General features: G+C 39.6%; 1 protein-coding gene across 1 annotated transcript; it reads right to left on the bottom strand.

Moving 5' to 3' along the window:
- Positions 1–41,841: 41,841 nt before the first annotated feature.
- LOC131239864 (GDSL esterase/lipase At5g14450) lies at positions 41,842–113,444 on the bottom strand. The gene is made up of 5 exons (XM_058237764.1): positions 113,153–113,444; positions 67,459–67,668; positions 67,152–67,321; positions 50,191–50,461; positions 41,842–42,238 (listed from the first exon to the last, which is right to left on the bottom strand). The coding sequence occupies exons 1-5, from the start codon at positions 113,394–113,396 to the stop codon at positions 41,982–41,984; spliced, it is 1,152 nt and encodes a 383-aa protein (XP_058093747.1). The 5' UTR covers positions 113,397–113,444; the 3' UTR covers positions 41,842–41,981.
- Between the last annotated feature and the right edge of the window lie 4,921 nt (positions 113,445–118,365).

Below are 118,365 nucleotides of genomic sequence, written 5' to 3'. Positions count from 1 at the left end.
ATACCCGAGCCAGGAGATGTGGGCCTGCGTTCAGTTCGAGAAAAATGCCGCGCATTTGCAAAATCCAAGAGAACATCACATCAATCTCATCAATCAAGTACACATCACCTCACACGTCAAGTACATGCCCCATCCCCAAGCAACCCCTAAAGTCAACTCTCTCTCTCTCTCTCTCTCTCTCTCTCCACCCATCCAGTACACCCATCACTCACTTCACCCATCACTCCATCACTCACCCAACCCTCTCTCTCTCTCTTTCTCAAACCCATCTCCCAAGTAAGTAATTGTCCAAGCTCTCCATGAGAAGAGCTTGGTGTGGCCCATCTTCCTACCCCCTCATCTCCCATCTCCACCGTCCAATCTCCATCATCTTTCATCATAATGGTAGCCAAGGAGCTAGGGATCTCATGGAGCCAAGAAGAAGCAAGAACGGTGGGTGATTTTTTTGGATTTGATGATTTGAGGGCCCACATATGGTGGGACCCATCTTGATGTATGCATTGTATAGAGAAGGGCACATAGTGGTGGGGTCCCTCCCCTTCTCATGTTTTTCTCTCCCTTTCTCTCTCTCTCTCTCTCTCTCATGTGATGTGGCCCCCACAGTGATGTGTCCACCCCCCTTGTCCAGTAAGTGGACCCATGGTTTGGACGGCCAACCCTATCCAGCCGGCCAGAAGGTCTGGATGAGCCAGCTGCTAGTACCGTCTAACACCCTTAGACGAAGGGAAAATCAAATATTAGTTAGATCCCGGGCGTGTGGCCCACTGGACGTGGGACCACTGTGATTTATGGGTTTGATCTGCACCGTCCGTGCAGTGGGACCCCACCATGTTGAATGTATTTTGCGTCCACACCGTCCATCCAAACGGTGGGTCCCAGCAGCCACAACTGCTAATTGATGTTAGCAGTTCTGTGGGCCACCGTGATGTATCTGCAAACCCAAGCCGTCCATCTGCTGAACCACCAGCTATAGCTGCATAGCTGTATTGACATCAGTAGGACGATATGACCCACATGGAATCGATATCCAGACCGTCTGTTAAATGGACGTCCAGATCTGGACGTCTGATTAAATATAATATATATATATATAGAAGTGGTGAGGCCCACCAACGTAGGACCCACTTTGATGTATTTATTCTACATCCACTCCGTCCATCTGTCCTAGACGGGTGGAACCTACCATGATTTATGTATTTTATCAGCTCCATCCATTTGCAGGGGGTCCCACCCTGCACATGTGTCTAGCACCGTCCGCTGGATTGGGATGGTGAGAGCCACCTTGAATGTATGTGTTTCAGCACCGTCCAGCAGCTGGGGCCCACATTAATATGTGTTTTATCTATGTTGTCCAATCATGTGGACCTCCATGAAGTGTGTGTTTCATCCTAACCGTCCACTAACGTCACCAAGTTCTGTGGGACCCACCCCACACGTGTGAGGGTGGGGACCACCCTGATATCTATGTTTTACCCAAGCCATCCACCTGTTTTGCTAGATGGGACCACCATGATGTATTAATTCATCCACACCGTCCAGATTGTGCTGGACGGTGCTGGACAGTGTTTGGATAATGCTGATCTTCATGGACAATGTTTGGACGGCGCTGATTTACCTGGACAATGTTTGGACAGTACTGATCATTATCAGTGAGCCATGTGCCCCATAGAATGATAGTGTACAGTGATACACATGTTATACCTACAACTATTGAAATGATTTTTGGTGTAATCCAAGCTCTCACTTGATGTGTATAAGGCCCACCTTGATACAATTGCGGCCCATTTTATGAGGCATATTGGCCCATATGATAAAGCCATTGTGATGTATTTCCGGCCCATTAGTGTGACCTACTTGTTGTATACGAGGCCCGTTGGTGCAGCCCATTGATGCGGCCCACTTATTGTATCTGAGGCCCATGGGTCATGGTCCATTGAAATGTTTTAATGGCCCATGTGCAAGGCCCACCAGTGATGTATATTTACGGCCCACCTATGATGTATTTGAGGCCCATGGGTTATGGCCCATTGTGATGGATTCAAGGCCTATGGGTGAGGCCCATTATGATGTATTCGAGGCCCATGGGCAAGGCCTGATGTGATCTATTTATGGCCCATGTGTCGAGGCCCATTATGATGTATTTCTGACCCATGTGATGCGGCCCATAGTGATGTGTGTTAGGCCCATGTAATGCGGCCCATAGTGACGTGTGTTAGGCCCATGTGAGCCGCCCATAACGATGTATATTAGGCCCGTGTAGCGGCCCATAGTGATGTGTATTAGGCCCGTGTTAGCAGCCTATAGTGATGTGCGTTAGGCCCATGTGAGCGGCCCATAGTGATGTGTATTAGACCCATGTGATGCGGCCCATAGTGATGTGTATTAGGGCCGTGTGAGCGGCCCATAGTGATGTGTTAGGCCCATGTGATGTGGCCCATATTGATGTGTGTTAGGCCCATGTGATGTGGCCCATAGTGATGTGTATTAGGCCCGTGTGAGCGGCCCATAGTAATGTGTGTTAAGCCCATGTGAGCGGCCCATAGTGATGTGTATTAAGCCCATGTGATGCGGCCCATAGTGATGTGTATTAGGCCCGTGTTAACGGCCCATAGTGATGTGTATTAGGCCCATGTGATGCAGCCCATAGTGAAGTGTATTAGCCCATGTGATGCGGCCCATAGTGATATGTGTTAGGCCCATGTGAAGCGGCCCATAGTGATGTGTGTTAGGCCCGTCTGAGCGGCCCATAGTGATATGTGTTAAGCCCATGTGAGCGGCTCATAGTGATGTGTATGAGGCCCATGTGATGGGGCCTATAGTGATGTGTATTAAGCCCGTGTTAGCAGCCCATAGTGATGTGTATTAGGCCCATGTGATGTGGCCCATAATGATGTGTATTAGGCCTATGTGATGCAGCCCATAATGATGGTATTAAGCCCATGTGAGTGGCCCATAGTGATGTGTGTTAGGCCCATGTGATGCGGCCCATAGTGATGTGTGTTAGGCCTGTGTGAGCGGCCCATAGTGATGTGTGTTAGACCCATGTGAGGGGCCCATAGTGATGTATGTTAGGCCCGTGTGAGCGGCTCATAGTGATGTGTGTTAGGCCCATGTGATGCAGCCCGATGTATTGTATATGAGGCCATATGATGAGGCCAGATGTGATGTAAAGGCCCATGTAATGTGGCCCATTTGATATATGAGACCCTTGTATAAGGCCATTTGAATTGTATGTGGCCCATTGTGATTGTATGTGGTCCATTATGATTGTATGTGGACCACTGAGATTGTATGCAGCCCATTGTAATTGTATGTAGCCTATTGTGATTGTATGTGGCCTGTTGTGATTGTATGTGGCCCATTGTGATTGTATGTGGCCCACTATGATTGTATGTAGCCCATTGTGATTGTATGAGGCCCATTGTGATTGAATGAGGCCCATTATGATGTAATTGTGACCATTGATGAGGTTCGATGTGATGTATTTATTGTCCAGTGTGATGTATATTAGGCCCTTGTGTGAAGCTATGGGCCCACTATATGTTTGGCTCTATGTGGGCCACTCCTTGGCAGCAATGTTGGTTAAATGTCCACATTGATGGGCAATGATGGTTAAATGTCCACATCGTGACCTTCCTTGAGGTCGATTGTCGAGGCAGGCCAATTGTCGATGCCGATTATCGAGGCAGGCCGATTATCGATGCCGATTATGAGTATGTGACAGCATAGCGTCATGATACATGCCCATACGCATCATCTGCATGTTTGTTATGAGATATGGTTAATCATTGCAAGTATCATAGGGCTGAGATATTTATGAGACTCCCTGATAGGCGGAGTTGCCCCACATGAGCGTGCAGTATGCGCAGGTTTGATGCATGACTGGATGGTATGACTCATACATCTCGCATTTGTGTGATATGACCACCGTACGCCCTAACGATATCAAGGTCGTAGCCTCCACAGGTATATCGTGGATCGCCAGATGAGACACCGAAAATATTTAGTTATAGTATATGGTCACTTTGAATGTCCGTAGGGTGAAAGTCCCTAAAACTCTCGTGGTCAGGGGATGCTCCAATATCTAGACTGAGTGGATATATATAAGCGCCCGAGTGCCGAATACCAGTAGGACACATCTCTCACTGTATTGTAGTCGGTTGGAAGGGAGTGTGGCCTTATCTGCTCGATTCGTAGTAGGCAAAACTAAGCTGAATTTGACCAGCTCATAAATGGTCCGCTATCAACGTGCCGGGTAGATATTGGCTGACTACTGGCCAGGCAGATAGTGAGGTCTCTTCCACTCACCTGGTTGCGCGCAATGGGGCGGCAATCTGGTTTAGAGTGTACTAGACCCCAGTGATGATTCCAAAGATGTACAGTACTTATATGTGGACTTATTGAGCAGGAGTTGCATACTTATTTATTCATTCATTCACTATCCACTCGGGCTGATGGGCGCAACTAATTGTTGTGTACCTTCGCAATGGCAATGATTTCGGTTGGGGCGTGTGACTAACCTGAGGTCAGGAGTTTACCACATTGAGTTTGGCTATCCAAATTTAGGTATGAGACTAGTTTGGATAAAAGTCCCTTGTGATGGACCCCATAGCCTGCGATACTACGTACTATCATCCCGACTTCACTCTAGCTTAGTCATTTCATTCGCACCGCATGTTGCATTGCATTCACAACATTTAATATTTTTGGTTACTATGTTTCTATATTTATATGACTTAGATGAGGTTGATGGTATTCGTGGATCGTCAAGATTTGCATATTGTATTACATCCTCGGCATCTGATATTTGGCTCATTATGATCAATATTTTCGCTTACTCTGATATTGTATGATTTATGATCTTACTAGCATTTTCGATATTGTATGATTATGACATTGTATTGAATACTTAACACTTACCTTGTGCACACACTTACACCACCCTCTAAGCTTTCTATGCGCTTATGCATGATAGATGGGTACAGGTGGCGTTAGGTTGCAGCAGTGTTGAGCATAGGGCGCACAGCGGTCTTCTAGAGCTTTGATTTGGATATATGTATTTCCCTTTCAGTACTATATTCAAATGTTTATATTAGTGGATATATGATGATGATGTTGCCTTTGTAATTTGGGTAAACTTGTGGTTATGCTTCTTATGATACAAATGTACATTGGAAAATCCTCCTTGTGGGATCCCAGGATCGGAATCTGGCATATGGGCGCTGGGAGCCGAGAATGGGGTACTATGGAGGCTGTCGGCACCAGATTTTGCAATTGAGAATTTTGTGAGCCCGATTTCTAGGTTTGGGGTGTGACAGTCGTTGTCTCTATTAGTGTCGTCACCACAACCATATGCACATCTAGATTCATTACAACCTTATCTTATCGATCTCCCTATTATTCTTGTTGTTACATATGATCCAAATCTTCTGTAAACCGTAAGCCCCATCTCACAGCAACATGGTTTATTATCATCCTATCTACGCTCAATTTCAGCAAGCCTCACTACACATTGAAGAATCTATTGTCGGCGTTATTCATATAGAAGTGGGTTGGATACAATCCGCTTCCTTCCGAGAAGTAGAGAGAAGATGGACATCCGAATCCCGTGTCATTTATAATGAATCCCACAGGGATTTTCGAAATCCAACCTCTTTATAGGAAAATATCATGCTGATTTTGCTATCCCATCAACATAGTTTCTAAGGAAACACACCCTTAAAACCTAGTTATGTCAAACGCTGTCAGGAATAGATTCATTACCCAATTCCATGAAATACCACCTAATCCTATTTAATACCATGCGCCAAACACCCCAAAGCATTATGCATCATGTTATTAATATAGAGCCATAAACCCTTACGCCCATCGCTAGGAGAGCGAATTGACGAATGCCATGTGGCCACGTTTATCATGCCAATTAATGAAGTAGCGTACCCATCACGTCTATAAGAGACCCACCGAGAGAATGAGATCTTATCACGTATTTTGGTACGATACACTTGGTAAAGCCATCTCTCACAATCCTTTCAAAATGGGATATCTTCCCAGAGACATTTGGAGACTTTCCCAGAGACATTTGGAGACTCTATGGTATTGAAAGATCGAATTGATGTCCAAGAGAATCTAACTTTGGTTCATAAGTTAAGAGAGACACACGTCAGCTAGATGATCCGATCATGTGGTTGTGGTCCAATCGGAATCAAAAGAATGGGAGAACTAGATCTAATCTAGTTTGATAACTTATTAATCTTAGGTGTCAAATCCAAATCCCTCTAGCATTCTAAACCTTCAAGGAGCAAGGTTAAATACAGAAAGTGCTTCGATTGGGACCGACCAACACCTTAAACTAGAAGAGCAGGAGGTGCATTGTGCTCCAAATCCATGTCCCAACACATCCACTTCAATGGTTCCCAAACCAGACGTGCAAAAATGTTAAACCCCGAGTTCGGCGACCGAGGCCCATATACCATATCCCAAGCTCAGAGCCCAACCATAAATTTTATTTTTTTCTCTTCTTCCTTCTTTTTGGTATCAATATTTAAGATAAGCATTGACTACAAAACAATTATTACCATCACACCAAACCAAACCAAAAGGATACAGCGAGTTTATAAGTACAATAATCCATAATACATATCAAAAACTACAATCTAAAAAGAAACAATGTGGAAAATAGGTAGAATCCAAGAGCTGATTGAGATCCTCTTCAGTCCTTATTTCTTCCTTCATTTTTACACCTAGTGGGAAAATACAACAAGGAATGAGCTATAGGGTTTAGTGAGTACGTGAGGGTGTGCAAGAGTGCTCTACATGCATGTAATGATGTTTGATATCTTATTAATGTGAATATAGATAACTAATTATAGCGATGATTAAAAGAAAGAAGTAAAGACGTGTGTATACCATAAATATGAAGAAAGTGCGAGATATGCAAGTCATTATATGGTTCGTGATTTTAAACATACTCCAACTTCTCTGCTGCCACAACCATAATTGTACTAACATATCAAGTCATTGTATAACCCACATATTAAATCACAATGTATCCCAAGTATTAAATTACTATGTAATCCAAGAAGTACCATGGTCAACACCTATGCACATTAGACACCAATAATCGACCTCACTATCCGCCACAACAGTAGAGTCATACAACAACCGCCCAACACACTAGTAGTGGACCAACTTCACACTTCTCATTGCCGGTAGGTCAAATTGGTCCCTATTTGCACCTTAACCTTTAGTAGGTTGAACCCACCTCTTCTGAACTTGACCTGGTTAGTGGGAGTCAAATCCATGATTCATATGTCTACTCAGCCCAATGGATGAGGCATCCCTCAGTACCATCAAGGTTAGGAATTTTCAACCCAAGGGGCACACCATCCTCTCTTATTTTGTATTTCTGGTGTCCCATCCCTATTTTAGGGAATATCCAAACATCATTATCAAGATGCACATTTAATGCCAGGTTCATGCTAGATGGGTACAACTATGGTATTGTCATTCTACAAATTTTATGGTCATTCATGGATTATGCTAAGAATACAATCACCATATGCATGTAATGCACAAGTCAAGATTCTACTAGCCCTTAATCCAGGTAATGCACATGAAACCATCATGTTTAGAAGCACCATCTCATGCCCCTACTAATTACCTTAATTCAAGTATGAGTGCTTGTCTATAAGCCACTAATGTCACGCCCCGAACTCAGAAACCAGGCTCACAAAATTTTCGATCGTGGAATCCGGCACCAATAGCCTCCGTAGAACCCCATTCTCGGCTCCCAGCACCCATTTACCAGGTTCCGATCTTGGGATGCTACAAGGAGGATTTCTAATATCAATTTAATTCATAATGAGTATAACCAAAAGCATAACCCACGAACAATAACTACATGAACACCATCACAAAATCTACTATGATCAAAAACTTTTAAGTACAATATATCTGAAGGGAATACAAGATAATGTAAAAGATAGAGACTCCAAAAGCTCATCTGCACGGTCCTGCTGCTACTATGCTACGGCTGCGTCCTAGCATCACCTGCACGCATCAATCGTGCATAAGCTTATAGAAAGCTTAGAGGGTGGTGTAAGTGTGTGCGCAATATAAGCGTGCTCAGAATGTAAGGTTAGAGTAATACGGAATCATGGTGATGAGTACATAAATGCAATCATCCGTACCAAGGCTATTCGGTACAAGATATGAATGCTATCGGCCATAACACGGCCATGTGATGCGCGATGCAACTCAAGCATGCCAATCCTCATCATATATCAGTATAGTTCTCATTTTGGATAATCACCGGGGTTCAGTACACTTCAAATAGCACTGTCGCTCTCCTAGCTGCACAGTCCAAGTGAGCGTAAGAAACCTCACTATCCGCCTGGCCAATAGTCTGCCAATACCTATTCGGTACGTCGATAGTGGACCCATTTATGAGCTGGTCAAACTCAGCCTAGTATTGCCCCCTACCCTCGGGCGAGTAAGGCCACACCCCTTTGCAACTGATCACGACACAGTAGGAGACGCGGTCTCCTGGTATTCGGCCCTCGTGCGCTCATATATCCACCTTGTCTCGACGTTGGATTCATCCTCTGGTACCATCGGGTTTAGGGATTTTCATCCAGGGACATCTATGGCGCCCCGATGCTTAGTAACAATATTTCTGGTATCCAATCCAGCCACCCACGATGTGTCTGTGGAGGCTTTGGCCCTGATGTCGTTAGGGCATACAATGATCACAATCACACAAATGCAAGTGCATGAATCATACCATCAGACATGCAACAATCCTGCGCGTACCGCGCGCTCATGTAGGGTAACTCTGCTTATCAGGGAGTCCATAAACCATCTACTCGAAGGCATGTGCAATGATCAGTTAATCCTCACATCAGGCATACATATGATGCGTATGATCATCGATCATGAATCTATACTGAACATGTTATGTGGTGATGGGCTCTGATCAAAACTAAGATGGGCCTAGACAGCCTACACATTACAGGTATGGGCCTATTAATGGGCCCTAGGGAGAGAGTGACAATGTGGACATTTAACCAACATCATCCTTACAATGTGGACATCAAACCATCATTGTTCCGAAGGTATAGCCTGCTATAAAATCAACACATATACCATGGTGAAATCACACTACAATGGGCCTTATATACATCCTATTGGGCCTTGACCTATGGGCCTCCAGTATATCAAATGGGCCTCATACATGGGTCTCGTATATATATATATATCAAGGTGGGCCTCAACGACAGGCCACAAAATGCATCAAGATGGGCCTAGTCACATGGGCCTTGCATACATCATAATGGGCCTCATAATATGGGCCTTATACAAATCAAGGTAGGCCTCAACAAGGACCACCAATACATCCATATGGGCCTCAATAATAGGCCTTAAATTATCTCTAAAATGGTTAGACGGTTTAGATGAAACACATGCATCATGATGGAGCCCACACTAATGGAGGGTGTGGATTACAATACATACACAAGTGGGTCCCATGTGGGGCCTACCATGTGTTTATTCTCCATCCAACCTATTGATAAGGTCACTCAGACCTGGGGCCCACAGTAATGTTTATTTTCCACCCAACCTGGGCCCACTGTAATGTTTATTTACATCCAATCTGTGCATAAGGTCATGTGGATAGGGCCCACCATAATGTTTATTTACATCCAACCTGTTCACAAGGCCATGTGGACCTGGGTGGGATTGGGGCCCACCGTAACGTTTATTTACATCTAATCTATTGATAGGGTCACACGGTCAGGGAGCCCACCATGATATTTTTATTTTTATTTTTATTTATTTTTATTTTTTTATTTATCACGTGGACAGGGAGCCCACCGTGATGTGGTTCACAAATCCAGCCCACTCATTAAGTGCGTCCCACTTGGCTGAGGGTTCAGACCAAGTTTCAGCTGCATCCAAATTTCCGGTAAGCCCCACCAAGTGATTTTATATGTTTTAGGCATGTCTTCACATGATTTTAGATGGTATGGCCCACCTGAGTTCCGTATACGACTGATTTTTTTGGGAGGGGGCCACTACTAGGAGGGACCCAACAAATGTACGGTGTTGATGTTCGAAACGCATCATGGTGCGGCCCACAACTAGGCCGTGAGGGCCAGCCCAATCCGCCTGTCCGTCAAGCGCAAGCGCTACCTGCATCTGCAGCAGTAGCGTCAGCGCTGCCTTCTTCCTCCTTTTTTTTTTGATTTGGGGTTTTCTCAAGGTTTTGCATAGGTGGGGCCTGCATCAGGAAAATCGGACCCCGCCATTGGTCTCCATGTCCCCATACACACCTATCAAGCCCAATATTGGGTATATTTCGGTGTACAGAAGTATCGAGGTGTATTTCAACGGCAAAAATTGTTATTCTCAATGCTATGGGCCGCTAGGAACTCAGATTCTATTTATTTTTCGGCCCAACGCCTAAAATGATCTGAGGAAGAAGATGGACGGCTTGGATTAAGCACATGCATCAAGCTGGGGCTTGATGAGTGGCCCACTCCAAAGTTTTTTTTTTTAAAGCTTGCAAGTACACACCCCAGTCCGTATACACACTCCATGATAGCCACGCCCCTCCGGGGCTACACGTCAGTGTTGGTACAATACATGCACCATGGTGGGTCCCACATGTACGTGGCCCACCACCATGCATATATATATAATATTAATATAAAATAAATATAATATATTATATATAGCATGTGGGACTTTCCACAATCCCAAAAATGGACGATGGATTTCGCCTAAAATGTGGTGGGCCACACCATTGATGAATGGAGTGGATTTAACATGATTTGGTGGGGCCCACTTCATTCTAGGGAGAGGAAAGAGAGAGAGAGAGAGATACAGTGATAGAGAGGAGGGACCCCGCCACTATGGACCCTCCATTGATACATCACATACATCGAAATGGGTCCTACCAACAAGTGGGCCCTTAAAATTGAAAACAACGGTAGATCGCCCACCTCTAGGCCTCCTCCTTGCTCCCTTAGCCTTCTATGCTCCTTCACTTTTGATGGTGGTAGATGATGGATCAACGGTTGAGATAGGAGATGAGAGAGTAGGGAAAGTGGGCCACACTTGGCATTTGGGAGGGAGAGAACTTGGACGTATGTAGTGTTGTTGCTTGGGAGAGAGTTTTTAAGAAATAAGAGAAATGGAGAATTAATGGATGAAGGGATGGGTGAAGTGGTGGTTGTAAGGAGAGGTATGGGTTGGGTCGAAATTTTGGTAAAAGAGGAATGGTGAGGGGAGAGAGAGTTGACTTATGAAAAAAGGAGGGATGGGTGTTGTACTTGAGGTATGGTTGTACTTGACATTGATTGATTGATTGATTGATGGGACATGTGGTAGAGATTCTCTCGAAATTCGCAACACGTGACGTTTCTTCGAAACAAACGCTAGCCTACATCTCTTGGCCTGGGTATCGGTTCGGTGCGCGAGTTGCGGCGTTGGAACCGCGGGGACGACGCGGTCGCTAAGATAAGAGTTTCGGATTGAGCCAACGTCGGTGTGCTGGACCCGGCTTAGGTTCGAGCGCAATCGTCGGATACGGTGTGAAGGTTGCCGAAATTTGACCGGAAGGACCACAGAAGGCTACGGAACGGTACAGACTAGGATACGGGTCTTACAACTCTCCCCACCAAATAAAAATTTCATCCTCGAAATTTACATAATCATCGCAAGAAAACATAACTCATAATATAAGAGGAAGCAAGGCATCGTCATATCAAATCGAAGACAGCATACAGGATACAATACACAATCAATCATCAAAGAGATGGGGATAGTGCTCTCGAATCTCGGCCTCGCACTCCCAAGATACCTCATCAACAGAATGGTGACCCCACTGAACCTTCACCAAGGGAATGACCTTGGTTCGGAGGACCTACTCCTTCCGATCAAGGATACGAACTAGCTGCTCAATGTAAGAAGCGTCCCCACGAACCTCAAACAGTTGCCAATCGATAACAGGAACTATGTCTGACTAAAACTTCCTCAACATAGAGACGTGGAAAATGTTGTGGACGCCAGAAAACTAAGATGGTAAGGTAAGCCGATAGGCCACAGCGCCAATGCACTCAGAAATCTCGAAAGGTCCTATGAATCTCGGGGCAAGCTTGCCCTTCGCTCCAAATCGAACAACGCTCCTTATGGGCGAGACCTTGAGATATACATGGTCTCCTACATCAAACTCTAAGGGACGTCGCCGATGATCAACAAAACTCTTCTGCTGGCTCTGAGCTGTGCGTATTCTCTGCCTGATGATATCAATAGCCTCTGATGTCTCCTACACAAGCTCGGGACCTAGGAGACGCCGCTCTCTGAAATCGGTCCAACAACTCGGAGATCTATATGGTCTGCCATACAATGCCTCAAAAGGAGTCATGCCAATGGTCGCCTGATAGCTATTGTTGTATGTGAACTCAGCCAATCGCAGATGCTCATCCCAGCTACCCCCGAAGTCAATCATGTAGGCCCGAAGCATATCTTCAAGAATCTGGTTGACCCTCTCGGTCTGGCCATCGGTCTACGGATGATATGCGGTGCTGAGCTGCAAATCAGTGCCATAGCTCTCTGAAAACTCCTCCAGAACTGAGACATGAACCTCGGGTCTCGGTCAGAAACGTTTTAGACTGGAACGCCGTGCAGTCTCACAATCTCCTCAATGAATATTCTCACAAGCCGGTCCAAAGGCCAAATCGCACGAATCGCAAGAAAATGTGCCGACTTCATCAGACGATCGACGACAACCCAGATAGCGTCATGATCGCGCTGAGTCCTCGGCAAACCCATAATGAAATCTGTAAATACGTGCTCCCACTTCCACGTTGAGACACTCAACGCTACAATAGACCAGGGGGTCTCTGATGATCGGCCTTAACACGCTGGCATGTATCACACTCGGCCATAAAACTGGTGATCTGGCACTTCATCCCTGCCTAACAATACTGTCTCCTCATATCACGATACATCTTTGTCGAGCCAGGGTGGATGAAAAATCGCAATCGATGTGCTTTGGTCATAAGATCTCTGCACAACTCAGGAATATCCGGGACACATAATCGGCCTCTAAAGCGAAGTCCACCATCAGCACCAATCTGCAATCTGTCTGACTCTCAGATGCTGCATTTGCTCAATAATCCTGTAACGACTCATCTGTCTGCTGAGCCTCGATTACCCTTACGATAAGAGAGGGTTAAATCGACAAGCTCGATACCTAAACAATAGAAGACTGCAGACCAAAATTAAAGTCGTACTCTGCTATATCATCTAGCATCCTCCACTCCTGAATCATCATATGTACCACCAGGCCTCGTGGCTGACGGCTGAGGGCATCCGCCACCACGTTCGCTTTACTTGGGTGGTACTGGAGGTCAAAATCATAATCCTTCAGAAGCTCCATCCAGCGTCTCTGTCTCATGTTCAGCTCAGACTGAGAGAATAGATACTTCAAGCTCTTGTGGTTGAAGAAGAGTTCGAACCTAACCTCATAGAGATAGTGTTTCCACACCTTTAGTGCGAAGACAATTGCTGCCAGCTCCAAATCATGCATGAGGTAGTTCAGCTCATAGATCTTGAGCTGACGAGACGCATAAGCCACAGGCTTCCCGTGCTGCATCAGGATAGCACCTAAACCAATACGTGAGGCATCGGTAAATACAACAAATTCATTACTCCCAGAGGGAAGAGTGAGGATAGGAGTGGACGTCAGACAGCCCTTCAGCTCCATAAATGCTCGCTCACAGGCGTCACTCTAAATAAACTCTGCTCCCTTCCAAGTCAACCTGGTCAACGGGGCTGCAATACGGGAGAAGCCTTCAATGAAACGCTGATAGTATCCCGTTAAACCAAGAAAACTACAGATCTCGGATGCAGTCGTGGGCTGACCCCACTGACGCACTGCCTCAACCTTCGAGGGGTCCACTGCGACACCCTCCCTCGTCACCACGTGACCGAAAAATCTCACCTCCTCCTGCCAGAACTCGCACTTTTCCAGCTTCACATATAGCTGGTGGGCACGGAGGGTCTACAAAGCGATCTCCAGATGCTGCTCATGCTCCTCACGGGTCCTTGAATAGATCAGAATGTCGTCAATGAATACCACAACAAACTGATCGAGATACAGACGAAAAACCTCATTCATCAACTTCATGAAGATCGCGGGTGCATTGGTTAGTCCAAAGGACATAACCTGAAACTCAAAATGACCGTAACGAGTCCTGAAAGCCGTCTTCGGGATGTCCTCCTCTCGAACCCGAATCCGATGATAACCAAAACGTAGGTCAATCTTTGAAAAGAACTATGCACCCTGCAGCTGATCAAACAAATCATCTATCCTCGGAAGTGGGTACTTGTTCTTAATCGTGACCCGGTTAAGCTCGCGGTAATCCACGCAGAGCCTCAACGAGCCATCCTTCTTCCTGACGAAGAGTACCGGCGCTCTCTACGGAGAACTGCTCGGACAAATGAATCTCAACTCACGTAACTCGTCCAATTGTCGCTGCAGCTCACGCAACTCCATCGGTGCCATACGGTATGGGGCCTTCGAGATAGGCGCGGTACCAGGCACAAGATCTATCTGAAACTCAATATGACGGCGCGGCGGCAATCCCGGAATCTCTTGGAACACGTCGAAAAAATCACAAACAACCGGCCACTGATCAATATAAATGGTAATAGGCTCCTCGATGGCGCAGGACATCAAGCATGATAACGACTCTCCTCTAGGCTCAGCGACGAACTGGAACTGTTGGGGCTTCGGCGGCTAAGGTGGCTGCGGTTACTGCTGTGCTGGAGGCTGCTGCTGAGGTCGCTGCTGCGATGGAGGCTGCTATGGCCCTCTAAACTGCTGCAGATGTGGGTGAGGGCACTCAGACAGGCGGTGCCCTGTCCCATCACATTCAAAATAAGCCCCTGTAAACTGCTGCTGGGGTGGCGCTGGAGGTGCTGCTGGGGCTGCTGGTGCTCTAGCAGGTGGGTGGCTTTTGTACCTCTGTGGCCGTCGATGCTGCTGAGAGATACTAGAGGGGGCCGACCTCTTCCGATTCTGACCCCTCCTCTGATCTCGGTCGCTCTGTGAGCCGGCCCACTCAGTCTCGTAGATTTGAGCCCTCCGCACTACTGCTTGAAAGCTCGGAAGCTCATGCCCAATCACACAGCCTCGAAGACTATAACGTAAGCCGTTCTCGAAACGGCGGGCCTTCCGCCCCTCATCATCAACCATATATGGCGCGAACCTCGATAGCGCCACAAAATGGGCCGCGTACTACGCCACGGTCATGTCTCCCTGCACTAGAGTCTTGAACTCCAGTGCTCTCTGATGTCGTATGTGGTTAGGAAAATACTGCTCTTCGAATCGGTAGATAAAGTCATCCCATGTCCAGACATAATCAGGTCCTGCAACACGGGTAGCAGAGGTCTACCAGTACTCAGCCTCTCCCTGGAGAAGAAATACAGCCAACCAGACTTGCTGCTCGGTCGTACACGACATGTATCAAAGATCTTCTCCACATCGGAGCGCCATCTCTCGGCTACAGTTGGATCTGGCTCACCCTGGAAATGCAGGGGATCAAGTTGTCAGAACTTACGAAGAAGGGCGCTCGCACGCTCCTGCTCGGCCTGAGCAGGCGAAATAACTAGTCGCCTGCCCTGTCCCTGAAGTGCAGCTATCACATCCTATAACATCTGTTGTAACTGAGAGGCACTCACAGGCACGGTCGGATCTGCACTAACATTAGGTGGAGGAACGTCATCCTCAGGCAAGGGAGCAGAGATCTTTGACGGTGGAACGGGAGGTGCAGGTGGTAAAGATAGAGCCTTAGGCGGTGGAGCGGGGTGCGCTCGAGTCACTCTCCTGGGCAGCATGTCCTATAGGAAACAACAATGATGCTAATCAACCTTGAAAATCGCACGTTAGGGAACTTAAACGGTAGGTTTCGCACTTAGAACTTAATCGCCTAAACTCATAGCAAACATGTGATGTTGTTCTCGGTTATTCCCAAGTTATGCTCTGATATCAACTTCTGTCACGCCCCAAACTCAAAAACCGGGCTCACGAAAATTCCAATCGCCAAATCTGGCGCCGACAGCCTCCGTAGAACCCCATTCTCGGCTCTCGGCACCTATTTACCAGGTTCCGATCCTGAGATCCTACAAAGAGGATTTCTAATATCAATTTAATTCATAATGAGCATAACCAAAAGCATAACCCACGAGCAATAACCATATGAACACCATCACAAAATCCACTATGATAAAAAACTTTCAAGTATAATGCATCTAAAGGGAATACAAGATAATGCAAAAGATAGAGACTCCAAAATCTCGTCTGCACGCTCCTGCTGCTACTATACTACGGCTGCGTCCTGGCGTCACCTGCATGCATCAATCGTGTATAAGCTTATAGAAAGTTTAGAGGGTGGTGTAAGTATGTGCGTAATATAAGCGTGCTCAGAATGTAAGGTTAGAGTAATGCGGAATCATGGTGATGAGTACATGAATGCAATCAGTCGTACCAAGGTTATGCGGTGCAAGATATGAATGTTATCGGCCATAACACGGCCATGCGATGCGAGATGCAACTCAAGCATGCCAATCCTCATCATATATCAGTACAGTTCTCATTCTGGATAATCACTGGGGTTCAGTACACTCCAAATGGCATTGTTGCTCTCCTAGCCGCACAGTCCAAGTGAGCGTAAGAAACCTCACTATCCGCCTGGCCAATAGTCTGCCAATACCTATCCGGCACGTCGATAGTGGACCCATTCACGAGTTGGTCAAACTCAGCCTAGTATTGCCCCCTACCCTCGGGCGAGTAAGGCCACACCCATTTTCAACCGACCACGACACAGTGGGAGACGAGACCTCCTGATATTCGGCCCTCGTGCGCTCATATATCCACCCGGTCTCGACGTTGGAGTCATCCTTTGGTACCATCAGGTTTAGAGATTTTCACCTAGGGATATCTATGGCGCCCCGATGCTTAGTAACAATATTTTTGGTATCTAATTCATCCACCCACGATGTGTCTGTGGAGGCTTTAGCCCTGATGTCACTAAGGCATACAATAAACATAATCACACAAATGTAAGTGCATGAATCATATCATCAGACATGCAACAATCCTGCGCGTACCGCGCGCTCATGTAGGGTAACTCCACTTATCAGGGAGTCCATAAACCATCTACCCGAAGGCATGTGCAATGATCAGTCAATCCTCACATCAAGCATACATATGATGCGTATCATCATAGATCATGAATCTATACTAAACATGTTATGTGGTGATGGACTCTGATCAAAATGAAGAAGGGCCTAGACAGCCTACACATTACAGGTATGGGCCTATTAATGGGCCCTAGGGAGAGAGTGACAATACGGACATTTAACCAACATCATCTTTACAATGTGAACATCAAACCATCATTGCACCCAAGCTATAGCCCGCTATAAAATCAACACATATATCATGGTGGAATCACACTACAATGGGCCTTATATACGTCCTATTGGGCCTTGACCCATGGGCCTCTAGTATATTAAATGGACCTCATACATGGGTCTCGTATATATATATCAAGGTGGGCCTCAACGACGGGCCACAAATGCATCAAGATGGGCCTAGTCACATGGGCCTTGCATACATCATAATAGGCCTCATAATATGAGCCTTATACAAATCAAGGTGGGCCTCAACAAGGACCACCAATACATCCAGATGGGCCTCAACAATGGGCCTTAAATTATCTCCAAAATGGTTGGACAGTTTGGATGAAACACATGCATCATGATGGAGCCCACACTAATGGAGGGTGTGGATTACAATACATACACAAGTGGGTCTCATGTGGGGCCTACCATGATGTTTATTCTCCATCCAACCCATTGATAAGGTCACTCAGACCTGGGGCCCACAGTAATGTTTATTTTTCACCCAACCTGGGCCCACTGTAATGTTTATTTACATTCAATCTGTGCATAAGGTCACGCGTATAGGGCCCACCATAATGTTTATTTACATCCAACCTGTTCACAAGGCCATGTGGACCTGGGTGGGATTGGGGCCCACCGTAATGTTTATTTACATCCAATCTGTTGATAGGGTCACACGGTCGGGAGCCCACCGTGATATTTTTATTTTTATTTTTATTTTTTTTATTTTTTTATTTATCACGTGGACAGGGAGCCCACCGTGATGTGGTTCATAAATCCAGCCCACTCATTGGGTGCGTCCCACTTGGCTGAGGGTTCAGACCAAGTTTCAGCCGCATCCAAATTTTTGGTAGGCCCTACCAAGTGATTTTATAAGTTTTAGGCATGTCTTCACATGATTTTAGATGGTATGGCCCACCTGAGTTCCGTATACGGCTGATTTTTTTAGGAGGGGGCCACTACTAGGAGGGACCCAACAAATGTACGGTGTTGATGTTCGAAATGCATCATGGTGCGGCCCACAGCTGGGCCGTGAGGGCCAGCCCAATCCGCACGTCCGTCAGGCGCAAGCCCTACCTGCGTCTGCAGCAGCAGCGTCAGCGCTGCCTTCTTCCTTTTCTTTTTTTTTATCGGGATTTTCTCAAGGTTTTGCATAGGTGGGGCCTGCATCAGGAAACTTGGACCCCGCCATTGGTCTCCATGTCCCCATACACACCTATCAAGCCCAATATTGGGTATATTTCGGTGTACAAAAGTATCGAGGTGTATTTCAATGGCAAAAATTGTTATTCTCAATGCTACGGGCCACTAGGAACTCAGATTCTATTTATTTTTTGGCCCAACGCCTAAAATGATCTGAGGAAGAAGATGGATGGCTTGGATTAAGCACATGCATCAAGCTGGGGCTTGCATGAGTGGCCCACTCCAAAAGTATATTTTTTTTTAAAAGCTTGCAAGTACACACCCCGGTCCGTATACACACTCCATGGTAGCCACGCCCCTCCGGGGCTGCACGTCAGTGTTGGCACAACACATGCACCATGGTGGGTCCCACATGTACGTGGCCCACCACCATGCATATATATATATATAATATTAATATAAAATAACTATATTATATTATATATAACATGTGGGACTTTCCACAATCCCAAAAATGGACGATGGATTTCGCCTAAAATGTGGTGGGCCACACCATTGATGAATGGAGTGGATTTAACATGATTTGGTGGGGCCCACTTCATTCTAGGGAGAGGAGAGAGAGAGAGAGAGAGAGAGAGAGATAGAGAGAGACGGTGATAGAGAGGAGGGACCCCGCCACTATGGGCCCTCCATTGATACATCACATACATCGAAATGGGTCCCACCAACAAGTGGGCCCTTAAAATTGAAAACAACGGTAGATCGCCCTCCTTTAGGCCTCCTCCTTGCTCCCTTAGCCTTCTATGCTCCTTCACTTTTGATGGTGGTAGATGATGGATCAACGGTTGAGATGGGAGATGAGAGAGTAGGGAAAGTGGGCCACACTTGGCATTTGGGAGGGAGAGAGCTTGGACGTATGGAGTGTTGTTGCTTGGGAGAGAGTTTTTAAGAAATAAGAGAAATGGAGAATTAATGGATGAAGGGATGGGTGCAGTGGTGGTTGTAAGGAGAGGTATGGGTTGGGTCAAAATTTTGGTAAAAGAGGAATGGTGAGGGGAGAGAGAGAGTTGACTTATGAAAAAAGGAGGGATGGGTGTCGTACTTGACATTGATTGATTGATTGATTGATGGGACATGTGGTAGAGATTCTCTCGAAATTCGCAACGCGTGACGTTTCTTCGAAACAAACGCTGGCCTACATCTCTTGGCCTGGGTATCGGTTCGGTGCGCGAGTCGCGGTGTTGGAACCGCGCCGACGACGCAGTCGCTAAGATATGAGTTTCGGATCGAGCCGACGTTGGTGTGCTGGACCCGGCTTAGGTTCGCGCGCAATCTTCGGATACGGTGCGAAGGTTGCCGGAATTTGACCGGAAGAACCGCGGAAGGCTACGGAACGATACAGACTAGGATATGGGTCTTACAACTAATGACCTTATTAATGCATGAATGGATACATCATGACACACATACCCATCTCCATCATGGTGCATGGTTTATGCTCAACTACTTAGCATTTGATACAATTGGACCAAGTGCGATATTAACTCATGTACACCCTTAATGATCTAGCTCCCTGCTTTCATAGCAACCATCGAATCTTTGTTGTCTAAACTCAACATCAAACTCATTTTATGTTCATGTTGATTCATTTTTCTTTGAATAAACAAGAATTCCTATGGTGGCAATCATGTTGTTATGAACACTACATCGCATCTTGTGAGCATGTATGCATGATTGCATGGGCAGGCTTATCGAAATAAGGGCCCCACACATTTATCAAGTTTGGACATGTGGCACCACCATCCACCCAAGGTGGGTCGGCCCTACATATGCCACACATGTGGTCACCAATCACAACAAAAAATAAGGATCCATATCTATCTGCATATACATGCACATGATCATCCATACCACATGAATTAATTGATCTAAACCTGACCAAAACAAGGCTATTGGACCGATCTGACTATATCTCCATGATCGAACATAACAATGGCCAATCTGAGCCAATAGATGGTTTTTTTTTTTTTAAATGCCAATTAGGCTAGGTATGAATTTTGGCCCTAATCGGATTTTAGATCTCACCAATCTAATCTAAACAATTTGTTTTGAAGGGAACTTTTAACATTGGATGGTTGATTTTTCTGGATAGATCTCGACATCTAATGCCCAATCCAAAATGTCCAAAACCTAATGAACATTTTCATAAACACTCAAAAATGTTTCATCTCATTCTGATTATAAGATATTGAGATATGGCCCCTCAATATAGGTCATTGCTCAGTCAACAGAGAGTCAATCTTGTGTGTTTAATAACATTGTCGTCCTAATTCCGGTCATGGCAAACGACTCCTCATTTCGAAGATAGCATCCAATACTTGTATCTAATCATCTTAGATCTTTGAAAGAAATCTTTAAAATGGACCAAAATTGGTTAGTAAGACAGATCAAGTCATACCGGTTTTATGAGTCGTAGGAATCTAAACGGTCTAACTCGATTCAGCTAGATCTCAACCATTCAATGTCCATTTGGGGCATGTGACTACATGTTTCAAAGGTATCGAAAAGTAATTTAAGATTAACAGTTTATTTTCCTTATAAGACTTTTACATGTAGGTAAAAAAATGGTCCATAATCTGGATGAAAAAAATAGACCACTGTTTCTATTTTGCGGCCAACCCGAGTGTTGGATCTGTCTGATATTTAAATCTGATTCAAATTGGATTTAGGGCACCAAAAATGGGCCCCACTTCTATGTTACAATGGCCTACTAAGTCCCTAAGTGGGCCCCAAGAATTGGGCTAAAGGAAGGTCATTACAACTCCTTATTCCTAGGCCAACCAAGATGTTCCTATTAGATAAATTGGTATTAGGCCCACTTTGGGGCCATCATCAAAGCTATTTGTGGGCCCCACTGAAATGATGTCTTGGATGGAACATGTGCATCATGATAGGCTACACCAATGGGTCCCACATCACAAAGGGGGTTGTCAAACTAGTTGGACAACATAGATATACACTACAAGCATTAATGTGGTTCTACCCTATGGATGGATGGTTGGATTATCAAGGACTTTATCCATCAAGTAGGCCATCCATTATTGGATCCCTATACATCATCATGATCATATTTAAATGATAAAACAAAATTTCAAAAGAGACAAGGGAAGGGTACTCACTTAGAGATGGTTTGGATGAGTTGGATCTACCTCTTGATGGCTTGGATCTTGTGATGAAGGGTCCACCTATATATATATATATATATATATATATATATATATATATATATATATATATATCATACTAAGTATTTCTGGAATTGGATACTTAGGTATCCTAAAAATGAGTTGGGCCATGTACTAATGTAGGTATGAAAATGATTAGGAGAAGTTCTAGATTTTAGTAAGGTGGAGCTCTCTCCTTATTCCAATGGCAATTTGTCTCTCTTGTTCATAGTTTATGGTAGGTTAAACACATTGCAATTATGGCCCATCCGTTTTTATGAAAAAGAAAAAGAAGAACTGACATGATTCTCCTTATTTTAAGGGATATGTTATTGACTTTCATGTCACCAACTTTATTATTTCTTAATTTATTCTTACTTTATGCTAATATATTATGTTTTATGGGTTCTAACATGTACTTAATTAGTACTTAATGATTTTTGTTTATAACATGGTGAGGTATCCCTCTCCTTATTTTAAGGATATATATACTTTTTGTGGAAAAGTGACTCTTACCTTTATTTAATCTTAATGATGATATATTTAGCCTTATGATAAGCCTTTATTTGGCTAATAAAGAGTAGGTTAATTAACCCTAATGATTTCTATAAAAGTATGAGAATTTTTTGGATAGGAAACTTGCACATTTAAGTGCGATCAGGTTCCTTATATAATATCTTGCAATTGAACGCGCATATCACCTTGCAAGTGGTATTGTTGGATCGAGGCTATGTTACAGACGGTGTGGATATGCAACATATACATCATGGAGGGGTCCAATGTAACGCCCTGAAAATCAGGGGTCGAGCAGGTACCCAACTCCCGAGTTCCAACGCATCACTTATGCAACATAGATAATGATGATTTGATGTTGTCCATGTTAGTGTATAAAACATGAATGGCATTAAGCTAAATCAGTAAATCAGACACCAGGAACAGTTGAATTTACGCAAGCGAAAGACTGTGATAAGTGTATAAAATGTATAAACCATTGTAGGTCCCCAAGGTATAAATGCATTGCCAGGTCAAATAGTTACAAGTATTGTTTCAAAATACAAAATGTCAAAAATGATGGTCCACTACAAGTATAAGCCCTGAAGCACCGTCGATCAGAACATTCTATAGAAACCCACCCGAATACTGCATATATGAGAATGCTTCCTCATCATCCTCAAGGTCCGACTCCGCCTCGCAGGCTGCGCCATCATCGAAAACTACAACAGAGTTTGGTTGGTGTTTAAAACACCGTCCCGTAACGTGGGAGTGAGTGATCAACTCAGTGGAACAATAAAGCAAAGGTTAACATGTTATCAATTCAGTCAAGCAGCAATGATAACACAATACAACAATCAGGTCCTAAGTACTCTTGCTAATGCAAGAATGATATGAAATAATAATGCATGCCCTCGCCTGCACTCCCTCAACAACTTCATCTCACGATCGCGGCATGAAACACTTCCTTAGTGCTTAACCTGCTATACCAAATGCACACGTAATGCGATGTATGAGTGTGATTAGCTAGGTTGCTTACTTAAGTTTATTCATACAACAGGATTGGGAAGCCAAGGTACCTCCTTTATATCATTTCCCAAATGATGATCCATTCTAGGGTCGTCAATCCTAGCCAGTCTCATACGATGTTGTGGTTACAGGTCGCTATAAAGGGCTCGTCACCTCGATGCATGCCTGGTTTATACTCTTGCTTACTATGGCGAGGCTCGTTACCTCAGCGCAGTATTTAGAGTATGCTTGAGGTCACTACGAATGGCTCGTCACCTAGACATAAGCCGACAGCTCGAATATAGTATCTCATACCACTGTATTCGGCTCACAAGTTTGGGTTGCTCACTGGTCACTACGGGGAGGCTTGTCACCCCAGCGTAGGTCGACATCTCGACCACGGTATCCCATACCATCATGCCCGGCTCATGAGTCTTAGCGGATTGAGGTACCAAGGTTAAAGGAGTTTTCTACTGGCGAGTTTGGTACCTTATATTCAAGCAGTAGCGTCCATACATGGTGAACATACATCGTCTCAATTGGGTTACTTAACGAGCTCAACTGGTACGTGCGCACATTGACTTGATCGACATGGAGTGCGTAAGCATTCCGTGTGGCCTAACTACTGTTGTCAAACGATGTACGACTCAGATTCGTCGAACACGTCCGGTGTGGCGAAACAACCTCAGCCACCAACCCAGGACCTATTACTGATTACCTGGACTACAACGTAGCCCCACTCACATTCCAAATAATCGCACTCACATATAATAATCCAAAACAGCATGTGACAACTAGTGTAAATATAAATCTTACTTAAGCATTTAAACAACCACATCATACACATGTTATCACACATAAGCATTTCATCTATAATCACTTAGTAGTAAGATAGGCTTCACACAGGAAACTGTAACTACGTATGAGGGGATCGAAAATCCTATCTCAACACCCTAATTAGATACATTACATCAAATATTTTCTCATTTAGGCATTTTATCAAACACTTAGACTACACATATTACATACATATAATATATTAGTTATAACACATATTATAGTAAATCCTTCCATATAGGAGTTGCCATACGTACAACAATCAATTATTCCTAATCAAAAATTATGGCAAGCACAAATCATAATTTCATACTTATTCAGACATTTCAACAAACACATGAAATGCATTTAAAATCACATAGTTTACATATATGTGTATTATATGGAAACCTTCATATCTAAGCACATGTGATAGCAATCAAGCCAGTCATAAATCATTACTGACATTGAAAGCCTTGAAAACCATAACCTAAACATTTATAGTCTGCACCTTACTCTAGTAAACAAGTATCGAACTCAGTTTGTATACCGAGTCTTTGTCTACAGCACAACGGCAACCTACAATACGAAATAAGTTAGCTATTTCACCACTAACACTATATGATACCCTAAAACAGATTAGGGTTAGGTTTTCTTACCCAAGTACGCTGTTGGAAATGTCAAAATATCGCTACAGACGCGATAGATAAGCGTGTGGAGTGGTAGGAGTAAATCCCAAGAACAAATGCCAGTACACTTTCTCACTTCCTCTCTCTTTCTTTCTCTTTTCTCTCTTCTCTCTCCTAGGATTTTCCAAATTCGTATGAGATGAGAAAGAGAGGGTTTAAGCCCTTTATATAGGCTCAGAAGTGATGGGAATGGCCAGGGCCAAGGTATACTTAGGTTACAGCCAAATAATGTCTGTTCCAATTCAACGGAGCACTTCTGGAGGCCTCTTGCTGAATGCGATTGCACTTAAGCTCCCTAGTCATGGATCTAGGTCAGGCTAAGTTTTCGGTCCGATCGGGTTTGCAGATCAACCGTGGCAGACCAGTTTCAGTTCGACGGTCACCGGTACTCGATCAGGGCCACAAGTACTCTGACCTGTGTTGGCAATTTTTCCTGATCCGAGGGTGTAATTGGGTTAGATTCTGACGGTCAAAATCCTTAGATTTGGCTTGCAAGCGAACCAACTCAATTCACTTAAGTTCAGTTCATTTCCTAAAGATATTCGCGTTTCTCACACACTTCACTCCAGGCTCAAGTTGTGCGTTTCGGGGTACTATTAGGACTTGATTTCTAAGGGAGTTGTCAAGTCCAGCAAGGCGGTCTTAACGTATAGTTTCAGGGTAATCGGACTTTCGACGTGTGGTCCAGGTTTGATACGGAGTTTCGATGTGCTCCCGAGAGCAACCGGGTCTAGAGATTGATTCTAGATTTCAGGGTAAAGTAGCGTCAATGATTTTACAAGTTTTGGGTCTTGCAAATCGCATTTAAAGTGATTAGTGCTAATTTCATGGGTAATATAGTTTAGCACTTAGTTAATCCTCGACTAATTTCTAAAGGTTTAGGTCCTGGGTGATTTCTGCCTGAGGTGATACTCGGGTCTTTGTACGGATTTTTCTGAGACGTTACATCCAACCCACTGGATGGTTAGTGTGGATGTCAAATAGATACATGACAGGAGGACCCACCCATTAGATGAACGACATGAATATACAACATATACATCGCAGTGGGTCCCACCTACTGGATGGTCAACGTAAATATAAACATATACATCATAGTGGGTCCCACCCATTGGATAGACGACGAGAGTATAAGGCACATACATCAAAGTGGGGTATACCCACTAGATGGACAATACACACATCACAATGGGGTTCGTCTACTAAATGGATAATATGAAAATAAAACACATGCATCATAGTGGGTCCCACCCACTGGATGGATGACACAAGGATATAACGCATTGTAATGCCCCGAATTTTCATGGCCGGAGTATATACTTGTGCTCAAGAATTCCGGGTGTTAATAATGTAAAAATTGGATGCTCCAAAATCGAACCTTTTTTTTATTTAGATTGCATCCAGTTACATTCCCGAAAGTAAATATTCACGAGAGTAAAATCAATTGTATTTATGATTAGAATAAAAAGCGTCCAATTAATCTTCAAATGTCCTCTCAATGGGAGCTTATTACATTATTCAAAGTGTTCAGCGGAAGATAAATAAAAATAAACAAAAAGTTATCTCCTCCTTTGGTCGAAATAATCTTCCTTATGGAGATCGTCATCTGTATCTTCAATCTGTATATTTCCTGCATCATCTGTATGGTCGGAGAGGGCCAATACCCTACTCATAGTGATGGTTATCCTTTAAAATTTACAATGATTCAAGTGATTTGTAAAAATAACAAAAGGGTCTCGATACATCTTATACTCCATAAATACAAGTGGTATCGGTATGCACAAACATTCTATATGAAATGCATGCCTAGCAAAGTATGTGCAGTTCATCACACTCAGCGATCATCATAATGTAAAAAGTAGTTTAAAGATATCCGACTTGCCCCGCATCCTATACTATGGAGATTCGTCGGTATGTTCAACATTAATGTGAATTTATGCGAACATATTAAGGCGACACAATAACACAATTGGAAGATTTATGTGACATAATTTATTCATGGAGCGACTATTTACGACATCCAATCCTGAGAAGTGATGTAACACATATGGCGGTTTACTTAAATCAATTGTGCATCACTACCCAACCCACAGGATTACGTGTTGACCAAGAAGGTTGCTACCCGAAATGCATTATGTCCACAATAATAAATTGATCACTGGAAGTGTGATTTTCAATATAATACTTGCGTGTAAGGTAATAATATAGTGATTAAAATTATGTAATAAGAATTCATACGGTAAAGATGAACAACAATAAACTTGAAACATTTAATAATAAGACCATCAAATCAATCTTATTATAAAATTTAAAGGAAAAACTCTCACCTCTAGTTGTTAAATTGCTTTCTAGTGTTGCTAGATGTTTATAGATGTACTTTAGATTCAATTTCTATCATATATCACAAAACTTTATGGTTAGAGTTTACTCTAGAGTTTGCTTTTATGATTTAGGATTTACATCAACTCGCGATCTAAAAAGAAATGTAGATGGACAACTCACCTCCTTCAACACTTAACTTCAGCCCAATAAACACTTCAATGAGTCTATTTTCTGAGTCAACCTGGTTGGACTCACTAGTTGATTAATTTACATGGTTATGAGTTCAAAATTGAGTGGAACTCGACATCTAATGAAGACTAGAAGGAAGATCTTCACTAAGGGACTTACCTTTTGGAGTGGTTGGTTGGAATCGATCCAAACTAGGTTCACTCATTGCTGGACTCAGTGGTTCCACTGAGTTAACTCAACTAGAAAAACTCTTTCTCTATTGCTCTTTTTCTTATCTTTTCTTCCATTTTCTTTCTCTCGAATCTGATTTTTTTGTTGGGGATTTTTTTAAGTAGGAGTGTTATATAGGATTTGAAATGGGCATGTGTGATGGGCAACATTAAATAAACGTTGAGTTTTATAACGTGCGAGAATGGGTTGTGCGTGATGCGCTTAGACGTCTCACTCGAGTTGGGTTTTGTGCATTCTCTCCCTACAATTGCTGGTGATCTTTCATGGGTTGGTTAACCTCTTTGAGGTCCATCTATTCGTCATTTTGGATCTCCAGATCATGTTGTAACCTGAATGTACAATTTCTGTTAAATTAGAGAAGATAGTGAACTCTCCAATGACATATTTCATACTAGGCTATTTTCCTTCATTCTAGTTTCAACGGATGGTCTAGATGAATGATACCATGCTTGATGGACCCTTATATCAAAGCTTTAGATCTCCTAAGTTGGCGGTTTCAAATGCAAGAGTTTCGTGCAAAAGTTACACGCCGTAGGAAACTGTTGAGGAAACCGGTTCATTCCATGCACTTTGAACCTTTCTACACTCCTTTTTGGATTTGAAAATCCTCCCAGACATCGTACCTTCATGTTGAATGGCCTGGATGAGTTCTCTAACTCATCTTCCAGCTTTTTGTTTAAGTTGGCCCCAATGGTAAGAAACCGCACATAGGGTTTGCTGCTGGTTGTTCTTGATCTTGAATGGCCTATGAATGACCGAGATCTGATGAGAGTGACCCTCCTTGGGTCGTGCTGCTTTGGGAGAAAGAATCGGAGGTAGTTTCCGTTTTGAACACAAACGGAGTGCGGAAGAAGTTTTCTTAGTGCACACAATTTTCACGGGCGCCTTTACAATGTGTGAAGGAAACTCAACTCATGTTCAGCTATTGGAGTAGGTGAGGTCTGCTATGATCAGTTTTCAAAAAATCCACTCCCTTCGTCAATTTCGCAGGGTCGTGTTAGGCCAAGGTTGCGAATATAGAGTTGATTGAAGGCTTATCTTGAAAGTTCTTCTAGCAGGTGTCAAAATGAACTTCACCTTAATTAATGGTCCACACTTAATGATCAGGGCTCAAGTTTGGTGGAAATGTATAATTAGTATATGCAAAAAAAAAATTGTGGTTGATCGATGGTGGGAAACGGCCTAAATCTGAAATTTTACCTGCTGCACCAAAAGGAAGGAACTAACTTCAACATTCAACGTTGTAGGATTATAGATCAAGATCTAAATTTTGTATAATCTCGTAGTTATATGAGTTTAAAGTATGGTCTAAGTTTAAATTGCAATGGATAGCGGGAAGTGGTAAATCGAAAGATCCAAATTTATAGACAGTTGGTAAGCCTCAAAAGGATAACTTCGCGCCTAAGTAAAAGCCTACCAAAGTGGAGTTTTTATATTTCACAATTGGTTCATATGATGGGCAATCCAAGTCATTCATATGAAGAGAAATATCCTACTACGACTACCCACGAGTTTTCCTCATTCGATGGACACAATATCAATGATTAAGGGGCCGATTTGCAATTGGATCACTTTTACAATCATCTAATGGCTAAAATTCGACATGTATAATTAATTTATAATACATAGACATGGTATAAAATTTTACATCAAACGAATAATGAGAACCATGTGATCTAAATTTTAAGAATTTAGGTTAATGACATTTTCGTAATTATTGCTGATCCGAGAGTTTTGGGAGATCTAATGGTTCTATATGGTTATAGGCATATTTTTAAGAAATATTTACAAAATAACTTATATCTAAATCATTATGAATAAAGAATTATTCACCAAATTAACTAAGGGAAGGTACATATATCGAATAACATAATAGACGGTTAGATATTTTTACCTAGTGGTGATTAGTTCACTGAACAGTCAACTGAGAATATTCGGATATGCGATGATTCTGTCTTAAAATTCAATGGTTGGATGACTTTATCTATGGATGAAGATTATTTCCAATCGTCATTTAGATATAAGGTTAGGATTGGCTAAATTGGTATCATACACATGTACATGTTAAATTTCATGGTAACACTCAAGAACCTTTAATACTCGGGTATTGAAAAGTTCAGGGTGTTATACACATACATTATGAGGGCCCCACATGGGGTGTTTAATGGTGATGATTCAATCACTACTATTGCTATGGTGTGGTCCATTCAAGCTCTCGATTGGCCTCAATGATGGGCCTTAATCCAATCGAAACTTAACAATGTGGGTAACAATGCGAAAAGACTCACCTTTGGTGTGACTCTTCCTCTTCGATTGGCTTCGACTTTAGTGATTTCAGTGATACCACCTCTCTCCTTTTCTCTTTCTTTTCTTATTTTCTTTCTATCTCTCTCTTTTCTCTCTCTAGTCTTTCTTTATTTTCTTGCTCAGGGTTGGGGGTGTGAGAGGGAGAGAGTGAGAGAGAACTTGTACTTTGGTGATGGAGGGGAGAGAGAGAGGAGTGGTGAGGGGATTGGGGGGTATGAGAGAGGAGAGCGAGAGTATGAAAGGGGGGATTGGGGGTATGGGCTAGGCATGGGTTAGGTAAGGGAGGAAGTGTGTGTAGAGATTTCCTCCCTTGTTGACTTGGACCAAGTCCAAATCCAAGTCAACAAGGTTAAATGAGGTGTAAAGTGAGGGTGTGATGTGGCATGTTGAGACCACTCCAAAGTCAATAGCCAATAAGTCTTTGGTCAATAATCAAGGTGTAGAGATTTGTGTGTGTGAGAGAGTATATGCGCGTGCAGTGTACATGTGTGAGAGTAGGTACATGTGTGGGGTTTAACCTTGAATATGTCAAACCTATATCTTGATTCTCTCTTATTGTTGAACTATATGAGAACTTATCATACATTTAATATATCTTGAATTAGACTCGTGTTTAAGAGGTTTAATGCAGCATGATAAGTATCTTGTAGATTATATTGTATACGGATGCAGATATTCATAATCATTCAATGATGATATTGTAAAGTGATGCCATTAGAATTATGTTGTGATTGCTCAAGTAAATATTATGTATCCAAATATGTCGAGCATTGATTTAGATTATCTTTGATTATTGAGCCATATATTGAATGCATATTGAATTCTTGCATCATGATGATTCATACATGAGTAGGTTAGGGATGGTTGAATCATTGGAGGCCTAGTGCATAGTGAAGGTCTTGCCATCTTTGGTGGCTTCAAATCTGCAGGTAGGTGTAGTTACACATGGGTAATAACTCGTATATTTATACTATATTTATAAATTATATTTTTCATTTTGATTAGTGTTAATTATTATGTGTAATATAGACGTGCACACGTATACATACTATAATAACAAGCATGCATTCATATATGTTCATATACTTGATTATTAATCAAACTGACCATTGAGATAATCATTCATCACTGGATATAGTTATCTATCTGTTCAATTTACTTTTGGACGACTCTATCATAGTGGATAAGCCATGAGTTCATCTAAATCATACATATGCTCATCCATCCAAGTATATAAACTATTCACTTTACTCCTTATCTGTACACAAACTCTTCTCATTATGAATTTTCTTTCTAAGGGCTATTCATATATCTATAATTCACTTAAGAATTCCGTAGTGTATATGACTATACCCGTGGACCACTCTCAAATTAGACTTTATAGACATCGATCTATGAAAGTGACATCCTTAAACCTTATCTTTGAGTTATGTATCCATTATATATACTTTATCTTGACTGTTTATCTTGTTATATGTTAACTCGTGCTTTTATTTTTATTCTCGAGTCTGTATTAAACTCGTAGTGAAAATGATCTCATTAGACTTCTAGTTCACTAAATTAACAACATGTAGGTTTTCAAGATGAAATAGGGTTAGAAGAGGAATAATATTTAAACGGTTATTTCCTTTACATCTAGTCAATTGACATTTATTTTATTTTACAAAAGCATTGTAATAAATTTATTGTAGAAAATTAAAATGAGATTTAGAGTATTGATATTAGGATTAAGTTTCATGGATTTATGTTTAAAGTTTAAATTTAAAATATCATGATTGGATGATTTAATTATAGTGTGAATTAGATGTATGATGATTTGAATTTTAATGTGGATGTATGAATGTATAAAATTTAGTTCACACCCTGAAACTCAATATTAGAGTCATTGTACTCGGGTTTTGAATTTCAGGGCGTGACACCTAATGTACAAGCACAGATATACATAGACCATTGGAATCATGATATTGTGAATTGATACCATTATATTCATGTTATAAGTACTCTATGCATTTCAAATATGTTGTACTTGGACCTTGATTATCTTTGATTATTGAACCGTATGAGAACTTGACATACCTTCAATACATCTTAAACCCATGCACCATAACAACTCATACACAAGCATTTGGAGTACAATTGGGGGTAGTTGGATTATGTGGTTGTGGGATACTTGAGACCTCGTGATTGGTCATTACTGTTGGATTCGTCAAACATTGTGATTGGTCGTGGTTACTATACTTAGCATTGGGTCCTCCATCGTCAGGTTCAAACTTGAGTAAGCATTCTGGTTGTGCAACAGTCTCTGCTGCCGAGGATGGGTGGATAAGAGTGCGACAAGCCTATTTAGTGTCAGGCCAAGTTGGGTGGACATGATTTGACGCAGGGATGAACGTGATGAGGATAACTACTCCGAATCCACGGAGCTTCTCTGGACTCCTCACGGAGACTTCTAGAATCCACGAGGAAAGAAAGCAGAAAAATAGAAATAAATTCTAAGAAATTCGAAATTGATTAATTGATCATTGATAATCGTCTAATGTGTCTCCTTACACTATTAATATAGAAAAAAAATAAACTAAAACTCGTAATTACCAAAAATAGCAAAATTCTAACTCTAATAAAAATCCTAATTCTAATAAAACTCTTCTAAGGCCTAATTTTTAAAAATAAAAATTACAAATAAACTTTCTCTAGAAGAGTCCTAATAAGTTATTTCTAAAAAGAAAGAAAATCTAAAACTCTAAAAATATTTAAAAAATTCAAAATTACTAAAAATAGTAATTTTTTTTCTAAAAATTCATTTTTGAGCTAAAAGCGCACATTTTCTGACGAAACGGATAGATGCGACCCACATTGTGGGTCGGTTCACCTCGGATGACCCATTTCAGTAAAGATTGATAGGTTGTACGCCCCATAACGATACTCGGATCAAAATTTATGGTCAATTCACGGTCCATCTTCTTTTGGCTCAACCATGCTGGGAACATATCTGTGACACGTTCTACATCAGACCCCTCCACTTGAAAAAAACTTGTCCTTGAGTTACGCAAGAGACTTGGCACATGAGTCTGAGATAACTTCTGACGCCGATGTTCATTAGCCCTTTTTTTGTACTTAGCATTAAGCTCTTGAGCTGACACAATACGTGTACTCATGTTTTCCTTGACTTGACTAATATTGATCAGTTCCTTCACATCTGTCTTCAAGATCTCATATTTTTTCTGATAATGTGGGCAATTAGGTGGACTTGCCCCTGAGACGAGATCAACGTAATTTTGTATATCTCGTATGAGAGGCAATTTATTGGGGGTTTCATTGAGCACAATATCCTTGAACTCCTGTAAAATTGGCTTCAAATCTTCTGGGATATTCATAGGCTCCATATATGCTTTCTTTTCAACTAATGGATATATATGTGTTGTTTCCTCAGATTGTTTGATAAAAGCCTGTTCAGTTGTGAGAGACTGTTCCTCAACTTTAGAAGTCTTGGGTTTGTTCTCCCTTCCCATAGGGCCGAGGATAATCTTTTTACCATCTTTAATAATGATAAATAGGTTATCCTGATCTCTATGTGTAGCATTAATATTATTTTGCTAGGGTTGACCAAGTAATATGTGGCAAGCTTCCATGTCGACCACGTCACACATTACTTCATCCTTATAATATTTACCAATGGAAAAAGATATACGACATCGTTCAGTTACCTCTGTTTTGTTGACCTCCTTGATCCATCCAATCATGTATGGAGATGGACATTTTTTTATTTTCAGTTGTAGCTTTTCCACCATTATTTTCGACACGAAATTCTCATTGCTCCTGACATCGATGATCACATTGTAGACTTTTTTGTATGCAGTATACCTTATTCGAAAGATGTTGTCTCGCTGTAATTTTATTTTTACCTTTGGCATGTACAACGATTTCCTCATAATCGAAGTGGTGGCCTGTGATCTACCATCATCTGATGGTGCTTTGTAGAAATTAGGATTGTGTCGTATAGTAGCCACAGGCGGTTGAGCATCACTTTGAGCTCAGGGTGGAATTAGCGCATCCACAATACGGTTGAGGGTTGCCTGCAGCCCTTGCATGGTCAACTGACTCTCCCGGTGGAAAGCTTCCATTCTTTTCAAAAGATAACAAATCCCTGGATCACCTTTCACAGGATTTTGATTCATACCTTCATTATTTGTCATCAGCCCGAGGGGAATCCTTGCTTTGATACCAGTTGACGCAGGGATGAACGTGATGAGGATAACTACTCCGAATCCACAGAGCTTCTCTGGACTCCTCACAGAGACTTCTTGAATCCATGAGGAAAGAAAGCAGAAAAATAGAAATAAATTCTAAGAAATTCAAAATTACTAAAAATAGTAAAAATTTTCTAAAAATTCATTTTTGAGCTGAAAGCGCACGTTTTCTGACGAAACGGACAGACGCGACCTACTTCGTGGGTCGGTTCACCTCGGATGGCCCATTTCAGAAAAGATTGATAAGTTGTACACCCCATAACAATACCCGGATCAAAAGTTATGGTCAATTCATAGTCCATCTTCTTTTGGCTCAACCATGCTGAGAACGTAGCTGTGACACGTTCTACATCATGATTGTAGAGCGGGATCCTCAACTGCCGAGGTTTGCGAGTGCGATATATAAATGCATCCCTTCATCGTTGGGTCTAAGTAGGATGATATACATCGATTCTCACCAAGGAGCCCTACTACCAAGGACGGGTGGAGTGTGTGGTGCTTATCATTAGGTCCTGATAAGATGCTTTGTTGCCAAGGATGGGTGATGGTGGATCTATTGGAGGTCAAATCCGATGAGAGGGCATGACCCTGTCGTTCCACTCATATTGAAAATATTGGGATATGGTGCAGGTGGCTTTTATACACATTGCATTCATACTTGTATCGCATTCATGGCCTAACGCATTGATGACTAGTGTTATGACTTTATATTATATTTCCCTTTATCCTGATTATTATATTTACTATGTTTTCGCTATTATTCTTGATTTGAGAGTACCTACTATGCTTTTATAGATCATTCTAGTTGTTCTTTAACTTTTTAGGGAACCCTAATCTGTTGAGGTAGTGAGCAAGGAGAAGATTACATTCCCATTTTGATTTGCATTGACTTTTAATATATTAAAAAATATATGTATATTTTGCATGTGATATGTCATATTTTGGTTATGAGTATATTTTATTGTAGCTGTTATCGTATCATTGTTATGGGGATCCTACTGAACCAACTAAACCAACTAAACCAAAAAAAAAAAAAATCCCCCCCGAGTTGCATCCCGAGAGCAGAGCTATAGGCTCGAGCATACTTTTCAGGGCGTAACATTATCCTTTTAGAAAATTTAGTTTTAGGTTTAAATGTATAAGATGGCGTGTCAAGAAAAGATTATTAGATTTCTCTCCATTCATAATTTAGTTTCTTTTGAAATTTTATTTAAGATCCTTATAATAGATATTAATAGATGGATTATTAAATAGTCGATATGGAGCATATAGCAGAGTAGTTGATTTATGAATATTCATGAGACATGGATACTACATTGTTTATTTAGATAGGCAATGATTTAATTGGTAGCTTATATTTTATTCATGGTATTTTGTGATGGATTATATGTAAATTTGAAATGTGATTGTATAAGATTTGTATTATATGTATCTCGTACCTAGAACACGGGACTGGGGTCATCGTACTCGGGTGCTGGATTTTGGGGTATGACAAGAGGAGGTGTAGGTACAAAAATTGACATTGATTGGGGCTATGGCACAATTGTTGAGGGATGTTCAAGTGTCACTGTTTGCTTGTGTTGGAGAAGGAAGTGTTGCTCATTTGGTCTTCTTCATTCTGAATTTCCTCTCTACATCACCATTGTTCATCATGAACTTCCTTTTTTATGTTTGTGATGAACTTTGCCTTCACAACATCGACCTTTGGTCATAAAATTTTCCTGCATAAGGGGCATGAAGCACCCGAATTGGGTAATGTTAATGTTGAGGATTGGATGGTTGAACTTATGGTGGAGCTCGTGATACTTCCACATGTCGTCCTTGTCGAAGTACCTATTGTAGTCTCTTCAATGCAAGGTCGATGTAACATGTACCACCTTGAGATTTTATGGTAAGTTCTGCTCAATGATTTGACTTCACCCAATGCTACCTCAACCACACTTTTAGGGAGCATTTGAATCATGAGTTACTTACACCTTCCACTTATTCAGTATATAAGCATGTTTGGTAAAGTACATACTTATCAATAAAAAAAAGAGTAAAAAAGTATATTTGTCTTCCAACATCACAGAAGTACTTTATCTCTAAAGTTTGTTCAATCCACCCTTAATATCCACCGCCCTTCATGTGAGCCCAACCTTTGATGTGGATTGTTCATTATGTTGGGCCCACCTTGGCCCTATCTTTAATATGAACTGTCCAATGTCTGGGGCCTACCTTCAATGTGGACCATCTACCTTGCGAGGCCCACCTTCGATGTGGGTTATCCATTATGCGAGCTCGCCTTGAATGTGGGCATCATGTGAGCCACATTTAATGTGGACCATCCATCATGCAAAGCTCAACTTCGAAGTGGGCCATCCCTCAAGCAGGGCCTGCCTTGGATATGGGTCATTCATCATTAGGGGTCAACCTTCGATGTGAACTATCCTCATGTGGGGCCTACCTTGATATTGGTCATCTATCATGTGAGGCCCGCCTATAATATCTATCGCCCATCATGTGGAGCCCACCTTTTATGTGGACCATCCATCATGCGAGGCCTACCTTGGATGTGGACCAATCATCATTGGCACCTATGATGTGGACCGTGTATTATGTGGGACCCACCTTGATGTGGGTCATCCATCATGTGGGGTCCACCATCTAAATAAATTTTCATCATGTGGGGCCCACCTACAATGTCCACTACCTATCATGTGGAGCCCACCTTTGATGTGGACCATCCATTGTGTGGGCCTACCTTTAATATGGGTTGTTGATCATGCAGGGCCTGCCTTGGATGTGGGTCATTCATCATTAGGGGCCGACCTTTGATATGGAATGTCCATTATCTGGGTCCACCTTGATGTGGATCATCCACTATATGAGGCTTACCTTCAATGTTATAGTCTATCACGTGGGGCCACCTTTCATATCCTATGCCCCTCATGTGGAGCCCACCTTTGAAATGGACTATCCATCGTATGGGCCCCACCTTCAACATGGGCTGTCCATCATGTGGGCTCCACTTTGAATGTGGGTCATTCATCATTAGGGGCCTACCTTTATGTAGACAATCCATTATGTGGGCTCACCATGATGTGGGTCATCCATATATGTGGGGCCTACCTTTGATGTGGACGGTCGATTGTGTGGACCCTATGTTTGTTATGGACCGCCCATCATGCGAGTCCCCCTTTCATATGGACCATCTCCATTACATAGGGAGACAAAAGTAGAAAAGTTAGGAGCTGATAAGCAAAATAAAAAAAAAAAAAAATTGATGTGGATAAACAACTTCCATAACATACGTTACTTTTATAACTGTGCTTACCAAGATATGCAGAAGTTAAAAAGTTACTCATCAGATGGCATCCAAATGGGTCTTTAGTGATTCTTCCCAAGGCTTCTTGTCATCACATTTTGGAAAATCACGTAGTTATACTAAATATGATCAAGGTTATTTGTCATATAAAATTAAACTTTATGTACTCAAAATGAATTTTTATTTTTGCGTACCCATTTCCATCTAAAAGTATTACCATCATTTAGATTATTTAGATGAACAAAATAATGATTCCTGGCCTTTATTAAGCCCACGTGCCTCTAGAAGTCACTCGATGCACGCACCACCACATATGCTAACGCAGTGGGCAGATGATATCCAAGTCATCCATCAAGTGGACCTCACCATGTGGATGTCACTGCCCAAAAATAAAAGTTGTCCATTCAGTAGATGGTAGGTATGCCATGCTATTAGAAATAAATAGATGGGCTAGAAATCTTTGGCTGTTCTTTTCACAGACGACACGTTTGTTTAATTAATTGCAGCCGGACGTGGATTTCCTGCTAAAGGCTTCCTGCACCAGGATGTTACGTGGGGCCAACATGATGTTTCTGAAGAATCCACTCCCTTCATCTGTTTCTCCAAATCATTTTGGAAATTTACACCAAAAATAAGGTGAATCCAAAATTTAAGGCAGCCATACTAAAGGAATACTGGAGAAAGTGTTTTCCACCGTTGAAGCCTTTCTGGGCTCTATCTTGATGTTTATATGCCATCCAAACGGTTTATAAGTTCATTCCTGCTGGGATGAAGTGAAAACACAATAAGTATTAGACTTATATTAAAATTTTGTGGCAATACAAATGTTTAAATGGTGGTCATTGAATCTCCACTATTTCTTCTCATGCAGCCCACTTGAATTTTGGATTCACCTGATTTTTTGTCTAATGTCCTAAAATGATCTAAAAATATGGATGGATGAGATGGATTTTTCAGAAACATCATAGTGAGCCCCACAGCATGCGAGCGCAGGAACTTCATGCAAAATGCTTTAGCAGGAAATCCGCGTCCATTGTAGCCTACTTGACAGGTGGACTAGCTTGATTCTTATAGGCCAGCTGCATGTTTGTAGAGTTGTGGACCACTTGAAAAGTCAACCAACCTAATATTTTTTACTAGGATCATGTACATGGTCAGTCCATTCTAATGGACAGCTTGGATATCGACGTTTGGATATATTCTAGCAATAAACGCGGAGGAAAAAACTAAGGAAATCTAGGGTTTTAAAATGGTATTATGGTGATTAATGTATATTAGTAAGGGTATTTTGGGCATGAAAAAGTCATAAAAAATTAAAATATATTTACTTTTATATAATATTAGTAATAGGTTAAAATGGAGGGTCCGTGCTCTTGCTCGGGTGGTAGACTCTCAGGAGTTTCAATGCCTGGTGGAGGGTTCGAGTATCCATAGGTGGTGAAATCCTGCTATAGGCTTCTGATCATTATCTCTGTCACTGGGGGGCATCCACAGTTGAAACCTTCTTAGAGCTTACCATGATATATATTTATATGCCATCCAAACTATTCATAGAGTTATTACAACTCAGATAACCTATAGACACAAATATTATACCGATACAAAACTTCTTTCACCCGTCTTCAATTTGAGTTTAGACGGACAGAGTGGGTTTGTGACTGATATCTCTATGGGCCCCACACAGCTCTGGCACAGGAATATCTCTGTAATGAGGTTAGAGGTGGGCATTTCTTACCCAATCCACCAGATCCGACCCAATTAGACCCGATCCGGCCCGTTCCGAACAAAACAGACGACCAGGATCAGGCCTGATCAGGTTTGAATGTTCAAATCCGTTTGTTTTTCGGGTTGGGTCGGATAGACCTCTGTCCGGACCGACTCGACCCGAATACCCGAACCAAAGGGACTCGACCCGAACAGAACAGACCCGACCCGAGCGGGTGAGCGGGCAGTATAAATTAAAATTTTATTTTATTTTAACCTTAACTTTTCCTTTCCCCTCTTTTCTTACCCTACCCATTTTTACAGTGACTCTCCTTTTACTCTCTTTTCTTACCCTAACGGCCTAACCCAGCTTGAACGACGGACGATCGCTGCCTGGGTGTGAATACTGAAAATCCATGTTAGGGAACCTCAATCAAGTAAGCCTTAGAATTGCTTGGGTGTGATTCTCTGAATATGTAATTGGAGAAGAATAAGATGGGTGCCAGAACCCGACACCTGTTTTGAATACTGAAAATCCATTGAAAAAGTCTCTTCTTCTTCTTCTTCTGTTTTTTTTTGGCGTCTCTCTGTATTCATAACATTCCTTGGAAAAACTTGATTTTCTAAGGATTGATTTTTTATTTTTTTATTTTTAAATAGTTGGAATTCTGTTTGTTGTTTCCTAGACGCTTCTGCCTGTTTCAGTTAGCACAATTTGAATCTAGTAATTTTTCTTATTTTGTTTATTTGCAATTTTCTGTTATCTTCTTTTTGTCATTTTTGTAGTTTTTAATACCTTTTTTCCTTTTTTCTTTTTTCGTTTTTACTTTCTTTTTTGAACAGTTGAAAAATGACCTCCATCAGTTTTCGAAACTTCGCAGTGTTGGATGTATCTAGAAAAAAAAAGACCATTAGTTCCTGTGGTTTTTTTTTTTTTTCCTTTCCCATTCCCCATTCTATGCGAGAGACAGTGCTCTAGTTTGAACTTCAAAATCCTAGAGTGATGTTTATTTCTCTCAATTTTCATGGGGTTCTTTTAAATGGGTGAAGTCCCTTTGTCTGGAGTTCAACAATCCATAGATTTAGGTTTGGAAATGTCTTGATTTCCTCTCTCTCTCTCTCTCTCTACCTATCTTTCTCTCTCATCTTTTGTCTGAATTGCTTGGGTGTGATTTTGTTTTTCCTTTTCTTCTCTGCGGGAAACCCGATCTGAACCTGGGTCAATCCGATCCGACTCGGTTTTCCTGACCGAGTCTGACTCGGATTGGTCCAGGTCAGCAAGGTTTAAGATCAGATTGGGTCAGAGGACCCAGACTCGGTCCCGGTTCTGACCGAGTTCGGGTCAAGCCATGCAGAACTCGGACTTGGTCGAGTTGGGCCGAATTTGATTCCGCTCGGTCCGATGCATAGCTCTAAATCGGGTCACGGGCAATGGCTCTCACTAAAGTGTGGGAGCAAACTAGGTGCTACTCTATAACACACGTTAGTGGGTGTTTTCCGCCGTTAAAAACTTTCAAACTGTAATGTCTATTTGCCATCCAACCTGTTGATAAATTTCCATAACTTGGTCATAAGAAAAGCCAATTATCAGCTTGATTGGTTCACCTGAGATTTGGATCTGTTTTATTGTTAGGACCATCACCTAAAATGAGATGAAAAAAATGATGGATGGCGTGGATATATAGACAACACGTACATTAAGGTCAGACTATAGTAATAAAGGAAACACCTAATAAGGTATTACCTATCAGAGGAAGTTGATTGACCATTCAAACCTTTGTGGAGCTGACCATGATATTTATATGTCATCCAACTCGTTACAAGGTTATTAGCACATAGATAAATTATATGAACAAATACCATCCAGATGCAATACTTTTGTCATCACATGCATTTAATTCCATTGTTTCCTGTGCTATAGCTGTATGAGTCATGGATCCTCCTTACTTTTAGAATCCTATCGTATCATGGTTCTTCAAAACGGTTGGATGGAGTGAGACATCTCCATAGGCCCCACATAGCCCTGCTCGGGTCACGCTTCTACTGTCAAAATCCTTGCCAAGATTATCATGTGAGAGCACATGCATCGTGGCCGTGGATTGGCTATAGTGACCCAGCCACTAGCCAATGGCTATTGGTTGGTGCTATATGGGCCCCATCATGATGTATGTGTTTCATCTATTCAGGCCATCCATTTTTTGAGATCATTTTATGATATGATCTAAAAATGAGGTATATCTAAATATCCAGTGGACCACATCACTGGAAACAGTATTGATTGAACACATACCATTAAAAACTTCTTGGGAGCACTGAAGTTTTGGATCCAGCTGATATTTGTTTTTCCCCTTCATCCATGTCTGTATGATCTAATCAACAGGTTGGATGTCAAATAAATATTACAGGAGGTTTTTAATGGTGGACATTCAATGACTATTGTTTTCCTGTGGTGTGGTCCACCTGATATTTACATTTGCCTCATTTTCGGGATCAAGCCCTAAACTGACCTGGAGAAATGGATGGATAAAACAAACACATCATGTTGGGGTTTATAGAGCACCGACCACTAGCCAAACCGCCTCGATGCATTGTGCGGTCCACATGCTGACCAGGCTGGTAACCTTGGGAATGGGCTGCACTCTCCAGAGTAGTAGCATTGCAATTGTTGCATCGTGAAAATCACCCAATAGATAAAAAGTAATTAGTTATTAACTTGTAAAACTAGGTTATTACAAGATTTAGTATCCAAGTCCAACCAACGGTTGTGATACTGTTTAGCTTACTCCTTGCACGACTTGCTTGCATGAAACGAAATGGAAATGGTTTTTCAGCGAGGAGACCTATGACATGCATGGGTAATTACGAGGTGTGGGTCAGAAAGAGCACCATTTAGAATGCGGTTCGCAATCCAATGGTTAGCAGCATGAGAATAGTGCACGCCGTCCCAGCTGACATACATGGACGGATTACCACAAGAAGCACCGTAAACCTCTGTGCCATTCACAACAGCCTTCTTTCCGCAGTCTACGTGGTATCCCCCATCTTCATGATGCCCACAGCAGAACTTCAATGGTTCAACGAATCCTGCAACTCCAAAAAAATAGAAAAAGAAAAAAGAAGTTAAAATGAATATTAAAATAGGTAAGAAAGTACTAGGTATTTTAATATTAGACATTTCCGTACCCGTCCAAACTCCATTTAAATAAATTATGTGTGTTTGGTAGCCGGAAGAGTTTAGTCTCCAACCTACTTATTTGGGGTCTGGTCCCATGGCTAAGCGGTAGGCAGATTCTGTTTCAACACTGAGACTAGGGATGCGTGCCCATGAGGTGTGGGTAGGTGTAAAAAACAAAAAAGAACCTACTTCTTTGGGTGAGGTTAAACTTACGCCAGCTTGTTTGTGCTTAGATGTGGTGTATAGCGGTGCACATCGAACTTGTAGAACCGTAGAACCGGACAGGAACCGACCAAACGGTCCGGTTTGGTTCAGTTCTAGAGTGCACCGGTTTCAATTCTGGTTCCAAAAATAAAAAAACCGATTACATTAGTTCGGTTCTCGATTTGGGGGTATGTAGAACCGAATCGAACCGTGAACCGATCCGTAAAACCGAACCGTAGATCCGAACCGCAGAACCGAACCATGGAACTGAACGTAGAACTAAACTTGGAACTGAATTAGGAACCCTTTGATTGTTTCTATATTTGACTTATGATTTATGGTTTACAATGCACCATTTGATTATTTTCATACATATATTTTTGCATACCTTATACAATATCTAAACCATTAATCAAATTGATCACAATACGAATGGACATGGGCTAGATTATAAAATAAAACATACAATTGGGCTGAATTATAAAAAGCTCAGAATCGTGGAACCGATCCAAAACCGAATCGATTTTAACAGTCCGGTTCCAGTTCGGTTCTAAGATGCTAACGGTTCGGTTTTAGTTCCGAATATCCTATAACCATTAACAACAATTCAATTCCGGTTTCACCTCAAAATCGAACCGAACCGACCCGTATGCACCCTTAGTAGTGTATTAATTATTCTAACTTTGTGGGTTCCCTCTTATGGCTAAGTGGTAAAGAGACTCTTTTTCAACACTGAGATCATGGGATCGATTGCCCATGTAATGTATGAGTATGTGGTGCGTGGTGTGGTGTGGGTTCTAAAGGCAAGGGAATATTATTTCACACATATGTGAAAGACTTACAAATATGACACTACGCTTGAAAATATATAGGAGTGATGGGATTCTACGGGGCATACTATGATGTGTGTGTGTATATATATAAAATCCATGCCATTCATCCATTTTGCCAACTCATTTTAAGGCATAGTGTAAAAAATAAAGTAGATTCGAATCTCAAGTGGACCACACCATTGGAAACAATGGTCATTGAATGTACACTATTAAAAACTTCCCCAGACCCTAAGAAGTTTTTCAAGGGTATCCATTCAATCCCCATTGTCTCCTCTAGTGTGAACCACTTGAGCTTTGGAAATGCTTCAATTTTAAGCTTATAGCCTAAAATTAGCCACGAAACTAGATAGATGGTGTGCATAAAACACATACATCACAATCGGGCCTCACCGAATCCTTACACCTCGTGGCGTTGGGTTCACCGCTCACTCAATCTGCGTCCAACAAAGGCATTCTGACAAAGTGAGACGGGATGTCCCTACTTTCTTGTTTTTTGTGAGAAAATAACTATGAAAACCGTGAGCAGGTTGTGTCTGATAATCTCCGACTAAATAATTAAGGACTGAGTTTTTGCTGCCATCAAACAAGCCCATGAATTGAAGAGCTGAACAACAAGCGAAACCCGTGACTGATTGTACATACGATTTTCCACTTATTCCAGTTGATTCTTTTGGGCGAACGAAATATGTAGCCTTTCTTAGAATTTTAAAATGCACTACTGGGCAAATCCATGATGGAAATGGAAACTATAGTAGGCATGAAAGAGATGCAAAAGCTGTTCACACCATCAAAGTTCAAGAGGCATTTGGCGGCATGCAGGTGTGAGTTGTAAATCATTCATTGGTGGGTCATGGCTCACCAGATATTTCCAAGGACGCCTGTACCAAAACCAGTACAGGCTTTTTAAAAAAAACTGAGATCAGGGATAGATTGTTCGCGCGGTGTAAGTGGGTGTGGAAAACGGATTGGCTACTCCCCTTGACACCAGCCCAATGGCTGGTGGTCGGTGCTCTGTGGGCCCCACCATGATGTATGTGTTTCATCCATTCCGTTCATCCATTTTTAAAGATCGTTTTAGTGTTTGATCCCAAAAATTAGAGGTATATAAATCTCAGGTGGACCACACTACATGAAAACAATAGTGATTGGATATCCACCATTAAAATCCTCGTAAGGCCTACTGTACTGTTTATTTGACATCAAATCTGTTAATTAGGTCATACAGGCCCAGATGAAGGGAAAAAACAAAAATAAGCTTGATCCAAAACTTTCATGGCCCCCAAAATGTTTTTAATGATCGACGCTCATTCAACACTCTTTCCTGTAATGTGGTCTAATTGAGTTTGGGATATACCTCAATTTTGGTCTCATACCGTAAAATGATCTGTAAAAATATATGGACGGCATGGATGAAACACATACATCATGGTGGGCCCCACAGAGCACCGACCATCAGACAGTGGCTGGTGTCAAGGGGGCGTAGCCAATCCGTTTCCGTGGGTGTGGGTTGTAAAGAAAAAAAAAAAAGCACGATGTGATAGGATTTGATGGGATGATTTGTTAGCTCGCAATATATACAGTACAAAACAACTTTCAAAAATGTTTGACTACGCTCCATCCCTGACGAGAAATTTAGGACTGTGGACCTAACCTTTTATCCAGCTGTTTTTACGAAACAATACAGCCTTAGTTTAGGAACTCATACCTGCTCGTACGGACAGCGAATTTGAGGACGAAAATACCCCTCCCTTGCGAAGACGAGCGCTCCTCCAACCGAGAGTTGTACGAACGGCTCAAAAGACATCAAAGTAACATGGCCCCACAGTTATGTATTTATTATATCCACAACGTTCATCCATATTTGGAGATCATTTCGGAGCATTATCCAAAAAAAAAAAAAAAATCATATCCAAAGATCAACTGTACACACCACACAGAGCAGCGGGGAAATTGATTTTCACCGTTAAAATATTTTTTAGGGCCCACCATAACATTTATTTTCTATCCAATCTATTCATAAGGTCACAAAGGCCTAGATGAAGAGGAAAAACAAATTTCATAATGATCCAAAACTTTTGTAACCCCTAAGGGCCTGTTTGGCCGCGCAAATCCCATGGTATTAGGAGGGATGAGATCAATTTTAAGGTACTGATGGTGGTGGTGTCAGTGGATTGTCTTAAGATCCATGGGATTGCTCATATCCCGAGGACCTGTTCACTCGGTCTGTTTGGCACGCCGTGCATATCTCGGGATTTTACCTTCCAATCCATCCAACCAAGGGATAGGATCAATTTTAAGGTAACGATGGTGAGGTCAGTGGATTGTCTTAAGATCCATGGGATTGCTCATATCCCGAGACAAGTTCACCGGATCTGTTTGGCTCGTCATGCCTATCCCAGGATATTGTCGATCCCATCCCTCCTAATACCGTGGGATCTGCCTGGCCAAACAGGCCCTAAAAGGGTTTCAATGGTAGACATTCAATTCCCCACTACCTTTTGCCGTGTGGTCCACTTGATAGTTAGACCTATCTTATTTTCGTCTCAAGCCTTAATATGAGCTTGCCAAATAGATGGACGATTTGGATATAACACAGACCTCATGATGAGACCCACAAAAGAAATAAAGCAAAAAAAAAAAAAAAAAACGCAGTCTGCGGCGGTACTTCCGCCGATTTAGCGGCAGTGTCGCGGCAGTCCGGCAGAATTTATTTATTTTTTTTACATTTTTCTCTAATACATAATTATGTAAATATGTATATATAAGTATATAATTTTTTTTTTCTATCTTTTAATTCATTTCTTTGTCTATTTATTTAACAAGCATATCTCCTAAACTAGAATAATTTGCTTAACGTACCACATATGATTTTGAGGTAGGAGAAACTAATTTAGCCAACCAACCTAGTTATTTTCCAAGATTCCATTGGGTCAATGGTCGAAAATCCAGTTCATTAACTTTGTGGACAATTTTAATCACTTCGCGATCAAACTAGAAATTGAGTGGGGCAAACTAGAAATTGAGCGGGGCAAACATGAAATTGAGAGGGGCAAACATGAAATTGAGCGGGGTAAACTAGAAATTGAGCGGGCCAAACATGAAATTGAGTAGGACAAACTAGAAATTGAGCGGGGCAAACTATAAATTTAGCGGGGCAAACATGAGGTATATGTTAGGGACCGAATGCATTTTATATAAGGTAGTGGCTATGGGAGAGAGTCTACCCATTGTAGAACTCTTTCGCTTACCTATGTCTTCTTAATCTCTCACATACAAGGATAGAAGTTATTCTTCAATACAATTCTATTTTGAGTTGTCTATAGTACTTCATGCCTATAAAACTGTATATACCCAATGTGATTAATTTAAAGCAATCATTGCATTAATATATGAAAACATGTCATATATGGCCAATGATTCCAACATTCTCTAAATTGGGATAATCATGATATTCTTCAATATACAATGTATTATATGGTCCAGGGTGTAATCCTCTCAAACCCCTAAGCATGTCTAGCAGTAACCCTAATATCAATTAACCAGTATATATAATCAAAACTAGAAATAGAAACAAATTACATAAAAACACTCAAAACTATGTAACCTATCTATCTATCGAGTCAACCAGTCAAAATGCTTTGATCGATTCAAAATTGCACAAAAACACTTAAAAATTTCATGTTTGCCTCGCTCAATTTCACATTTGCCTCGCTCAATTTTCTATCCATCTCATGCTAGGCTCGCTCAATTTTTAGTTTTCCTCGGTCCCTCTCATGTTAAGCTCGCTCTAATTTCAGTTTTCCTTGCTCCCTCTCATGCTAAGCTTACTCAATTTTCATTTTCCCTCGCTCAATTTCAGGCTACTTAGATAATATTGATAGTATTTGATCCTTTCTGACGTAATAGATCCTTATTGCATCATAAAAGCATGAATGCTCACTAAGGTACCCACAAAACAATTTCTATGTACTGTAAATTCTTTTCATTTTGCTTGGCGTATCCTTTCTTTCACTTCTAATGAAATAGTTATCTTTCATTAGATATTGGAGATTAGATTGACAAACACAATAACTACTGTTTAAAACACATCAACCAAAGCAAACTGTTCTTAAAGGCTAGCTTGAAATGATGTTTACTTGTCACTAACTTGTGCTAGTGTAAGGTATTTGGCTTTTAGGGCCTATTTGGATACCCCGAAATAAGTTACTTTGTATACCTACAGTAGTAGATAAGTAGCTTATTCGAGATAAGTAAGCTCGACAAGCTCGGTTTAAGATCAATTATAAGTAACTTTTTTACTTAAAGTTACATAATCACTTCAACTCGATAAGCTCGGTTTAAGATACAAGTATCGACATATATTGAGAGTGTCTTCGATATATCAAGCGTTGCTCGATAATATCGACTTTGCCTTTGAAATGTTCAGTAGTCAACACTGAAATTTCAATAATTTCTCGATATATCGAGTATGTCCCAATAATATCGACGTTCAAATCTCGATATATCGAGCAATACTTGATAATATTGAACGATCTCTCGATGTTTGTTTTGCTGAAATTCAAGTTTGCCCTGCTGAATTTCATTTTTGCCCCACTGAATTTCTAGTCTGCCCCACTGAATTTCTTGTTTGCCTTGCTCAATTTCGTGTTTGCCCCATTCAATTTTTAGTTTCCCCCACTGAATTGCAAGTTTGCCTCGCTGAATTTCATGTTTGCCTCGCTCAATTTCTAGTTTTCCCTGCACAATTTCCTGTTTGCCCCACTAAATTTCATGTTTGGGCCGCTCAATTTCTAGTTTGCCCCGCTGAATTTCTAGTTTGCCCCGCTCAATTTAATGTTTGCCCCGCTGAATTTCATGTTTGCCCCACTCAATTTCTAGTTTGCCCTGCTGAATTTCTAGTTTGCCCCGCTGAATTTCATGTTTGCCTCGCTCAATTTCTAGTTTGCCCCGCTTAATTTCATGTTTGCCTCGCTGAATTTCTAATTTGCCTCACTGAATTTTATGTTTGCCTGCTGAATTTCTAGTTTGCCCTCCTGAATTTCTAGTTTGCCTTGCTCAATTTCATGTTTGCCCCGCTGAATTTCTAGTTTGACCGCGAAGTGATTGAAATTGACCACGAACTAAATGAAATGGATTTTTGACCATCGACCCAATGGAATCTTGGAAAATAACTAGGTTGGTTGGCTAAATTAGCTTCTCCTACCCCAAAATAATATGTGGTACGTTCAGTAAATCATTCTAGTTTAGGAGATATGCTTGTTAAATAAATAGACAAAGAAATGAATTAAAAATAGAAAAATATTTTTATATAGTTATATATATATATTTACATAATTATGTATTAGAGAAAAATGTAAGGGAGAAAAAGTTCTCCCCATAAAAAAATAAAAATAAAATAAATATAATAAAATCTGCCAGACTGCCACGGAGCCGCCGCAGTCTATGTTTTTTTTTTTTTGTTTTTGCTTTGTTTCTTTTGTGAGTCTCATCATGAGATCTGTGTTATATCCAAACTGTCCATCTATTTGGCGAGCTCATATTAAGGCTTGAGATGAAAAATAAGATAGATCTAACCATCAAGTGGACCACACTGTAAGAGGCAGTGGGGAATTGAATGTCTATCATTAAAACCCTTTTAAGGGTTACAGAAGTTTTGGATCATTAGGAAATTTGTTTTTCCTCTTCATCCTGGTCTTTATGACCTTGTGAATGAACTTAGATAGGGAGGATTTCTCACAAACTTACACAGTGGGCCTCCTAAAAAATTTTAATAGTCAACACTCATTTAACACTGTTTCCTGTAATGTGGTACACTTGAGATTTGGATATACCTCATTTTTTGTCTCATACCGTAAAATGATCTGGAAAAATATATGGACGCATGAATGAAAAGCATACATCACAGTGGGGCCCACAGACCACCGACCATCCGCCATTGGCCGGTGGCAGGCAAAGTACCCAATCCGTTTCCGAGAAAGGAGGGGTAGTTTCGTCCTCAAATTCGCTGTCCGTACGAGTAGGTCTAAGTTTGCATTGTTTCGTAAAAACAGCTGGATAAAAGGTGGTGTCCACAGTCCTAAATTTCTCATCCCTGACGGAAACGGTCTGTGGGAGGCTACTCCCCCTCCCATCAGCCAATGGCTAATGGTCAGTGCTCTGTGGGCCCCACCATGATGTATGTGTTTCATCTATGCTGTCCATCTATTTTTCTAGATCATTTTAGGTATGAGACCAAAAATGAAGTATATCACAATCTCAAGTGGACCACATTATAAGAAAGAGTGTTGAATGAGCGTCAACTATTAAAAACTTTTTGAGGGCCATAAAAGTTTGGATCAAGCTGATCTTTGATTGGATGTCAAATAAACAGTACAGTTGGCCTTAGGAGGATTTTAATGGTAGATATCCAATCAATATTGTTTTCCTGTGGTGTGGTCCACCTGATATTTATATTCCAATAATTTTTGGGATCAATCCATAAAATGATACGTAAAAATGGATGAATAGCATGGATGAAACACATTAATCATCATGGGTCCCACAAAGTAGTGACCATCAGTCACATGCATCTAATCAAATCATTCCACGTCGTGCCAGTATTAAAGGCAATATTAAATTGGTGTCCCATTTCCAATTATCTGGCTAGCAGTCATTGGAGGGAGAAGTTTGTATAAGATCCGGACATACAGCTGCGTCATAAGTCAGGTCACATTGAAAATCAGCCCCAAATGATGACTGATCTGGATGAGACGCACTCGCTCTCGTTGGCTACTTTTCCAAAAGGGAAACATAAGCATCATTACGGCATGAATGATGGTGGTTACCTTGCTTCTTAGCGTTGGTGATCAATCCATATTTTGCAGAGTAAACATCAACGTAGGTTAATGCTGCTTGTGGAAGTATTCCTCTCAGTTGGGAAACTCTATCCTTGAGCTGCCTATTGAACTCTTGAGCCACTTCATTCTGAGGTTTCACACACCCGTTTTGATCGAGATTACGAGGCTTTAAAGGATAGTATATCACTGAGTAAGGCAAGCAGCCAATAGGTCCCGTGTTATGTATCCAGAATGCTCTTGCTCCCAGTTGGTAAAGTTGCTGCACCATTGACAGATAAAACAATACAAAGGAGATTTATTTGCCATTTACGAATGCAATATTCATGCAGCTCATTTAATTGTTATTGGCACATGTACATATTTATTAATTAGATTATGCTGAGATTGTTTGTTTTTACGTGTGGATGTAATTCTTTCATGACAAGGTATACTCATAGATATTCATATTTGACACCATCATGGTGAGAAGTGGCTGAAAGGCTTGGCTTGCTTTTCACATGGTATACATTACGGTGCAAGTATACATAATATGAATGATGCATGTTGAAATGCACGTACACATGAGTGATATTTCTGTCATGATTTATGAGATGATCAGGATGAGATCTCATGGAATTCGACATGAACAACTCTTTACCCCAATTAAATTATATAAGCTTATGCATTACAGCATGAATGGATCATTGATTGGTTGGATGGATCCCACGGGATGATCACATAGATGATGAAGCTTGATCATTCACGATGTGTGAATCTTGCCAAACATACTGTGAGATCAATTACCTACAAGCAACAGATCAACTCCAATCTAGTTTTTGTTAAAAAATGCCCTTTGGTAACTTTTATGTCCTAATTACTTTGCACTACATGGTAAGGTTGTGATAAGGCAATGCTACTTTGGTGAACGTTATCAATGCCATGTGCACAAATTTGGTTGGGTTGAAAGCACATTGGGAAAGCGGCCAAAGTAAGATCAGTCATGCAGATGTGTTAGATGAAAATATTAGATGATCATACGGTGTTACTGATGCACAAGAGACTTATCTAACTGACAAATTTATAGAAAACGGTTTTAAATGTGTGTGTGTGGCCACCCCACCCTGTGAAAGATGACCAATTGCAATAAGCTCCAAACTGTGTATGACTTGTAATCTTTTCTCAAAATCAAGCCAAATTCAGTCCCTTCAAACACAAATCCAACCTTGAAACTAAGCCTAAAAATCCAAGGAAAGCTCCATAGTAACCTATCCAACACAAAACTTGAAGCTAGGCCAAGAACCCATTTAAGTTGCTACTCACTCTTCTCAAGGTAATACAAAAGATCAAATGGTCTTGGACAAAGGTAATTTATAGTTTATTAGAAATCCCCATCAAATTATTTTTGCAACAAGCTTAAGATCAATCAAATCCAATAAATATCTAGAGAGATATATTCAATTTACCAAAACAGTGTCAATAAATTTTGCAAGTAGTGAAGGTTAAACCCATTAGGTGACTTTGACCCAACTTTTAAAGGCCCAAATGGATCCTAAATGATGTAATTTTAGTTTAATTAGAAATATCATTAAATTATCTTTCCAACGAGCACATGAATAATGAAAAGAAGCTATAATGAGGGAGATAAGAGCCATGTGGGAGGTGGCACATCATGTCTCACATGGGACATCAAGTGCCACCCACCCTATAACTTAACACCAAAGTCACCCAAAGAAGGCCCAACCCATGCCACGTGGCGGTGCACATCATGCGTTGCCGAACAACTGATACAACTTCAATTTCGAGGGAGGTTGGGGAAAGGAGAGAAGCTTCCCAAGGGAAGTTCAACCTAGGGAGAGCTTGTCTTAAAGTCAACTCTCCCCCAAAATGCCTTTAATGTATCTCCGTAATTACATCCTCTACCACCTTATGATCCAATGTGAGGGTGTAATGCGGCATCAAGGCTCTTTCAACCAATCAAAGGCCTCCGTTTCTAATGTTTGCCATCCAAACCACACTATTCCCACTCCACCTAGAAATATCCCTCCCTTCTTTTATTTTCAAGACACACTAAGAGGGAAGGAGGAAGAGGGTTCTCATCCAAAGTAACCACTTCTTTCCAAGCTTGTTTAGCCTAGGCCTAACCCTTTCTTCCCAATCAACATAGTCTATCATTCCCAACCAACCAAACTAGGCTGTCCTTCTAAAGTAACCTAGGCCATCTTACCCATCCTATCCACTTAACCTAACCCATCTTACCCAACCATCCTATCATGATGTGATAATTTGTACAGGATTACCTCACCAAGCTTTGTAGCACACTCCTTGAGAATTTTTAGTTTTAGTTACAAAATTAGAGAAAACCATACTGGTGGAAGTATGATATTAAAATTATCTCTGTTAATAGTTTATCTCTCTTTTCAGTTAGAGAATTATCGTAATAAGGCCCTAGTTTGGCCAATTAATTATCTAGTTAAGGAATGGATTAATAGTCTTGAGGATGATGATGGTTTTATTTAAACATTATGGATGTAAAAGAGTTTATTTTATAGTTTACCTGGTGGCTGAATGCAAATGTTAACGTGAATGTGAATACAAATGTTAATATTAATGTGAACGTAAATGTATTGGAAAATGTTTCAAATTCAAAACCCTCCAAATTTCATACCCTATAACTCGGGATTGGGGTTACTATACACGGATGCCAAATTTTAGGGCGTGATAACTAGTCCATCCAAACCATCCAAGTTAATTTAGTTAATCAAAGTCACTCATCCAAAGCCTAGCTCATACTCAAGCCAATCCAATCTGTTTAAAGATATGATTCAACTAATACAAGTAATCTCAAATGTTTAAATATTGTAGAGTAGGGTCGGGGTTGATGATATCTGACTATCTCTTCTATTAAGAGCGTCAAGTCTCTTCTTTCCTCTCTTAAATCTCTATTTTACAGGTCACCTCATCTGGTACATTTATTGCTTTTTTTTTATTTCGCTTATAATTAGTCACAATACTCATGATCTTTCTAACCCTCTACTTCTCTAGTTTACTCGAGTGTAGCTCTAGGGCTTGTTGGTTTACCTGGATTTACCACACTAAAAACTTGGACTAACCGATGTATTTTCTACTTCTTTATCATCCCTCTCATCTAAACAGATCTTGGCAGATCGCCTATGTTTTGATCCCTCACTCCCATTCTTGAGTTACACATTTTAACATGCATCATTCATCATCTCCATTATAAGACTAGCTGGTTCTTTGGATCCTACCACACCAAAAACTCAAATTATCTACGGTAGTTTCCTTTTCTTTATCCCCCTCTCAGGTAAATGGGTCTTGCAGATCGCCTGTGTTTCGATCCCTCACAAGCTCACTCATACTCCTAAATTAGACATTGCACCTTACATTCATTCATATTTTCTTTTTCTTTACCATCTCTCTTAGATAAATGGGTCTTGACAAATTAGATGTGTTTCAATCCCTCATTCTCACTCCTGAGTTAAGTATTGCACTACTACATTGTTGTTTTTGAAGTCTTAAATCATTCAGAAACATGGTCAGTTGATGCCATCAACAGACCATTTGATATCATCGAGAACTGTTCGATGCCATCGAACAGTGCTCAATCCCATCAAGAATTTTCAGATTTTCTCTAGTTGGTCGTTGGACTAATTGGGTGCTTTTTCGATGCCATCGAAGGATATGTTCGATGCCATTGAAGATGGATCGATGCAATCGAAGAAGATCCAATTTTCATGTCTTGTCCTTGGACAGTTTAGGTATTAGTTTGATGCCATCGACATGGCTTTAATGCCATCGAAGGATAAGTTTAGATGACATCGAAGTGTGTTTGATGACATCAATCAGATTCACGCAGACTTTTGTAGAGTTGCGATTTTATGGAATTTGTTTCCTAATTTGATTGTGATTCTCCTAAAGGTTATATATTGGGGTGTAATCAGGATTGAGAGGTATTCAAAGCTTTCTAATTCATTCTAGGGTTTCAAGGGTAAAGCTTAGGTTGATTCGAGGTTGTTCAGATCAGGTAATCTCTCTACTCTTGTAATTTTCTCTTTCATAGTGATATATGTCACTTTGTGCCATGGTTTTTTTTCCAAAAGGGTTTTTGCCATGTTAAATTTGGAGTGTTCTCTTTGTGCTTGCTTGGTACGATTGGATTACTCCACTTGATTCATTTCTGTGTGCTTCCAGTCCCCCAACATGCATTGTGAATCATCATCTCCATATGTCATTTGACACTTTAAGAAGGTAGGACAATTAAATCCCTTGAAAGTCATTGAATCTCATAAAGTAGAGACTACACTTGTTCGTAGGTAAAGAAGGTGCCCGACAACTTCATTCTCCGTCACTGAGGTCCTTTACTTAAAATCCTAAGTTGCAGACAAGAGTCATTATAAAACAAGGAATCTCTGAATTCTCTGATTTTTAAGGATTCTACAGGGTCTAGCCAACTATGAAAATCTTAGTTTACTGGCTATTGGTGACTCCAAGTCAAATATTTCGTATCCCGAGTCAAACCACAAAAGCAGACAAGCTAAAAGCTTGAAAAGGCCCCTATGAGTATGATCCCCATGATCCAACATTCACAATATATTAATATTTTCAATGCATTTGATTAATCAATTTTACAAAGATAAAATCGGTTCAATCTCAAAATTAGACAAGTGTACATCTATTCGAGCTTTGGGATTTGTGCATGTGCATATGTAGAATCAAATGTATCCAATTCATTAAGATTATATCAATGGTTTAAGACAGGTAGTTGAAGATTGAGACGGATCATTTTTAATCCACTTGTGAATTTGGTGCAATATCATTCCTTAGAAAGAATTGTAGTCTTAAATGTGATCTCACACTGGATCTACCTAATTAGAGAGTGTAGATTGGGTTTCCTTAATAAGAGGGAGTATGATAATTCAACACACTTCATTATGAACATAACATAAGAGATATTGGAGGTTGTCTCTGATTAGAATTATTTCATGATGGAGGGCTACAAAAATAGGTGTATAGTTGTGGTTAAAGTGACTACTCTCTCTCTCTCTCTCTCCCCCTCTTAATCTCTCTCAATCTTAAAAATCCCTTCTCTTTTAGAAACCTTAGTCCACTAAATATATCTCTGGTGGGCTTTCCTTTATCGTCGTGCTCATTTCTTTACAGTGAAAAAGACGACTTTAGTTACACATTCGAGATCATTTGTTAAAAAAATTATAAATTGGTGTAGTTTACGGTGCAACCAAGCTCTTAGATCAAGAGATGGGACCCATGATTTAAAGATGATAAAAAGATGTTGTCAGATATATATATTCAGTTAATTTACTCAAATTGATAGCCCTTGGATCCTTACTCTTGCTTTGGTGGTAGACTCTCAGGAGTTTCAACACCCAGTCAAGGTTTCAAGTATCCATAGGTGGTGAAATCCCACTGCGGCGTGAGTGTGTGGGGGTGTGTGTGTGTGTGTAAAAAAAAAAAAGATAAAAAAATAAAATAAAATTTGATAGCCCTTTAAAGTGACCTCATCAAATTGGTGTGCCCTGTAAATAATTTAATATGGTCATGGACCCCATTGTACATTTTTCATACGTGCTTACTATCATTCATGCATTGCCCCTCCACACTTGTGTGTACTATTGATTTATTCATGTGCATGGCTTAGTAATTTTTTTAAACGTAGTTTCCTTCTTGTTTGAAGTTTTTCAGTGGGCAATAAGTTATGTCATGATCTAGCTAGGAAAGAGGTTGTTAGATTGGCTATATATGTTGAAGTCAGTATTTGTATTTTGAGATTTATCTATTATTTTTTTTAAAGAGTTAAAGGCTTCTTTCTCTTAGTCAATGATTACTAAAGTTGTGGTGGTAATGCTTCCATGGGTAGTGATGTGATTCCTTAGGTTTATTCCTTTAGAGGTGTGATGACTTGGAAGATTTCTTGGAGCTCATTCATTAGTACTTTTTTATTTACTACTTTTTATGGAGTTTATTAGAAATGATTATGTAAATATCCCTTCAAAAAATTGGTATGTACATTTCATATTCAAATTATTTTAAACTCGAGCCCAATTTTCACTCCGTACTCCATTTGTATCAAAGAGAGTTAAATTCCTTAGGAAGGATTTTGATCTTTACTAACACCATGGAATAATGGGATGATATATTTAGAAGTAGGTGCATGGCACATGGGAAGATTGTAAATATTAATTTATTGGAATAGTTTTTATATTCATCAGTGATGAGTCTAATAAAATTGTCAAATTTGGGCTATTTTTAAGTGTGAATTCCACTTAAATCATTGTTACCTTTTGACATCTTAATTTTTTAGAATCACATTTAGAAGACAAGTTGTGCAGGGTGAAGCATGCCCACTTGGATCGAGAATTGTCCAAGAAAATGAAAACATGATATGAGGAAATTGGCACAGAGGAAGGGGTTCAAGGGAAGATGCACTAGTGGGTTCGACTGACTCTCCCTTCTTCACTTTGTGCTTTTTTATTTTTCTTTTGGTTTCTCTATCATCTCTTGTAATGTCTTCAATTATTGTATATTGGGAAAGGTTAGTGTGGAATTTCCTCTTCACTACCTCGAACAATTATAGAACCGACATATAATATTACTCAAATAAAAATGATTGCTTTACCTCTTTCTCCTTTTTTGGGACCATCTCACACTAATACATAAGAGTGCACAACTTAGTGGCATACCAAACAAAGAGATCAAGTGATGAGTGCTCATAATTCCCATGTAGGGAGTTGGTCAAACATCCGTAGACTTGAGAATTAGTCACATGACTTCATTGTCTTTTTAATTTGGATACTACACATGCTATGATTCTCAATACCTAGGATGACGAGCGGAAGTGATTAGGTTACTTAAGAAGATATGTGTAAGTGACAAGACATTATAATATGTGATCCACATTAAGTGATGTTGTTGTATGGGCTGCTCCACCATAGAAGGCTACTTGAATTGACAAGCCTATTGATTAATGTGCACAAGCAATCATTTTGGGTTAAATGGGTTTTGATTTAAAGGTTTTCCAAAGAAAACAATATTAATTTTGTACTTTTCATACATGAGTTTTCTTTTCATGCTGACCTTTAAAAAATCGAATGGTGGATCTTCACAACCATCAAGTGGGGTCCATATTTAAAGCTTGGGCCCACATGATGGTAGGGTAATGATGCTGTTAAAGGATGTACAATGATGTATGTGCTAGTGTTTAGTGTGCAAGAAAACCTTCTTAAGTGTTGGTGGTTGGTGATGGCCCTCATTCAATTTAAGTGCGAAGGCACATGGGCTTACGCTCATATGAAACTTCATAAATATAGACCCTTAGGATTTTACACCCAAGGCTTCAACATCCCATCCCATCCCATCTCTCTCTCAGTCTAACTTCTCTCCCTTATGATTACTTTTAGGTTTTCTAGAAAGAGTGGCCATATGGTTCATCTCCTATAGGTGTAGGGCTCTGAGAACTGAGGATGATCAATCCTTGGAAGCCAAAGATCTTGTATTGAGTATTATGTCTTGAAGATTCAAAGTGTGAAAGTTTTTATTCTTTTTCTTCAAAATTTGCTCAATTTATAACTCTCTTTCATTCTAGAATCTAAATCATGCTTTGTAAAATAGCTTTAGCCTTGTTTGAATTAATTGTACTCAATCCTTTACACTTATGAGGATGTGGTGTGTGGGGTAAAAGCCTAATAATAAGATCATATCACTAAGGAGGATAGGTGTAGAGTCACATTTCCCATCCTTTCCCTTTCTTAGACATGCCATCAAAAGAGAGAGAGAGAGAGAGAGAGAGAGAGAGAGAGAGATCTCCTCCCATGCCTCCGCTCATCAAATGTTTGGTCAAGCTTCTGGAAAATATCTTAATGTCTCCTCTTTAAAATAACCTTGTAGTGTAGAAAGAGGAGGACTCTATGCTGGTCCTTTTATTGAAAATAGATCAAGGAGAGGTCTTCATCATCAAAGAAAGAAAGATATCAAAGCATTATGATCTAATGGACAAGTAAAAGGTACATTCTCAAGCATTCATTTTGTTTCCTTTTAGAACTGGTAACACTTTTAGAACTTAGTACCACATAAATGGGGACAAGTTCTAAGGGCTAAAACTGTTTGTTTGTTTGTTTGTTTGTTTTTTTTAATTTTATTTTTAATTTTTTTAATTTTATTTCTTTTTTAAAATCAAGTTTTTGCTTCCACCTTTTGAAAATCCATCATCTCACACGTGTACTATCAAAGCACAAGAATAATTGTGAACAATATTTTCATGGATAAGGAATTTTGGGTCTTATTGTCCTAAGTCATTGGCACACTTAATTGGCTTTCAATGGCACAAAAACCATGGGAATACGAAAATGTTCTTACATAAAAATAACAATAACCAATTCTTTAACCACTTGAGATATCCCACATTACATATGTATTTATAAATTTAAGAAGGAATAATTTATTAATCCTACATAAACTCCCAACTAATCTCTAACGTTTAAAGATAAAGAAACACTTATCAAATAATAAACTAAATAATATTAAAATTTTAGGTGGGATATTCAAACTTTGTGTGGGCCACATGATGATTGCCCATGCTCTACACAAACTTAGCCCTAAATGATGTCTAAATTAAACTTCTCATGTTAAAAGAAGCCCTCGAGTTTGATTGGATGTGAGCCAATGTACATAATGTACCATGCTTACTTTGATTTTGATAAATGTTTATGATGGTTATTGTTAATCCTATATTGCGGAATTGACAAATCATCTATGCATCAATAATGTAGATTCAACGCTTTAATCTTGAAGGCATACCTGATTGGGAAGACATTCCCCATGTTGCGTTATCGTCGAGGGATGCTAGGTCTTTCACACCTCACACCTCTAGGGGAACCTTCAATGGGACTAGGCTTTTCTCTCTTATGTGAGCAAAGGGATCAAGACATCTATTTATAGGAAAGAGTGCTAGAAAATCTTACCCATCACACCTCTCCCCTCTAGGGTTTCCACACTATAGGTTTTTATATTTGGCTTAATAACTGTGTATAGGGATCACTGTTCAAGCATCCCGCTTCAAAACTATTTGCAATTATCACAATTGTAGTGGGCCCCACCGAATCGCTCAATCTGAATAATCCAATGGTCAGATTTAAATCGATAATCATGTGTAGCCTACTTGATAAGAGTTTTATATTCTCCCACTTGAGCTACACTGATCTTTGAAAGAAAACAAAAGATTTTATTTTAATTGTGAAAATAATATTATAAAACGCATTTGCTTTTGAAAGTTCTTAATGGGCACCATACTGAATTTCAAAACAATACTGTTAGATAATTATAAGCAAGGCTTGTTGAATTTAGTCCATCAATACTATTGAAACTGGATTATGGTAGTCAACATAACATTTATACTTTTCGAAGTGCGACGAATCAAGGTCTCAAATACCTATAACCTTAACGACATGGATCAATGATATGAAGTGTAGTATGAAGATTGCACGTTTAATGTGATCACACGTGCCTATCTTCAAGTGGTCCATCTGAACGTGTCACCAAGACACAAACCAAAGTCTTGCTTACTAAAAACTGAAAGTGCACACTGAAGGAGAAGCAAGATATAAACTGAATAACAAAATCATCAATGCATATAAAAGAGATATCTGAAATGTCTATACATAATCGGATTAAAATTGAAAACTCCCACTACTCAAATACATCCTTGGGATCTACAACTCCCATACATGTTACATGTTCCTTAAAGAGCATCATAAGAAGACCTTTAGTGAGAGGATCCATCATCATCTGCCTCACACTGATGAGTTCTACAGACATCTGACGATTCTGAACTCTCTTCTTCACGTAAGGTATTTAATGTCAATATGCTTTGACCTCAATGAATACTTGTTGTTGTCAGAGAAGTTAACTACAACTGAAATATCATATAATAGATTTTCAATGGTTTCGGGATTATATGCATAACTCGTAAACTAGAGAAAAGGCTCTGAAGTCAGATTGCATGACTCATAGATTTATGACAAGCCACATACTCTGCTTTCATGGTAGAAAATGCCGTAATCGACAGTTTCACACTCTTCCATGATGTGGCTCCACCAGCCAATATGAATACATAGCCCGAGGTAGACTTCTTGCTATTGAGACAGCTCGCAAAATTTGCGTATGAATATCCAACTAGCTCCAAATGGTCACATCTCCTATAAATGAGTATGAAGTCGTTAGTCCTTTGTCAGTAGAGCAACACTTTCTTAACAACTATCCAATGATTCATTGCTAATGTACTTACCCAACATTCCGAGTACAAAAGCAATATTCGGACGCGTATAGACCTAAGCATACATGATGCTCCCTACTATCGACGCAAATGAAATATCTTTTATCTTGTTATTTTCTAGGTCATTCATAGCACTGAAATTGGTCAAACTTGTCACCTTTTACAATAGGTGCTTAGCCAGGAGCACAACATTGCATGTTAAACCTTTCGAGAACCTTATCAATATAGGCCCTTTGTGACAAGTCAAGCAGTCCATGTGATCTGTCTCGACTAATCTGAATATCGATGACAAATGATGCACCACCAAGATCTTTCATCTCAAAGTTTTGAGGTGAAAATTTATTGGTCTCGCACAACAGTCGAATATCACAACTGGCCAATAAAATGTTGTCAACATACAAGACTAAAAACTTACTTTTATTGAATTTCACATATATACACTCAACCACAATGTTTTCATTGAAACCATATGAGAAAACGATTTTATAAAACTTTAGGTACTACGGTCGTGATGCTTGTTTCAACCTATAAATGGACTTCTTGAGCTTGCAGACTAGATATTCTGATCCTTTGACTTTGAAACCTTTTGGTTTCAACATATATACATTCTCACTTAGGTCTTCATTGAGAAACACATTTTTTTACATTCATTTGATGTAACTCTAAATCCATATGAGCCACCAGAGCCATGATGATCCTAAAGGAGAGTTTTTTTTGGACACAGGTGAGAAAGTCTTCTTAAAGTCAATGCCCTCACACTGACTGAAACCCTTTGCAACTAGTCTAGCTTTATACTTTTTGATATTGCCCTTAGAGTCTCGTTTGGTTTTGAAGACCTACTTATAACTAATCATCTTAATCCCTTTTGACAAGGTTCTAAGCTTTTTTTTTTTTTTTTAAAATATCTCATAGATTTTAATTCATCCTTCATGGTATTGAACCAATGAGAAGAATTCACACTTTGTTCGACATTTTGAAAAAGATACAAGATCCTTTTCAGCTCCAACATCAAATTTACGCTCATGTAGATAGATGATATAATCATCCGAAATCGCGGATCTTCTCTCTCTATGTGATCATATTAAAGGCTCATTATTCTGAATTGGGTTTTTCATTTCTTTATCCGTGGGTTGTATTTGAGGCTCTACATAGTCGTCCATAGGGATCTCAGGGTCCGCTACTAGACGGACGACCACATTACTCTAGACGATTGTGGTGGAAATCACAATCCGCTCTTCCTCAAATATAATGTTTTTTAAGTTCATGCTCCCACTATCTTCAATATTTTCAATAAGCCTAGCATTTGTAGTCTTAATAACTCTCATGAAATATGATGGACAATATAATCTAAATCCATTGGATCTTTCCAGTATCCAGTAAAGAAGCAACTAATCATTCTAGGGTTAAGCTTTCTTTCATGCAGGTTATACGGTTTGACTTTTGTCGGACAATCCCATACATAAAAGTATTGTAAACTATACTTTTGCCCTGTCCACAATTCACATGAAGTTTTTATTACAGATTTACTTGGGACTCTATTCAATATATGCATAGCTATTTTCAAACCATCACCCCACAAAGATTTTAGCAACGTTGAATTACTAATCATAGACCGTACCATGTTCTTTAGAGTGCAAATACGCTTTTCCGTTATGTCATTTTGCTTTCGAGTATCAGGCATGGTATATTGGGCGATGATACCATAATCTTGTAGGTATCTAGTGAATGGCCCTGTATTATGTTCAGATTTATCATACATTCTATAGTACTCACTACTATGGTCAGATATGATGACTTTGATCATTTTATTGAGTTGATTCTCGATTTCAACCTTATAGATCTTAAATATATACAAGTCAATTGATTTCTTGTTAATAAGGTATAGGCACTCGTAACAAGAGTAGTCATTTATGAAAGTGATAAAATACTTCTGCTCATTCCAATATGTTGTAGGGAATGGTCCACAGATGTCTGTATGAATAACTTCCAAGAGTCATACGCTCCTACTGACACCATTTTTCCTGATTCTAATCTGTTTACCTTTAATGAAATCTATATAAACCCCAAAGTCTGAGAAGTCTAGAGAGTGAAGAATTCATTCGCACGCAAGTATTTTCAATCTCTCATGAGTAATGTGGCATAATTGCCTATGCCACAACATAGAGGAATTTTCATAATCTAAACTTCTCTTGATGCCTTTAGTGTTTCCATGTGAGGAGTTAATGCTGTAAACATGTGAAACATCCGAATTTATTTGATAAAGGCTATTAACTAAAGTGTCAGAATCAATCACAACTAAATCATAGAAAATATTCAATTTTTCATTTCCAAAATTAAACTCATGAACATATTTTTCGATATGAGAAATTAAAATTAAATGTTGCCTTATATAAGGCACACAAACAGTATTTACCAGATCAAAAAAGTGTCCTGACGATAACCTAAGCCTACAGACTCCAATAGTTCACACGTCTACTCTAATGTCATTCCCCATATAGACCAATCTTTCAGTATCACTTAGTGTTTGAATTTGAAGTATATCCTGCATGGCATTACATATGTGAATAGTTGTACCAGAGTCTATCTATCAGGAGTCTATGAACATATCAGCTAAATTAGATTCAAAACAGACTAAGACTTGATTCTTACCCTTAGAAATGAGTCGTTCTTTAAATTGTGTACAATCATTCTTTTTTATAACCAAGCTTCATGTAGAAGAAGCATGCATCTTTAGGACATTACTTTTTCTTATTTGTATTTTCTTTAGAGTTAGGTTGATTGCCACCCACAGGACCCGTTGAATGCTTTTTTGAATTCTGCTTCCTTTTAAAAATAAAAATAAAAATTCCCCTCTCGTCTTTGACTAAATGTCATTAAGTGTGTACTTTGTATCTTGTTTAACCTTCCGAGTCTCTCTTCCTTCTGAATGCATTGAGATATCAGTTCGTTTAATGTCCACTTTTCTTTTTGAGTGTTATAACTGATTTAGAATTAACCAAATTGTGGGGTTAGGAAGTTCTGAACCTAGAAAATCAGGAGTTCATCCTCAATCTTAAGGCCTAATACGCGAATTTTGGCTACCACATCAAATAATCCATTGATATACTCCCTGATGTTTTCTTAACCATTATAAGTGGCTTGAGTCAGCTTATGGAGAAGCGAACTTATCTCAACTTTATCCGATTTTATGAATTGGTTCCCTATTTCAGTCAAAAACTTTTTAGCATTCTCAGTGTTGGGCATGACACCTTGCATGGTTTTAGAAATCGAAATTTTTTTATGATATTGAGATACATCTTATTCAACTTGGTCCATGCCTTGTCGTAAGGTTTTTCTAATTCAGTCCTGGAGTTAGATAGATGAGAGACTAGCTTCCTCCAGGGCCAAATCCAAGTCCATGCAGCCTATGACTATTTCAACGAGTGACTTCCATTTTTGATAGTTAGACCTAGTAAGCAAAGGAATAAAATTGAATTGGTTTAGAACATTGGAAATACTCATAACTGGACATACAAAGCATAACACTCACATTAGTAAATAAAAAAACAAGTCCCACATAATACTACATGAATGTAAACCACACACATTATGCATGTATTAACATTCGCTTAATATGGGCCTTCAATCAAATGACCTAGAATGATGATGGGCCAAAATCATCAAATTCTGCCAAGAGCCTGACGTATCATCATGACTCCTCTGGGAGAAATTGCGACATATAAGAGGCTCTACCGAACATGAAGCTGGCCAATGCTGGTAAAATAAATCTAAGACGTCCATTAACTTTGGGCGACATGAATCTCTTAAACTTATATCACCATCATCAATCACTTCACCCTGCTCATATCCTGCAAAATAATGGTACTTCTTTGTTCTGACGACTACCTGTTATGGATACGAATGCAACTCAATACGAGCCTATAATGGAAGGTCACTGAATTCCAAATAATGAAGTTTGGAAGTAAAATTTTTTTGTCAATTGAGGTCACTCTGGTGACTAATACAACCAGCTTCAATCCTCACTCCCAAATTCAAGGATTGTTACATGGTCTTGCCTATAACAGATGATACTGTAGAAGTTTTGATTCGGCCCAAGATATGATTGATGTTGACCGCCCACAGACTTAAATATATGTTAAAGTAATTGTTGAATTAACTTCTTAATGATCAACTACTTAATATCAACCCCAAACACATAGGTAATAACCCTATGCAGGGACAAATCGAAACTAGATAATATATTCAACCATATTTACGAACTACCAAATCCGTTTAACGAGCGTAGCTTTCCAACCATCAATGGACCAAATATGTTGAATTTAAATGGTTAATATCAACATCCATGGCTTCAGGCCCAAATATCTAAAATAGGCCCTCAAAGATCCCTAAAAAGAGAGCCTAAACTCTGGTCGAGATTTGACGTAAGTCAATCCCATGTTGAGCCTGGGATCTGCAAGGAATAAGGCCAAGGCTCAGCTTTCTGAAAGCACAGCAGGCCCAAACATTGGGCCTAGATCAGCCTTAAATGGGCTAAAAAATTCCCTACCATGCTCTAAATATAGGGAAAAGGGGCCGAGGACTGGCCCAGCATTGGACCCAATGGACAGGCCTGCGGCCCATTGTGAGGCCCATCAAAAAGCCCGACTCGCGGTCCCATTCCCCCCAAAAACTGCCGCATAAGACCTCTCCAACCAGTAATGGCCCCCATTTTATTTTTCTTCCACACCCAGAACCCTAGCCGCCTTTCATCCCCAGCAGGGGAAAACCCTAGCCACCGCAGAGCAATAGCCGCCGCCTCTGGCTTCTTCTTTGGTGGTGACCCCGACCGAACTTACACTGTGGAATCCGAATGCAGGACCACCGCCGCTGGGAAAATCGGCTGACGCACCTCGCCGCTGCCACAACTGAGGTGTTTTTGTTATTAACCGTATTGCAACTGTATGGGTTTCCACCATTAATGGTGGTTGGCGGCGCTGGAATAGGAAGAAGAAGAGGGGCAGGGGTTTCGGCGCTGTCGGCCATTGCTGCCGGCAGCGGAATAATCTGATCTGGATTCGTGGGTTGTGGCCGCCATCAATGGCCGCGGCTATGATCGCTACCGAAAACGATCGGGTTTTAACCCTTATTCTCATGGCTGCCGACAAGTTTCGGATCATCTAAATCGGGCCATGACTGCCGGCCGCAGCGGAATCTGAACTGAATCGGGTTTTTACCCTGTTTGCATCGTCGCCGGAGACGATATAATGGCAGCATATGGCTTGCTGATTTAGATGCCAAGGAAAAACGACAATCTGGCCAGATCGGGTTTGCCATACAGAGCCTAGACAATGGCCAACGATGGGGTTTTCCCTCCCATTCAACAACCACCGACAATGGTTGTGCGCGGTCTGCCGACTGCGCAAACATGGTGGGTTCCGATCATGGCCAGAGTAGCCCTGATTGCATAAGCTCAAAAAACCGACTTCCAGATTCAGCCAGGCAGACACTCTTGGATGGGTCCAAGATAAATCTAAATTCTGGGTCACCTTGATGTAGACAATGCAATAAAAAAATCCACCAAAATTGATATTAGGAGTCTATGATATCAGCTGTTAATTTTATATTGCGAATTGAGGGATTGTCTTTGCATCAATTATGTAGATTCAACACTTCTTTAATTTTAAAGGTATACTGATTGGGAAGACAAATCTGATATCACGTTATCACTAATGGATGCTAGGTCTTCCACACCTCACGCCTCTAGGAGAGCATTCAATGGGATTAGGGTTTTATCTCTTATGTAGTCATTCAATGGGATTAGTGATTAGGGTTTTATCTTTTATGTGGTCATTCAATGGGATTAGGGTTTTATCTCTTATGTGGGTAAGAGTACCAAATTACATCTATTTATAGGAAAGAGGGTCAGAGAATCTTACCAATTACACTTTTCTCATCTAGGATCTCTACACCATAGGTTTCCATATCTGGCTTAATAGTCGCGTATAGAGACCACGGTTCAGGCGTCCCACCTCAAAACTATTTGCAATGATCACAATTATAGTGGGGCCCACTGAATTGCTCAATATGAATAATGCAACGGTCATATTTATATTGATGATCATGTGTGACACGCCTAATAAGAGTCTTACAATTACTTCCCTAATTGATTAGTCTGGATTGCATTTAATTATGTTGTTAGATCTCTAACATCTTCTCTGCATGATGATCATGATTTCTTATTTTGCCTTGTCAAATTCCACCCTTGTAGAGAAATAGTTGTCCTATTTGTAGACTTTGAATAAATAGGTTAAAGATGTGTATAAAATCCTAATTGAATGGGAAAAAATCTATAAATGTGATGGCAATTAGGATTATTTGGGGAGGAGGGCTTTGGTTCATGACACATCCGCATTGGATCTTCTTAATAAGGATTTATGTTGTTTTCTTAGTCAAATGAGTTGTATTTTTCCTCAGTCTTAACATTATATAAATCATCTCTAAGTTCTTAATTTTATTATTATTATTATTTTTTTTACAATGCTCATTTTAGTTAGTAGTAAAAGACACAATGTTGCTTACTCAAAGAAACATGTTGTAGGATTATTCAATAAAATAGAAGGCATCTTGATACCAGAAAACCTAAAAGGATGTAAGAAAAGATGACTAATAAATAATACACTTAGCTTACTTGTATAGCTTGAGAGAACTGATCAAGAATGTTTGGAATTGTTGCAAGCACTTGATCATTTGTCATCGACTGAAAACCAGCTGCTAGGTCATTTTGTCCGATATCCAATGTGTAGAGAGCCTTGGAGAAATCTTCAGGTTTTGGGAGATTACATTTAATACTAGTATTGCCTAAAAGGAATGAAATTCAAAGAGCAGAACATCACATAACAGAAAAGTATGCTTATCAACATCAAAGTGTAATCATGTATCTAAAAGCAAAGGAATTTTTCTCTAATTTAGGAATTCACATGATGCTAAAGTCTAACCTTGTTGATAGAGCTCATTGGTGCGCATTTTAAATTGGGAGAACTGCCAAAGTTGAACATTAAGAGAGAAAGGGCTGAAACCTCCTGTGAACAAGCTCAGATTCTGTGGCTGAATTGTTGATCCTCCCGTTGCAAAATTTGCTCCATGTTGGAAATTTGTTCCAATGGAATCTAGATATGCACTTAGGGATGGTAAACCTAAGCTCTCAGCTGCCATGAAGAAAAGGTTACAGAACTTATTGGCAAGTGAACTCAAATATATATATATATATATATATATATATATATAAAATTTATTTTTTTTCATAATTTTTGTTGAGCTTTTATTTCTCGTATTAAAGGAGATTTAATAAAATGTGATGGGTTGAGAAAGGGATTTGGTTTTTCAATGCATGGGTCTTGGAATTTTTTAAAATAAAATCAGATTTTAGAGTTATCTGTGAAGTACATATTTATTATATTGATGTTGTAAAATATACTTTATAAAAATTTATCATTTGTCTAATATGAATCATCATGCTCATCTATGCCTATTGATGGGATTGGTACTAATGATGAAAACCTAACCTCAACACAAGTAGTCTGTAAGTCCTATGTATAGGTTCAATGTGGTGTGAAAAGTTAATTTTAGTGATTAAAAATGAATATGTGAAACTAACCTCAACACAAATAGTCTTCAAGTCCTTAGTACAAGGTTGTATGAAAAGTTAATTTTAGTGATTCAAAATACATGTGTGAAATGTAATTATTTGAGAGATCTAATGATATTCAAAGCCCGTCCATGAGATGTAATTAGTTTATGTAGTTGATATGGTAAAAATGAAGGTTTTAGACTTTTTTAAATAAGTCTATGTTAGGATTTAAAAAACACAGCGGAAATTTAAAATTTTCAAAAATCCATGTTTAATGATTTAGTTCTACAGATCCCTTCTAGATATTATTAAGTTTCTAAAATTGAAGAGCATAAGCTCATAAATTAAAATTACCTCATATCGATGTCATTGTGAAACTATCAATTTGTCAATACTGATCTTCCAAACTAGAAGGCTTCTCCCCAATTTATCTAAGATAGAGGATAAGAATATAGCCTACATGTCAACCTCAGAGAATGGCTGAGCTAGGCATATGACAGTTATTCGATAATGAAGCACACATGTCAACGTGTGGACATATGGAGGGAGAAGAAAAGGAACTCTCTCCTCTCTCTCTCTATTATTCTCTCAATGTGGTGATGCTTTAAGGGGGCAAGGACCTCGAAGGCTATATCTCTAAATTCCTCCGGCATTGATTTATATATAAAGAGTTATGGTTTCAAGGAGAGAGACCCATATTGTACTTTGCCTTCCTATAGTCTTCAATATGCCCTACTACATTGGAAGTCTATGATCCTTCCTTAACTATATACCCAAATTGGCATTAGCCCTCCACTATCCACAGCCATTTACTTTTAAATTACCATCAATTATGATTGGAACATTTTAACGGTTAAAAATAAAAGATCAACAGTTGAAAACATTCATAAAACCTTTTACAACCATTGAGTTCCAGGCCAGGCCCAGTTGAAAGACCATTTAATAGATATTTGGATCTATCAGATCTCTTGACCATAATAATGTTCTTATGTAACTAGTTTAATAAAAAAGAAGGTAACCAGTTTAATCCCTTACTGGATCACATGGGCTTCAACCATATATTATTGCATGAACATACCCTACCCTCATGTGAACCACAAGCGGCACAGTGAGGTGAGCTAGAGCACATTACATGTAACTTTAACTTCCACATGTCCTCATGTTTAAGGATTAGTTAAATCTAGTAAAAATACAAGTGGATTTGGCCCAAGCATGATGGATCTTTTGATCCAGAGACTTAAAGTGATCCTTCGATACAAGTACCCAATGGGTCTAATAATAAGATCTCATATTCATGGGGTAGGGAAAGACACATTGACTCACCGTCAAATCCAATGGTAGAGAACTTTAATCTCGACTAATCATCCTTCACATAAAATGACCATATAAACCACATATCTGCCCTAGAACCTGCTAGGTTATCATGAAATAACAGGTTACTGAGATCTATTGAACACATCTCTCCTTCGGCTAGTGGCTATTGTGCCCAAACTCCAGTTCCCAATGACAAGAGAAAAACCCCCCACCTTTAGCCCATGTTCACATATATGTTTAAGGTAAACCCGCAAATTAATTATGGCAATAATAACAAGTCCAAACAAGACCCATAGTCTTTATGATCTATGGACAAGATCATTAATATCAATGGTCAAGACAAAATATCAATAGATAAGATTTCCATTGGCTCTCCAGGGCACACAACGCTAACGGTCTAAAAGATGATACATAAAGGCATTCAGGTTATAAGTAATCATAAGTTGAAACTTGCCTGTATTAAAAGGGAAGTGGGTCATCTTAATTCAAAATAAAGGCTTTTATCTCTCTTGAAGCTAAAAACTAAGCATATGGCCAAAAATATGTTTGTTTTTAAAAAATAGACTTTGCGAACTGTGGGTGTAATCTACCCAGTTCCATCACATAAATTCCTTAATTAAAAATTCATTTATTAAGCACTTTAATGAAACTTTAATAAACTTACACGAATGCTCAAGTTCAAAGGTAAATTTGCCTATGCATAATTCTCCTAATGTCCAAAATGCTTATGCATTTCAAATATGTTGAAGAATTAGGAAATTATTTTATTCCGGATAGTTTTTAAAATAAAGTAAGTTTCTCAATAATTTCACCTTATATAAAATTTGTTCTGTTTATTTATTTATTTATTTACAAATAGTAGTCCCAAAGTGGTTAAATTACTTTATTTCACCAATATTTTAGGGGTTTAAAACTACACTATTTCATTATTACACCTTTGATGATGACTCACTTGGCTCCCATGTGAATGGGGTGGGTGGCACATGTTCGCTACATGTGGATCACATGAATGGATGTTTAGATGGCTATTGCCTTTGAATTTGAGTTATTTGATTATTGGAATAAAGAAAAAAGGCCAAAAATTAAAGTAGATAAAAAAAGGTATAAAATACAATGGTGAGTTTAAAAGATTTTTCTTAGCACAAAAAGGAGAAAAAGTGTGGAATAAAAATGTGTCCAAAAGGTGTTGCTAAGACAAAATGTATGTTTAGAAGGATAGTTCCTTCTATGTAGATGATAAAATCAATATAAGCTTGAGAAGAAATCGAGGGAATTAAGTCAGAGTATTGAAATAAAATAGAGGCGTTTAATACCTATATGGGGTTTTTGATGACTTGTATGAAGTGAATTGGTATGGTTACATAATCACCTAAGCCCTTTAGTAACATGGAGCAGCAGAGAGGTGGAAACGGACTCTTCTCAACATGGATAGATCAATAATGACTCACAATAATCTCTATGGAACCTTCTCCTTATAACCTACATCCTAAAGAATTACTGGGAAACAGTCATCCCTACTCCAAATTAAAGAAACTTTGGAAAAAACAATCGTTGCATCTCTTTTTCTACTCCGCACATTTAAATGGGTATGTTCTTATTTGCAAGGATTATAAAGCATTGACTAGGATCAAATCTTATGACAACCATTCTTAAAGACTAATACCCATGACAAAAAAATTGAACGATAGACCCCAAGCTGTATGATATACTCAATGCCTAAAGATGTGGGAATGTCATTCTTATCATTTGATATTGAGGATGGGAGCTTGTTTTTTCAAGAATGGTGGGACTATTCTAGTGGTTGTAGTGTTGGAATATTTGGTTGGATCAAATAGACTATTAAAAATTAAAAACCAAAAAGAAAGTAAAAGAAATGAGATAGAAGACTTATAGAATAGAGTCGAGGCGTGACGTGAGTCACTCGGCTTGAAATCAAATTTTCTCCCCTTAGACAGCGTCCCAAGTGCAATAGGTTTCCAGAGCAATCGACCTCCAAGATTCAATGACCAGGTCTTGGATGTGCATTCACTGTATGCGGGCTTGAACCACTTGCAGTTTAACCCGAAAGTGCTAAGTCAACTTAGCGATGAATTCAATACCGAAAACTTCTTAAAATAGTAACCACACATCTCTTTGTTTCAAAATGAAAAGGCACAAGTGCAAGTACATTCTCGCACAAAATAAAGTCCTGCGACTACCCGTGTGAGTACACCCACACCCACGGTCATGGCCTATCCCGTCCCGTCCTATCCAGTCATGTCGCATCACGTCATGCACACACATACGTACACGGACTCAGACTCAAACTCAAACTCGGCTCAGTGCGCAATGCGCGTGTGGTCTGTATCATAGATTAGAGCTAATGGCATACCCATGCACACACATACGTACACGGACTCAGACTCAAACTCAAACTCGGCTCAGTGCGCAATGCGCGTGTGGTCTATATCATAGATTAGAGCTAATGGCATACCCCCCCCCCCCCCAATTGGACCAAATTCACATGCCCCTTAAATGGGGCTCAAGCCCCAAGTTAAAAGGCTATTTTATATACATGAGAATTTCCTTGAGCAAAATCGATGTGGAACTAAACCCACAACACAAAAGCAAACCAAAATTCAAATTTTAGAGGGAAACCAAAAGATTTAATTTATTTTTTTAAAAATTTATTTTGAAATAAAATACAATAATCCCCCATATTTTTCAAAATAAAAACCTTTCGGGTTAACGCGAAATAGTTGTATAAAGGTACTGATGTTACCATAAACTTGAACCGATATTAGAGTAAGTAAGACATGTTTACTGGAATTAGATAACAACATGGTCTTGAAATTGATTTTTTTTTTTTTTTTTGTGTGTGTGTAAATGACAAGTACATGCTACTTACATAACTCTTCATTTGTAAGTGATTATGTGGTTTGATACTTTTTGTAACGACCTTGGAATTTTTGTGCTAATCTTTCCTTAAGTAGTTGTTTTTGGGGTAATTAGCGCTTTACTTGATTGCTTGTGAAATTCGCATCAATCACTTTAAATTGTATCTGCATGGCTCTAAACGTGTAGATTAGTGAGCGCTACGTTACTCTGAAATCTGGGATCCATCGCTAAATCCAGTTGTTCTGGGAAATTTTTGGAAGATCTGGATCGGACCTAGACCGCGCGTCGAAAGTCCGATGGCGATGATCTTAGGCTGTTGCGGTCACTGAGTTGGGCTTGGTCTTCACCTCGAAAATCAAGTCGATCTGATGTTCTGGGTCGATTTGGTTGAGCTCGGAGTGAAGAGTGTGAGAACGGTTGGAATTTAATAAGCTTTTTATGAAATCTGAGTCGTGTCGCTTGCGCGACGATTTTAAGCATTCTGACCGTTGGATTCTGACCCAATTTCACCCTCTGATCAGGATGTGGCCCATGCATATCCTAGTGCTTGTGGACTGATCGAGTTTCCGTGACCGTTGAATTGAGTGTGGTCCGCCACGGTTGACGGGCCGGTACGAAAACTCAACTTGACCTAGATCCATGGTCGAGTGAGCTTAAGTCCGACCTTTCGTGGTTATAGGCCCACCAAGTGCTTCGTTGGATCGAGAAAGGCGTACTTTGGTTATAACCTAAGTATACCTTGACCGGGTTATTTCCATCATTTTAAGGCCTATATATAGTCCTTAAACCCTAGCTCTCATTTCCATACGAATTTTCTCTAACCCTAGCTTGGAAAGAGAGTGGAAAAGAGAGAGGAAGTGAGAGAGATTGGTTGGTGAATCACCTTGATTCTTCCTTGTTCTTCTTCACCTTTGAACCTTCACTTTGAATCGTTCCTCTGACGATTCTGAGTTCTTTTGGGGTAAGTTAACCTAACCCTAACCTGTGTTAGAGCTTAGACTAGACTTGGTGTTGTTGTATCTCATTTCTATCCTTATTTTAGGGTATTCTTGCGCCGTTGACGAAGACAACTCGTCTAAATCAGTTCGGCGGTTCTTCCTTTGCTTAAGGTGCGGACTTTAAGTGTATAGGTTATGGTTTTCAGGGCTTTCAATCCCAGTTAGTGATTTATTCTTGTTATGGATGAGATTTCACATGTCAAATATTGTGTTTACATTGCTTTCTTGATATGCATGTGTTATATTGAGATTTGTGTATTCTAAGTGTATTTATAAAGTACCGTATACGTATAAAATACGCACTTGTGCTTGCCATGATTATTGGTCATGTATGTATGCTAGATGCATGTATGACAACTCCTTGGGAAAAGGAATTGTCTAAGTGCACGTATTTCAACATGCGTCATGTATGTTGTTCCATGAATGCTAAGTGTTTGTAGAAATGCATGAATGATCTACGTGTAACTGATTACACTAAATGCAGGCGTTGAGAAGTGGTTCTCAATACTTCTATGGATGCGCATGATTTTCCTTATGCATTTACATTCCAAGTTATTCAAATTCAAGCATTCCTATGCTTACATTTATGTTAAGTTGATATTCTTCAGATGTGTATGCACCATGATTTGAGTGGTTGTTCCATTACTGTTTTAAATTCCATATGAATATCTGTCGTAGTGTAGGATGTTTGGGACTATGCCTTAGTCCAGGAAATCGGTAATTGACCCTATGGTCGTGGTTGAGATTGCTTTCGCCACGTGAGACGCATTAGACGAACCCGAGTCGTATTAGAGTTGGCGGCAGTGGTTTGCCACGCGGAGTGTTTGCGCACTCTATGTCGTTCAATTCAACGTGCGCTCGTGCTAGTCGAGTTCGTCAACTAACCCGATTGTCCAGTGTATGTTAACCATGTATGGACGCTACTGCTTGAATCTAGGGTACCGAACTTACCAGTGAAATCCTAATAACCATGGTACCTGATCCGCTAAGACTCATGAGCCGAACATGGTGGTATGGGACACCGTGGTCGAGCTGTCGGCCTACGCTGGGGTGACGAGCCTCCCCGTAGTGACCAGTGAGCAACTTAACTCGTGAGCCGATTATGGTGGTATGGGACACTATATTCGTGCTGTCGGCATACATTGATTGGTGACGAGCCCTTTGTAGTGACCTCGAGCATACCTGGATACCGCAAGGAGGTGACGAGCCGATCTGTGGTAGTAAGGGCATGAAAGGCGTGCATTGATTGGTGACGAGCCCTTTGCTACGACCTCAACTATATGATCGTATGCAATGTCTAGGATTGACGACCCTAGTATGGATCACTGTTTGGATGGTGATATGAGGAGGGTATCTTAGCTTCCCAATCCTGCTGTATGAATTGGACTAATAACAACTTGGTAATTATATCCATGCACCGCATTTGCATGTGCTTTGTAGATGTGGTGCACTTTGAGGCGATGTCATGCGTAACGTAAGATGAAGACGCTGAGGGTGTACGTGTGAGGGCACGCATCATATTGCATTCATACCTGCATTAACAAGAGTACTTAGGATTTATTTAATTGTCTTGCTTTATCATTACTGTTTGATTGAACTGATAGCATGTTAACCAGTGCCTTATTGTTCCACTGAGTTGATCACTCACTCCCACGTTTCTGGACGGTGTTGTACACACTAATCAGTCTCTGTCTTAGATGCAGATGATGATGCGATCCTCGAGGCAGAGCGGGAGCTGGATGACGACGAGGCTGCCTTCTCCTATATGCAGTTTTCAGACGGGTTCTAGCGAGCCTCGGTCTGTTGCGCGGGATCTATGGGATGACTATTTTGGGAACTGAAATAATGTAACTTGTACTTATAATTTTGATAAATAATACTTTTACACGATCTGGTTGTATATGTAATTCAGGGACTTACACTTGTACACATATTTTACTATAAGTCTTCCGCTTGCTTTATTCACTTACCCTTGAATCATATCTGCGTTTTGGCTTAACCTATCCCATGTTTATGTGCTAATACAGTCAACATACATCATTCATTAATTATGTTGCATAAGTGATGTTTTGGAACTCGGGAGCTGAGTTATGCTCGACCCCCGAATTTCAGGGCGTTACACTTTTTGACCATGCACCATGCACCATTATATGCATTTTATGAGTGCTCTAGAGAATTTGCTTAGATTTTTATAGGAAGTGACCTCCGCCACTATACTCATATAGGTGATTTCCTTCAAGTGTATGTAATAACTGTATACACTATCAAATTATGACTATGGATTCATTAAGAGTTCTAAAAAATCATCCTTTTACGTTGTTGCTCGCACTGCTATACCATAGAAGGAATATATTTACATTAGTGCAATCATTTATCTCGTGTCTTGTTGTTTACCTATTGAACCTATTTCATGAGATGTTCACTTGTATAAGTTGGGTTATCGACACTGGCAACTCATATATTAGACTTAGCCTCATTTCTTTCGATGTATTATCGACTAATATTTTAGATAGTCCTTTGGTAAAAAGGATCTGTCATTTTCTTTTCTGACCCCACAAAGTCAATAGATATTGTAAGCCCCGTAACCTCTTGAGACCTTCCATACTCTTCGACTTCGGCACCGGCATGTTCCTGGCGGACTAGATCAACGAATTTTGATCGCAATTCTATTTTAGTACAATAATGCCCCGAGACTTGTACCCTAGCGACCGTGCAAGCGTTACGATTCCAACACCTTACGACATGCCCCATTGCAATCCTTATATTAGAAGTTACAGTTTTGGCACAATTCGAGGTGCTCCGCGCAATGCACGGGGGCCCCACTTGCACAAATCCTAAGGTTGTCCAATTAATCAATTCATAAATCAATCCTTCAATCAAACCATCATGTCTCTTTCTCCCCCACTAGTCAAACAAGCTCATGCCTTGCTCATGCAACCCATGCCCTTACTCATACTTATCCATCATTCTTTCCTCTCTTCTTTTTTTTTTTTTTTTTTTTTCCATTTTACCCCTCCATCTTCTTCTTATTCTCTCCCTATCTTAAAAGTTCAATTACAAAATCCCCTAACTCTCTCTTATTTCTACCATTTTTCTAGCAAAAGTAAAGATATATTAAGAGAAAAAGATTAGAGAGAATTAGGGAGAGATTAAGAGAAAAAGAGAGAGAAAGAAAGATTAGGAAATGGTTTAAGATAAAAGAGAGCTTGAGAGAGAATTAGGAGGGATCAAGAGGGTAAGAGAAAGAAAAAAAAAAGAAAAACGAGAAAAGAGATATTAGAGGAGATTAGGGGTGGAGAGGAGCTTAGTGGACCATTCAATCATCGATCTACTCTGATCGACCCGTTCATCCTTCATTGTGAGTGCATGAGAGGATCAAAACCCTCTATTTCTTTGTGATTTATCTATTTTTGGTGGGCCTATAGGGGTGTGACCCACCTTGATCATGTATGGTGTGTATGGTGGACCTCATAGTGGCGGGGGGCCACCCCGATGGCTGGACTTCTTCCTTTCCTTTCCTTTCCTTTCTTTCCCATTATTTTTACATCATGATGTTATGGGGTCCATAAGTGGGCTACACTATTGGAGGGTGTGCCCTGCACGCTATGATAGTGTGGTCCACCTTGTGTGGCCCACCATGATGTTTATTTGTCAGTTAACATGTTGATATGGACAACAATTTTAAATGGTGGAAACCACCGAAATTGGTTTGATCCAAAGCCCATTGGCTCACAATGACCTGGCCAATTTGATGGATGGAGTGGATTTGTCTAGGTGGACCCCACCACCCTTAAAATGAACCAAGAGAGAGGGAGGGGCAACAATTGTGGCTGCTGGATGCAAACAGTGTCTAGGGATGTTGTAACCCAGCAGCAAGTGCGCCTAGAGGAGTGGGGTCCCCACTCGTGGGACCTACCTTGATGTATTTGTTACATCCATGCCGTCCACCAGTTTCTCCAGATCATTTTAGGCCATTGGTAAAAATATGAGGTAGAACAGATTTTTAAGTGGGCCACATGATTGCGCAGTATGCATAGGTTTGTTGCATGACTTGGATAGTATGACTTATGCATTTTACATCTTGTATGTCATGATCACTTTACACCCTAGCGACATTAGGGTTGTAGCCTCCACAGACATTTTGTGGATGGATGGATTGGATATCGAAAATATTTGTTCTAACATTAGGGCGTTATGGATGTCCTTGGGTGAAAGTCCCTAAATCCTTATGGTACTAGTAGGATGATTCAACGTCAAGACCGAGTAGATAACATACCAGTAGGATGCTTCAACGTTAAGAACAACTAGATAACATAAATGCCTGAGTGCCAAGTACCAGTAGGCCGCGTCTCCCACTGTGTCATGGTCGGTTAAAAAAGGGGTGTGACCTTATCCACCTGAGGGTAGGGGGTTATAAGTTAGGTTGAGTTTGACCAACTCGTAAATGAGTCCGCTATTGGTGAGCCAGGTGGGCATTAGCATACCACTGACAAGGCGGATAGTGAGGTCTATTCCACTCACTTGGTCCTGTGCATGATAGGGTGACAACAAGTGTTGGAGTGTACTAGACCCCAGTGATGTTTCTAGGTAGAAATATATTGATATGTGGACTAGTTGAGGATTGTTATGTTTTGTATTGCATCCCTAACATATGATATTCAGCCACATAGGCCTTGCATTGCATAGCCTTGGTATGACTAACAATATTTATAGACTTGACTGTTCAGCCCTTCATCATCTTCCATATACTTTGATATATGTATTATTGTCATATGCATTGTACATGCACACACGCACTCTACTAAGCTTCGTAGGAAGCTTATGTGCATTCGTTTACGCTACAAGTGATGTTAGGGCATATCAGTAGCATTGAGCCTGGAGCATGTGCCAATTCTTTTGAGTTTTGATTACATCTTGTATTTCCCTTTCCAACATTGTGCTCAAAGATTATATTAGTGGATATGTGGTGATGATGTTGTTTTGTGACTTGGGTACACTTGTGGTTATGCTCCTTTATATATATATATATATATAAAGTTCACCCTGAAAAATTCTCCTTGTAGGATCTCATCATCGGAACCTTGCGTATGGGAGCTGGGAGCTGAAAATGGGGTACTACGGAGGTTGTCGGCACTAGATTCGGTGGCCGAGAATTTTGTGAGTTCGGTTCCTGAGTTTAGAGCGTGACAAATATGTCACAATCACGCAACTTATGTTTCACTATGTTGTGTCCGAGTCTAATATGACTGTTATTTCCATTATATATTTTACTTTTTGCCATTATTATACCTGTTTAACAATCATAATAATTAGACACAGCTGATACATGCTTTGACCATAATAGTACATTAGTCAAGAAATTTTTAAGTCACTCAGCTTCTGATCAAGTCTTTTTTAAGGCAATAAACCCGAATTTCATAGTGGACTGAGTGATACATGTATGCTTGATAGACTTTTAAGAAACCGCTCCTCCACCCAAAGTGAAGACATATTTGCTAGTGAATTTTGTTTCATATGAATCACTGATCTAGCAAGCATCACTGTATCATTCTAATTTAACACGATAACTACTATAATGTAAACCATAGGCCATAGTGCCGTTTAGGTATCTCAGAATCCTAAACAAGGCATTCCAGTGTTATTTTTCAGGGTTACGTGTATATATACTTAGCCTTGTTACTGCAAAAGTTATGTTTTGTATAGTGCAGTTTGTCAGATACATAAGGCTACAAATTATTTTGGAATATTCTAATTGAAATGTACTACTACCTGTATTTTTCTTAAAAGTTATTGTAATCAAAAGGTGTACTAACAGGCGAACAGTAAAAACAGTCAAACTTTTTCGACAGTTTCTCAACATAATAAGATTGTGATAATATAAAACCACCATCTTTCCTAGTTACCTCAATACCTAAGATTACACTAGCCTCTCCTAAGCTTTCATATCAAACTTAGATGATAAGATTTTCTTAGTCGTATTAACTAATTTAATATTAGTTTAAAAAATAAGCATGTCGTCAATATAAAGGCAAATAATAACCCCATCATTTTCAGTAAATTTGCTATATACATATTTATCTACACCATTTATATAATAACCATTTGATTTCAAAACACCATCAAAATTTTCATGCCATTATTTAGGAGCCTGTTTTAGAATATATAGTGACTTAATTAGCCTACATACTTTATTTCCTTTACCTGCTATCCGATAATCCTCAAGTTGCTCCATATACGTTTCTTCTTATAAGTCTCTATTTACAAAAGTCATTTTTAACGTCTATCTGGTGTATCGATAATTTATATATGGAAGCTATTTCTATTAGGACCCTGATAATTGTAATCCTAGTTACAAGATAATGTGTGTCAAAACAATCTATTTATTCTTTAAGCAACCAAGATATTTATATAGTGAAAATAATACAAACTTTGAATGATGATAGTAATGTAATCGTTTTCTTCTTGGATTATATATTTATTCTAGTGTGAGTGTACTGAATTGCGATTAAATGTCTTATTCTCATCATAATGAGTAAGTGTCAATCGATTCAGGTCATGGCACGTGAAAGAAATCATTCCATTTCTACACAGTCTCGGCAAAATGCTTCACGATGAAATCGTTCTACCAACCTAAGATTCCTATTTCGAATCAGAATCTTGATCCTTTGCTCGTGCCATCTGCTTCTCAGGCGGCACCGACCAGGGACACACTTAGATGTACTTATGCAACAACAACAATAGACCTTAGTGACTTTGGTAAGAACTATTACAGAGAGAATACCAACACCATCTGTTCAACCAACACCACCTACTAAAACAGTTCAGTTAGTTTAGCTAACACCACCTGTAGCGGCAATCCCGCTAGCTGAGCTAGTTCCACCTGTTGAATTAGTACTACGAGTTGAAACTACTTTGCTAGATGAGTCAAATTTGCCATTAACTGCCACCCGCTCTACCTCTACCAGTGAAAATTGCATATTTGATAGATTTCATAAGCTACAACCTCTTACTTTTCCTAGTAGTTATGACCCTATTGTAGCTGGTAATGGATACACATGATTTCTAAGATGATCAAACTTCTTCAATGCTAAGAGGTTGAGCAAGTAGAACTTGTTACATATGTGTTCGAGAAGGACGATAATTTATGGTGGGATAGTGTATTTTAAACAATTCTAAGGGATTTATATGGACATGGGCTGAGTTTGAAGGGTTTTTTTTAAGAAATATTTTTTGTTTACTTGTAGAGAGAAGAAAGAAAATCAATTCATACAATTACAGTAGGGAAATATTTTAGTTACAGAATTTGAAAATCGATTTACAGAATTATCACCTTATGCACAGAGAATTGTTATGAATGTAAAATCTAAGATGAGATGATTTTAAAATGGGTTACGACCCGAAATTTTTACAAAGATGTGCTGCTCACGTATGTCTTCAGATGCTGAGTTAGTAGATATGGCCTTGAGGTTTGAGCAAGATAGGAAACGTTTAATGATAGCTCGTGTACAAATGGCCAATATGGGTAGGCCATGTTCTCTTTATCCTATTAATAAGAAACCCTGCTTTGTTCTGCAATAAGTACCTATATCAAAACCTTATAATGTTCCTAGTCCGAACAGTCATAACCATGGGAAACCTAGGCATATTGTGAAGAGTTGTTATAAGAAGATGAAAGATGAAGGTGTTGAACTTCCTCCATGGACAAATCGTCCAATGCAACCAACAAGTATTGCGCCTTTGATTCGAATAGGTTGCCCTCCATTGAAACCGACTGCTCCTGTTCCTAATAAGCCACAACAAGCCCGAGTTCATGCCTTATTGGCCGAGGAAGAAGAAGCAATATACCTCGAACCTAGAACTTTTGAGGGTATTGCTTATATTCATGACACTCCCATACATATTTTGATAGATGCCGGAGATATAACATCTTTTATTTCGTGTGATATTGTGAAACGGTTGAAGTTAAATATCATATCTATACCTAGTGTATATGTAGTAACTGACACGGTAAATTATTTTGATTCTACTAAACTTTGTCCTCAATGTTTGATCATTTTGGGAAGAAAAGATGGATGGATAAATTTATTAGTAGCGAGCATATTTCATCATGATGTTATCATCGGCATGGGTTGGTTGAGCCTTATGAAAGTAGAAATAGATTGTGAAACCATAGTTATGATTCAAGAACCTAATGGAACTTCCTATTCTTTTCCCATACATGTTAGTTATTCTTGCCATGTCCATTTATGTATTGTTAATGAGGAAGATTATGATGGATTGTTGTTATCAGATACTCCATTAGTGTGTGAGTACGAAGATGTATTTAAGGCGATAATTGGATTACCCCATAGCATAGATTGATTTCACTATTGATCTTATGCCTAGTGTGACGCCGATTACACTTGCGCCATATTGTATGCCTCCATGTGACATGAAAGAATTGAGATATCAGTTAAATGAAATTGTGCATTATGGTTTTTTTTTTTTTTTTTTTGACCCAACGTATCCCCCTGGGGTGCTCTAGTGTTATTTGTAAGGATGGAACAATGAAACTTTGCATTGATCATCGAAAATTAAATAAAGTTACAGTGAAGAACAAGTATTATCTTCCTACGATTGATAATTTGTTTGATAAATTGCAAGATGCTCAATATTTTTGTAAGATAGATCTATAGTCAGGATACCATCAATTACGAGTTAGAGAAGATGTATAGAAAACAACTTTTAAGATAAATTTTGGGCACCGTGAATTTTTTGTGATGCCCTTTGGACTTACGAATGCTACTACTGTATCTATAGATCCGATGAACTGAGTGTTTAAACCCTTCTTATATAGATTTGTCATTGTGTTCATAGATGATATTTTAATAGACTCTAAGAATTATGGAGTTCATGAAGAACATTTGTGAGCTATCTTAAATACACTTAGGCAACATTAGTTAAATGTTAAATTTCAAAAATACATTTTATGGAATAATGAAGTACAGTTCCTACCACATGAATTTTTTAGTAGGGTATTTCCGTAAATCTTGCTAAGGTTGTCGTTGTACTAAACTGGGAACAACCCACTTTGGTTATTGTAAGTTAGAAGTTTTCTTGGATTGGTTGGCTACTATCAACGATTCATTTGAGATTTTTCAAAGATAGTCAGACTGTTATTTCAGTTGACCCGTAAAAAGATTAAATTTGCATGGAGTAAAGAAGTTGAAGAAGCATTTCAAAAGTTAAAAACTATGTTGACAACTACTCCTGTACTTGTATTACCAGAGCAGGGAATCATATATGAATTTATACAGATGCATCACGTGTAGGCTTAGATTGTGTTCTTATGCAGAGAGATAGGGTATCTGCTTATGTCTATTAACAGTTAAGGAAACATGAAGAAAATTATCCCACCCACGATCTTAAATTAGCAGCAATTATCTTTGCACTCAAATTATGGAGACATTATTTACATAAAGAAGAATTTGACCTTTTCCATGATAATAAAAGTTTCAAGTATATTTTCACTTAGAGATATTTTTTGAATATGCACCAGTGTCGTTCGATGGAGACATTGAAGGATTTCAATTTCAAAGTATCTTATCATCCAGGAAAGGCAAATTTGAGGGCTGATGCTTTAAGTAAAAAAGAAAACACATGAGTTTGCAACGCTACTTATGTTAGAAGAGTGGAATATGATAGAATTTACATACGATTTTGAGGTAAAATTACGTATAGAAGAACCTTGCGAGAGTATAGTTCATATTCGTATTCAACCTACAATTGATAGTCAAATTATTGTAGCATAAGATCAAGATGAATTTTTAATAAAGTTGAAATCAAAGATGGTTCAAGGAGAAGACTTAGAATGCAAATTGGGTACTGATGGTGGTTTGCGTTACCATGGTTGATTATATGTTCTAAATAATCCTAAAGTGAAATAAGAAATCCTCGATGTAGCTCATCGATCTAAACTAGTGATTCATCTAAGAAGTACTAAGATGTATCAGGACGTAAAACATACATATTGGTGGGAGAACATGAAAAAAGAAATTGTATAATATGTATCAAAATGTCATACTTGTCAGCAAGTTAAAAGCCGAACATCATAGGCCACCAAGATTTTTGCAGCCCAAATGAGATTTTATTTCCATCGACTTTATCTCTAGGCTACCAAAGACAATGAAGGGTCATGATTCAATTTGGGTGATTATGGATTGACTTACCAAGACTGCTCATTTTCTACCTATTCGCATGACAACCACAACATATAATTTAGCTAAATTGTATATTAAAGAAATTATACGTTTATATGGAGTGCTTTTAGAAATTGTATCAGATAGAGATTCATGATTCACATCAATCTTTTGGACCCGTATTCAAGAAGCCGTGGGTTCATCTTTGAAATATAGTACTACATTGCATTCATAGACAGATGGATAAATAGAAAGAGTCAATCAAATTTTAGAAGATATGCTTCGAGCATGTATGCTTGATTTTAAAGAAAGTTGAGATGAATGTCTCCCTTATGCAAAATTTATGTACACCAACAGTTTCCAAGCTAGTATTGGTATGACCCCATATGAACCATTGTATGAACGTTCATGTCAAGCTCCGCATTGTTAGGCTAAAGTTGAGGAGAAAAGTTTAGTTGGACCTGAGTTAATTCAAATTTCTTTTGAAAAGATTGGTATCATTAGACGACGTCTATTAACAACCCAGAGTAGATAGAAAAGTTATTTGAATACTAAAAGGAGACATTTAGAATTTCAAGTAGGCGATCATGTTTTCTTAAAAGTCTTTCCTATGAAAGGAATATTCCATTTTTGGTAAAAAAGAAGAAGTTGACTCTACGTTACATAGGCCCATTTAAGATATTAGATCGTGTTGGGGCAATTGCTTGTTGTCTTACATGGCCTACGTCCATCTTACGTCCATCTTAGGAGTACATGATGCTTTCCATATTTCAATGTTGAAGAAGTATGTTCCTGATCCGACACATTATTAAATGGGAACGTGTGGAACTATGTGATGATGCTACATATATTCTACAACCTACTAAGATTCTGGACAGGAAGGAGCAACTCATTCGTAATAAAGTTATTCCATTAGTGAAGGTGTTATGGACACACAATGAAGAAGAAGAAATCATATGGGAAACAGAAGCCGAAGTTCGTAAAAATTACCTTTAATTGCTCAAGGAATATGAACAGGTAAAATTTCGAGAACGAAATTAATTTTTAGGAGGGAAGATTGTAATGACCTGCGTTTTAATTGTATTTAATTTGCCTAATTATGTAAGTGTTATTATAATGTAATAGTAAGAGTAAGATTAAGTGATGTAAATAGAAAATAAATCTACTTAGTAAGTTGCATCTTGTGCTTATCAAGGGCCGCTATGAATAAACAAAGGTGATCGATGAAATTTTATTCTCGAAAATTCGTAATAATGGCCAGAATGTCTAAAATTGTTTCTAACCATTTGTTATTGGGCCATTGATCATGAGATTATAGGGTTATGTTCATCTTAGCGGGCTTGACCTTTTATATAGATTAGATTTTCTAGATACTATCCCGAATCATACAACTTAGGTCAGTTAAAGAGTGTGAATTGCGCGACTCACCTCAGATTATCAGATGAGACTATATATATGTGAAATTCATTAAAAAATAGTTAGAAAAATCAGGTTTTCTGAATTTTTAAGGTTTTGAGGATTTTTAAGTTGGAAAATTCAGAAATTGTTACTATTCTTCCATCTAATCATTACTAAAAAGGGATTTAAGGTAAGTTTTCATCATAGGTATGAATTTAGAGATTCGAATTTCAGTATTTCTTACCCTAAATAAAATTTTCTGAAATTTTTGTAGGGTTTTAGGGCTTTCTTGATATCTTGGGTTTTAATCGTTAGGAAGCTGAATCGAGTTTATACATGAGGATTATTCTCTCAAGTTAGCTTTTATCAGCCTTTGATAGTTAATGAATCTTGATTTTTTCAATTTCTCTTTATTTGAGAATTATTATTGATTTTGATTAAATATGAAGTATGGGCATGTATAGAATATTGTGGACCGTTTTACTAAAGACTATCATCTGAAAATTTGTAATATTAGGATTTCTTATGTTGGAATTTGCAATTAGTGGCATGCTCGATTGATTAAAGTAGAGTTAGGCTGACCGACTATAGCCTGGGCTACTCGTGGGTTGCCTTGCACCCAAGGTCAGTATAGTCCATGTTCCTTACTTCCACTAAAATTTGTCTAAATCAGAGATAGTCATTGTATTATGAATGATGTCACATATTTGACTGAATCCAGTACATCATGATTATCATTGATGAACATATACCATTTATAGCAATTTATAAATATGATCTAATGTGATACTCGTTATAACTCATGGGTCAAACATGGGGGTATGGGACACTGTGTTCGGGTTGTCTCTGACCTGTGTGGGTGGGAGAACCTTACAGTGAGTCTTAAGCACTGATAGAGGTGATGAGCCTGCTATTATCGATATTGGGTGACTACCTAGAATCGTATAAAATTATGTTTGGTTCGATACCTAAGATGATAATATTGTTAGTTGTTGATTAGAATGGTTAAGGACCTTGGTGACAAGCCATGTGGTTCCTGTGTACTTGACTTGCATACAATTGTGGTAATCTGGCTTCATTAATATTGCTACATGAATGTGAAATAATGAAGGTGTAACAATCATGCATTCATGTGTATGGTTACCTATGGGGGTTTGCGTGCCCAGTTGCTCCTTAAGAACTAGTGGTGAACTCTGCCCCTAGCATATTGTGTGCGACAAGAGGCCCAATTCGTGGTAGGCGGGAGAGCCCCACATTCATGTTATTAGGACCATTCATTCATGCATTAAACAAGTAAAATAGGATTATTTGAATATTATGCTTGATTACCTAAATCTTGATTGTTTTGATATTAGGTTTAACTTAGGGAATGATAACACTTAGTTGATCACTCACTCCCTTTTGAGATGGTGTTTTAAAACACCAAATAGATGCTTGTAATGCAAGTACAAGCATAACCATAGGAGAAGATGATGAGATGGTAGACTCGATCTCTTCTAGGTCATATTATCATTTTGCAGATGACCAATTGTAGATTGTGGTGCCTTGTTTTGCTTTTGTGGTTATGGAGACTAGTGGGAGAGGATAGACACATATTTTTGGGACATGTATATATCGAGTCCTCAGGTTAAGTGGACTTTGTTGCTTATATGGTTGGTAGTATGGGTTGCACATATTTCTTTTAGATGATATACATATTCATTATTGAGGTTGATTTTTTTACTATGATTTGATGCCCTATAAATTACACTTTTAAATTCATCATTTGTATTAAAAGTGATGCTCGAAAATTCAGGAATTTTGATTATATACAATTCTTGGATTTCAGGGTGTTACAGGTTGTTTGGGTTTTTAATATAGCAAAGTTAAAATGATGTAAAACAATTAATAAAAATGACTAAGGATCCAAGAATCCCCAATCTGTAAAACTTGAACTTAATTTGTCTTCTTTAGGGCTGAAAATCGGGCAGGTTGGGTCGGGTTGGTGCTCAACCCTAGCCCAACCCAAGGTTCCTATGTGTCAACCCTAACCCAACCCAACCTCGGGTTGGCAATTCTCAACCCAAGCCCAACCCAAGCGGACACGGTTGAGTTGGTCGAATGGATATATGCTAATATTTTTTGTAACTATGATTTTATTAATTATATATGTAGTTATTGATCATAAAGAAGTTCTTTTTTATTTTTTTTTAATATACACCCACTCCTTTAAAAGTCGTGTTGTGTAGCACACAATCTATTTGGGAGAGAGATATCCGGCGTATCTTGTTAGCTTGAGTCATCAAAAATGACATGGACCAATGAAACCCGACGACATTGAAATTTCTTGTGCCTTCAACAAAGACGATCCGCACTCAATTATAATTTATAAGGAACTTACATATCAATTGGGTTCGGGTTGGGTTAGGCAACCTAGCACTTCAACCCGAGCCCAACCCAAGTTTTATTGGGTTGGTGTTTGTATAGCCCAAGCCCGACACTGTACCTGATACATCCTGCTCAAGCCCAACCCAATGTCAGGTTGGTCGGGTTGAACCTTCCCGACTTTCAACCCTAGTCTTCTCAAGTTGATAACTCAACTAGAATGAGATTTGAATCCATTCTAATCAAAAGATAGAGCACTAGAATCAATCATAAATATCCAGCATAGATTAGAATCACGATAGGATGATCTCTCATGAAGATCTAGATAATCAATTGCATGGAATCAAAAGCATTTATTGTGCCCGAAGTTAACAATAGATTAATTGATTTTACAAATTGATTCCATCTCTAATCTAAGAATTCAATCACATCCAATCACAATTCAACATAAAAAAACTAATAACTTTCATAAAAAATGAATTAAATATCAAATATCTATCAAAAGGTTCATCCTTTAGCCTTAGTAGCCTTAGATATAAGATTAGCCTAGTATGGCTAACAAATTAAACAAAAACAAAAGAGAAACAAACTAGATTGAAGATCGGACGGAAGAATGACACCAGAAGAGATTCGACATCGTGTTCTCTCTCTCTCTCTCTAAGACCCTAGATTGATTGTTAGGGACCCTTTTAATAGATTTGGAAACCCAACTTTCACACACTTTAGAAAATTTGCAAACCGAATTTGATTTTATGCACACGCCGCTTCCGTTGATGGTTCTCGATGGCATTGAAGTCCAATTGAGCCTCTGTCAATGGCATCAAAGATCTCCTCAATGGATCGAGTAGAAACACATATTTCATCAAGCAACAGTTTTTCAAAATTTAGAAGTTTGTTGATGTGATCGAAGCTCTTTCGATGACATCAAAGAATGTGTCAAGCAACCAACTTGGAAAGTTCTCAGAGTTTCTCGATTTATGCTCGAGGGATTGAACTCCCATTGAAATCCACTCGATGGGATTGAATTGCACTCGATGGGATTGAAAGTCTCTGAATTTCTTCTGTTTGCAAATCCTCTTTGAATCTTTGGTTTTCCTTCCTTTCTCACTTGGTTTCTTTTATCCTTTGGCACTTCAATTCTTTCTTCATGAACTTGGAATATTCAATCATTCATTGTGTCCTCATTTGAGCATATTTTCATCATTTGTTCTAAAATCACCTCGCATGTATAGAACATATGTTAATATATTAATTAAGCACTAAAATTCATTGAAAACTAGTGCAATTGAGAGGATAAATATGCTATATTTAGGCTTGATCACATTCCTTCATGGGAACGTGGAGGAATTCATTTACATGAGGTAACTGGAAGAATTAGAGAAGCTTGATAAGGAAAGCCACGTGTGTAAGCTGAAGAAATCATTGTATGGATTGAAGCAGTCTTTGAGGCAATGGTACAAGCGGTTTAATTCCTACATGGTGAAGATTGGGTATATCAGATGTGAGTATGATTATTGCATATATTATAGGGTGCTTAAGAAATGGTCCTATGTTTTACTAATGCTTTACATTGATGATATGTTGATTAGTGCAAATGATAAGAAGGAGATACTCTTGTTTAAGTCTCTGTTAAGTAAGGAATTTGGGAATTTGACACGAAGGATCTGGGTACTTTGAAGAAGATCCTAGGTATGGATATACACATAGATAGAGAGTCTGTGAAGCTGTAGCTTTCTCACAGAGGATATGTGTAAAATGTGCTAGAGAGGTTCTGCATGGAAGTTGCTAAGCCAGTTAGCGCATATCTAGCATGTCACTTTAAGTTGTCAGCCAGGTCGTGTCCAAGTACAGAAGAGAAGATTTTTATACGTGAGTGTAATGAGGAGTCTCATCTATGCAATGGTTTGCACGAGGCTAGATATCTCACATGCGGTTAGTGTGGTCAATAGATATATGGCAAATCTAGGAAATGAGTATTGAAATGCTATTAAGTTTATTCTAAGGTATCTCAAGGGCACATTCGAGATTGGGATCATGTTCAAGGGATATGGAGCTTTAGATGAAGTTGTAGGCTACATGAATTCGAATTTTGCAGATTATCTGGATAATAGGAGCTCCACTAAGGGATATGTTTTCATATTAGCAATCGGACAGATATGTTGGAGGTTTATATTACAGTTTACGATAGCATTGTCTACAACTAATGTGAAAATATATTGCTGTGACAAAAACGTCAAAGGATGCATTATGGTTGAAAGGTCTGATAGGAGAAATCGGGCTGAAGCAGGATGTGATTCAGTTGCATTAAAATAGTTAGTGCTATCCATCTGACGATAAATCAGGTGTATTGCGCAAGAAACAAGCACATCAATGTGAGGTTCTACAAGATACAAGAACTCATTACTTCAGGAGAGATTCTGTTTCAGAAGATTCACATGAACGAGAATGCTGTAAACATGTTGACAAAGCCGGTGACCACAAAGAAGTTCAAGTAATGCTTGGGCTTGCTCAATCTCTCTAGCCATTGATGAGATTGGACATCCTTTGTAAGACCCGTGTCCTAGTCCGTACCGTTCCGTTGGCTTCCGCTGTCCTTCCAATCAAATTCCGGCAACCTTCGCACCGTATCCGACGATTGCGCGCAATCCTAAGCCGAGTCCTGTATACCGAAGACGGCTCGACCCAAAACTTGTATCTTAGCGATCGCGCCGTCGTTGCGGTCCCAACGCTGCGACTCGCGCACCGAACCGATACCCAGGCCAGGAGATGTAGGCTAGCGTTTGTTTCGAAGAAACGCCGCGCGTTGCGAATATCGAGGGAATCTCTACGATATGTCCCATCAATCAATCAATCAATCAATGTCAAGTACAAGTCAAGTCACTCCATGCCCCAAGTACATCAACCCATCCCTTCCCATTCCCAAAGTCAACTCTCCCTTTCTCTCCACCCATCCCTTTCTTACAACCCATCACCCATCACACATCACTCCATCACCTCTTATCCTTCCCATCACCTCTCTCTCTCTCTCTCTCTCTCATTTTTCAAATCTCCCAAGCAACCCAAAGCTTCACACGTCTAAGCATTCTCAAGTTTTCCCCAAAAAAAACATCAAGTGTGGCCCACCCTCTCATCTCTCATCCCCACCATCAAAATTCCATCATCCACCATCAAAGGTTAAGCATATGAGCTAAGGAGGCTAAGGGAGCAAGGAGGAGGCCTAGAGGTGGGTGATCTATTGTTGTTTTCAATTTTAAGGGCCACTTGTTGTGGGGCCGACTTGATGTATGTGTTGTATTCATGAGGGGCCCATAGTGGTGGGGTCCCTCTATCACCGTCTCTCTCTCTCTCTCTCTCTCTCTCTCTCTCTCCCTCTCCCTCTTTCGTTGAATGGTGATGATGGTGAAAAGGTGAGTGTGGCCCACCATGAATCACATATTTCATATGGGGCCCATCGGATGAATGTGTTGGATCTACCCCAACCAGCCCATTAACGAGCCCGGATGGAAGGAAAACATAAATATCAGATTGATCTAGGTTAAGTGGGCCACGTTTATGTGAGACCCACCTTGATTAGAATGATGGGCCACGTGCATGTGGGACCCACCACAATGCATGTGTTTATCCATACTGTCCAGCGTCCCTGGACGCTGGACGGGTGTGGCTAACGTGAAGTATGTGCACTGACATGGGTGTGTACTTGCAAGCTAACAAAAAAAAAAGAGAGAGAAGGAAATGGTGGGCTACCCATGTAGGCTCCACCTTGATGTATGGGGTTGATCCATGCCGTCCATTCCATTCTTCAGCTCATTTTAGGCGTTGAGCCGAAAAATGAAGTTGATCCCGTTTTCTGGCGGGCCATACCATAGGAAATAGTGGTATTACAATTGAAACTCACCTTGATCCTTCTATTCGCCAAAAACAGGCCGTATATTGGACTCATCTGGTCGGTCTTGGACCGTGGAATCCAATGGCTGGAGTGGATCTGCCCATTGCGGGCCCCACCTAGGAAAATCTGTAGAAAAGCAGCCGCTGCTGCTGCTGCTGAGGACGCGACAGCGTCCCGCGGAGGCGCTGCCTGCGGCGCTGGCGGACGGACCGGCTAGGCCTCACGGCCCTAGCTATGGGCCCCACCATGATGCGTTTCGAACATCAACACCATGCATTTGATGGGTCCCCTCGGACCAGGAGGCCACCCCAAAAATCAACCGTATACGGAACTCAGGTGGGCCACACCATCTAAAATCATGTGAGGACATGCCTAAAACATATAAAATCACTTGGTGGGGCCTACTTGAAATTTGAATGCAGCTGAAACCTGGTCTGAACCCTCAGCCAAGTGGGATGCACATAATGGGTGGGCTGAATTTGTGAACCACATCAGGGTGGACTCCCTGTCCACGTGACCCTATCAACCGGTTGTATGGCAAATAAACAGTATAGTGGGCCCAGGTCCAAGTGACCTTATGAACAGTTTGGATGGCGCATAAACATTCCAGTGGGCCCCTTTTTTTCCCAGGTCCACGTGACCTTATGAATAGATTGGATGATAAATAAATATTACAGTGGGCCCTACCCAGGTCCATGTGACCTTATGAATAGATTGGATGATAAATAAATATTACAGTGGGCCCTACCTTGGTCCACGTGACCTTATGAATAGTTGGATTGCAAAATAAACATTATGTTAGGCCCTAGGTTGGTTGGAAAATAAACATTATGTTGGGCCCTAGGTTGGGTGGAAAATAAACATTTCGGTGGGCCCCAGGTTAGGTGGGAAATAAACATTATGGTGGGTCCTACTTGGGACCCACTTGTGTATGAATTGTGTCCACACCTTTCATCAGTGTGGACCTCCACCATGAAGTATGTGATTTATCTATGCCTTCCATCCCTATGGGACCTACCATGATGTATATGTTTCATCCAAACCGTCTAACCATTTTGGAGGTTATTTTAAGGCCAAGTGATAAGGCCCATCTTAGTGTATTTGTGGGCCGTTCATTGAGGCCCACTTTGATTTGTATAAGGCCCATTGTGATGTGTGCAAGGCCTATGGGTTATGGCCCATTGCAATGTACATATGGCCCGTATATGAGGCCCATATGATTAAGCCCATCTTAATGTAGTTATGACCCATCCACTGAGATATATATAAGGCCCATGTTGTGAGGCCATTTGATGTATTAGAGGCCCATGGGTCGAGGCCCAATGGGACTTACATAAGGCCCATTGTAGTGTGATTCCACCATGGTATATGTGTCGACCCTTATAGCGGGCTATGCTTTGGGAGCAATGATGGTTTGATGTCCACATTGCAAGGATGATGTTGGTTAAATGTCCGCATTGTCACTCTCTCCCTAGGGCCCATTAATAGGCCCATACCTGTAATGTGTAGGCCGTCTAGGCCCATCTTTGTTTTGATCAGAGCCCATCACCACATTATATGCTTAGTATAGATCCATGATTCATGATCATACGCATCATATGTATGCCTGATGTGAGGATTGACTGATCATTGACATGCCTTCGGGTAGATTGTTTATGGACTCCCTGATAGGCGGAGTTGCCCTACATGAGCGCTCGGTACGCGCAGGATTATTACATGTCTGAAAGTATGATTCATGCACTTGCATTTGTGTGATTGTGATTATTATATGCCCGAGCGACATCAGGGCCATAGCCTCCACAGACACATCATGGGTGACTGGATTGGATACCGAAAATATTGTTACTAAGCATCGGGGTGTCATAGATGTCCCTGGATGAAAATCCCTAAACCCGATGGTACCAGAGGATGACTCTAACGTCGAGACCGAGTAGATATATGAGCTCACGAGGGCCAAATACTAGGAGGCCGCGTTTCCCACTGTGTCGTGGTTGGTTGGAAAGGGGTGTGGCCTTACTCGCCCGAGGGTAGGGAGCAATACTAGGCTGAGTTTGACCAGCTCGTGAATGGGTCCGCTATCGACATGCCAGATAGGTATTGGCAGACTATTGGCCGGGCGGATGGTGAAGTTTCTTATGCTCACTTGGACTGTGTGGCTAGGAGAGCGGCAGTGCCACTTGGAGTGTACTAAACCCCGGTGATTATCCAGAATGAGAACTGTACTGATACATGATGAGGATTGGCATGCTTGAGTTGCATCTCGCTTCGCATGGCCGTGTTATGGCCGATAGCATTCATATCTTGCACCGCATAGCCTTGGTACGGCTGATTGCATTCATGTACTCATCACCATGATTCCGCATTACTCTGACCTTGCATTCCGAGCACGCTTATATTGCGCACACACTTACACCACCCTTTAAGCTTTCTATAAGCTTATACACGATTGATGTGTGCAGGTGACGTCAGGACGCAGCCGTAGCCTTGTTGCAGCAGGAGCGTGCAATCGAGCTTTTGGAGTTTCCGTTATTTTCATTATATTGTATTTCCCTTTCATACGCCTTGTACTTAAAAGTTTTTAATTATAGTGGATTTTGTGATGGTGTTCTTGTGGTTATTGTTCGTGGGTTATGCTTATGGTTATGCTCATTACGAATTAAATTGATATTAGAAATCCTCCTTGTAGGATCTCAGGATCGGAACCTGGTAAATGGGTGCCGGGAGCCGAGAATGGGGTTTTACGGAGGCTGTCGGTGCCGGATTCGGCGATTGAAAATTTTGTGAGCCCGATTCCCGAGTTCGGGGCGTGAGATCCTTACATAGGGGTGTGGATAGAGTTGTGTTCAAGGTGGAGAATGCAGGGAGTAGTCTATGCTCAAGGTGGAGGTTGCACGAGAGATCTTTAGGGAGACTTAGCAGAATGCAAGTCAAAGTGGAGATTATTGTGAAGGATGCCTTGGATTCTGTTAATCTGTTATGTAGAGAAGCCCTATCTCGGAGGGACCATAGTTTTTTTTTTTTTTTTTTCCAGTTCAACTGAAAATTGGGTGGTTTCTTAGTTTGCATGATGTGAAGATTTGCACGATTTTTATTTGACCTAAATGTGTAGTAGGTTTGGTTCGATCTGACCAAACGGTTTACGCATATTAGTGCAAATCGGGGTATTTAAGGCCAATCATGATTAGGACTTGTTATATGAGTATTTTCTCTCCAAGGGCAAGGGTTTTGCAATGTGAAAGGGTTCTAAATGCTTGTAAGGGCTTAGGAATTGATTTTCTCAAAGGGCTAGGGTTTTTCTAGATGTGCATCGTAAGGAGAGATCCATTTTTCATCTATAATTGAAGAAGGTGAGTGCTATAAACACTACGGTTTTGATTATAGTATTTTTCTCTCACTTTGTGTCGTGGATTTTCCACATAAAATATCTTATGTTATGTAGTTGCTTGCTTGATTGTTTGGTTATTTTGTTTATTATGATTGTTCTATCTTTTTTGTACATGCTTCTGCAAAGCGCATGGATTGACGTTGGTGTTAGATATGAATTTCTAATACTTAGGGTTGATTCGGATTTTTTTTGGCTTAGGATTACATCCTAGTAGTGTGATGAGAGCCGGAACTCCAATAGGATGTCACATGGACTTAACAAGTTGGAAGTTATCCACTAGGGGGACCGTAAACTAATGGTCCAATTTGTTGGACCTTAGATCTAAGAAAAGGATGCTCACTCTTGATTTTGGCGGAGCCCACCATAGTGTGTATGGAAGATCCACCCAAGGACTAAATATGTAATCTAATGTTAAAGCCCAAAAGCAAAATATCAGGCTGACTTGCTATTCAGGTGTGCCATATGGAAGGAAAGAGTTGGAAGATAGATGTCCACACTTAATTTTAACAAGGAGCCCCTAATGATTATATGTAATCCACTCCAACCATTAGATGCCACACCATAATTTAGATATGGTGCCTAAACATCAAGCCATCCATGATTCAAATTGGCCACACCATGGGAAACAATTTGGTAAGCAAGCCTTACCTTGTTCTCTGTTTCCAATCATATGGTCCACCTAAATAACATATGGCACTACTTTTGGGCCTTGAGCCTAACATGGCTTGACACACTTGGTGGTCAAAGTGAATTTCACATAAGTATTACGGTGGAGCCCACTTAAAGACCCAATCACGTTAAGAAAGCTTAATACAAAAGGTAGTGGACTGACAATACATCGATTAATGAGTAGCATTTTGAAAACCTTTTTGAAAAAAAGTATAAATGTACATTCAATATTAATTAGGTAATTATTTGTAAAATTTCTTAGAAAATAACCACTCATTTGTATATTTTATGAAAAATAAGGTAACGTTAACGTGCACATGGGGCATGTGGCCCACTTGCAGATGCATGGTAGGATGTGGGTTGCTTGAACAGGCACACAAGGCATATGTGGCACATGTGCATGGGGGCATTGGCATCTATGGCATATGTAAGATGCTTAAAGGTTGGATGTAATAATTTGAGGTGCTCGAGAATAGATGGTCTCACTTGTGTTGCAGTGACACAATAAAAGATTTTCAATTTGATAGCCTCCCTTTTTCGTCTAAGGACAAAAAACCTCACTTTTAAATTATTTCCCAAAATCTAGCTCCCTAGTTTATATATGTCCTACACTCACTTACACTAACAAATCTTTAATATATGATCTTGTTAACTAGGGAAAAGTAAATCTTATCCCTTGTTGATCACAAATATCATTGTTTTGCCGCAGGAAGGTTTCAATGGTGGTATCATTGTCCCTATTGTTTCAATTGGTGTGGTCCACTTTGAGCTTCACATATAATTCATTTTTTAAGCTCATATCCTAAAATGAGTTAACAAAATAGATTGATGATTTGGATATAAAATATGTTGGCCCCATAGTGCCCAATATCACCTAGCTGGATGGTGTTGATCACCAATAAATCTGCTTCCATGTCAAAGATACAACCCATTCTCCGGGTAGTGCCAACCTTGATGTTTGTGAGAAATCCACCTCGTCCATCTTTTTTTTTTTTTTTTTTTTCTTTTCTTTCTATCTCATTTAAGAGTATGGCCAAAAAATAAGGCCGATGCAAAGCTCAAGTGGGCCAAACGACAGGAAATAGTGGGAATTGAATGCCCACCATTGAAGCATCTTAGGGCCATCATGGGCGAATGTAAGTATTTGATCTTCCTCAATTTTGGAGTCTTGCCTTAGAATGATTTGGTAAAACATATGGATAGGGTAGATTTCTCACAAACATAAAAGGTGGGCCCCATTTATGGTCCTAGTTTGGCCATGTCTGTCAATTCATTGCATGTCTTGGGTTATAGAGTTGGTGGAGTACTCTTTGTCCTTGAGGGTTGCCCATATATAGTGGGGCCACCATAATGTGTGTGAGAAATATAACCTTTTCATCTATTTTGGCATTCATTTAAGGGAATGAACCCAAAAATGAGGCCAATCTAAAGCTCAAGTGGGCTAAACCCAAAAATGAGGCCAATCTAAAGCTCAAGTGGGCTAAACGATAAGAAATAGTGGGGATAGAACACCTACCAATTGAACAATCTTGGTGCCATCGTGGGGCCCACATTGAGCATTTGATTTGCTTCATTCGTAGGGTCATGTCTTACAAGGTGTTGTCAAAATAGATGAACCAAGTGGATTTCTCAAAACAAGGTAGGTCCCGTATATGATAGGGGTTAGGGTCCCTCTTCTATTCATTACATGTCTTTGGCATCGAGTTTGTACAAAGGAGTAACTCCATGGCCTCAAGGGTTGCCATACATGGTGGGGCCCACCTTGAAGTTTGTGAGAAATACACCTTGTTCATCTATTTTTCCATCTCATTTAAGTGCATAGGCAAAAAAATAAAAATAAATGAGGTTGATCCAGAGCTCATATAGGACAAACAACAAGAAACGATAGGGATTAAAAATTTTCACTGATGGTTTCAATATTTGTCCATTAACTTTGAAAACATTACCATTTTGGGGATTCACAACTTCCACAGCCTCTTATGGATAACCATTCTTCACAGCAAAAGGGTTGGTCCATCTGGATCATAATTTTTCAGGAAAGAGATGGAGACGCAAATTATGCAGAAGAACTTTTTGATTTGGCTCAAATGTTTTTTTCTGAAAATGTTCTTGTCATGGAGCACCTTCATTCTCTCCTGGTATATTCTTGCATTGTCATATGCATCTTTCCTAATTTCATCTAACTCCATAAGCTAGAGTTTTCGCGGCATGCTTGCTTTGTCAATGTCAAAGTTGAATTTCTTTATGGCCCAATATGCCTTATGTTCCAATTCCACTGTCAAGTGTCAAGCTTTCTCATGCATTTCAATAGGGGTTTTGAATGTACTCCAATAAGCCCACAACACATTAGTTAGCCTCAAGGACCAATCCTTATATTTTGGATTCATAGTGTTGGAGCATAAAATTAAGAAAGAAAATGAAAAGAATTGAGAATCAATAGTTGTTGGTTGCGCGGCGCGCAACATAGTATGGAAGTCTCATTACGCGGCGTATAATAAAAGTGCTCGCGCAATGGAAGTGTTCGCGATATGAGATTTGTATCTCCCACACTACGAAGATGTATTACGGGGATATGAAGGTTTGCATGTGTGGGAGGCTATAAATACCCCTTCACCTTCTTCATTTGGATCATTCAAAGACTTCAAGAGCAAGAGGAGAGTAGAGAATTCTGAAGATTTCATCCAGGTACAGATTGTACCTGTTGCACGGTGCGCAGAGGGGTGAGCACGCAATCCGTAAGACCCATGACCCTGAAATCTGGTTTGTACACTGGATAGCCGTTGACTATAGGTCCATTGGCCTTGAGAATGTTTTGACTTGATCATAATGTTGTTCTATTATTAAGCCGTAAGCCGTATTTCAACCCGATGTCCTAATTTAAGATATGGACTTAAAATTAAACAATATGAGAAGTGACAATTATGTCCTTATTTTATCTGGCGGAGCCCTACCATCGAGTTTTCAAAATCCGTTAGGTTTGAGAGCCTAACCGTGGTAACCGTAGTCGAGTTACGGAGTTAATGGCGAAAACGGCATGTCAATAGGACACCCGAAGTGTAAGTTATGCATAGATATGTATATGTATATTTTGAGAAAATTTACTCAAATGACCTCGATGTTTTTAAACTTCTTGGAATACGTTAGTTCCAACTACTTAAATAACATTGTTATATTGCTACTATACGCTTAAACTTTTCAAAATCATCACAAAACATCCCATAACCCTTTAAAACCAATTTCAAGTCCACACATATGAAAACCCTCTTGCAGAATTTTATTTTTCAGCACTCTTTCTTGTTGAATGTGAAGTTGAGAAGAAGAAGAAGAAAAAAAAGGAAATAGAAGCTGAGATTGCAGGTCAATCTTTTGATAGTTCCAAGTGAGTGTATAGATTAGGAGCACGTATATGTGTACGTTGAGGTTTTCTTCAAAACCCTATCTCTGGAATTTCTGTTTTAAGGTTAGAGAATTGCTGGATTTTCTGTTTTAGGGTTAGGGTTTCGCTGGATTTTCATTTAGGGTTAGAAGATTGCTGAAATTTCTGTTTTAAAGTTAAATAATTGCTGGATTTTCTGTTTTAGGGTTAGGTTTTCGCTGGATTTTCATTTAGGGTTAGAAAATTGCTGAAATTTCTGTTTTAAGGTTAAATAATTGCTGGATTGTCTGTTTTAGGGTTAGGTTTTTGCTGGATTTGTATTTAGGGTTAATAGATTGCTGGATTTTCTTTCAAAACCCTATCAAAGACTAGCTTTGCTAATTTAAATTCGTTAGGTTATTGCTAAACTTTCTTAAGGTTATGGCTGATTAGATGAAAGTGGATTTTCTACGTTAGTTGATTAGGTTATTAATGGCTAATTAGATGAAAGTCATACATATTTCTAACGAGTTCTCTCTTTGTCCCTTACAAACGGGTTCTCTCTTTGTCCCTTACATCCGCCTGCTACCTGTTTGACAAATTGTTTCAAAGAAATATGCTACATCTTTTTAATGTAGTTTCTTCTTGAGAAAAAGCATGCTTGTAGCATGAAGTCTTATAACAGAATAAATCCCGAATTGGAATTAGATTGGCTAAGTCATGTGCATATCATATGCATGACTCATAGTTGTTGTATCATTGTATGCTTGAGAGTGAATGATTCATATCATGATATGGTGATCATAGTGGGTTGTGGTGTAACACACGATGTGTCTATGATGAGTATGTAAACCGTCTAGATACATGATGTATTACATGAGACCCTTTTGAGGAATTTAAATGTGGAACTTAAATGTATGAGGAGACCACATGAGAAAGGTCGTCCTATGTTTGCCTTGAAAACCATGACATATTGTGCTTATATGTGGACTTATGCATATGGTAATTGTAAATGTGATGAAACATACTTTGTTATAACTTGAGTTGGACACCACACCGGAAATACAGGACATGATTAGAGGGTCTGTGGGTGAAAGTCCCTAAACCCCGATTGGTACCATTGGGAGCGACCAATGCTTAGACCGGGTAGAAGAACAGAGCGCTGGAATGCCGAAATACCAAAGTAGGCAGCGACTCCCATCGACGCGTGTCGATTGGTTGAGAGGTCTGACTTGACCTGCTTATGGGCAAGTAAAGATAGGTTGTGTGTGACGAGCTCGTAAATTGTCCACTATCATTTTGCCAGGCGACTTATTACTTCTCACTGTTAAACAGATAGTGAGATTTAACACAAGTGGGTTAGACTAGTTCGGCCCGTGAACTATGTAATCACACCTCTGTAGTTGACCACGGTGGAAAGTCTACACAAATGGGTAGTAATTATATGCGAGTCCCACCTCTGTTTTAGACCCTGGTGATCCAATTGAGAAATGTGGAAAGTTGTGGAAACGTTGAAAGAGTAGGCATTGTATCTTTATTTTATTGTTATCGAGCCAGAAAGCATGTGCATTAGATGAGCATGACATGAAACATGCATTTTCACTGGACACGCACTCACTGGGCTTAGTAGCTTAAGCTTTCCTTTCTATTTTTTTGTTATAGGTGAGAGTAGAGAGCTGCAGGAGTAGAGGCTATGGACTTCAGTTGTCCTTTTTGTTTTATACATATCAGTGTATATTTTTTTTGTAATACCCTGAATATGTACATCAGGTATAGTAAATATGACATGGTTTATGTTTTGTTTTTGCCTTGATGTGCTCAGTTGTACACAATAATATATGTTGAATATGATGAAATTTTGAGACATACATGCTTGTTGTCTTTACTTTCAAAAATTCTCCTTGTGGAGCGCTGCTTATGAGACTTAACATGTGATAGTTGGAAGTCCCAAAATCGGAGTTTTACGGAGGCTGTCAACCAAAATTTGGTGTCCTATAATCATGGATTACCAACACTAGATTTAGGGTCGTGACACAATCAAAGATAGACATGAGCTTATTGCCTGCACAATAGGTTCATTGCGCGGACAGTAAGCTCCAAATGATGAAATATTGTTTCAGGACATCATGGAGAGCTTAATTCATGCCAAAGGAGCAAGATTCTTCAAGTCTACAAGATTGATTGATATAATATCATTTCCGCACGACTTCTTCGATCAGAAGATCACATTGCGATTCAAAATGCTACCGAAATTAATATTTGAACTTACTCGATTCTTGTACCTTTGTTACATATACTTTATTTTGGAATCAAGGGACAAATGAGGATGTAAATGAATTCAAAATTAATAAAATATATATTGTGATGATTGTTTCTCTCATTCTTTCTTTGTTATTATTGAATAATATAATTCTCCAAAACTAACACATTCGTTTCTTGTCGAAACATGTAGTTTTCTCTAAAATCTATTTAATTTCCCTATTGAAAACTTCAGCTTAACCACTTGTGTATGGATGATATGGTGTAGCCATTTTATGTGTAATACCATATTTTTCATTAAATCTCAAATGGCCTATTAAAGAAGTGGGAACCACTACCATTACTTATGAATCTTGGCATTATAAATCTCGATAAAATATTTTCTTTTAAGAACCATAGAACTATTTTATGATCATTAGTTCTATAAGGAATCGCCTCCACCCATTTAAAAATATTATCGACAGCTAAGAGAATATAGAGATGTCCAAAAGATAGGGGAAAAAGTATCATAAAATCAATATCTCAACAATCGAAAATTTCTATGATTAGATCAAATTTTCGAGCATCATGTTTCTTCGAAACATTCTTCTCATTTTCTGACATCGTTCACATGCCTTGCAAAACTTATGCGTATATTTAAACATAGTCGGCCAATAAAAACCACATTGAAGAATATGGGCGGTGATTTTCTTTGCTAAAACATGACCTCCACAGGCTTGTGGGTGACAAAAGGAGATGACACTAGTTTGTTCATTATTTGGAACATATCTGTTAATGATTTAGTCTGGGCGATATTTAAACAAATATGGGTTATCTAAAAAACAAAAAAAAACTATGTACCTCAGCTAAAAATCTCTTCATATCTTGTGACATCCAATGGATTGGCAATTTACCTGCCACAAGATAGTTAGCTATGTCAGCATACAAAGGTAATTGGAAAATAAAAAATAATTGTTCATCCGGGAATGTTTCTTTGATTGGCGTGGTTTCAATGGGATTGAATAGGGCAAGTTAGGGCAAATTGTCCGCCACTATATTCTCTACTCCTCTCTTGTCACGTATCTCTAAGTCAAACTCTTGGAGTATGAGAATCCATCTTAAAAGATGGGGCTTAACATCATTCTTTGATAGAAGATACTTAAGCACCAAATGATTGGTAAAGATTATGATTTTTTATTCGATCAAGTTGGACTTGAATTTGTCTAGAGCAAAAACTATGGCAATGAGTTCTTTTTTGTAGTTAAGTAATTTATCTAGGCATCATTCAGCGTTCTACTTGCGTATTAGATAATATATAGCTTCTTGTCCTTCCATTGGCCAAAAATAGCCCCAAGCGCATAGTCTCTAGCATCACACATGATTTCACAAGGAATGCTCCAATCGGATGGCTGCATAATTGCCGTGGTTGTCAACACACCCTTAAGTTTTATAAAAGCCTCTTGGCATGAGTTAGTTCACTCGAAGGCGACATTCTTAATCCTTAATGAACCTCCTATAGAATCTTGCTGGTCTAGAAATTTGATTGAAATCCTTAATGAACCTCCTATAGAATCTTGCTAGTCTAGAAATTTGATTGAAATCCTTAATGAACCTCCTATAGAATCTTGCTTGACTTAGAAAAGAACGAATGCCATATATGCTTTTGGGAGTTGGCAACTTAGCAATCAAGCTTATTTTGGCCTTGTCCACCTCAATTACATTGGATGAAATCATATGTCCAAGGGCAATTCCCTTTTGAACTATGAAGTGACACTTTTCCCAATTTAAAATAAGGTTTTTCTCTTCATACATTGTCAAAACCAAATTCAAGTGCTCAAGGCACTCATCAAATGAACTACCGATAATGGAGAAGTCATCCATGAACACTTCCTAAAAATTCACAACCACATCTAAGAAAATACTAAGCATGCATTTGTGGAATGTAGCATGATCATTAGATCATTCGAATGGTATCCTTCGATAAGCAAAGGTGCTAAAGGGGCATGTAAATGTTATCTTCTCCTAATCTTTTGTGGTTATCTCAATCTCATTGTACCTCGAGTACCCATCTAGGAACCAATAGTAGGAATGATCGACCAACCTTTCCAAAACTTCATCAACAAAGGGCAAGGGAAAGTGGTCTTTCCTCATGACGTATTTAGCTTCCTGTATTCAATGCACATTCTCCAAAAAGTGGTAACTCTAGTTGGCACGAGTTCATTATTGACATTGGTTACAATGGCGATTTCAGACTTCTTGGGCACAACCTGAGTTGGATTCACCCACTAACTCTCAGATATAGGGTAGATGATACCCACATCCAATAGTTTCAACACCTCCGCCTTAAACACATCCCTCATGTTTGGATTTAATTGGCATGGTGGTTGCTTAGATATTTTGGCATTTTCCTCTAGGTGTATTCGGAGAGTGCAAATAAGGGGATCAATTCCCTTGAGATCCACAATATTCCATCCTATGGCTCTCTTGTGTTTTTTAAGAGTAGCAATCAACTTGCTCTTTTGTTCCTCATCTAGGTGGGAAGAAATCACCACCGAATATGTATCCTTTTGACCTAAATAAGCATATTTCAATTCAGCAGGCAAAGGTTTTAGGTCAAGCTTCAATGCCTCGATGTTAGACGGTAGAGGCTTTGAGTATGTAGATGGTAATTTTTCAAAGCATGGACTCCACTTATTAGTTTCGATTACTGGAACATAATCTACCAATGCGCTCACCATGTCCAATATCATGTGATCGTCGGAATCCATAAAGTGAGCAGCACAGGCTTCAAAGGGATCGGAGATTGTATTTAAAACAAGTTCACCCTCCATAAGTGTATCGATCATGTTTATATCGTGGATCTCATCTACATCCCCTGATTGTTTGTAAAGGTTAAACATATTCTCCTCAAATGTCATGCTTTCAAAGGACAACTTTATCACTTCTTTCTAGCAATTGATTATTGCATTTGAAGTAGCCAGGATTGAGTGTCCTATGATGACCGAAATATGAGTGCTCATGTTTATAACCCGTTGTGTCCAAGACCATAAAATCTACAAGGTAGTAGAACTTATCGACTTGGACTAATAGGTCCTCCACTACCCCTCTTGGTATACAAATGGAGTGATCAACGAGTTGTAGGGTTGTCTTGGTGGGTTTTAATTTACCAAGCCCTAATTGTTCATATACTGAATAGAGAATGAAGTTAATGCTTTCCCCCAAATCTAGCAAGGCTTGTTCAATCTAGAAATTCCCTATAATGCATGAGATCATAGGGTTACCCATGTCTTTATATTTGAGGGGAGCATTTTGTTTGATAATAACGCTCACTTATTTTGTCAAAAAGGCTTTTTTTGCACATTTAATTTGTATTTAACCGTGCAACAGTCCTTAAGAAACTTGGCATAGGACAGAATTTGCTTCATCACATCCGACAAGGGAATGTTGATTTTTGACTTGTTGAAAAACTTCCAGAATATCCTAATTTTTGGATGGGCACTTTGATAAGATAAGGCGTTGGGGGAACATAGTTGCAGGCTTGTACTCATGCATCGAATCTTTGTCATGTGGAACGACACTAGGTCCATCATCGTTCTTAGATTTATTCAAATCCTCGGGCATGTTGGCCTTCATCAAAATAGTCTTATAAATCTCTTTTCCACTTCTAAGAGTGGTGATGGATTTAACTTGTTCTACATGTGGGTTGGGGGGATTAGAATCACTCACCTCATATTATCCTTTTGGGTTAGGCTAAGGTTGGGCAAGAAAGGTCTCTTTTTCCCTAATACTCAAGTGTGATTAAATCCTTAAAACCAATGTTTTAAGATCATTTATGGCCTACATGGTGGTTTGATTGAATTGCATTTGACCTTGCATGAATGCTTGCAATGTGTCCTCAAGGGTCCTCTTTTGTGGTCGCACTTGTAGTGCGCTTTGGGGTGTAGGGGGAGGCGTATGGGAAGGAGTTCTTGCATTGGCAGTTGGTCCGTTTTTCCAACTAAAGTTGGGATGATTCCACCAACTTGGATTATATGTGATGGAATTTGGCGCACTGAGCGGGCATTGATAAGTGTTCATGGCATTCACTTGAGCTTTCAACACATCCTGAAAAGCCGGAATTATGGGACAATCCTTTGTAATGTGTGCATTGCTCTCACATATGCCACAAGCACTCTCAACGGCCACATTGGTTTGTTGGACCGCTTCCACCTTCTTAAGTTCCATGGCCTCAACTTTTTGAGTGACACCCCCAATCTTAGCTTTAACATCGTCATTTTCTTTAAGGATGTATATTCTCCCTTTCTCTTTAGACGTAAGCTTTGCATTACTTGATTTGTTGGTGGTGCCCCATGATTGTGCATTTGCAGCCATCCTCTCAAAGTAATCCCATGCCTCTTAAGGATTTTAGTCATGAACTCGCCATTGCACATCATCTCCACAAATTGACGCATATTTGAGTTCAATCCATCATAGAAGAAACTAATTACACCCAAAATTTCATAACCATGGTGTGGACAAGTAAATAAGAGTTCCTTAGAATCTCTCCCAATATTTAAAAATATTTTATTTTCTTTTTAGGAGTAGTTCATGATGATGCGCCTCAAAGTATTGGTTTTATGAACCGGGAATAACTTTTTAAGGAACTCTCAGGTCATCTCGGCCCATATGCCTATCGAGCATGATCTTAATAAGTAGAGCCATGACTTGTCCCTCTCCTTTATAAAGAAGGGAAATAACTTTGAGTCTAATGATGTCTTGAGAGACGTTATTACAATATAAGGTTGCTACAATTTCATCGAATTCCTTGATATGTAGATATGAACTTTCTGAATCAAGTCCATGAAATTTGGGAAGAAGTTGGATCACTTTCGTTTTGAAGTTTAGATTACATATATTCACTGGAAAAATCATGTAAGATGGTGTAGTTGTTCTTGCTAGTTGTAGGTAGTATCTTAAAATTCTGATTGGAAGAATGTAGTGTGCCTCATTCTCATCACGTACTGTCTTAGTTGGTGGCATGTCAAGTTCAACATTGACATTCTCACCAAAGTTTGGCTCTTGCACAACCATGTTTAGAGCATTCACAGCCATAATTTGGGATGACACAAGAGTACTCAGATATTTTCTAACTCGACAGTGGACGGAGAGACTATTGACTAAACCTTATTCACTTAGAAGTTGTTGTGTAACCCTCTTGGGCATGAACCACGTATAGAAAACTAAGTGATAAACTTAAACCTAAGAATTGAAATCCTACAGTAAAAAATTAAATTCTAAAGCAATATGACTTACTAGAAAGCCATTAAGAAATCTTAAAGACAACTAGAAAAGTGGGGAACAAAGTTATCAATTTAGAAGAACTAGGGTCAGAGAATTCTGAAAAACAAAAACAAAAAATTGTTAATGTTCTAGAAAAAAAAATCATGCGAAAAAATCTAATTGGAAATTTTGAAACGAAAACCATAGGTTAGAATTAAAAAAAAAAAAAAAGCTAATCTAATCTTAAATATTCTTAGCACAATTTTCCCCAACAAAGGTGCCAAAAACTTGATCAAATCCAAGAGTTGACAACCCCAAGTGCAGGGATTGCGATACAGAAATAACTCGTGAATTTGAGATCGAACCACATGAAATTTTAGTGAGAACACAATTAAAAATAATTAAGTTGTCTAGGTTTTTAATTCCGCAAAGTAAAAAAGGGTGTAAAACAATTAATAAAAGCGACTAAGGATCAATGAATCCCCAATTAATAGAACATGAACTTAATTCGTCTTCTCAAGTTGATAACTCAATTAGAACTGGATTTCAATCAGTTTTAATCCAAAGATAGAGTAACAGAATCAATCATAAACATCCAACCTAGATTAGATTCATGATAGACTAATATCTCATGAAGATGTAGGTAATCAATCATAGGGAATCAAAAGCATTTATTGTGCCCGGAGTCAACAATAGATCAATCGATTTTATAGATTGATTCCTTCTCCAATCTAAGAATTCAATCACTTCCAATCACAATTCAACATGAAAACTAATAACTTTTTATAAAAAAGAACTAAATATCAAATATCTATCAAGTGGTTTATCCATTAGCCCTAGCTAAGAGATTAGCCTAGCATGGTTAACAACTTAAACAAAAACAAAAGAGAAACAAACTAGATTGGAGATAGAATGAAAGAACGACGACGGAAGAGCTTCGACTTCGCATGCTCTCTCTCTCTCTCTCTCTCTCTCTCTCTCTCTCTCTCTCTCAAAAACCCTAGATTTATGATTAGGGATGTACAAAAGACCTCCTTTAAATAGATTTTGAAATCCAACTTTTGCACTTCTTTAGAAAATTAACAAAATCGACTTTGATTTTACGCACTCCCCACTTCCGTCGATGGGTTCTCGATGGCATCGAAGTCCAATTGAACCTCTGTCGATGGCATCAAAGATCTTCAATGGATCGAGTAGAAACACAAATTTCATCCAGCAACAGTTTTTCAAAATTCGGATGTTTGTCGATGGGATCGAAGTTGTTTCGATCGCTTCGAATAATGTGTCCAACAACCAACTTGAAAAATTCTCAATGTTTTTCGAATTATGCTCGAGGGATTGAACTCCCATCGAAATCCACTATCGAATTGCACTCGATGGGATCATAAGTCTATGAATTTCTTCTGTTTACAACTCCTCTTTGAATTTTCATTTTTTTCTTCCTTCTTCACTTGGTTTCTTCAATCCTTTGGTACTTTAATTATTTCTCTACGACTTTGGAATTTTCAATTCTTCATTGTATCTTCTTTTGAGCTTTATTTTATTTCCATGGTTCTAAAATCACCTTGCATGCATATAATATATGTTAATATATTGATTAAGCACTTAAATTCATTGAAACTAGTGCAATTGAGAGGATAAATATGCAATCTTTAAGCTTGATCATATTCCTTCATGGGAACTTGGAGTACGTCATTTACATGAGGCAACTTAAAGTATTCGAGGAGCTTGGTAAGGAAGGCCACATGTGTAGGCTAAAGAAGCCATTATATGGGCTGAAGTAGTCTCCAAGGTAGTATTACAAGCGGTTTGATTGCGGTGGGGAGTCTCATTTATGTAATGGTTTGCACAAGGTCAAATATCTCAGAGATAGATAGTGTGGTCAGCAAATATATGACGAATTTAGGAAATGAGCATTAGAATATTGTTAAGTGGATTCTAAGGTATCTAAGGGGCACAATCGACACTCGGATCATGTTTGAGGGACATGTAGCTTCTGGTGGAGTTGTAGGCAATGTGTATTTGGATAATGCAGGTGATATGGACAATAGGAGATCCATTACGGGATATGTTTTGACATTAGCAGGAGGACCGATATATTCGAAATCTATGCTACAATCTATGATAGCGTTGTCTATAACTGATGTGGAATATATAGTCTGATAGGAGAACTCGGGTTGAAGCATGAGGTAATTCAGTTGCATTGTAATAGTTAGAGTGCTATCCATCTGGTGATGAATCAGTTATATTGTGCAAGAACCAAGCAATCGACATGAGATTCCACAATATACAAGAACTCATTACTTAAAGAGATATTATGTTTCAGAAGATTCATACGGATGGGAATGTCACAGACATGTTGACAAAGCCGGTGATCATAGATAAGTTCAAGCATTGCTTGTGGATGATCAATGTCTTCAGTCATTGATGAGATTGAGCACCCTTGCACAAGTGTGTGAATGGAGTTGCCTTCCAGGTGGAGAATGCAAGAGGTAGTCTACACTCAAGGAGCAGGTTGCATGTGAGATCTTTAGGTTGACTTGACAGAATGCAAGTCAAGGTGGAGATTATTGTGTAGAATGCCTTGGATTTTATTAATCTGTTGTGTAGAGAAGCTCTGTCTTTGTTCGACCAAAGTCTTTTTCAGTTCGACTGAAATTTAGGTGGTTTCTCAGTTTGCACACTGTGAAGATTTGCACGTTTTCTATTTGACTAAAATGTGTAGTTGGTTTAGTTCGGTCCGACCGAACAGTTTACGCAGATTAGCACAAATCGGGGTATTTAAGTTCGATTGCGATTAGAGCTTGTTAATATGTCACTCTAAGAGCAAGGGTTTTGTAAAGTGAGAAGGTTTTAAATGCTTGTAAGGGCTTGTGAATGAATTTTCTTAAGGAGCTAAGGTTTTCCTACCTGCGTATCATAAGGATAAATTCGATTTTCATCTAAAATCGAAGAAGGTGAATGGTGTATACTCTAAGATTTTGATTATAGTGGATTTTTGTCACTTTGTGCCGTGGTTTTTCCCACGAGAATTTTTCACATAAAATATCTTGTGTTTTGTAGTTGCTTGCTTAATTGTTTAGTTATCTATTTATTGTGATTGTTCTATCTTCATTGTATATGGATAAACTTGTTAACCGGGGGGAGGGGAGGAATTCTATCCCTGGTTTACTGCAATTATCATTGTTTTGCACCAGCAAGGTTTCAATGGTGGTATCATTGTCCTTATTGTTTCATTTGGTGTGGTCCGCTTTGAGCTTTGGATATACTTCATTTTTTTTTTAGCTCATTCCCTAAAATGAGTTGAAAAAACAAACGGACGATGTATATATAAAATATGTGGGCCCCACAGTGCCCAATATCACCTAGTTGGATGGTATTGATGACCAATGAATCTGCTTGCATGTCCAACCCATTCTTCAGGTAATGCTCACCTTTATGTTTGTGAGAAGGCTACTGTCTATTTGTTTTGTCATCTTATTTAAGGGCATGAGCCAAAAACTAAGGCCGATCCAAAGCTCAGGTGGGCCACACGACAGCAAACAGTGGGAATTAAATGCCCACCGTTGAAGCATCATGGGCCCACGTAAGCATTTGATCTGCCTCAATTATAGGGCCATGCCCTAAAATGATTTGTAAAAACGTATAGACGGGGTAGATTTCTCACAAACATAAAGGTGGTCCTATATATGGTCCTACTTAGCCATGTGGGTCAATTCATTGCATGCCTTGGGTTAAAAAGTAGATGGAGTAGTCCGTGTCCTCCAGGGTTACTCATACATAGTGAGGTCAGCATAATGTTTGTGAGAAATCTATCCTTTTCATCTATCTTGGCATTCATCTGAGGGCACGGATCAAAAAATGAAGCAAATCTAAAGCTCAAGTGAGCCAAACGACAGGAAATAGTGGGGACAGAACACCCACCAATTGAAACATCTTGGTGCCATCGTGGCCACATTGAGCATTTGATTTGCTTCATTCCTGGGTCATGTCCTAAAAGGTGCTGGCAAAACAGATGGAGGAGGTGGATTTCTCAAAACCACGGTGCCACGTATGATTGGGGTTAGGGTCGCTCGTCTGTTCATTACATGTCTTTAGCAGCGAGCTTGTACAGAGGAGCGGATTGCCATACACGGTGGGCTTACCTTAATGTTTGCGAGAAATCCACTTTGTTCATCTGTTTTTCCATCTCATTCATTGAAAGGCATGCCCCAGAAATGAAGCTGATCCGAAGCTCATGTAGGCCAAAAAACAGAAAACGGTGGGGATTAAATGCCCACCGTTGAAACATCTTGGGACCGTCGCATGGAGCGGCTTTGGTGTTACACCCCTCGCCTGCAGCAGGCTTGGTAGAAAAGAGTTGAGTACATAATACTCCACTTATGTAGGTTTTCGACCCTACTCTGACAGATTCTATACGTCAATGATAAGGTGCCACGTCAGGTATAAAACCCTGAGGACCTGTTTGGCCGGGCAGATCCTATGGTATTAGGAGGGATGGGATCAATTTTAAGGTAATGATGGTGGTGTCAGGGGATTGTCTTAAGATTCATGGGATTGCTTATATCCCGGGACAAGTTCACTAGGTCTGTTTGGCACACCGTGCATATCTCAGGATTTTACCTTCGGATCCATCTAACCAAGGGATAGGATCAATTTTAAGATAATGATGGTGATGTCAGTGGATTGTCTTAAGATCCATGGGATTGCTCATATCCCGGGACAAGTTCACCGGATTTGTTTGGCTCATCATGCCTATCCCAAGATATTGCCCATCTCAACCCTCCTAATACCGTGGGATCTGCCTGGCCAAACAGGCCCTTAGTATGTTTTAGCCAGGTAACACCGGACGCGGATTGGGTCGATCCCTCAATCCGTTGGGGCAGGGCACTGTGGGGCCCACCATGATGTAAGTATTTTATCCACGACGTTCATCATTTTTCTCAAATCATTTTAAGTTTTGAGCCAAAAAAATTGAGGCAGATACAGGGCTTAAGTGGACCACAAAGTGGGGATTGAACGTCCACCATTAAAAACTTCCTGGGAGCTGGAGGACTTTCGGATCAAGCTGATATTTGTTTTTTCACTTCATCCACGTCTACATGACCTTATGTATAGGATGGATGGTAAAAAAAAAAAAAACATCAGTGGCCCTTAGAAAGTTTGCAACGGTGGGTGTCATTATCACTGCAGCTTCCTTTGGTGTGGTCCATTGGAGCTGTGGACCTTCTTCATTTTTAGAATCTTAGATCAAAATGATCTGAGAAAAGTGATGAACGGCGTGGATAAAACACTTACATCATGGTGGGCCTCACAGAGCCCTGCTTGGACGGATTACTGTCCGGGGCGGGGTAGGACGCAATCCACGTCCGGTAACACCTAATTCACTCCCATCGTGGGCCCACTTTGAGCATTTGATCTACTTCATTTATGTGCCTATGCTCTAAAATGGGCAGGAAAATAGATGGACAGTGTGGATTTCTTATGGTTGAAAAATTCACGGGGTTACAGGATGGTAGCTAGAAATCCACCCGTCCATCTGTTTTTCCACCCCATCTTTTGTCATGGCCTCAAAAATGTAGCCGATTGATCAGGTAGACCAAATGACCAGAGAAACATTGGCGATTGAACACCTACCGTTGAAATATCTTCAAGCCATCTGGGGGCCCACTTTGAGCATTGGATCTGCCTATTTTTGCCATGTATTAAAGTCAGAGCAGTTTGCTCAATACGAAAATACAACAAGCGCCTGACATACGTATAGATAACTAATTAATTGCGATTAAATGGCTAAAGGTGAACTCTAGAGACGGGTTGTGAAAATTAGTTCTAAAGCAGAGGTTTTCAATACATAGCCCAAAAGTCAGCCGATCATATGGAAATCTGATGTAGAGCGGGTAGCAGACACTTACATAGTAAATATAGATCAGAGAAGGCCTGATGGAGGCAGAAGTGATCCGGACGGTTAGAACCTTAGAACAGTCATATTTTGCAAATCAAAATGAATTTCTCGATGTATCATATATGATTTTGGGTAGGTGAAGCTACTTTAGCCAACCAACCTGGCTCTGTCAGATTGCCTAAGCTAGATTTGCAAAATTCCATCGTATCAACGGTCAAAAGTTCCATTTATTTTCATTTTTACTATAAAAAGTAAGTTTTATTTTGAGTATAACTTTTGATCCTATGAGTTGCAGAAGTCATGCCCAACATGAAAAGGACTTAGAAAAATTAAAAGAATAAAGTGGTTAGGCTAAATTGGACACTTCGAATTTTTGACTGAAAACCATAAAATCTAGTAAGAACAGAGGTCATTTATAAATACTAAGCTTACTATTTATAGTAAGTCACATTTTTAGTATGTTTGGGTTGGAGTTTAAGTCTAAAACACAGTCCTAGATGTGAGTTCCTCGTTTAAAGAGTTATATTTTTTTAATTTCTTTTTCAATTGATTATTTATTTTGAATTTATTAAAAATTATTTCTACTTTAACCCCGTAGATTTTAGGAAGCTCTACGAGGAGTCCAGAGAGCTAGATGAATTCGAAGTAGATATACCCTTAGGAAGACAGTCTTCAAACCTCGTCACGGCCCTCCCAGCATCAAAATTCCTACTATTCATTTGTGCATATATATATATATATATATATATATATATATATATATATATATATATATATATATATAACAAAAAAAAAAAAGGTAACACCAACTTTCCATCCAAACTGTCTTAATTCAAGGTAATGGTTAGTTTTTTTTTTAAAAAATATATATAGATTGCCCCCTTTATGACTTTAATGGAATTAGTTCTACCATATAGAATATAGATTATGGGAGTTGACGAACCATAAATGCTTCCACGGTCCGGATAATGCATGAATAAAGGCAATCCAAATGGAACATTTTGGTTAACCAACTGGTCCCTAGGGATGGACCAATGAGATAAGCAGCTCTTTCATACAAACGTTTGCCTTTTCCCATGTGAATTTTTAAGGTGCTTCGGGAGAGTGAGCATTCGGCATATAAATATTAGATGACTATTCAGGTGCAAGCACTCTCGGGAGGGGAGGAATGCATTAGGTGATATACAATTAAATGAAATGAAGCAACCAGCATGCAGAAAGGAAAAGAAATTCATTTACCAATGAAATCAATGAGGAGGCGACCGTCGCATACCCTCCCCGAAGGCTTATGAAAGAAGGTTTCACCGTTGGGAGGTGGGACAGGTAGGAAAGCGGCTGATATACCTCCTGTATCTGAGTTGGAGTCCCCAAAGTTATAAATGGCCGGAAATTTGCATCTAGACAGTCCCATCACACTCCCTCCATCTATAGCTAAAACCAAAAACAAACCATAGAACCAGAGCAACGCCCTTCCATAACCCATTGCTTCCACAACACCACCTCCTCGCTCTCACTACAATTATATATATAGCTTATTCTCTGGTAGAGTTACTTTAGCTTTTTCCTTTGAATAGCAAGAGGCTGCAGGCCCTTCAGCAAAGTGAGGTGCATGCAAGTCGTGACCCTTAGACACCTGGGCTTTCTTTATCCTGCTCATGTTTCTATCATTTGCTTCCGTTTCAACAGACCTCTGTTTTGTTGTAGGTGGTATTGCCAGATGTACCTTTTGAAGGTTCCTTTTTGCTGCAGCGAGAGTAACTGAAACCAATTCCGGTGTTTGTTACTATAGTGCAAGGAAATTCAACAATGGTTTTCTGGAACCAGCAAACGGTCGGGATGGAAGATCTTCACCGTTGAGTTAACTACGCCTTGGTCCTACTGGTAACCTTGCTTTTAGAATTAGCAGGCATTAATCATAAGGATCCTTACCTGTTTAAGGATCAATTATGAGTATAAATTATAATTATCATGTAATCCATGTGAATTGGAATCGTTGGTTTTGTTTGCCACTATACATATGGATAACATGTGAATCCAAAATTTTTGTTTGGAATCTTTATGTTATGGATTCTGGATCATAGACAAACCACACTCATGGGTGACTTTTCAGGGTTTTCGTGTGTATTTGGTGACTTGGGGTATTGTATACCTGACTTGGAGTTGCCACTAGACAATTACTCAGATTCCCATAGTCGATTAGACCCGATAGAAACCTTAAGAGAAGGAATCGGGGGACATTCGCATTCTTAAAATGACTCTTAATCAGTAATTGGAAATTATGTGCAAGGGACTATGGTGAGAAAGAGGGAAGGTGTTGGCACCCTTTTTGCTCGTACAAATGTACGATCTCTACTTTATAGAACAACACAAAATATCAGGATTTGGATTAGTTTTTGCGCATAAATGATGCAAATGTGTGTGAAATGCAGTGTGACAATGCGGTGCCTACTACAAATGATGACCCAAGTTAGTACAAGTCTACCTAGACTCACCCACTTCAAGAAGCAATCGAAGTCTAGTTGGTCCAAGTTTTTAATGAGCAAGATCCGATGTACCGGCAAGCCTTAGAGCATACACTTGGACTGACTAAACTAGCAAGCGGGTTGGAGTAGAGAGGATGATGCATGATGCTAATGCGGGTATGAATGAAGTTGATCGAAGTTGAACGAGTAACGGATGAGCGGGTTGTCGCAAGGATTGACTCAAGTGGCTCATATTGGTGTTTTAGGTGGCAAAGGTGGCTAAGCGTTAGGCTTGACTAAGTTGACCTAGGCTAGAATTCATCTCTTTGTACTCTTTCTTCTCCTTGGTAGATGGATGGATGAAGGAAATAGAGGGATTAAGAGGTATGAGATGGAAGGTAATGGATGGAAGATGATTTTAAAATAAAGAAAGGAGGTGTTTATGGGATTTTGGAGTGACATTTTGGTTATTTTTAGGGATTCTATGAGTAATGAAGGGTCAGAATTGGTTGGTGGAATGGGATCGCCACGTGATGCAATAAGGATGGTTGGATAAATGGGCAAAATGCATAATTTCGGGCAAATGAGAAGGCCAAGTGGTCATTCCACCTAGATGTCACCACCCTACCTAACCCCATTATGAAAATTGGTGTTGTTCCACGTGTGCGCCACCCACCACATGTATGAGCCCGTTTTTTTAAGGGGTCCCTCTCATGGTAGTACTTCCCCTCTAGTTCGCTTAGATTTTTCTTATTGTGGTTATAAGGACTAATGGGCTTGGGCTTGGGCTTGAACTGGGCTTGCACTAAGCATGGATTGGGCTTGGACTTGGGTTTGGATTTAGGGTTCTACAAGAGTTCCTATTGCGCTCTGATCAACTTGTCAACCTTAGGTGGGGCATCTACACCTGCATGCATAACATGCATATTACCAATTCTTACACACAGTTCACTATGATGTATGTGAAATCCACCCCGATCACCAAGCGTGTCACTCCATTTTAGCCATGGGGACTAAAAATCAACCCAGTCCGTGATTCGAGCGGACCATTCGATTGGAAACAATATACAAGGCTGATTGTTGAGGCATAAGATGAAGGATCAAAGATGAATTAGAAAAGGGGAAATCATAAAGAGAAGGATGAAGAAAATGAAGGAATTTATGGCTTTGTGCGGACTCGCGCAAAGGGGTGTTGTTGCGCGGATTGGTGTAAACCCTGTTCTAGTTGTGTGCCTTTGCACAAAAGATAGACATTTGAGGAGCTGGGGGTCTTTTTGTGCTGACCCGCGCAGCACTGTAGTATTGTGCAGGTCACACGCAAAAGGGGTTAAGTGTTGTGCGAACAGGTTCAAGCATTGATCTGGGTATGCTGACGTGGACGGCTCAGATTTGATGAAAGGTGGGCCCACGACATAGATTTCGATGGTTCGCACGTGTGGAGGCCTATAAATACCCCACTCCCCCTCTCATTTGCGCGCATTGAAGTTCTGAGGAAGATCAAAGCCCTGGAAAAGAAAAGAAGACCGAAGGTATCAGGGGAGGAAGGAAGGAGAAAGGGAGAGCTTCCCTCTAGGCCGCTCAACAACATGCTATTGCGTGGCCATCAACACTTGAGGAGTAGAAATGTTGTTGAAATCTCTGCTGATTTGATCTTCATAGCCTTCGAAGTCTTCGGTTTTATATGAGCTCAAGAAGGAAAGATCAGATGATCAAATCTGCACGACATTCCTCTTGATGAGATGATCAATTAAGCCGAAATGCTGCTGGATTTGATATCTAGATTCGATATTCAAACTCTTGTAATTTCTGTATTTCGGTAATCTATCTTAGAATCAAGGAAAATCAAAGGATGTAAATGAACTCAATATAAATAAATATGATGATCGTTTTCTATATACTCTGTCTGTTATGATTGAATAAGATAGTCTCCCAAATCAAATGCTTTTGTTTCTTGTCGAAACAAAATGACGACTCTATTAGGGATCTCTATCTTATTTAAGATTAACATTGAGAAGGTTATGTGAACTTTTATCATAATTTGGCATCGAAAGACAGCCAAAATGGTGACTCTCAACGGGAACATCCTCCCCTTCATCTCTAAGATAAAATGTCTCATTACCAAGATACTAATTATAATTTTATGCTTTGTTTGAAGGTTAGAAGATAAACCACAGATTACGACCAATGGCAGCAAAAAAGGTAAATTTCTATTTTACTGCAACTGGATTTGTGGTGGAATACGAGACAACGGAGCTCGTGGATCACAAACCTCAATCACCCATAAGAAGAAGTGATGAATCGAAAGTTATGACTGGGGTTATATCTGCTTCACCAATAGCATAGGAGAAGGACAACGACTGAGTTGTCATATCATCGCGAAGAACCAAGGCCCGAAATGCAGTAATCGCTAGGGCAAACACATCACCAAGAAGGGTTAGGGGACCAATAATGCGAACTGTAGCTAGAAACAATCCCGAATTGCCGCCTCCAGCCCTATATCCAGAGAGATCTTTTCCCTCTCTTATAGCACAAGACTTCCCAGCATTACCCATCGCAAAGGCTCGTTGGACTAGAAAAGAGAAGGGTAAATCACCAATGAGAGACATTGTCCCTGTTTCACCTCAAAATACACCGCAACAGAAAATTCAATTGGAAACGTCTTAATCAGTTGAATTTTGCAGAAGTACGGAAGATCCAAGTGAAGCCTCTCTTTCCGCAAGTCCCATCACTACTATATATTCTACTCTAGTGACGGCCTCTTCGGACAGTGTAGAAGCCACCGTATGTATGGCAGGAACCAATCAACACCCACAACCTACAGCTAAAGACCGTGTCGCTGACATGGCCGAAACACAGAGGACACTAATGGAGGAATGTAAAAGCCTCCGAGAAGCCTTGGCTACTCTAGGACACAATGTGGCTAGAATGACTGTCCCTCTAATGATGGCCGCAATGAATGAGCAGGAACAGCGACCTAAAAGTTCTCAGCCCCCGAGAGCGGGATCACTCGGGTCTGCTCCCGCAGCAAGAGCAATAACTCAGGAAGAGGTATGCTAGGTAGAGGAAGAAGCCGTCAGAACAGAGAGAGAACGTGGAAACATTGGGAGATTCAAATATCGGACGCCATATCCGAAAGAGGTAAAGGATGTTCCTTTCCCAGCTAACTTCAAGCACCCCGACTTCCAAAAATTCAACAGAGATGGATCACCAGAGGAGCACTTCATGCACTTCATCACTAGTATGGGAAATTTCTCTACAATGACGCAGTACTGTCTTCGGTTGATTGGCTCTTCTTTGACAGGCAAAGCATTCCGATGGTATTTTAGTTTAGTAGCATGATCAATGCAAACATGGGAACAAATGCAGGACGCCTTCATGTCAAATTTCTTCTCATCAGAACGCGACGTTAGTATAACAGAATTGGCTCCAGTGCAACAGAGAAAAGGGAAACCTGTTGAGAAATTCATAGAGGGGTGGAAAACATTGGGAGCATCCTATAGACAATTGCCTGAAGAAAGGGAACAGGTAAAAATGTGTCTCAACTCCATGGAAATGGGAATCGCATTTAGTCTCACCGGTGCCGATATAAAGACGTTCCATGACTTGGCCACGAAAGCTCATGCCTTGGAGTTGATGTCAAGGAAGATGTCAGCATTTCACCATGAAACAACTAGAAGAAGTTCTAATAGGCTTAACACAACTGTGGTAGAACTTGAGAAGAAAAATGGTGATGCGAGAGAGTTAAAAGGAAAAAGGACAGAGAGGAGAGAGGAATCGAGTCAACCTAGAGGCAGGTTCAATGACAAAAGGCCCAGGTCGCTGAATTCTCATGTGGGTTTCGCGTTTGAGAAAGAAGATGTGATCCCTATGATTAATCAATTATTGAAGGCCGGTACGATATAATTGCCTTCGTCCAAGCGTCCTGAAGAAGCGTCAAAAACAAGAGAGATTTTTGTCACTATCATTGTCTGGTGGGACATCCGATAGAAA

Source organism: Magnolia sinica, chromosome 3, assembly GCF_029962835.1.
Source record: "Magnolia sinica isolate HGM2019 chromosome 3, MsV1, whole genome shotgun sequence".
Lineage (NCBI taxonomy): Eukaryota > Viridiplantae > Streptophyta > Magnoliopsida > Magnoliales > Magnoliaceae > Magnolia > Magnolia sinica.
The sequence above is the reverse complement of the archived record's forward strand: the minus strand, read 5'-3'. Positions and strand labels throughout refer to the sequence as shown.

What these genes read in the sequence shown, in the direction of transcription:
- LOC131239864 (XM_058237764.1), bottom strand. Translation starts at nt 113,396, where the DNA reads ATGGGTTATGGAAGGGCGTTGCTCTGGTTCTATGGTTTGTTTTTGGTT. An exon ending in CAATGAGCTCTATCAACAAG is followed by an intron (nt 67,322 to 67,458) that starts GTTAGACTTTAG and finishes CATTCCTTTTAG; the next exon opens with GCAATACTAGTATTAAATGT. An exon ending in AGTTCTCTCAAGCTATACAA is followed by an intron (nt 50,462 to 67,151) that starts GTAAGCTAAGTG and finishes TCAATGGTGCAG; the next exon opens with CAACTTTACCAACTGGGAGC.